The sequence below is a fragment of the Strigops habroptila genome, chromosome 5 (assembly GCF_004027225.2).
Source record: "Strigops habroptila isolate Jane chromosome 5, bStrHab1.2.pri, whole genome shotgun sequence".
Classification (NCBI taxonomy): Eukaryota; Metazoa; Chordata; class Aves; order Psittaciformes; family Psittacidae; genus Strigops; species Strigops habroptila.
The window spans coordinates 55,616,458-55,738,353 of NC_044281.2; the positions used below are offsets into that span (position 1 = coordinate 55,616,458).

Below are 121,896 nucleotides of genomic sequence, written 5' to 3' on the forward strand. Positions count from 1 at the left end.
AGCTGCGCCATGCCTCAGGTCACTTTGAATAAGGCTACCCCAAAGAGGGAATGTGGTTTCAAGACAAAATGCAAAACTGAGGAACTCAGATATCCTTATCCTTCTTCACCAAGGTAAGCCTGACATCCAGAACATGATACTCTGCCTCCAGCACAGTGTCTGGGCTGCTCAAGACACGCTCGACATCCCCTCCACTTAAAGATTATTCAATATCAAATGTTTGCCAGTGTTTTGAACAGCTAAACAATGAATTTTCCCACTGCCTCTCCTGCTAATGACGAGTGAAAAAAGAATCCCCTAGGGAATTTCCCTTCATCTGCTCACGAGTGCCACTTCGCTAGTCACATTTATCTGACAAATCTTACAGATGGCTTGGCACGAGCTTGCAACAAGCACACCATCTTTGGAGCTGGGATTGGCCACACGAGCCACGCGACACTTTCTGTGGCAAATTGGGCAAGCCTGCAGCAGAGCCCCATACCCACAGTAGCAACCGGAGAAGCACCCTTAACAAATTTACAACTTCATCCAGTGCTGTTTCAGCAGAAGACACCAATGAAGGTGATGGCATTTCCGACACTACAGCCACTCCACGAGGAACAGTCTCTTGGCACAAAAGTTTTGCTCTGACCCAGATGGAAAGATATCCTGGAAAATGACTCCCATTGAGTCATTTTCCTGCTGTTATTGTGCTGAATGTGTTTCTGTTAAAGATGAATTTTCCCCATTAAAATCATGGGGAAGAGAATATAAAGACTCATCTGCAGACCACATTTTCAGAGGGGTTTTTGTTTGTTTTCCAACATTGTCTGTGAAATTTTGGTTGAGTCTTTCGAGCTCTTTCCAGATGTGTACTTTCCTCATGCTACGTACCCAACTGAAATTCCAGTTTGAAAGCTGTTTGACTCAGGCAAATGAATAGCAGGATTTTAAAACAGAAACAAATAGTAAAAACTAGGGCTTTGTACAATCCCATAGGTACTATAGATGGGACTGTCCAAACACAGACCCTCCTAATCCACCAAGAAGATGTTCTTAAGACCTGTTCAGAGTCAGACTTAAACCCATAAAACACAGGAAATTCAGAGATAAGCCTGCATATCTGGACTGACATTCTGTCCTCAATTCACCTTACTGAGTAAATGTTAATGAATGCATTTGTTTATTCCATACAGTTCTATGCAGGGAATATCTACAATCTGATATTATGGGAGGACATGATTTTTTTTTCTCCTGTACGTCTGTGTGTAGGAGTTGCTCAATATAATTTATTCTTTTTCACAATAAGACTTTACAGCTCCTTGATCCTTTTAGAGCTATGCAGGGTCTGTATGTAAAGCTTCGGAGAGAAGACCTCAAAGAAAAATCAGTTATTACAGGAAATGTGGCTGATTTTCAGTACTCCACAGTCTACTTTCCATTCATACTAAGCTGGTATTCCAGCACAAAACATCATCCATTCACAGAGGATCTGAACCCAGACCTTCACAGGCAACTTGAGACCAAGTTCGCCAGTCAAGACCAGAGGAGAATTGAAGCACACAACAGCATTGCTTTGGACCAACAACCTGCGTAGCAGAGTTACCACATTGAGTAAAAGCAGAACGGCCATACCAGTCCATCTAGCCCAGAATCAAGCCTCCTGTAGCAGTCAGGCAGCCAGAAAACAGTAGAAACAGGGCTACCACCTAGTCTGTTTCACTCACATTTCTACTAGCCTCCAGCTATTTTTAGATCTAGGTCTTTCCTAAGCCAGATGTGGTTTCTAGCTACTTAGTAATTCTCTGTGCATTTCTTTACACAAACTTGTCCAGTCATCCTTTGAACCCTAACAAGCTTTTAGCCTCCACAGCCACCTTTTGCAGCGAATTCCTTGCATCCACTACCAGTTGCATGGAGAACATACATTTCCTTTTGTTTGCTTTGGGCCCGGCTTCTTCTAGTTTATTTAATGACCTTAATTGATGTACTGCCACAGAACAAACAATCCCTGCTCACCTTCTGACTGCTGCTTCGCAGAATTCACTCCTACCCCACCACCATTGCCTCTTCTTTAGGCTGAGGAGTTTCAGTATAATCAATTGTTCCTCACATGGAAGCCATTCAGCTCTCAGCATTTTAATCTTTCTATTAAAGTATTCCAGGTTCTGCTATGTTCAAGATGAGCAGTCCATAACTACTTGTGCTATTCAAGGTAGTGGCAAATACAGTTGATGTACAAACCATCTCTTCTGTTTCTTTCTGAGCTCCCAGTACAATTCTTTCACTTGACTCTCAGGAAACACTTTCCCATGTTAGAGGAGTACAAAGTAGTTAAAAGGTTTGTCCTTAGTTTTACAGGTAACCTGCAAAGTGGCAGAGAAGTAGAACAAAATCTCCAGGGCCCATTCTGACACAGGGGAGTCCAGAAAAATTTCCAATGTTGAGCCTTAGCCCTGGTGACTTGGGCAAATTCCCGTTTGGACAAAATACACTTTAAAATTTTAAAGTTATATGAAGCAGTCTTAAATTCAATTATAAAATTATGCCCAGAGAATGAATGAGAAAGAATGGGGCTATTCTTTCACTCCATCAGTGATAGATATCATTACACATACATAATTCAGGTCCTGCTACATCCAGGAAAATATGTCTGAGCTTCCAGGTGTGCTCAGAGCAACACAAATCCCAGAGTCCTGACACTCCCAATCCAGGAACTACAACTGTGAAATCAGCTTCCAGAAAAAATATTAAACAAAACCCATGGCCACAACCATCTTTACTCAGCTAAAGAGCATTGTACATCTTTGCTACCATCAGCTGCTCTTCTCTCTCTGTCCCCAAAATGCACAGTACAAATGAGTTTAGGCTGAGCAAATATTTCTGCAGCATGAGAAGGCAGATGTGGCAGATAACCCCCTAAGTCTGCTAAAGGTTTTGCTATTGCCAACTGATTTGATGTAAAAGATATGCAGATACTACTGTGATGGGCAGCCCTGCAAGCCCATAGGATAGATAAAACTTCCATTTATGGCAAAATTAATCCCAGTAAAAAAAATGGCACTATTCCATTGAAATCAATAAGGTTGCACCTGTGAATGCCAGCTGTGAATTGAGTCCATGGTTCTCAAATGATGTAAAGTGCTTCAGGAGGAAAGATGCTATATTTAGGTGCCATATTATTGCTATGTAGACATTTTCATAACCCCTAATTATGGGGCTTTTTTTGCAAGCTCTGTAGTATTAACTGGATTGGATAAATATATAATTAGAGAGTGTTTCAACATGCACACTCTTGATGCTAGAAGCTTTATCAGCTCTTTCTTTTCTTCATGATCTGTTTTGCTTTGCTTTTAAAGCTGTTTCTATCAATTATGGCAAGATTTACTCAGAGCCCCAATAAAAGGTTACTGTAGACATCCCAGCAGAATAGAAGAGAGCTACATTTATGTTCCAGAACTCTTCTGTTTTCAGGAAAGACAGCTCTAGAGCTCTAGGGTGGCATTGTATAACAACATTGACAGAAGCTAAACTGATCAGACATGGGAGAAAGAAAAAAAAAAAAATGAGGGAAAAAAAAAAAAAGAGCTGGACACACACAACAACAATGAAGATTTTTTTTCAGATGTTCCCTGACCCCAAACTGTTTATAGGCTAAGTGTTTCTACTCCAATATCTTTGACAGATCTGCTGTCCAAATAGTCACTGGATCCTGCTCCTCTCTTCTGCCAGTGGACAGAAAGGAAGACCTAAGGAGGTTCTTCATTTTCTGAATGATACCAGGAATGCACAAATGATTTCAAAGATCTCTAGATAGGAGGTAAATACATCCCTGCCTAAAAAAACAATCACCCTAACAAATTACTAAATTGCTTGACACAAGAAAGGCAAGTTACATTTTTTTTTCTCAGTATCCTGCCTTGTCAAATTGAAAGATACCATTAACATTTCAATCCACCCAGTAGTCCTAGAGGAGTGGAGGGGGGAGAGGGGAATTAAAAAAAAAAAAAAAAAAAAATCTAAAACACAACACCAGCATTTTCCCTTCTAGGTGTTGATAAAGCCTGTATTACCTTTTATTGCCAACCAAGAAAAAAAAAAAGCTTTAAACAAATAACACTTGTTCTCACTTTTCTGATCAGGCATGGCCAATAAATTGTCAGGTTCTTTCAACCGTGTTTATGAACCTTTTCCCCTTGCGCCAGCTTACATCCAGTGAGAATTTGAAAAGCTAAATTAAAAGTATAAACACTTCAAAACAGAAGTTAAGAATAGAAAGAATTAAGGACATTGCTAGAGTGACACGATATGGATGCTGTATTATTAAACAAACGGCTCACAATGGTATTATGACATGAGTCATAATTCCTGATGCCATGAACATATTGCAGAAAAGAACAATAGCTGCTATCACCAGCTCTGGAGATACACAGAGTACAATACCGGGAGCTGAATGCTGATTGATCTAAAGCAAGGGTTTTGTCTGCAAGCCAACAGGGCAAATTCACACCTGGTGCAAACGGGTGCAACAATGGAAGCTTGTGGAGTTGCAGCATCTTCAGCTAGGCTCTGATACTGCACCAAAAGTACTATGGGCTTTGCTCTGTGCAGTCTTGTAGACCGCTTATGACTGTAATTGACTGGGAAATTCCAATTTGGTAGGATTTTGAATCTACTTTGCACAAGTGTGAGTAACTGAATCCAGCCCTATGTTAACACGAACAGATTTTTAAGTCCAGCAAGTCACAGAGCATCTCTGAATTGTTTTAATGTTCAACATCATGGCAAAAAAGCCTGACAGAGACAGAGCACTGGTGGCTATCAGCAGATGGACTGAGTTGCCATTCCTTTTGTTGTTATATCTAGTAACTTTGGACCGCAACTGGTGATGCTGAAGAAAATTACTGTAAGAGCTGGCATATTCACAGGCTTGACAGACAAAGCATGGAATCACATCCTGGGGTGCACTTACAGCATGTGCTTCCCATAATTGAAAATCTATTTGTGGCACACAGAGTAGGAAAAGCTTTCATTTGGGGTAAAACTTAAACATAGCTTTACTTTCCCTGCTTGATGCAGTAACCCAGTTCAAGGCAGTATGGTCTGGAAGCAACGTGCTCCAAGATTCACACATTGACAATCATCATGGGGCAGGAGGGTAAGAACAAAATAAGGGAACCCACCCATAAAATGAAATACAGGGCTTGATTCATTGTCACGCACTGTTAACATAGTGATTTGACCACTGTGGTGTGCAGCTAATATAAAGAGAGACAGCTTAAATCCTAAGTTTCTGTACCTATCACCTAGCTAATAAGAAACACTCAGCACAGAGGCTTAGGCAGGCTCCACTCTGCCCAAGTGCTGCCCAGCAGCTCCCAGTATAGGAAGCGTGGCTCAATGCAAAATGTGTGACCAGGGTGCTATGGTGTTCTGGCTTTCTCAGCTTTTACAGAGACACTGGGGACCCCTGGCAGCTATCCTAAAGGCAGCCTCAAGGTTGCTCCAAACTGTGCAAAAGACCAAACAGGCTCCTGAACAATTCCAAAACAGAGGTTAAGCAAAAGTGGCTTGCTGCACTCTCTTGGATGTGGAGCTGGCTGGAACAGGGCCACATCTGAGAACAGGCTGCCTTCTCTTCAGCCATCACAAGAGCATCTACATAGCACATACTTAATGCGAGACAACGTACTTAAGATGAGGTACCCCAAAGCCAAGAAAGCTACTCAAAGCAGTGGGTAGCTACACTGGATTACCTCCAATCTATCATCAGGATCCCCAAAATACATTTTACTACAGAGGCATTAACAAGGCAAAGTTGATTTGCTTAGAGAAAGCCTTGTGTTTCTTGTCTGTATGTTTACACATAAAATGCGTGCTCACCCATGCAAACATGCCACCCTGATCAAGCCAAACATACACAATGCATATAAGACATAAATAGTTATGAGTCACTGATAATCACCTCGTAAATTACATAGTCTTACAAAGTATCACTGCTAAAGATAATTCATACAATTGGATACAAAATACACATATACGACTCTTATTAAGACAGATAAGAGTTGTTTGTTTCCTTTCACAAGAGCCCAAGGCCTTAATTTACAAGGTCCTGAGTTACTTTTTTAAGCTTGGAATCACACAGCTGTAGGTCAGTTTCAAAACCTGATCCAAAAACAAACCATGAGTGCAAACCTGATCACAGTGAACATAGTGAACAGAAGATGGGACAAGGGGGTCTAAAAATCCAAGACCCCAGTCTTCTCCAGCTCACAGGAGCCAGCTCTGGTAGCATTTATAACCCTTTTCCCTCAAATGGATGTTGCTTCAGCATCCACCCCTCCTACCTCACTCCTGCTGCGCTGACCAGGACCAGCTCCCACTCACCCAGGCGAGGAGCTAAGCTACAGCCCCAGTAAAGCACAGCCACTACAGCTCTTCCACAGCTTGTGACAAACTCTTCTGCGGGAGCGGGCACAAGATACTCCATCCAATAAAGCAAACAGGGACAAGATCAGCCCTGCAGCCTCCGCTTGGGCAAAACCTAAATGCCACTTTGGTACCACTTGACTGACACAGCCCAAACATGGCGTGTTTGTTTTGCTGACACATAGGTTTAAGTTTGCTCCCAGCCACATCTTCTTTCCCCTTGGATACAATAGCCATCATCATAACACTTATTATAACATATTGCAGCAATAACGTGCAATTATCCTCAAAAACAAAGCAAAAGCTCAAGATAAAAATAGGAGGCACTGAGCACACTTACCAGCTGGAGGAAAGCAGTGAAGCAGTACTAGCTGCAGCCTACTACAGCACAACCATTTTAGGGCTGCAGCTGCCTCTCCCAAGCCTGATTTGAAAGGCCAGTCTGCAGGAGGACATGCTAAGAGATGAACCCCCTCCAAAAGCAAGTCCAAAATGAGAAGGAACAGGCAGCAGCAGGGCTCAGCAGAGTGCTCATTAGGTAGAGATGTGCCTCACCTGGGGTCTGTGTGCTTTGCAGCTGGATTCAATGATTGCATTTGGGCCAGGCAAGATCTTGAATTGCTTCACCACCTGGGAGGGCTGATCCTTTCACTAGGGGAGATCTGCCAGGTGGCTAGCAAACACAGCTCTCATCCTAGGTCTTCCTTGATGGTGATGTCTGACCTATGGAAATCAATACACCTCTCAGGTTTTCTTCTTGCCCTTTTTTCTGTTTTGCTGGGTATGCTTACTTTGCCTGAAACAGACTCAGCTGACCCTTCTGTTTCCAAGCTTTCACAAAAACGTACCCTGAAAGCAGGTTATAAAAAAGGAAAAAAACAGTTTCAAGAACCAAAAAGAGAAAACCTATGAATTTAATAAAAGTATTTGCTTAAAATTCTCAGCAGCAGACCACAAAGATGGTAAACCTGATCAAGTGTAAGGAAACTGTATGCATATCTCACATCTCTGATGGCTTCAGAGATCTTTCATGTGTATAAAACTTGACATCTCTGCTTTGTACAAGGAAGTCTGTTTAGAGCTGCACACATTCAAGGAGGGCCTCTGTTGAATAGAATTGGCCAAATCAGATTAAAAACCCAGTATCTATGATGAAGGCTGCAAGCTGCCTGCTCAGAGAGCTTCTACTGATGTGAACCAGAAGTTCCTTGCATGTGGTCAGGCCCTAAATTTGATACTGGAATTTAAAAACAAATTAAGATTCCCATGTAATATTGACTTCTTTTTTTTTTTCCCAGGGTAAAAGATTTTACAGCATGGAATGCTATATGCAGTGGTTACATGAGTCCAAGTAATTGTACCAATTATATAATTTGATATAATTGCACTAATTACATAAACACATAATAATGAAATATAAGTTATTCCAAGAGCTAAACTGGAAGAACATTAAAGAACCTAAATCTGCTCCCACTTATTCTGGTACAAATCAGAAACAATTCCCCTGAAATCAATGAAGGTACCCAAATAAAATTGGCCCCTCACATTACAAGCAGTCAGGTAAATCCAGCTTTTGGTTCAAGGGTACTGACTGTGCAAGCAAATGAAAGCTACTGGGGTATGTTGTACTAATTCCTGGCCAAATTCCAGTACGTGCAGGGAGATTCTTCATGTGTTCATGACCAGGTTTGGTGTCTTCTCCTTTTTTTCTGATCTGTCATGCAGCATCTGTGGGTTCTGCAGAATATTTTAGCTGCTGATTCCAAAGCAGGCAGAAAAACAAAAAAATGTTTTAGAAATACTGAGATTGAGCTGGGCCCAATCAGGATTTCAAGAAAAACAGATTCAGGTGTGTCTGGTGCTAGCCTGAATTACACCTGCAGGCTTTAGGGGAGCTACTGCAGACTGACACCAGTATTAACAGAAACAGACTTTCTTCCTAGACAAAAATTTATACCTCTGATCCATTTTGCAAAATGTTTTTCAGCCCTTCACAGTAGAAACCATGCCAAACAAAAATTATTCTTAAGAAGGATTCATTCAGTGAGGGATTTCCCTCTTCTCCCATGGCAGGGGGAGTGCAACAATTAATTTCAGCTGATGACCTCATCTCTCTCAAGTAACAAAGCAAAGAAGGTGAGAGCTGGCAATTTTAGAGCAGGTGTCTATTATGTGTGGAAATACATGATGTATGCAGAGTTAATCCACCAAGTGCTCTGTTGCACCACATCATGACAGTCACCCCGTACACACCATCCTCATTAATGCCAGTGGGAAGTCCAGGCACCAGGACCGGGGTTTTGCCTGCCTTAGAATATTTTAAAGGACTAATATTTTCCAGCTGCAGAGGTTGATTCTGCTGCATGATAGAAGACACTGATTTAGCATTTACAGGACCCAATTCAAAGCCTATCAGAGACTATAGAGACACTTAGTTACCTCAGGGAGGGTATGGACCAGACCAAGCTGGTTTTTTAGGTACAGCACATAACCTGGCATAAAGCAATGAAACTGGATGCTCAGTTTTATAAGGATGGGAGTGACAGATGGGAAAATAAACCCCAACATTTTCAAAAAGCAGCCTTTAATCTTGGGCATCTTGCATTTTGCCTGATTTCAAAAATGCAGGAGGTGGAAGCTGCAGAAAGTGGAATTCCTGCAGCTCCCTGCAAAAAGCTGGCAAGAGCAGTAGCCTTGCCACATCTCTGAAAAATCAAGCCCAACTGTTTCAGATTGGTCCCACAAAATTAAAGACCTTTTAAATTTTATTTTATTTGAGCCTTAGAAATCTGTGTGACAGGTTGCTGTCGGCACCAGGACTCAGGAATTCCTCACTGTCTGCAGCACGCCCAGAGCAGTGAGCGACTCCACACTGCAGAAAACTCAAAGCATGTTCTGTTACAATCGATTTCCAAAGGCTGTTTCACACAAAATAAAAGGACTCAGGAACCTGAACTATGATCCAGCTCTTCCCACTCCCGGATGATGCCCCTCACACTATCCTGATTCATGCTCTTCTTTGTGTTTCTGTTTCTGTCCCGTGAATATCAGGGCTGTAGCTGCAAATGAGGGAGCAGGGAAGGCAGAGGAAGAAAGCTCTGAAAGCTTTTTACCAAGAAAAGGGATGTTCTTTGCTGGCCTCTGTGAAAGAGTTCAGAATCCTGGGCTTGCTTGTGGGTTTGCAGTGGGATGCAGAGCACAGCCCATTCCTGCCCCTCATTTCTGGCCAAGCCAAACTCATAGCATCCTGGCTGCCAGTAGCTCCCTGCTCACCAGGACTGCAGGTCCAAATCCCATGCCGAGACACTCTGCTCTCCTCCTGGGAGAGCACAGGAGTCCCAGTGTCCACTGCAGGGCTTGGCTTCAACCCCAGAAACCAAATACTCTCAATTAAGAATGAAACCTAACCAGACCCAGCCTCCAGGGCCTTGCATTTCAATGGGAAAGATTTCTTAATATATCCCATTTTTAAAAGTGCAGCCCAGTGTTATTCATAATGACGGTGTCATATTAGAGCAAATGTGCCTTCAGACTGAAGGGACATCTATTTGCCACTGATTTCAAGGGGAATTGAACTTATCAGTAGCACAGTAGAACAAAGGGATAAGGCTGCTAAGAGATGGAGCAGGAACAGCGAGCAGTGGCTTTGACAACAAATGTGCAGTTCAAGGTGGTGAGAAAACTATGAAATATTCAAAAAATTTGGTCTGGGGACAAAGTTCTGCACAGCAGGTTGTTGACACAGCCACAGCAAATTGCTCCTACAGGTCTCCTGAAACAAAGTCATTTAACCGCAGTGTCTGGCTTTGGGGAGGGGTGGGCAGAGCTACGCTTGAATGTGAATTGTAACTAGAACCCATCATTAGCTGCATGAACTTGCTTCTTCAACACTTTCCATGTCTCAGGGTCAGACCTAACATTTGCTAAGTCAACAGAGGTCCTTCTGTCAGCTTCAGCTGGCATTTGCTCAGGTCTCCAGGAGGAAGAATTTATCTGCGAAGATCAATGAAATCAATATCTGGATATATGCACAGCTGCCGAGAATTTCTGTGAGTATTTTGGGGTTTGTTAGTAATCTCTTGTTACTAAAGGGGATGTATTTTACTCAAAGAAAACCCCTCCTCAGTGCCAGCTAATTAAAAAAAAATAAAAAAAGTTCATCAAACACTATTGACCTCTTTTTCCTGGAAGTGCTTTCCACGTTATTTTTTTACCTCTTGTAACTAGTGAGGGAGTGACCTAGACAAGAAGTTACATTCTTACACAGCAGGTGAACCAGGAACTTGCTGTAAATGACCTGCAGGTATGCGGAACAGCGCCGTTCCTTCGCCCAGACACACTGCACTGATGCAGATAGAAAGAAGCAGATGCTTACATGTATAGACAGCAATAAAAGTGGAGTGTAACATTTTTAGGAGCACAGCTGAGCTCTCAGACAAGGCTTTCTGCAATGACTAATACAACTACAGTCTAATGCGACAGTTCAGTGTCTGCAGCCGCATGCAGTCCTGAAAGTAAGCAAGTTTCTCCAGATGTTACACACTGAAAAGGGGGGGGGGGAAGCACATCCAGTTTTCAATCTTTTTTATTTATTTAAACTGTACACAAATGTAAAATACTTCAACAGCAAATCTAAGTGAAAATTGTTTGGTTTAAATTATTATGGAACAGAACCTAAAAGGAACTTTATTAAATAAACATAAAAATTGGATTTAAAGGATGCACATATTGTAATGTATTCTACAATAGTCATTTTGTTTTTCACTCTACATTCCATGTGCGTATGGTATAGAAAAGACACTGAATAGAACAAACAGAATCCATTTTGTACCCTGAAACAATTGGTAGGCCTCGTGAGAGATTGCTCAGTATGACTACATGATATATGATGGCTTTGCCATCTCATAAAAATTATAACTAATATGTTGGCCTCTTTGGTTCCAAAATTTATGTATAATACATTTAACTGTATTCATTTTTTGCTGCTATAAAAATAACATTTTTTTCAAATGGCAGTTTTTTGACTAATCATGCAACTAAATCAGTGCAAACATTAAAAGCAATCATTCGCTTTAAAAAAGAAGCAAAAGATTTAATTTCAAGTATAAAAAAATATAAAAAAGTCATATCATAAGTCCAGTTTTGTCTAGTATGGGTCAACACTTTAAATTGCATAGCTCATGCGGCACCTGTTTACCTAGATAGTGAGCAAAGATAAGTGCACTATCAAGTACCACTTTTCAAGGCATTGAAATTTGCAAGTGCTATTATACGTGCATTCAAGCAGTTTGCAAGTGCTATGCTGTATCATTATTTTCTGATCTTTATGGCCATCCTCGACACCTCCTGGTAAGGAAATTGAAAGCACTCTCCTCTCTCCTCCTTTCCAAGACTTGTTAAAATGTTCCTTGCCTGTTACTATACGCACTGCATTTTTCAGAACGTCTCCACTCTGTTACTGTCACTCCTCTTTAGGGTTCATTGGTTTAGCCGCGGTGGCGGTTGCTTGTTTGCTCACCCCCCACATGACATGTCCTTGCCAAGTCCCCCATTGAAGAACACAGATTGCAACTTTGACTTTTCGTTCTTCGAACAGTGAGAGATGTCAATGGTCAATACAGTCCAGATACGGTATCCGATCTCCTTTTCCAAGACACGGCGGGTGTAGCCATCCACGGGTTGCTGGTGGGCAGTTAAAGCATCGGATCACACCAGCCCAGCTTGTGACTACGCAAGGGTCAGATGTTAGAAATACAGCAGTTGCTTATGCATCTGTCCCCTTTTCTCTCTCTGTCTCTCTGATGGTACCACACAATTCCTTACTGGAAGTGCTGTAGCAAGATGCGGGTATCTGTGATGTTTACATTTAGGTATATTTAAATTAAGACGAAGTGATCACCTCCCAAGGCAGGTGTCCTGCAGCTTCCCATTAGACCTCAGAGGTGATGGTCGACTTTTTTTTATTTTTCTCAATTTTCTAAGTTTGGTCATTTCGACACCTGCAAGAATATGTCATGTTCTCGCAGTCTGTGCTTTTGCCTGAGCAAAGGGAGCTCATTGCGGTCTAGCTTCACTGGCAGGCGGGGAAACAGCTGCTCAGCCGTTCACTCGTACTGGCAGGCATTTAGGTCCGTCGTCACTGGTCACTGACTTTCTGTGCTCATGTCCCTTTTCCGAGCTGCCTTGTGTGTGTGTGTGTGTGCGTGTGTTTGTGTGTGTGCGTATGAGCGCGTGTTTGTGTGCGTGCCCATGTTTTGTGTGTGTGTGTCTTTAAGATATTTCATAGCATTAACTTATAAGTGGTAGAATATATAAGTGTCCAAGATCCACAAACTGCCACTGTCCTGACACCAAAGTGAAATGATTTTTTTTTTCTTTTTTTTTTTTTTGTCAAACTTTTCCACAGTGACTTTCCAACACTGATGCCTGGATACACAGTGAAACTTCCTCCAACACCATCTTGTACGGGAATGTTTCTTTCTCTCTCTCGCCCTCTCTCTCTCCCCCCCCAAAAACACACCTTAAATCAAGCACAACCACATTCTTCCACAATCATATTGGGAACGTCCCTTTTCACAATGTTGTATTCATCATCAAAGTACAGCATTGACATTGTGCTAAGTTTGGTTGGAATGCAACAGGAGTTCACGGTGCCCGGGTTCAGCCCCCGCATTCGGTACTGATTCACAACGGCGGTGTGAAAGGAGGAAGCCGACCCCGGGACGCCGGCCAAGTAGGCCGGGCAGCTCCCCTCACAGTAATTCCCATAGTAACCTGATGGTGCTATGATCCAGTCATTCCACCCAATGAGTCTAAAGTCAATGTAAAACTGTTGCCTGCAACATAGATTGGTCCTGCCATCGCACTCCAGGCCTCTTTTCCGGATCCTGTGTTTGTTATCGGCGAGGCGGGCTTGCACCACTAAAAAAGGCCGGTGGGATTCCTCCCCGGGGTCCACATAAATTGGCAGCACTGAATACTCTTCACAGCCCTCACATTGAACATCCAAGTTCAGTCTCCTTTCTCCTCTCTCAAACAGAGCCTGGATCGCCTCTGTCATGGGAAAAGTGTGCCAACCACTTCTTTTGAGATCAACTTTCTTTTCAACCACATTCCACTTGTTGCTAGTGTCCGGGTCTTGGAAATAGACTTTGACTCTTACTTTTCGCCTGCTGCCTTTCTCTAAGACATATGGAAGCAGCTTCAAGTAAAGCCACAGGCTGGCTTGAACGACAAACAAGTTCTGGTTCCCTTCATTCGAGATGAAGAAATAGAGGCGGACTCTAGATGAAGCCAGATCGTCTGCAAGATAAGGAGAGATCAGCAAGATTAAGTCAAAAAGGAAACATTAGCTTGTGTGCCATTCTGGATTTGGGAACAACACTAGAGCGCAGCAGATCGAGGGACCAGCAGCAACGGGCTGTGTCGGCCAGAAGGCACGCACTGAATCAGATATTCCCAATTTGCAATGAAAATGAATTAAAAGGGGGACTTCCCACAGCAACGCTCAGCATCGGGCTTTAGTCGGATGTGTCAGATCCACAGACACCAGTGAGAGCTCTCCAGAATATGGGGGTTTTTCCAGCCAGCCAGCTTTCAAGACACTACAGCAGCACCTTGAAAAGACGGACACTAGGACTCTGCTATCTCGTCGGTTTAAGAACAGTTTTGACTTTCAGCTACCTGCCAGTTCTCCCAGGGAGAGCCCTTTCAATAACCACTGACACGCCAATGCCAAACCGGGGATTTTGTTTCAATTTTCACATATTCTCATGGAGGTTTAACAGCGAGGATTCAGGAGACGGAGGGAAAATATTTCAGTAACATGCCTGCTTGTCCAACAGATCAAGCTAACCCCCACTCAGCCTGGTAGAATATCTGCTATTATTAATCATTTCGATCTCTGTCTTTCCCCCCCCGAAATGATAAACTCCCATACAAGGCAAGGCAATGAAGCGGCTGCTCTTGCTGTAACGCCGTCACTGCCTGTTCTCAATACGCTTTTCAGTAACGCCAGAATTAAAGGAGCGAAATTGTCACGGAAAACCAAATGTCACCAAATGTCTGACATAACCCCTTATTTGTAAACAGAAGAGCCTGCTGCCTGAAGTGTTTCAGAAATACCAGTGGCCCTCCTGCAATTTTGTACTATAAGTCCTAACTAAATTTGGCGTAGGTGATAAATGTGCAAGCTGGCCTTTATGGCGGAGACTGTAATTGTGGTCCTGGAATCAAAGCCTCCCAATCATTATTTAAAATTATTGCTGGAAAGGCATTTTCTCATCTGTCTGTATCTGTTTCGCTTCTTTCTGTATGGAGACAAATGTAGATTTTTCTTCCCTTTCTTTTCCTAAGAATCTTTATTATTTTTGTCAATCTCTGAATGGGATTTTTTCCGGAGTCGGTGTCTTCATTTGTTATCCTAGACGTCTTTCAAATGTGCCTCCAGGGCCCATTCATAATACCTTGTAATATTTCAGTGACAAAAAATTTTCACTGTGTTTGTCTACATTTTACACAAAGTCGATTTTGGAAGTGTTACAGAAGCCAGCGATTGATTGAATACCAAATGGAAGTACAAGCCCGCCCCAGATCTCCCAACAACAGCCTATTAAAAAATAATAAACCCCAAAATGTACGCTGAGAAAGCCTTCCACATGTTAGTAAATACACAACTTCTTTATAAACTGTGGTGACAGCAACAGAAAAAGAACAGTACAGCATTGCTGCACTGATCCACATCATTTGTGTTGTGTGAGATTATGTGTACCCATAAATTTTGTATGTGAATATAACAAGCACATGTATAATGCAACAGATCCCATAGATACTGTAAATGTATATGCCTTTGGTAAGTGGGAGGGTAGATAAAGAAGATGAGTGGGCAGTATACAGGATAGAGATTTATTTTGTGGACAAATGATATAGAGATGCCACAGGAAGATAGACAGAGAGAGAAATGAACTGAGCGATAGAGTGATGAAGGAGAAGAGAGATGGGCAGATAGACAGGAGAGAGCTAATTTGCAGAGTGATGTTGTTAGAGCCAGATGTGCAAAGTTCACAGGCACAGCGGTTGCCTGGATAAACTGCTGGAAAGCTGTGCTGGAGGGATTCAGTAACACATAACTGCAATGGCTGGACAGGAATGAGATGGCTGGTACTGTGGAGATGGATGGCACAGTTAGTAAACAGACTGACGGACAGAGAGGGGACACACTTGGTAGGAGGCTGCAGGCAGTGGACAAACAGACAAGGCCAACACTACATATGAAAGCTAAATACATGGGAAACAAATGGAAAGGGAGAACGGGCGAATACAAGCCTGAACAGACAAATGTGCAGGGCAGACAGTTGAGGCAAAGGATGCAAGAGATGGAGTGGGACAGGCGGAGGAGGGACAGTGGGACGCACAGGGATGGTGGCAAGCCACGGTGCAGCTAGAAGGACCGGAGGGAAGCCGGGGGCACAGAGGGATTGCAACGAGTTGCAAAGGCATGAAGGGATGCAGCAAGGGGAGTTGCAAGGCGCAACCCGGGGAGAATCCCGGGCACCGAGGCGCAGGCAGGGAGGGCAAGAAGGCGCGGGCACGGCCAGGGCGAGATGTGCGGGGCAGACGGGTGAGCGGACGAGGCGAAGGGCATGCGAGAGAGCCCGGCAGCCAGGTGCCTGCAGCAGGCAGGAGGGCAGGCAGGGCGCAAGGAGGGCAGGCAGCGCGCAAGGGGGCCAGGCAGCGGGGCCAGGCAAGGGCGGTCAGGGGCGCTGCGAGGAGTCAGGCGGGGGGACAGGGAAGGCGTGCATGAGGCCAGGCTAGCCGAGCGGGAGGACTGACAGGGGTCGAGAGGGGGACCGACAGGGGCGAGGCAAGCGGGGCGGGGGGCCGGGGCCGGTCGGGCAGGACAGGGGAGGGCGGGCGGCGGGGTCGCGGGGCCGGGCGGCGCCCACCTGTCTCGGCGAAGCTGATGATCTCGGAGACGGGGTCGTGGGCCGGGGGCCCGGCGCTCGCCTGTCCGTCCAGGCTGGGGATCTCCACGCGGCCGTCCTCCCGCACCTTGCCGGCGTGCAGCTTGCGCAGCGCCGTGACCATGGCCGCCTTGGGCACGGCGTGCGTGATGTTGGGCCGGTCCCGCATCTGCAGCCGGCTCAGGATGTGCCTCTTCACTGCCTCCAGGAAATCCCCGTCCACCTTGCCCGGCTCCTCGGGCCGCCGGAAGCCGCAGGAGGTGCATGTGTCCTGCGGGGAGCCGCCGGCGGGGGCCGGCGGGGTCGGGGTGGCCGCGGCGCCCAGCAGGAGCAGCCCGCAGGCCAGCAGCGCGGCCAGCACCCCCCGGCGAGCCGCCCCGTCCATGGCGGAGGAGCGGGGGGCCGAGCTGGGGGCCGCCCCGAAGCGCCGCAGGGAGCCCGTCTGCAGGCAGCGCCGCTCCGTGCGCTCCGCGGCGCGGAGGGGGCGGTGGCAGCCAAGCTGGGGGGCCGCAACCGCTCCGAGCAGGGGGGGAGCCGCGTCGGAGGGAGGGGGCGCCCGGGGAAGCGGCGTGTGCCGCCGGGGAGGCGGAGGGGGAGGCTGCACCAGCAGGCACCGAGGGCGAAGTTGAGGGGAGGGGAGGGTGTGCAGCGGGCTCGGCGTGCACGGAGAGCCCGGCTCCACGGGGGAGGGGGACGGCAGCAGGTGAGGGGGTGGCTGCGGAACCCGGGGAGGAGGGAGGGGGAGCGGGCAGCGAGCCGGAGGTGCGAGGGGAGCCGGGGAGCAGGGTTGGGAAGGCGGCGCCGCGCTGCCCCGGTGCCCCGAGCCGCTTCAGAGGGGCATCCCCGGGCGCAGCCGCTCCTGGTCCATCGCTCGCTTCGGCAGGTCCGGGCGGGCCGCGGAGAGGAGCTCTTTAGTCCAGCGTCATTGAGGGGGGTCAGGGAGATAAACGAAGCAGATTTATATACAATCCAATTTATAGCCTGGAAGGAGGGGGGTGGGGGGGGAGAGAAATGCCACTTGTACCCCCCCGCCCACTCCGCCCCCGCAAGACAACAATCCACAGGCCGTGGGTGCCGGTCTCTGGGCAGGTCGGCTTCGCGCCGCCCGGCTGTCCCCGTTCAGCGCCCGCGGCGTCTCATCGTGCCATCGAAGCTGACCCGGAGCATGGCTGGGGAGGGGGCCGGGGCGGCGGGGAGGGGGGACGCGGCCGGCAGCTCCACGGTTGCGAGTCTTCTCCCCCTACCACCCCGCTTATTATCAGCGAGATGCTTTTATTTTCAAGGCAGCGCGGAGGGTCCGGAGTCCGGCGAGGATGCTGCGCGGCTCCCGGCGCGGGCAGGGCACGGCGCACGCTGCGCGGCCGCGGAGCGGGGAGTCGGCTCGATCCCGGCGATCCCAGGAGGAGAAGCTGCACGGATCCACTCGGTCAGACCACCGCTCTCTCTTCAGCTCGCTCTCTCGCTCTCTCTTTTTAAACAATATCTCCCTTGTTGGTGGTTTGGGTTTTATTATTATTATTGTTATTATTATTTTAAGTGTGATTTTTGTTGTTGTTGTTGCTGCTGCTGCTGCTCCAGTTAATCTGTCTCCCTCTCTCTCTCTCCGCGTCTTTTTGATCTTTGGCTCGCCTTGTGCTGGCTTGAACGCAGTGTTTTGTTTTGTTTGTTTGGCTTTTTTTGTTTTGGTTTGTTTTGGTTTTTTTTTAACGCGTCTGATGTTCTCTCTCGGATCCGCAGTGGAAGGTCTCAGGGAAGCGGCTCGCTCCTCGCTTATCTTCCTCTGATCTCCTCCTGCTAATTTTCCCCCCCTGCAAAATCACGACATTGTGGCACTTTCTACTGAAACTTTTATACAGGAGTTAAAACCACGTGGGAACTCCAACCTATAACAGAGACGCCATGGGTTCCTCACTATTTAGGAGATTAAGTTAAGTCTTTTGCCCCCTGGGCTATTACAGTAACTTCCTGATGTGGAAATATTAACTATGCTGTTTCTTTAACTCCCCCCGTCCCCGTCCCCTCCCTCCCGGTTCCTGCAAACACACCCACCGCACACCGACCTGCGTCCCTGTCCCGTCCCCCGGCAGGACGGAAGGACAGACGGATCCCGAGCGTCAGCAGCGCAGGCCCCCCCGCCCCGGCCGGGAGATGGATTCCGCCCCCCCCCCCCGGTGTTCCTTGCCTTTTAAACACTTGAAAGAAGAAATCATTAGAAAGTTTACCGTCGGGTTAGCTTTGCGACGGGGCGGGTTTTTGTTTGTTTGTTTGAATGGGCCGGGTAATCGGGGCGGGTGCCGGGGACTGTGTGTGTTCTCCGCGGGGCAGGAGGGACGCGGGCGCGGAGGCGGGGGGGGGGGGGGGGGGGAGGGGGACGGGGCGGTGGCCGGAGGGGCCGGGATGGGAGATAACGGGAACGCCGCTCTCCTGCTGCCGTGGCTGAGAGCCGGCGGGAGTGCCGGCCCTGCCCTTGCCGTGGGAACGTTTTTTCCTCCGCTTCTGTGCGGGGCAGCCCCGGGCTTTACGTGGGTCACCTAGCCGGGGGTGGGGGGGAGGCACGGCACACGGTGATTCCTCCCCCCCAACCCCCTCGCAGGGGTCAGGAGAAGTTCCCACCCGGCTTTCCCAAACAGCCGAGCCCTGGGGCGAGCGGCAGGGGGAGGATGGGGTGGGAGGGCACCGCCGCGCCGCCTTGGCCGCGGCACCGGGGCGTTAAAGCGAGCCACCGGAGCTGCGCCCCCCGCTCTGCGCTGCTGCGCGGCACGCCGTTCAGGCACACACCATCCCACAGCCATCCCCCGGGGCCGGGCACCCGCGGTGGGCAGCGGCAGCGTCCCCGCTCCACTGCGCGCTGCCCCAGCCCCGGGGGCCGCCCCACGCGCACTCCATGCCTGGCGGCCGCTGCGCGTTGCCCCGCGGCCCTGCGCGCCGCCGCCGCGGGGAAGCCTGGGCAGAGGGCGCCCCCTCTGGGCCGCGCCGGGAAGCGGCGGCGGGGCCGGGCGGGGTCACCGGAGAAGCGGGGCAAAGCGGCAGCCGCTGGAGCCCCGAGCTGAGTTAACAGGCGGGGGCCGCGCTCGGGCGCACGGAGGAGCCCGGAGGTTGCTGCCGGCCGGGACGAAGAGTCTGGTCCCGCAGAGGCCTGGGCTGGGCCGGGCGCGGGAGGTGCCAGCTGCAGCCCCTGCTCTGACCTGGGCAAAGGAGCACCTTGGGCTGAGCCTCTTCCGGCCAGGAGCGGGCCCGGGCCACGGGGCCACCGTCTGCTCTGACTGCGTTTTCTGTTTTCATTTATTTCTTTTTCTTTTTTTTAAGCAAAAATATAACTTCAAGAATGAAAGCAAATCTCGACACCTTCACCTTTTTCATTGAGCCAAACATTGGTTTTCAAGGGGCAGATGCAGGACACACAAATTCCAAGCGTGACAGCAAAGAAGCCTCTTCTGCTCATTTCAGTTTTTAGAAGAAGAATAAAACTTCTCCCATATCCCGGGACTGCACACACGTGAGCTCTGTTAGTTGTCACTAATACAAGCAATGCGAGAGCCTAAAGAGGGTCAACTGGAAGATCAGCTTGTTACTGTGGTTTAAGAATGGAAGGGACAAATGCTATTCTCATCATAAATATTTCCTTTCTTGTTCTGTGCTGCGAAAGGAAAGACAGTGCTGTGCTTCAAAATACATTGCGATCCCAATCTGACTGTTCATGTTGGGTTTAATATAAACACAGTCTAATTGCATATACAGCATTGTAAAGCAAATCCTCAGTATCACTAGAGCTACCCTGATGGGAGATCCAAATTAGATACAGTATTTCCTCCCTCCCAGTAACAGGTTTTGAATGGAAAGCTTGGAATGTAAAAAAAGAAATAATGCTAAAAATCCAATCACTCTTGACATCCTGTGAGCTAATAAGAGCACGTGAATGAAACGAGCTTAGTACTTCACAGTAATTAATTTGACAGCAAAGAGCTAACAAGAAAACAACAGGCAGAGCAGTGATGACTAGTTCATAGAGGTCACTGTCAAACAAGAAATAGGTGCAAACAGTCCCTCTTCCTTTGAAAACAACTATTTCACTGCCCCAGTGAGAATGAAATGCCAAAGAGGAAAAATGTCTTCAGTGGGGATAACAAATCTGAGAAGGTACTTCCAGTCATAAAACAAGGTGGAGGTTTTCTTTTTCACATACAGTGATTTCTAATCATCCCCGTTACTCACTGCAGTGGCATATTTTTGCTTCCTCCCCCCCGCCTCTATTTTTTTGGTTAGCCAAAGCCATTTTGCATATTCAAATATTGGGAAGACTTATCTTCTCTAGCAATTACTAACAAACTAATATACTAATAATCTATTGTTATTTAAAGCGTGTCCAACACAGCATTCTGGAGGCAGCTCTCACACAATGGACTTTCTCTGGCTTCCTTCTAGAGAAGAACTTAATCAAACCTTAGATGTTTTCAGGCAGAAGGGCCTACAGGGAGAGCGAGCAGGGTTAACAGAAAGAAATGTTCCATTTGATTTCTAATCTTGCTCAGGGAGCACGGCCTATTGATTGAGCCATAAAGCTCTGTTAATTTTAAGACAGCCTCTGCTTTCAGTGCTTTCCCTTGGGCATAAACTTGTTGCTTACACATAGCGGCTGAACTCCCAGGGAAAGGGTAGCTTCACGCTCCCCCCACGCCACTCTCCTCCCCTCCCCTCCTCCCCTCTATTCTATTTGTTCTGAGCTCATCTGCGTGAGGATACATTTTCACACACACCTTCTCAAACCGGCTGCTATTCATCTGATTCAGGGTCATGCTTTTCCATACATTAAATGCAGGGGAAAACTGGGAAAGGAAGTGGCTGGGATTTGTGCTTAATGGGCAAGCACAGGGTTAGCCAGGGAGCCCTGCTGTGAGAATGTAAGGTGTCAGAGGGTATTTTCTGTAGACACATCAAGTCTCATAACTGGAATCTGATGCTTATTAAAGCTACTAGTATAATGAAATCAGTATAAACTGATGCCCCTTGCCAATGTAAATCAGCGTGTTTCCAAGGCACCACACTGCTACAACTCTTCCTCTACAACCCAGATATTTGCTTGTGCACGTTTTTCTCAGGGGGCGGCAGATGCAGAAGTCATGCGCTTGGAGAGGCCAGTCAGTGCGGCTCTGCACCTTCCTGCACTGGTGGGAAGCTCTAGAAACTGCGCACATCCACCGCACAAGGTAGCTCCCTCGCTGCCCTGTGTTTCTGTGATGCCCTCCGGGGAACACAAACAATTTACACCAGCAAAGGATCTAGCCCCCTCACGTATTGCTAAAGCACCTTTTATGCTCTTAAACCATTAATAATATCCATTAGGTAACCTTACTAATCCCTTTGAGGAAGGATTTTCTTTACTGTACTGATGGCTGAACTGAATAAAGCTTCGTATATAAGAGGTCTGGTTTGCACTAGAAATGCTTCTCCTTCAATAAGCAGCAAATACAAGTTTTACTAGCACAAGCATCTTTTTTTCTGCAACCATTTCCTAAACAAAATAGGTTGTACTGACAAAAGCACTTTTTTTTTGCTCGTATAGCTGCATATATATGGGGGATTTTTGCACGTAGTGAAATGCAATCTGTTTTAAATGGCACTTCAGAGGAGCATTGCTATCCCACAGAAGTTTCAAGGCTAGACCTTGAAGTATATACTCCTGCCTTGTGTCTGAAAGAGCTTTTTACAAGGTGGCCATTGTCATCTTGCTGGAAATACAGAGAAACTGAGACGCATGGTTACAGGGGCAGGCTGGGAGCAATGTGCTCTATCTGGAATTTGTATTCATGCCATTCTTTTGCTTCAGATGAAATTATGTATCCATAATCAGGCTGATTCCTCACTAAGCACAATTAGTTTTTAAACAACTGCAGCAAAACCAGTGGATATTTCAGAAGCACTATAATTCTGTAGAAAGGAAAGTCCTATTGAAAATCAAGTAGGTAAATGCCGTTCTGAATGACCTGGACATTTTCTGAACTGGCAAAGGTAGACCTAACTCATGAAAAAAAAAAAAATACTTAAAAGTTAGTCTTGCTCCTTTGCTCCAGTCTGTGCTGCTTTAACTGAAAACCATCCCTTCATGGAGAATGTCTCTCTCTAAGAAAAGGGGTCCTACACTGAAGACCGCTTGGAAGAAGGAGGTATAGCAGGCAGAAACAAAGGACCTGACCGAACTGGGAACTCTTCATCTAAAGCAGGTACAACAAGAATCTGGAATATGAGTCACTGAGAAATAAATCAGAGCCCTCAACAGGTTTTGGAGAGCACCTACTGAATGCCAGCTCTGAGCACAAGTGTCAGGCAGGATGGGAACATGGGGAGGCAGCAGTAGAGGGTTACAGGGTTACAGGGGTATACCCACAGCCTCAGCCCCCCACTCCCACTGCACCTGCTTTAATGTGGCTGTAGTCCCTCTTCCTTCAGCTCAGCTACCTTGTGGTGCCTCACAGGCAACATGTTGGCAGATCAGTCCTCTTCAACGACCCCTTCACACTCTAAGAATGTTTGCATCCAAGCTCCCAGGTTCACTGTGGAGAATGAAGTGCAGGTGGATCTGGTGTGCCGTGAAGGATGCAGTCAGGTACCTCTCCTCAGGCAGGTCTCCACACAAAGCAGCATGTCCTTTGGCAAAATGGACCAAGTTCAAGGATCTGCTTTGACTTTCAAAGTAGAGGGACTGAACATCATTGATACAGGTAGATACCCCGCGTGATATTCAAAAGCTGTCTGCTGCTTGTTGACGACTCAGAAGTGCTCTTGTTTTCCTCCTACAGTCTGTCCTCTGCAGTCCAAAGCTGTAGCCTTATAACTAGGCAGTGACTTCCTCTGAAGTTGCTTGTATTGACCTAAATAGGTTGGGGCGGGTGAGGACACACAGACAACATGAAAAAGGTGTGCTGGTTGCCCAACAAAGAAGTGTCTGCTTTGTGGTGAGCACTTTTAATATATAAGCACTTTTAACATACTGTTAAAGAACATGATTTTCATGTTTGCTGAAGTTCACAGCAAAAGTCTTGCAAAGTAGAAAAGTGAGGAAAAATAAAATCTGCATTTAAGTGGTAAACAAAACAGCTAAAATTTGACTTATCATAATTTGGATGCTACTTACTGAGTCAATGCATTTAGAAGTCAGCTGGTGCATTTCTTCTACACATCCAGCTGTGACTGACACATCTAATAGATCAGGAAAACGAACAATAGGATGTCACAATGTCAAAATCAGCTGTCCTGAGAATATAATTGATTATCAGGGAGTGGTGACAAGATGGAGAGATTTCCCTTCAATTTTAAATGGAGCTTAGAAGCAAAAAATGGCTAGTACCTTCACAGTGTCCCAGGAGAAATGGGGTACAGAAGTTCAAGTCATCTCATAATGGACGATCAGTAGCACTTGACAACTACCTGAACATAACCTACCTTCTCTTTTGGAAGTGTCTTTTGGAAGTGTGGAACAGGCTGCGGCCAGACCTGCGCTTAGGCCTGAATTTCTCCCTCTTTACCCCATTTTCACTAGCTGTAAGTTGAGGATGACACTGTTCAACAACGCTGTAAGTTGCTTTTAATTGAAATGCAGAAAAGCAGCATACAGGCATTCATCCTCTTCATGCAGCTTGACACCAACAGCATGGTCTTGGTGCTGTATGTCAAAAGTAATTTTCAATGTATTCATACTTAAATTTTGCAGGGTTGGGATTTTTTTCCCCCCATGAGTCCTTTGTCATATCAAACCAAAACTGTGGTGCAGTTTGGCTGTTAGCACAAGAACATCCGGGTGGGTTTTTAGAAATGGTTGTGATATGGTTGACTGATTCATTCACAGCTATGGCCAGGAGAAAGGGGCTCCTCTAACAGCACCAAAGTCACCCGGTTCAAGCAAGGAGGATCTTCCACTGAGGCAGAGCAGTAGCACTGTCACAGTTAGTAGAGCTCTATCAATTTACGCCAGCTGAGAGTTGGCCTACATGATTTACAGTCATTTGCCCAGTGCTATATAGCCATTCCAGGCCTCTAGTAAGTATATTCAGGCTGTCTGACTCTCCACATTTGCTATATTCACATTAGCTACAAGCAAGGTCTTTTACTACCACCTGTCAGTGATATTCCAGTACTCCTAAATCACACAAGAAGGTTATCAACAAAAATTTCTTTCTGCCCTGCTCAGTATTTATCATCTCTAGGTCAGCACTGCCTGTCCCCTCATGAAGGAATATCTTGAATGTGCTGTAGGATTAAAATATAACGGATTGCAAATACTATACTTGGTGCTTGGTTAGACTTGGGTGCTAACATCTGCCATTTCTTCTAAAACACCTGAAAAGGCATTTACACTGTGACAGCTCAGGCTGTCCCCATGACCGAGATGTTCCCTCAAGGGGGTTTCAGTATCGTGGGAGCTTTTCACTCCCCAGGTTCAAGCAGGTCTTCTTGTTCTGTCATATTCCTGCCATGATCTCCGCAGAAGTGGGGCAGCTTATTAACAAAAAACAACCCTAAAGTTTCTCCACAGACCTTTGCCATTTCTGAGTAATAGCATTGCCCCCCAACATTTGTTGCTGTGGTTTAGATCCTTACCAAAAGCATTATTAAGAATAAATTACAGTATGTGGAAATATTACTGTGAAATGCACCAGTGCTATTATACAAGGATAAAAACCCAAACCACTGCTCTGGAGACAGCAAGAGCAGGAGCACATGGATCATATTAAACAGACTTTGGGTCTACCAAACCTGCACGGGTACTGAAGTGTTAGGATGGTGCCAAGCTACAACAGGAAAATGCATTGTTCTAGGCTTAAAAGATGAGAGAGAGAGGGCCTAGGGGATACGAATGCATGAAAAAGAAAAGAATGAACCTTTTTTTTCTTTTTTTGGCTACTCCAGGTGGGGTTTTCCTCTGTTTAAATGCTGAAGGACAGAAAGATTTTAAATTAAAATCTTAATAAATACAGCCCTGAGGCTAGTAACATTATTACATACAAGATGATTACAGCAACTAAGCCACAAAAGAAATATATATATTTATTTATTTGAAGTATAATAAGCCTCAGTATTTAGTCAGAAGAAGGCTAGGCAGCTAACTGACTTCCAAACTAGTGAATTTTCCATTCCTCTCTGCTGAAAGGATAAACACAGCACGTAGTTTGCAGGGCTGGGTTTCATTTCTGTACAAGATAGCATTATTACTGCTTATACTTTATACATATATGTATGAAATTTATAATTGCTCAGATCATGTGCATGATGGTTGGCAGGAAAGAACCCCAAGTTTGCAATATACGATAGGAGATATGGATAGTTAGTGATCTTCATTGTGAAAGAGCAATCTAAGAATCCCAGCTTGATTGACTAAGGCATGTTCTCCTTGAGACATTTGCCTTTTTCAGTTGATCCTAGTCTCAACACGAGGTACTGCACTTCACTTGTGCAGAGTTGTTTTTTTAATTATGGGTACACTTTAATGAAGGATACAGGAAAATGAAGGGATACAAAGAAAAGGATACAAGCTGATAAAGATGATTAAATCATAGAGCGACTGCAGAGTGGGTCATGAAGTGTTATAATCCCCAACTCCCCTCTGCTTTCTGCCTCAAAGTGTTAATGCATCACACTTTAGTACAGTGACACTTTCAGCCCTAGGTGGAAATTCACACATGATGAAGAGGTGGAGGAGGATTTCCAGATGGTCAGACCTCAGGGAGTGCGAAAAGGTGGGGGGAGGAAGGGAAAAACTGCTGAAGGGAATCGGACTTTGGTCACATCAGTAATTTCCAGCTGAAAATGGAATATTAAAAAAACCCAACAAAAACCACAACAAACAATCACCAATGATCCCATACAAGAGCCAGGTGCATTCAGGTTTGGACATTATGTGCGATAAATCCTCACCAATGCTGATTGTGAAAGATCCCTTGGAAATATTGGTTTATTTGCGTGCAACAGTGAAAGGTGTGAGCTTCATTTCCTTGGCCAAACTTCAGTGTGGGTACTAAAGCACCCCAACACAGAACCCATTAGTTGTTTTATTCTCCTCAGCTCCTCTTTACTAAAGGTTATTGTAAAGCAGTACTTGCTCTGAATCGCACACAAGTTTTCCGTTCAGCAGAGGCTGCATTTGGCTGCTGCACATCCTTCAGGACCCTCATCTGCAGGGCCACCTCTACAAGAGCAGTGAAGGGCACAGAGACAATGCAAGGTTTGCAGCCAGTTGGTCCCATCATACCTCAAAACAGGCCCCACTTTCCCTTTAGGGGAGCATAAGACAGCAGCTGCTATCACACAGCTGGACTTCTCCAAGAAGACCTCATTTACTGTAGCCTTTTTGGGGGAAGGGGAAGGTAGTCATAGTCCAGAGTTCAAGGGGCCTGGTCCTTCTGGGTGAGAGGTGCTAGGGCTGTATAAAGAATTAGCAATATATGGTACTTTGTATAGCCACAGCTCTTCCAGATGTCAGGGTTAGGGGAAATCTAAAATAATCATTTGTTTAGGCATCACAGTACCCCTATAAGGGGAGGGGAGGGGAAAAGATAGTCTCCGAATCATGACATAAAAAAAGCCAAGCATTAGGAATGATGGCTCATACTGCATTTCTAAGGGATCTTGCTTCATTTTCTTAGGTGTTCCTTGGATTAGAGCATGTTCCCTACCACAAAATGGAGGCTAGAGATGCCAATGGTGAGCAGTCACAATGGAAAGAATATTTTGTTTAATATCACCAGTATGATTGCATGCTATTTACCTGTATTCCCTGGATGGCAACAAAGTAAATTGACCACAGCATGATGAACTACCTGGACAAATATCATGAGAAACAAGGCTGTCACACACAGTTTCCACTTTGGGGAAATGTTTGTTTTATGTCCACTCCCTGTCACTCCCAGTACAACCCATATTGTGCATGCAGGTCAGGAAAAAGCTCAAGGAGACAGAAGACACTGCTTTGCCTGATTCAACTTCTGCTAGTTCAACTTCAAATTTGTAAAATCTGTGGTTCCAACTGATGCCGAATTCCTCCTCCCATATAACTTTACATGTTAAAATCACTTACGTCACAGCAAAATGCAAGGAAACATTTGGCATCTGATGCAGCAGTGGCTTCAGCAATGGTATATTCAAGACACTCAGGTGCCTGTCACTGGCTCTAGTGGCAAGCCAAAAGCCTCTGAACCTTGTAAATCCTGCAGCATCTATCTTGGACTTTAGTCACTTATGATGACTAGATGAACATCTCTGACTTTCTTCCCCAAGGACTCAGTGCAGCAGGTGTTTTCAGTCTGCCCACCTTCCAGATCAGGTGTCCAAAGATGCAGCGATAAATACAAGTTTTTTCTTCCCTTATTCTAAAAGAGCTCAAGGTGGGTGGAGAGGATGGGCGTAGGCTATTTTTATTCATACCTTAATTTAGTCAGTAGTCCAATGGTTCATGAAAAGAAGAGCTAGGCTCAATCTGCTTCCTGGCCTAAAAGGAGTCCAGGGAGCATCAGAGGCAGTTTAGGTCTTCTCAGGAAGAGCAGGCTATGGGGTGGACAGAAGCACTCTCTAAGCCTCCAGTTAAGATAGCACATAACCAAAGGGAACACAAGCCCACAGCTTTCTAAGTAGACAGTTCAGAGAGTCACAAGGCCAGGCCTCCCTGCTTCCCACCTTGCTAGCTAAAATATCTGGAACTACCCAATTCACATGGTACCAGCTTTAAGAGGACAGAGGCAGTCCCCTCCCTGGCACAGAGCATACCCTGGCAAATGCACTCTGCTGGGAGAGGAGATATACACATTCCCTGGGGCAGAAGGGAATTGAGCCATGTGAAATTCCCCATGTTCGGCACTAGCCTTTTGAGCACTGAGCATAGTGTATACAAAACACTGCCGCGCTGCCAACCACCCTGCCTTTCCCTTGCAGGAATGGACCCACGCTCTGTTCCTGGAAGAAAGCCGAGAGAGGGCCTAAATTGTGAAGCCTGAGGTATCCTCAGCCCCCAGGCAAGGTAGATTTAAGAGGCTGTGTTCCCCATTGGTTGCTTAGGCAGTGAAGCAGCCTCTTGGATTTTGGTCTCTGCCATGTTGAGGTAGTGCACAGTGCAGGAAGCTTCACCATGAAAGGCAAATATCTGGAGTTTGTGGTGGTTGCCAAGAACAGGCATTGCAACACTCCACAGTGATGCCCAAAACTTTTTGTAAATCTGCTTTCCCCAAACTGAAACATTGCTGCTGTTGCTATGCTAGCAGTTCACAAAGCAATAGCAGATGGAGCTCCCCCAAGAGTCCAAACTACTGTGATAAATGCTGTACAGATCTGGATCTGACCAAAGAGTGGGGATTACAGGAGAGAAGAGAGATCATGGTTTAAAGTAGCCAAGTGACTCTTCCCCCTCTCTAAATGAGAAAGCACAAACTTGCAGGATTGAGGCATTAGCAAGATTTGTCTTGCTGTAACTTATCTTATGTCTAGGAAACAGGGCTGAATTTGTTTAACAGTAGCTGTTAACAATAAAAGAATACAGGTGTAAGTAAAGGTAGGTTTAGGCAAGGCAAACACATGATTCTGTATGTATTAAGACATGAAAGTAAGATGATGATTGATAGCAGTCAATGGAGATGGTTCTTACAGCAGAAGTGGAAGAGCTAAATGAATAGAAAAAGGATAGAAGGAGAGTACTTGCCTGTAACATGGCTGCTGCTGTGAACTATTACAGGCATGCAACAAGGAAGGAGTAAACAGGTCCCCATTGTCATGGCTGGGATGTTTTGTTATTTAGCAGAGACCACCTGGTACGCAGCACAGAAGATTTCATCTCACTATGGACTTCTAGGCTTTAGAAGTTGTATTCTAGTTTTGGGCTTCCGACACAAAAATACATGTAAAAGGCCTTCCTAGCAGGAAGTGCTTAGCACCTGTAACGGGGAAGCTGAAATTAACAATCTTGCTAAAATACCTTTCCTACTTTCACCCCTTGAGTTAGCTCCCAAAAAAAGACGAACTGCAAAGGAGCCTGTGACGACTGAAAGGAAGAATCTGCTGACAGCAGAGGGAAGCAGGGGCTGTTCCATGCATGTGTCACTTGCTGCAGCCTGTCTGGGGTGATGGTGGTGTCAGCAGGAAAGGGTTACCAGGAGAGGTGGAGCTGCTTGGAAACAGGCCTGGATGCTGCAGAGCTTTTCACCTTTCACTTCCCTAGCTATGAGCCCATTCCAATTTCTACGTTCAGGATAGGTCTTCATCAACTTGTTTAACTCAAAGTCCTGTTTTGATTTTGCCTTTTTTTTTTTTTTTAATCTTTAAGGAAGGAAGAGAACACAAAGCGAAGAATGCATCCCTTTGTAGTAGATTCACGTTTCAAATACTCCAAACTTATTTAATACCTTGGACTTTACTAGATTTTTGCCTCATGGGGAAGACTGTTCCCCTGGAACCTACATCCCCCTTTCTTTCCAAAAAAAGACGACCAAAAGATAAGTTTTAACTTGGTGTTGATGCAATATTCACCCCACCCAGAACCAACTTTGAAAGCTCATGTAAAAAACATGAAGAGTAATTTTTACTTAGCTCTTGTTATGAACAATTCAGAGATAAGAAACAAGGCAAGACATGTCTCAGCTGCAAGTGTGAACATGATCTCAACACTGCAACATTTTCCTTGCCTGGCTAGAGATGGGCTGGCAGCATGAGGTATATGAAGGTAGGTTACAGGTGACAAGAATGTTAAAAGCCTATTATTAAACTAGGTGTAAGCAGTCTTGAAACTTCATTAGTAACAGGGAATTCAGCCCTGGACATTGCACCTGCTTGATTATTCATGAGAAATTAACATTAAACAAATGCTGTAAACTTGAAACTAAATTGGAGAGGATTCAGATGCAGCTCTTCCTGCCCTCTGACTGGGCAGCGGGTGGAAAGCAGTCTGTATCATGGACAAACTCCACACGCTTTCCTCTTTCAGGAGAGAAGCAACATCTTCATCAGAAGTTTTCACCAGGTACAGAGGACAGGTCATTTGCTGTCCCGCAACTATAGAAGAGGCACGAACTGCAGAACTGCAGTGTGTTAAAGGTGCGTTTGAGCACTGACCTATTTTTGTTCATCTGCCATGGGAGAGACATGTGGAAACATTGTGGTTTGATGGATTTGATTAAAAATATGCTAATGAATAAAGAAAATTAAGTGCATCCCTTGGGCTCCTGGCAAGCTGCCAAGACAGTCACTGGGACCACCAACAGGGGGTCCTTATGCTTCAGCTTTCGCAATCCTTTGGATTCCTACTGTGGAGGATGGTGACCCAGTGGAAGTCGGGCTTAAAGTTGAGTGTTTTACATGTCCTGTCTCTGCTCCTCTCCAAATGCCACAATATTTTAACATTTATGCCCCAGGTGCTGGAATCAGCAAGCATAAGAACATCTTGGTTTTCATAGAAAAAATACTTCTACCATCATTGTCGAAGAAAGCAAGCTTGCAAACATGAAGCAAGTGTACTCAAAAGGCTTGGAAACAAAAAGACTGTGAAAGAGAACTCCAAGTTCATTTTCTAAAGCATCTCATTATTTCTAAACCAAATGTACTTTTGGAGGCCTGACTTATGGTTTTCAAGCTCCTGAGGCAAAGCTGCAAATGTGGCCCTTATTCCCACGCGGGAGAAGCTCTGCTCGCCCTCCTCCCTCCGTACTGTTTAGGGAGGGGAAGGGGGAAAGAAGAAAAAAAAAAAACCACCGGCAAATCAAAATAACTCAAACAGGCACAGTGTTATCCTCTGCTCCACAACTGTTTGCTGCACTACCATCATTCCTCAAATGGATTTACTCAAGGTACCACATAAAAAAAGCTCTAACCTGGCTGCAGGAATGGTTGAATTACATACTCTACTTCTGTTCCTCAGGTAGGAAAGTTTTCGTTAGCAAAGTCTGAAGTTTCCAGCTTTCCTAGTGCTCATAAATCCTATTGTGGGAACTTGTTCTTTCCATAGTCTGAATCACTTTGTTGTCCTGTGGTCACTAGAGCTAGAACAGGGCAGCTGACTATAGTTGGGAACACAAGTGCCTGTCATTCAGTGGCACTGCTCAGTACCTAATTGGAGTACAGTCACCAGGATTGAAAGGAAAGAAGGGCTCATGTTTAGTTAAGCTGTCTGAACTCAAGCAGAACTAGGATTATATGAAACCGTAGGGGTAAAGATGAACATCAAGGACAAAGAGCTAAACAGGCCTGTAAGAAGATGAAAACAGAGATCCCAGAAAGAGATTCTTCTACATCTATGACCAGGGCACTATTATAGCTGTATTTAAAACCAAACATCTAATTCACCCTGCAAGCACCCTAGTAGGTTTTTGTTTTCATAGCTCCACCTTCCAAGCGGGAAACAAAGTTTTAACTTCTGAATCTGCCATTCTGGGCAAGGATACTTTGGTCAGGGAGGTCTGTGTCTGACCAGGACCACCTCATTCAGGTTCTCATCAGCCCTTATAAAAATTGAGAGGCAGCCAGCCAGCCTGCCGCTCCTAAAAGTTGATCTTGGGCAACGTTGCCATGATGGTTTTCATTTAGAAGCAAGAAAATTTGGCTACTTTTTTAGATAACTACCCCTTCGCCCAGTCCACAGTTGTTTTCCTTGTTTACACATACAAAAGTGTAACACCATCATTTTGTGGTGAGGGTAATCATGTTCCAGAGCACTCTTACAGACCACAGGTTGAGAAACACTCATCCAAGCTGCAAGTTCAGTTTGTTGTATGTTTTCCTTTTAAAACAAAAACAGAGCACTATTAAACAGTAGGGAGTAACTTTACTTGTCTCTCAATGCTACATGTATGTACAAGTTTGTCTTTTAATTCTGATATTTGGCCTATGAAACCAACATGCATAAAGCCTTCAATACCCTGAACTCTAGACTTTAAAAACAAACTCTATAAACTCTGATTATATCAAAAACATGGTTCTGCCCCAAAGCCAAATAAAGCTTACTGAAGGGAACTTGCTGTAAACTCTGGAGATTAATCAACTTTATCAGGAAGACAAGTAGAGCGTATGGTCCCAGTCTCACCTCAGCATTTTACCTCTAACCCCCTTTGGAGTTATAAGGCTTAGGGGGCTATTTGCTGATACTTCCATAGTAGATGCTATTCCCACAACAGACACCAAGTAGTTCGGGGGAAGGAGAGACTGAGGGGCTGGGGGTAGGGGGGGTGTGTGTGTGGAATTAAATAGGATATTCTACATCCCCCTCCACTTAAGACTTTCTATTTCAAAGAAAACACAACATCTTTAGTCACCCTTAGAAACAAAATGTTTTGTTAAGTACTGCACAGTCCCATGGAACAATGGGTATTCTTTCTGGCATTCAAATCCGTGCTCAGTGAGCAGAACAAACTTAAACTTGCAATGCAAACTGGTTTAATGCCATAGAAATTGTAAAGCCACCATCCTCATGAGGAATTGCGTGTTCTGCAGCACACTGGAATGTTAAGGCAAGAATTAACATTAGCATGTGCAAGCAAAAGGAAATTTTTCATTTAGAACAAGGTCTCCTACTGCATGAGAGAATCATACGGCAGAGCAACGAGAACAGAAGAATGTAGTTAGAGTGGATTTCTACGTGTAATTCAGGTAGCAGGTTAATAGCAGCTACTCGTGTGCTCGTCTGAGCATGCTGAACAGCCCCTCTCCATGGTAGAGTTTCTAACTCTTAAAGCCACAAGATGGAGCCAATAGTTCTCAGGAAGAAGTGCCTGTACTATCCCAGGAATTCTCAGAGCATTTAGCACACAGAACCACACCAGTTAAGTGTTCTGGTTGAGGCAGAACACAGGCAAGCACGAAGGCAGAAGCCAAGCTGTATGTGTGCAATCATTCTCCAGTCCCATCCTGCTACAACTTAAGGAAGGCCTGTTCCTCACCAGCATCCACAGAGTATCTGAAGAAAAATGTGCCATTCTGGGCTTCAGGCACAGCTATGGCACACAGCTGGGCTCAAAACCCTCTCCTGCCTCCTGCACAACACTTTTCATGCTACCTTTTCTCTGCTGCAAATATTAAGAAAAATTACTTCACTGGAAATGAGTGCCACAGTGGTTTACATACCTATGTGAAACACCCGGCAAACATCACATAAACGAGATTATGTAAATTGCTGTAATCCTTGCCCAGAACTCATCAGCTAGGGGATGTTCTACTTCCAACTTGTACACGAGTAACAGCAGAAATTACACCTGAAATTTACTGACAGCCCCATTTCTATACAACTCTAACTTAAGTGGCATAACGGTGCATTGAATCTGTTCTGAACCATCCTGCCTCAGAGGCATCTCAGCTTCCCTTCTGCAGTTTGGTCATCACAAACCAACAGAGAATGGAACCTGGCATGCTCAGAAGATTAAGAATCAATATTTCCACACACTTGCTTATTCTGTTATTTGAGCCATAAGACTAAAGAGGAAAGCAACTTTGTCATTTACACAGTTGATACAAGCTGTCTGATCCGATTAGGTTGTGGAAAAAGAACTAGGAATGAATCAAACTACTGTACCAGTTTGGTCCCAAAACATATGCAGACTATTTCCGGAAAATAGATGATGAGGTCCTCAGTCACCTCCTCCTCCCCTCCTTTCCACAGCCTGTAATATAACTGTTACAGATTCAATACAAAGGTTAGTTCCAGACACTTAAAAATCAGCAGTTGCCTGGTTCAAGAATCTGGGGACTAGACATGGTTTTAGAACGCTGTAAAAATCAGTAACAAACAAATACTGTGTTTTTCTTTTTATTACCAATAGTAATACAAATCAGTTGTATTAGCATGATAATGAAAGGTGACCAGTTTTAGACATTAAAAATGTTTGTGCAAGTTAGAGACAAAGCTCTGAAGAAAACAAAAATTTACATAGTATAGCACACATAGTTCAGAGGCAGTTTTATTAAATCTTGCAATCACAATCCTTTACACTAAACCTCTTTCTTGGTGTTATCTCTTAACACCTTCCCCTCCCAAGAGGAACACCTGCCATTCCCATGAAGTGTGGAAATTATGGTGAAAATCATAGCTTTTTTGTTCCTCTTCCCTCCTTCTCCCAACTATAAAGTCAACAGGAGGTGAACATTGCAACATATGCTTATAGCAATTAAAGAAAGCTTCTGTCTACATGAACTCTGAGTTGAATTGATAAACAGTATCCTCTTTTTGAGAAAGAATTGATAAACCTGTCAGCCCCAAGTACTGAGTTAATGCTTTGAAAGCTTTAAAAAAAAAAAAAAAAAAAAAAAAAAAAAAAAGAGATCTTGGTGAGCATTTAGTTAGATGCATTTCTTCCTACATTCCAGATTGCAGCTTTGTGCCTTAGACTTAAGGTAATCTTAAGCATTTTGTTAGCCAAATAGAATTCAACTGGAACTTCAGATTGTTGTCAACATTTTACTGAAATTTAATGCCCAGTAAATGTATGCATTCCTTTCTCTTCATCAAGCCAAATGTTTGCCTAGTAATTGCAGTAAAGGCATATTAGTCTGTATAGAACACATATGGCACAAGTCACTGAAGATGTGCTCATCCCACATCTGTACTCTGATCTGGAGAGATGCTCCTCCAAAAAGAGAAGGGAGTCAAGTCTGCCTTTGCACTCCTGGACTTTAACCTGCTTTTTTCATATCCTTACCCCCCATTATAATGGGTCTCACAGATTTGCTCAAACCAGAAGGAAGACTGGGGTACTTGAACATTCACACCTAAGCCACATATGGAAGATTGCATGTAGCAGTAAACAGCTCCCTGACATTATGTTAAACCATTACACAAGAATAATATTTGAATGCTTAAGTGCAAGTGCATAGTCAAGTCTTACATGACCTCCAGCTTCAAATATCCAGTTACTTCCCTACAGCCACACTTCAGAAAGATTTAAGACCACGTTACACTGAATAAGAGAAGTCTTGGTTTTTAATTACCTAACATGCAAAGGCTGCTAGGATATATCAGCCGCAATACAGCCATCAGTTATTTCAGCTACACAGCATGGCTAGCAGGCAGCCACAAACGCCCTCCTTACCGAAGTTCTGTGTTTGGTGTACCTGATGCGCAAGTTCTTATTTAGATTAGAAGCCAAAGCTCCATTTACTCTGCTCATAGGAAGCCCTTAAGTCCAAAGGAAGCATTTCTTTGTACCATCTTTTACTCACTCTAGACAACCCACCTGATGTTGATGTCCACTGATGTCCAATGAAGCAGACCTGGAAGTCATTCTAGGACCCTCCAATCATATTGCCCCTATTTAGAAGGATATGCTTAGGCACTTCCATAATATGAGGCAGAGGCAACAGGATTTCAGTCCAGGGGAGTAGTTTTATTGTCTTCCTGGTACAAATCAGAATGCTTGTTGCCACTGTTATGAAGCAGCCAAGATAGCTGCCTTGTTTATCATGTTTTCAGCTGTAACTGGGAAGTTAAACTGCAGTAGATCACAAGTACAGAAGAGGAATACTGAAGAGCTGCTGTATTTAGTCTCCAGGCTTAGTCTTTCTGGAAAAGGTGATAAGCACAGAACACTGAAGAGATGCAGTATCAACCAATGAAGCAGCAAGCACCTTTTTCCAAGTCCACCTCAGTGGTGGAGTTTTATCAGTTGGAAAAAAAATAACCCAAGTGAGAAGAGCACATGGACTATAAGAGACCAATGGGAGACTATTCTCTGAGTAGAAATTAATCTGCCCTATCAAATACTGTCAGGTACCTTAAGACTAAAGAGATCGAAGATCAAGGCATGCAAGTCTCTTGAGCCAATGCAGCTGTGCTGCTCATTTGCTGAGTTCATTATTCATATAGCAAGGAAAGTTTAGTTCTGTTAGACACATTTTACAATCCGCCTCAGAGGGGCTTGACCTAGATAAGCTTGTCATGCGAATTCAACTGTTGTTTATCCTTTAGGTTAATTAAGGACTTAACCTTTAGGTCTCAACTAAAACCAAACCTAAGTGATTTGACTTCCTCCAGGAGACATTAATTTGCTGTATGCACAATATACACTCAATTTTCTTTAGCCATGGAAGCTCAAGAGGAAACTTTGTTAGAAGTGTTACAGCTTCAAGTGCCCCATTAGGTGCTTAGGCTTTAGACGTAGGTGATAGAGCTCAAGTGACAAGTTCTACCAGCAGGCTCCCAGTCTCTACTTCAAAATTGTATCGTCAAGTTGGCTTTGTAATACCAATTAATTACACTGTTCAAAGAGAAGTATTTCCAGAATTGGTTACCCTTTCTTTCTGCCCATACAAGATAGCATTAACAAAGAAGGAATCTAACTTGACAAAAGTGAAGATTACAGCACCTTTTATTTAGTACAGTTTCCCCGATTCAATGAGTTGCCTGACAAGTTGAACTAGTTATGGAAGACAATGAGTTTGCAGTAAGTCCCTGCGAAACCTCAAGCCAACAGAGGTTCTGATATCTAATACATTTCTTTTTTCAAAGTTCAGAGGTGGAATGCACAAGAGCAATCTAGTACATGTTAAAAAATGTTTTCCAATCTCAAATTGCAATATTAAGTACTGAACAGTATTCACTACTCATTCACCTCAAGAAGAAACTATTTGTTAATTTAGTGCTGCAGTGTACTTCACTGAACCACCACATAGCATACTTCTTTCACCAAGTAACTGTTTCAAGCATCCAGTTAAGCAAAATTCACTCTACTCCTTCAAAACAGAAGATAAACTATAATTCATTGATATACTCCATAAGAGACAGTTACTTTCCACAGTGACAGAAGTCGGTTTTTTTGGCAACTGTACTTAAGCTGGATCAGAAAGCTCAGTTCAGTCAGCTGACAGGAGGACCTACGTACTGACGTTTCCACTTCTAGGCTGGGTTTTGTTGATCAATGAGATGACCAGCAAAACTCAACATGCATCCCCATGTGCTAGGTTGCTGTGCATCAGAAACAGTACATATAAAATTAACAGTGATAACAGATGTGGCAACTGCTTAACTTCATTTGCTTTTTGACACCATATATCTCACAAGTCAGCTAATCATTGAGAGGTAGCATGTATGCCTCACCTATTCCAAGTCATGATTGTGTGATGTGACCCATTCTTACTCAATGTTTTTGTCTTCAGCGAGACAGGAAACAGATGCAGATGTTCCCACTTTTCAACATTATCACAAGTATTCCATATAAACAAAAATGACGAAATCAACACTTTGCTTTTCACTATTCCAGTACTAGGGAGGGGAGGATGATAGATGTAGCATGAGTGTAACTGAGTTTAGCCACAATATATGGGAGAAACCCAGGACAGCATTTGAAGGAGATGGTGACAGTATTATTCCTTTTGTAGAAAGGCTTATAGTAATTTTCTCACCCCATACCATTAATTTAAGGATGAGAAGACAGACCAACAGGGAATGCATCTAGCCAGTATTTAAATATCAATTTTTGCATTGCCTAAATAAGTCTGAATTGAGTTCGTAGGCTTGATTCATGAACACTGTATTGACTAAATAGAACACGGAAGAAAGTTTGTTTTGAGTTGACTCTCAAGAGACAGTTGCTATTTCTCACATGGAGTGTAGAGAAGAAGCCAGCAGATTTCAGTGTAAAAAAATATCAGTAACAACTAACAGAAGATGGAGACTCAAACCCTTTATCAGATGTCATCTAGCTTTTCTGCAGTTTGCAACATCAAGGAGGGCAGCAACAGGGCAAAGACGTGTTTGAACCTGAACAGCTGTGCTTGTTAAGGCTAGTAGAGGTTCAAGAGAAACATATTCAGAGAAACATTAGCATAAACTAGGAAGAAATACAAAAGTACTTTGTATAACCAAGCAGAAGGACTGAAGGTCTGAAATTGTTTCTAGTTTTGAAAGACATTGGGAAGACAAAGCCTGTTCAGTTTCAGTAGGCATAAGTTTTGTTGGATAGCAGAAATGGTTTCAAAGTTCTGTTTTCACATTTTGAAGGTGTGATATGCAAAGCAAAAGATAAAGGAGTCAATACAGACTTCCTTTCATGAATCCAGCCCTATATCCTTAGTGGTATCTTATCCATGACACCTGTAGATAGACATTTACAGTTCCCAAGCATCACAGTAAGCAACATCTTTCTTTAAAGCTTTTCTTGTTCTTGCCACTTTTCTTGCCATTCTTGTCTTTGTTTTCTGACATTTTCTTTGCTCTGATTTCTCTCATTAAATCAAAGAATACCTAGGAGGGAAAAAATAAAGAAAGATTAAAACAAGATCTGCCACCAGAAAACAGATGAAAACCACTGTATTCAGCATCAAATACAGATGTAGTACCACATTGTACCTGATACAGCAGAAGTGAGTCCAGGCATAGATCCCAGTGACAAACGCAACATCAGAATTATGCAGCATGCCAAATAGTGGCAAGTAGCACAATCTTACCTGGCTCTCAAGTCATTCAACAGCCCTGTTTTAACAGCTTTTTATTGATTATCAATCTTGCAGAAAAGTAGCATTCCAAGTTCATGAGATTATTTTTCTGTGTATAGCAAACACTTCCAGGTAAATCACTCTTGTAAACTATGCAAAGCATTTAGTCCAGTCCTTTTCATGCAGTTACAAACACATTCTTCTCAGCAGTATTCTGCCTGGTTTATAATAAAAAACTGCAGCATTCAAGTGACAGTGTGAGGCACACACACACAAAAATAATCTCAAACTATGTTATAAGAAAGATCCAGCAAAAGTCATTACTCTGGTGTTTACTATAAAGTTTTAGCTGATTTCACCCCTGTGCACCTGATGTCTAGGTACATACCACCTCAGGTGCAACAGCTGTTTTACTGTAGAGAGGTATTGGGAAAAAATGATTTTTAGAATTCCAGAACAAGAGCTTAGTGTAAACTATGCAGTTAGGCTTTTCTTGTTTTAATGAGGAACTACACAAGTCATATACTCAGACCAGGCTACTAATCAGAAATAGACTAGTTTATCATTCAAAACCCTCTTAATTTTTTAATTGTTACAGTGTCAATGCACAATCCTCACAATGGCCAATAACTTGTTTTAACATATACAAGACAGTGCTTATGTAGAGGATAACCAGTATGTCACATGAGCTAGTTACATAAAACCTATGAGAGCAAGCCTAGAGCACCACACTAGTATACTCTAGACACACAGCTACATTGCTATTAAGTCCAACTGATCAGAAAGCTAGTCAAAGTATAAAGCAGGCTAGGCAGTCGCTAGTCACGAGACAGCTCACAGGCAAAAGCAAGTCTAGGTGTTCGTGTTTTACTACACCACCCAGTTTATGCATCTGACAGTGACTTACAAGTCAGAATGGTTCTTTATTAAGTTGAAATTGCACCATGTCCTTTATATGCAAAAGATCTCGATTCAAGAGTCTCATACTCTGTTTTAACCAACAAAAGGAATAACTAACGTGCATCAACAGCATTTCCATTAGTAAACCAATATAGACTAAAAGAACAGAAAACTGTCTAGAGGAACTTGAGTACAGCTCAGTGTGTATGTTCTTTGTCAAAGAGAAAACTGCTCAGTTTTCAATCTTTAAACAAATGCAGGTTACCAAGCCACACCTTTGGAGTCTTTAGGGGGCCCAGAAGTAATTTCAGATCTTCAGTGGATTGGTGAAATACAAAGGCACCCTCTAAAAAAAAAAAAAAAAAAAAAAAAAATCCCCACTACACACAGAATGAAGGGGAGGCTTGAAACTGGTTTTTCCCCTACTACTGGGCAAACACTCCATAGTCATAATTCATCTCTTTCAGAATAACCCACCACAACTGTTTATGCAAGAAACCAGCAGCAGAAACATGACTGTCCTAAACCAGCATGGGCAAGTCAAAACATAGCAGGGACACAGCAAAAAGTTCTTCCCACAATTCAAAATAGTCTTAGCAGGAAGCAAGAATGAAATCTTTAACACTAGCCACACTACACATAGTTTTTAGGGAAGGGGGAACAATTTATAAGTGTCTATAGCTTGCCATTTATTGCTATTGTAATAATTGGACACAGCCTATACACAAAGTATATTTCAGGGAATCCTTAAAATAAACGGAAAGCTATTGGTTCAGGTACAAGCAGTTGAAAACAAGACACCAGCATTAACTTGCAACATGTCTCTGGTTCCTCTAAGCTAGGTATTTGCTTAAGCGTACACATTCCAGTAAGTTCATTCGTTTTTTTTAATAATCTAGGCTTTCAGAAGCCCAACTGTGGATTTGCTTTTATCCCAGAAAGAGTCAAGAATTAGTCACTCAGCTACTAAACAATAGTAACAATCTGAGCAGATGTTGTCTTACCTTATCTACATTCGCTCTAGTTTTGGCAGAGGTTTCTACGTACTGCACACCCCACTCTTCTGCCTTACTTCTAGCCTCTTCTACAGGTACTTGCCTGCGCTCTTCCAAGTCAGATTTGTTTCCTACTACCAGTAAAGGGATTTTATCCTCTTCAGCCTTCACACGCAGGATCTGTTCCCTAATGCATCAAGTATTCAAAATAAAAATATCTGTGTCAGTAGTAGCAACAAACCCCACCCTTATCAGGAGTGGATCAAGTGGTCTGCACATTACTAGTGTTTACAACAGTAATTTAACAGTACGTTTCCCAACAGTTGAACACACTTTAAAATTATTCCAAGTTTAACACACTAATGCTATGGGCTTTATGCTAATAAAAGCCTCACACTTCCAGGAAAGCAGCTGTACCATTTCTAATAAGATTAGCATGGCAGAAAAGCAACTCACAATAGGAGTTCACATCTGAAGGAGAAGAATACAAGTTCCACATTTGCCAAGTTTCACCTTGTCATTCAGTCGCCATCTTCAATTTCCAGTCTACATCCCACCTCAATATAGGTCTGGGCAACATCAAGAATTTGCCAAGGCAGTAGACTGGGAACAGCATAAGTAGCTAGCAGCGATCATTCTTAATGGCTACCTAAACTTTACACAAAAGGAGTTACTAACTAGTGCTGAACTAAAATGCTAGCAACTTTCCTCCTTCAAAGACTCCAAGAAAATATTTGAACCATCAGCAGTAACCTACCTATCCTTTGTCATTCTAAGAGGACCTATAAGCATCCAGGAAAGGAACATGTCAGTCTCCAAGTCTGTGCTATTACTGCAGTGAAACAGGCTGAAACTAGACTGACACATGCTGCTGTCCATCTAGGATACTAGAATAACTGTACCAGTCTAGTTATTTTTAGATTGCTTCATTTTGTTATGAGCAATAGCCAAACTAGGCATGAGCATGGTGCTACACCCCCTCATCCCAGAGTTACCACACTACTTCAGACGCCTGCACTTTCCATCCACGAAGTAACTGAATGTATATAGAGTACATGAGAATCTAAAATAGTGTTAACACTGAAGCAGACAATCTGCTGTTGCATTCAACTGTACCTTCACACATTTTCAGATTAGAGGCACCAAAAGCACACACTGAATGCATAGCATGAGAGCTAGGGATTAAAGACAAGCCCATAGTTCATTCAGTATTCAACTTCTTCTAGTTTCAGAATTCTAGAAGTTAGAGAATCAATAATGCCAATAACCCATGATGCTAATGACTCATACTACCCATTCCCCCCACCTTCCTGGGGAAGTGTTTTCCAAGGAGCTTTCAGGTCCTTCTTGCTCATCTTCAGGGCTAGCATTGCTTTTTTCACTGTTTTGTTGTGCGGGAATCTTAAACCAACACACAGTTAACCTAGTTACAGAAGTCTGACAAAAAACACAAACTGCCAAGATAAACACTCCTACTCCTTTTCATCCAAAGCCTTAAGTCTTGGGTTTAACCTTCTATTTCACTTAAGCACACAAGCCAAAACCAAGGCTGGCTACTTCCAAGTGTCTCATTTTCTTTGTTTTGGGGTTTTTCTGGGGGGGTGAAGAGGGGGGTTTGTTTTTTTTTGGTTTTTTTTTTTTTTTTTAAAGTTGTATCTGACTTTTTTTCTCTATCTTATGCTAGGAACAGTCCAAATACTCAGTTTTGCAGCCCCACAACAGTTCAACTGTTTAACTCTTTTCAGTGCTCCAGTTAGAGCAAACTAAGCAGAACAGCTCTGCAACATCAGGCAGACTGATACAGAGCTTTTTTCTGGCAAACATAGGGAACTCCTAACACTTTCCTATTTTTTGGCAAGCTTTACCTCAAGTTTACAGCTGTTTTAGGGAATCTCTGGATTACCTTCTACAGTGAGGCAACAGCTATTATCAAAAAAAGAGTTAGAACACTTGCCCTGAAGAACCTGGCTACATGAGTTCTGAGACCAGAACAATGGTTTAAACCTCTTGTTTCTCTTTTATGCTATGCAAGCAGTTTCTGTGCTCAATCTGGTGATTTTCATGTTAGACTTACTAATCCCAAGAACAAAAATGGAAGCATTTATTACTACTGTGTGTCTTTCTAGGAATGCATCTGCCTACAATAGTACCACTTGGCTGCCAACCCTTGTTTGGCACCAATCCATACCTGAGAGTGCAGGCTAATCCTTCCTTTCCTTAGAGCACCTGCTTCTAGCAGTAAGCAATACAGTGTCTGAAACCTGGCCAAAAGGCAGACTTAATTCCAGAAGCACTGCTTTAAGATAATTAAATTTCACATCCATGAAGACTGAAAATTGGCTTGAACACATATGTTTTAGGAGTCCAAGAATCTGTTGCTTGCCTGAAGTTGCTGCTGGTGTAATGTACTCATAAGTTGCAGGCATGAAGACAACTAAAGCCAGAGGCTGGATACCAGAATTTACATTACCAGTTACTGAGAACAACACAGTTGGGCTGCCACTTGTCTGACCAAATGGTAACAGACAAAAGGATGAAGAGTTGTAGCTTTTAAAGAGTTGTCAGAGCAATATAGGAACCAGATAATCCCCATTGTCTGGGATAGAAACTACTTACCGAAACTCTGCTGTTGCTGTGAAAGACTCATGCTCTGTTATTGAGAAGACTAGAAGAAACCCTTCCCCACTGCGGAAATAGTTGTCTCTGATAGCAGCATAATCCTCCTGTCCTGCTGTGTCCAGAATGTCTATCTGAACTTCTTCACCGTCAAGAACTACTTTCTTTCTGTAGCTGTCAGCCTTGGTAGGTTCATAGTCTTCTACAAACTGAATATGATAAGGGATTAGTGTTTAGAATTACTGTCAAATGGTCTCAGTATTTGTTCATATCTATTCTCTTTCACTTCAGTGTCATTTAAATTCCCCAAAACCTTCTCATAATTCAGTCAGCTACTAAGTTCCACCACTTTAAGATTTACTGTAAAAAGCAAATTATTTAAGGACTTAATACATCAAAAAGCTAGTCTGCCTAGTCAAGATAAACTGACTTGCTACATGAAACACTGCTCAGCAATTTCAGCACAATTTAAGGGACAAAGACACAGTATAAGCTACCAGCAATCTGGCAGCATTATCTAGATCTTCTACTTCAAAAAAAGACATTTGAGTGTACTTCAGGTACGGGTATCTGTACAATGTCCAACACAGCACGAGCAATCCAGGAGGTTTTTCGATTGCATGGAAGGCACTTCCTCTTGCAAGTGAGAGAGAAGCCAACAAGGAGAGGTGTCATGCTTAACCTCATGCTCACCAACAGGGAGGGGTGGTATCAAGGATAACAGAAAGGGCTTCTATAGGTACATCACCAACAAAAGACAGACTGGGGATAATGCTGTCTCTCTCCAGAAGCTACTGGGAGGGCTGGCTACCCTGGATTTGGAGAATGCCGAGGTTCTCAATGACTTCTTTGCTTCAGTCTTCACTGGTAAACGCTCTAACTACACTACCCAAGTCTTGGAAGGCTGATGCAGGGACTGTGACAATGAAGACCTTAGGCCCACCATAGGAGAGGATCAGGCTTGAGATCTCAGGAACCTGAATGTGTACAAGTCCATGGGACCTGATGAAATCCATCCGCGGGTCCTAAGGGACCTGACAAATGAAGCTGCTAAGGCACTGTCCACCATATTTGAAAAATCATGGCAGTCAGGTGAAATTCCCAAAAACTGGGAAAAGGGTAATATAACCCTCATTTTTAAGAAGGGGAAAATGGAAAACCCAGTGAACTACAGGCCAGTCAATCTCACCTCTGTGCCTGGCAAAATCTTGGAGCAGATTCTCCTCGAAAGCATACTAATGCACATGAAAAACAATGAGGTGGTTGGTGACAACCAACATGGCTTCACTAAGGGCATATCATGCCTGACCAATTTGGCGGCCATCTACGATGGGGCTACAGAACTGATGGATAGGGGCAAAGCAGTTGACATCATCTACCTGGACTTGTGCAAAGCATTCGACACTGTCCCACACGACATCCTTATCTCTAAATTGGAGAGACATCAATTTGATGGATGGAGCACTCAGTGGATAAAGAACTGGCTCGATGGCCGCATGCAAAGAGTTGTGGTCAACAGCTCAATGTCCAATTGGAGACCAGTAACGAGTGGCGTCCCTTGGGCTGGTGTTGGGACCGATCTTGTTCAACATCTTTGTCAGAGACATGGACAGGGGGATTGAGCGCACCCTCAGCAAGTTTGCCAACAACACCAAGCTGTGTGGTTCAGTTGATACGCTGGAGGGAAGGGATGCCATCCAGAGGGACCTTGACACGCTTGTGAGGTGGGCCGATGCCAACCTCATTAAGTTCAGCCAAGCCAAGTGCATGGTCCTACCCAGATCAGGGCAATCCCAGGCACACCTACAGGTTGGGCAGAGAAGAGATTCAGAGCAGCCCTGTGGAGAAGGACTTGGGGGTGTTGGTTGATGAGAAATCAAACATGAGCCGGCTTCAGCGTGCACTTGCAGTCCAGAAAGCCAACTGTATCCCGGGCTGAATCAAAAGCAACATGACCAGCAGGTCGAAGGAGGTGATCCTGCCCCTCTACTCTGCTCTTGTGAGACCCCATTTGGAGTTCTGTGTGAAGTTCTGGTGTCCTCAACATAAGGACATGGAGCTGTTGGAGCAAGTCCAGAGGAGGGACACGAGGATAATAAGGGTGCTGGAGCACCTCCCGTACAAAGACAGGCTAAGAAAGTTGGGGTTGTTCAGCCTGGGGAAGAGAAGCTGTGTGAAGACCTCATAGCAGCCTTCCAGTATCTGAAGGGGGCCTACTAGGATGCTGCAGAGGAACTCTTCATCAGGGACTGTAGCAACAGGACAAAGGGTAATGGGTGTAAACTTAAACAGGGGAAGTTCGGGTTAGATATAAGAAGTTCTTTACTGTGAGGGTGGTGAGGCACTGGAAGAGGTTGCCCAAAGAAGTGGTAAATGCTCCATCCCTGGAAGCGTTCTGTTGGACAGAGCCTTGGGCAACATGGCCTAGTATGAGGTGTCTTTGCCCGTGGCAAAGGGGTTGAAACTAGACGATTTTAAGGTCCTTTCCAACCCAAGCCATTCTATGATTCTGTGATCTGAAGCTTCAACAGATCTAGATGACAGCATCCAGCTGCTGAACATGAAAATCTGCTCCATAATTAGACAGGCATGTACTTCAGTCCATTTAGTATTGATCGGACCCACAAAGCCACTGCCAGTTTCACTGTCACTTCTGTTCTGACAGCACATGTCCAACATAGGCTCCTTCCCCTTCTATCTCCTTTCTCTCAGCCTCAAAGTACAACAAAAGGCTGAGGCATGAGCCCAATTAAGCTGGCCTTCACTAATGACTATGTCACCTGTTCAGATACTCACATTATTACAGTGTGCGTGGACATCTTATAGATAAATACCAACTTTTGAATTACAGGATCTGGACAACACTAGTTTGTATTATCTGATCTAGCTTCCTGTGTAGCAGTAGGGAAGCATTCATGTACCATCTTAAGAACCTGAACGTGCACAAGTCCATGGGACCTGATGAAATCCATCCACGGGTCCTGAAGGAGCTGGCGAATGAAGTTGCTAAGCCACTGTCCATCATATTCGAAAAATCCTGGCAGTCAGGTGAAGTTCCCGATGACTGGAAGAAGGGTAATATAACCCCCATTTTCAAGAAGGGGAAGGTGGAAGACCCGGGGAACTACAGACCAGTCAGTCTCACCTCTGTGCCTGGCAAAATCTTGGAACAGTTTCTCCTGGAAAACATGCTAAGGCACATGAAAAACAACGAGGTGGTTGGTGACAGCCAACATGGCTTCACTAAGGGGAAATCCTGCCTGACCAATTTGGTGGCCTTCTATGATGGAGCCACGGAACTGATGGACAGCGGCAGAGCAGTTGATGTCATCTACCTAGACTTGTGCAAAGCATTCGACACTGTCCCACACGACATCCTTGTCTCTAAATTGGAGAGACATCAATTTGATAGATGGACCACTCGGTGGATAAAAAACTGGCTCGATGGCCGCACGCAAAGAGTTGTGGTAAATGGCTCGATGTCCAGTTGGAAACCTGTAACGAGTGGTGTCCCTCAGGGATCGGTGTTGGGACCGGTCCTGTTCAACATCTTTGTCGGTGACATGGACAGTGGGATTGAGTGCGCCCTCAGCAAGTTTGCCAATGACACCAAGCTGTGTGGTTCAGTTCATACGCTGGAGGGAAGGGATGCCATCCAGAGGGACCTTGACACGCTTGTGAGGTGGGCCGATGCCAACCTTATGAAGTTTAACCAAGCCAAGTGCAAGGTCCTACACCTGGGTCGGGGCAACCCCAGGCACTGCTACAGGCTGGGCAGAGAAGAGATTCAGAGCAGCCCTGCAGAAAAGGACTTGGGGGTGTTGGTTGACGAGAAGCTTAACATGAGCCGGCAGTGTGCGCTCGCAGCCCAGAAAGCCAACCATATCCTGGGCTGCATCAAAAGAAGCGTGACCAGCAGGTCGAAGGAGGTGATCCTGCCCGTCTACTCTGCTCTTGTGAGACCCCACTTGGAGTACTGCATAGAGTTCTGGTGTCCTCAACATAAAAAGGACATGGAGCTGTTGGAGCGAGTCCAGAGGAGGGCCACGAGGATGACAAGAGGGCTGGAGCACCTCCCATATGAAGACAGGCTGAGAGAGTTGGGGCTGTTCAGACTGGAGAAGAGAAGGCTGCGTGGTGACCTCATAGCAGCCTTCCAGTATCTGAAGGGGGTCTACAAGGATGCTGGGGAGGGACTCTTCCTTAGGGACTGTAGTGGTAGGACAAGGGGTAATGGGTTCAAACTTAAACAGGGGAAGTTTAGACTACATATAAGGAAGAAGTTCTTTACAGTGAGGGTGGTGAAGCACTGGAATGGGTTGCCCAGGGAGGTTGTGGATGCTCCATCCCTGGCGGTGTTCAAGGCCAGGTTGGACAGAGCCTTGAGCCACGTGGTTTAGGGCAAGGTGTCCCTGCCCATGGCAGGGGGGTTGGAACTAGATGATCTTAAGGTCCTTTCCAACCCTTACGATTCTATGATTCTATGATTCTATGAATATGCCTACATCATCTGGCTCTGAATGAGCTAGAATGGTTACTTCTGACTTTGCCCTTAGCTGGCCAAAAAAAAAAAAAAAAAAAAAAAAATAAAAAACACCACCAAAAAAAAAAACCCTGCAACAAAAGTAGAGTTCAATGCCAAGTGCTAACAGCCTCCATACACTCAAACAAGAACATGCACATTATGCATGTGTTTTGAAGACTGTTCTTTCACTAAGAAGAATCAATTTTGCCACCCTTAGTCAAACATGTTCCCAGAAGACACCCTTCCCAGATTCCTACATCCTTCTCCTATCAGGCAGGTCATCAGGACTTTTGCTTTTTACATTTAGTTTCCCTGTCCCACTAAAAAGTTTATTAAGTTGTACCCATTAGTGCTTTAGAGAAGCTGAACTCAAAGCTACTTACCTCATCATACATAAACTGAAGAGTGAGTGCAGATTTGCCCACGCCTCCACTGCCAACCATAATTACTTTATGGAGGGCCAAGGAACTCTGGTTCTTGCTCTTGCTGGCAGCCATTGTCCTGCTTGCCACAGATGAAGTGCCAGGCAACCAATTAGATCTGCAGACAGAAGAAACAAAGTCACCATCCATGACATTGGTGACATCATGGCAGCATGAAGGTAAAGCATCTTACTAGTGCTGAAAGATCAGGTTAAAATTCTGCCCAGCAAGTCTGAAGAATGGGTCATTTCAATGCACTGGCAAGCAAACCATGTCACTGATGTCTGAAGTATCAGTAGGACAAGGTATTAAAACAAATACCTTCTATTTATGACAACAGTACCATTAACAGAAGTGCCAAAAGTTTCTCAAAGCAGCCACCAGCTGAACAAGCTGTTCTTATTTGTAAACCCATGCTACATGACTGCTATCTAGAGTAGTTTACAAAGGGGAAAGAAGGAAAAAAAAAAAAAACCCAAACAAAAAACCAAAACACACTCTCAAACATGAAATCAAGTGGTTCTTATTGTTCTTGTTATAAAGCTTTACACATCTCTAAAATATTTCTTTAATGTTGATGCAGCTTAGTTTCAACCTGGAAACAGAGCTATACCTTAGATCTGCTTATAGGTAGAAAAATTACTTTTGATATCCTCTCTACACAGGCTAAGAAAAAAGCAGAGATAGACAGTAAATTCTGGCAGGAACAAGTTGCAAAAGCTTGCAGCAGAGAGTCTTATGACATGGCAGTAGCACTTATTTTACACTCTTTCTGCCTTCTGATGTTGCAAATCTACTTTGCTTTGGGGTTTAAAAACAAAAAAGAAAAAAAAAAACCACCACCAAAAAACCCACCAAAAAAACCCCCCAAAAAACCCCACACCCCACCAAAAAAACCCACAAAACAACCCTCCTTTACTGAAGAAATTCTCAGTTCCTATTCTCCTGGTGTTGCAAAGCTGTGAAAGAGTAAGCTTCAATAAACAAGTACTAGCTAACAAGCTTTTGTTTGTGTGTCATGCCAACAGAGTAATGAAGTGCTGGAGATATCTTAAAAATAATACACTGGGTACAAAAACAGAAGAAGTGACCAATACAAAGAGATGTGTCACTTGTCAGGATTCCCACATACAGAAGACCCCTAGAGATGGGTATTCCCATACCATCATGGGTATTCCAGAGACATGATGGCTTTAAGGGAGATGCTAGGGCTTTAAGGGAGATGCTAGAATAGCAACACTTTCATCCTCACAGCAGGACAACTAAGGGCCCCCCAGCTGCTTGTATCCTGGTGGAGTGTTGCAAGAAGAACAGCAGACCATTCATGAAACATTACCATCAGAATACTATCAGAAGCAGCTGTACCAGCCTTGATTTATAGCAGCACCCATTATTCCAGAAGCACAGAAATAACAGGCCTACCAGGAGTCTCAAATTTCCCAGGACATGATTACTCCAGAATGACAGTAGAATTGCCATACCACACCATCAAGTTCTACCAGATAGAAATACAAGACCTACAGTATAAGTTACAGTAGTATACTGGAAAAAACTTCAGGATAACTGTCTACCCTAAATAAAATTAACTAGGGATTAAAGAATTTGCAACTTACAAACACACCATACTTAGCCCGAGAAGGACCTTTGGATGCTGTCCAGTCCGAATGTCTCCCTTAAAGCGGTTTTCTCCAAGCAATCCCGTTCATGTGCCCTGTGTTTTGAAGTTGACAATTCCATGACCAATCTAGGCAACCTGCCCTGAGGTACACTGATGGCAAAGATCTTTCCCTCTTGTCATGACTTGATGCTCTCAAAAGCAACAAATCAAAAACTAAGTTCTCATTGACTACTGCATACAAGAACAAACATGTCAACAATCAAGAAGTGCCCTCAGGACAGCATTTTCAAACATCTAAGAAGTAGTACTTTTCCATGCAGACGTTTTTTCACTCACACCTGTTTGCTACACACATTTAATACAGTACTGCAAATTAATCCTCTTTAAGTGTTCATTCTGGAATAAACACTGGTAAGTGAAGACAGATATTTTCCTCCGGTAATCTTCCATATTATGCTATACATCAGCTCCCTCATCCAGGACACTCCTTTGTGCAAAAATTGGATATGACAACTCCTACTTCTCAAGGATTCTCCCTGCACAAACACATTTGTGTTGGGGACAGTGAACTCCACTATTACCCAAGGGATTCCTAACCAGAAGAGGACTGCAAGCTTGATTTTTAGTTCTTAGCCACCAGGGAGGCAGGGGACAAGGGGAGACTACAAAGTTCCCTGCCAGGAGAGTGTGGAACAACTGGAAGAAAACACAACAGGTAGCATCTGAACTCTAGAAGTTGTTGCTGGAAGGCTTTCTTTGCTTATGGTTCATGTGCTCAGATGTACACATGTCCACATGTACAGATGATAAACTAGAACTCAGCTTGCTTGGACACAGACATCTAAAGAATAAGAGCTACAGATTGACTGAACAATGTGATTATTTATTTTTAGTTTTAGGACTTTATATGGTCCAGTAATAACACTGCTTATTCTTAATGATTTGTAGAGAATTTTATTTTGTCCTTGTTCAAGAGTAGTCTGGCTTTGACAGTAGTAGATAAGCTGCTTTCTGGAGAGGCCAAGTGACCTTTAGAAACTCTTCAATGTAATTGTGACTGGCTTTAATCTTTTGAGTATTCCTTTAACAAGCATCCTAAGGTTGGTGGAACTGCTGTTACCCAACACAAAGCTTTCAAGTTAAACATTTTTCTGGCAACACAAGCTTAGTGCTACTGCCTATTAAGTTGCCCTAAGTACACTATGCCATGCAACTGTATGTAATAAGATTGTTTACTAATAACCAAGAGAAGACAGTGACTTTTTCCCATCTTGTCAATACAGGTAACACATCTTTACCTCATCATATTAAAGGATTAGCTACCTTTTAGGCAAAATACAGACCAATGGCATTCAGAACAAGCTCATCAGAGGTGTGTGGAAAGAATACCTAAATCCTTCTTTCTCTATCCCACCTCAACACTGGCCAGTAAAAACTATAAGGTCAGCCTTACAGTATTACCTGACTTGTAACAAAGCATAATATTAAGCAAAACCCATCCAATAGCATACAGATTTACAGCTTGATTGCATCTAAAGCTAGCCCAAGGTACTGACCTTCCATGTAGAGCTGTTACAAATGCCACTTGAATCTTTTGGAGTATTAACACTACATGAACCCTCTGAATGCAGGAACCTGCTTACAATACGGCCCTTACCTAGTATACCTTTATTAAAATCCTAGAAGCTTCACACAAGGCATCTCTTCTTTGGTGGCAATAGAAAGAGCATGGCCCCCTCCAGCCTCAGAATAGCCAGGCAGCAGAGAACAAGACAAGGCTGAAGCAGTGTGGCACAGGTAGTATCAGTGCAGAAGTACTAGTGTTTATAAAACAGGTTAACCACTGTTTCAGAAAAGCGCATGGTGAGATTTTAATAGGAATGCTCTAATAAAAATAACAAGAGGAGTCATTGGAGCCAACTCTGTTTACTTGTATTCCCCCTTCTGCAGCTCAAGAAACAGTATACACACCATGGTTTAAAGCTCACATCTAAGAGTTCCCTGAGGTTAAAAAAACCAAAAAAATCCACCAAAAAACAAAAAAACCCCAAACCAAACCAAACAAAAAAAAAAAAAAAAAAAAACCAACAAACCCAAGAAAACCAAAAAACCAATCAAATCAATTAACACAAGCTCTCTGCTCAGTCATCTCTGGGTAGGCAAGGATGAATTTCATCCCATTTTGTAGATTAAGCACCCTTGAGGCAGTCAAGACAGACATTAACTCACCTGTTCCTTATAGAAAAGAAAGTCTTGAGAAATCCAACCACCTCTCAAAACAGTAGCAGTGTCTAGAAGAACTGGTGATGACTGCAGTTGCTTTTAAAACATTATTCAATTTCCTTCAGTTTAAGAGAATGCAAATTTAAGGCCAAGAGTCTGAATACCTCTGCTGAAGAGCCCACCCTGAATAAGTGTCCAGACAAATCACCTAATTCTGTGGTAAGTACTCCCTCCCTCTACCACATTGCTATTTACTTGCTGGAAAGTAAACTGTGCCCAAACAACATGATTTAACCTCCTCCAACAGAAAAGAAGCAATCCAGTCAGTCTGTGTAATTTTAATCTGTCATTTTACCCTCAAACTGAATGACACCATGTTGAACTTGGTGTGGCAAGTGTCAAACTGCAAAAAAACAAAAAACAAGAAAAGCCACACAAAACAAAACTCCTAGAAGATTTTTTCAGTGATTTCTTCTGGTTACAGGTCATCCTGCTTTGAGAAAAAAAAAAACAAAAAACCACACCCCACACCCAAAAAAAAAAAAAAAAAAAAAACCACCAAAAAACCACACCACAAAAAAACACCCAACAAAAAAAAAACCAAACAAAAGACACACACACACAAAAAAACCCTCACGAAAACAAAACACCAAAAAACAACTCAGGTGCTAGACAGAGCCCAGGTCAGAGCATCAACTTCTTCAGGCAGTCTTTCATCTTTAAGAAGGTAGAAGCAATTACCTGCTTCATCTGCTTTAAAAGATAAAGCCATTGACTTAACCCTGCATTTGTTTTAGAATAGGTTAAACAAAGCCATATGCACAATAGGAGCTTTGTGGTGCTAGTGAAAGATACTCTTCAGACCACAGAAGTTACACCAGCAGACAGGCTGGCCACATGAAGCACAGCAAGATTTACAAATCAAACCACAGTAGTTACTAAAAAAAAACCTGTTTTGATTTAGACTTCTGAAGATCTGTACTTGGCCAGAGGACTACTCAAACCATGCCACCCTCAATATCATAAGTCTAACCCTACACTTACCAACTATTTCAGCGTTCTCTTCTCTTACCTGTTTAGATTATAACTTCTCCAGGTTAACTAAGGCCTCCTGCTGTAGCGAAACCTGCACAGTGTTGTGTCATTCTTGGCTGGTCCCTTGAAACTGAGCACTTCAAGGTAGTTTACAAATAGCTTCATAAACACCAAACTTTAGTATCAGTTCACTATTTTCCACCCACTCCTCAGCCTAAACAGTTAAACTGTTCAGAACAGTTAACAAAGAGGATTGGTTTACCTAATGCCAAGATTCAGAGCCTATTACTGAATAACTAATGTATTTCAAACCAGACTGCACTTTTACATCCCTTTTTACTTCACACGCATTATGACTCCACAGTTGTACAGTCACTTAAAGGAAAAAGTACCTGTCACTTCACAAGAAAGGAACTCATTTTGCTACAGACCATGCAAATACATCGAAGAAAAAAAGAGAAAAAAAAAAAAAAACAAAACACAAACCACACAACCCAAAATATTAGAGACCTCACTAGGTCTACCTGTTTTCCAGTAACTAGTGTTACTATAATAAAAAAGTACTTTAATTGGAGCTTTAATTGGAATTGCTTCTAGTTCTTCCAATTTAGTTGGAGATTTAAAACTGAAATAAAGCTCTAAGCTCAAAATTACCAAGATCAGCCCTTGTTCTCTTGCTGTGCAGCTGATATCTTTGGACATTTCTTTTCATTGCTATCCTGCCACTGAAAGCAGCCATTCTTTGGATTTTTAAACAGGATTCTAGAAACCCTTCGCCCAATAGCTTGACAGAGGAGCTTTGTTAAACCCTTCAGATACCTACTTTTAAGGGAAAATCTGGGTATTCAACCTATTAAAGACTTAAATATGATGTCATCAAAAGCAAGCACAGAAAGGACAAGGTTTTGCAACAGTATTTTAGTGACCCTCATTCATCAGAATATGAATTAGAGGCTTTGAGGTGTTTGGTTGTGATATGCCCACAAGAATGCAGTCACAGAAATTCCCTGGATCACAAAACTAATTAACAATCTCACTGAGCTATGAACTGTAAGAGCTCCTCAGCTGTTCTGAGGTTATCCAGAAAATATTTAAGTACTGAAATTCCATTAGCTTTCAATGGAGTGTAAATGCTCCAACTGGTAATTCAACTACTTAAAAAGTTCATTTGAGATTAAGTAGCATATTTAACACTACCAAAAATTTTAGGATATGCAGGCTAGAAATAAAAATGCTACTTTATCTTCTTTTGCTGTGCTAATATCTTACCTCTTGGCATATCTCCAGTTCTTTGTTTTCAAGCTAAAACGAGATTATGTGTTTGGCAGAAATTCCTGCTTGGGATATCCTTGTATCCTTCCCCATGTACTGCTGAGTGTTTCTACCTTCTCAGTTGTGGTTATAGATTTTTCTGGGCCATGCTTAATCAGATCAAGGAATTCATTCAGCTCAAGATGTCTTGTGGAACAAGTTGGAGCAGCAGTTTCACAGCCCCATTTGTATTACCAAATATATCTATACACTATCACCATCCTCTCTCCCTCAGTTCCCTCTTCCTTGCCCCTGGCTGTTCAATCCCATGTCCTCCTGCAGGTGAGCCACTCAGTGTGGGTGACTGGCTCTGCCAGTCCTATCAGCAAGTCCAGATGCCTCAGTGCCAGCACCGATGCAAGGGAAGGAAAACAGTTTGTACAACTGAGGCCAAAGAAGGTAGAATTGTAGCAGCCAAAAGGGTACTTATATTACTGCAGAAATGAGGAAGTTCCCTTATCCTGTTCATACTATACTCCTTAGACCAGTGTGGTGGTACAGCTGACACCTTGCTGCAGTGTCCAGGCTGAGCACTGGAATGAAACCCAAGCCCGAGATTTGCTTTTGATAATCCACCATTTTCTCTCTCCACAAAATATCTATTGCAGACTTACAGTTGGCAAAGATAAGGGCACTGGACAGGAAGCTAGAAATGGGTTTGGAAAACTTAATACTTTTTAACATCAGGAGGAAAAGAAAGAATTTAGGTCAAGGAACTACTTCACTCTGTACACATGAAGGGTATACTCTTTATAAACTCGATCCCACCCAAAAAACAGAATTGTATGTACATTCAAACACATCGGCTGTCACAGCTGCTCTCTAGCAGCAACTATACATACACTGCTACTTTACAGACACAAGAAGCAAGCCCAAGACAAATTCATGATGTTGCAGTGATTTAAGGTTAAACCAGAACCTAAAGCTAGATCATGATTGTTCCCCAGCTCCCACAAGGCTGGGGAAAGGATACGCACAGCTTGAAGAACAGTTTTAATTCAGGAATAGTATTTCATCAAATCTGATTAGAGTGTTAGCTTTCAGAAGAAAGCCTGTATGATGAACTTGAACTGCATGAGAGTCCCTAAGATTTGCTTATCTGGGGCATACCATATGCAGTATAAAAGCAGCATTTTTAACTTTCTTGTGATCAGGAATCCTCCCTGCATGCCTTCCTCACTGGGACCCAGAGATCACACTAAATATTTTACACTATCAATGGCACCAGACATCTGGCCACTGGATGCTAGCCAGTTAAGAATCCCTACTAGTGATCCTAAGCCTTCATACTATATCTGACTTTCCAGTACTCTACACATTTACATGCAAAGTCATCTTCAGCTCTCCACTTAAGAATTGTTTGATCAGATCAAGTGATCTTCAGAAGAGTGGACTTGCCACACCAGACTTCCAGTCTTTTTCTGGCACATGCAGTTCTGTAGAATAAGATCATGAAGAATGGGAGACTCCCAGATGTATTGCTACTTTAAGCAAACATTAGCACAGCAACCTACAGAGTCCAGCACACTGTTCTTTGCAACAGATTCCAGCTAGACTTGGACAACCCCATCTTTTAAGGCTATCTTCAGATCTAGGTCACCAGAATAGTGATCTATTTTAACAATGAAATACTTGTATATACTCAGCACATTCCTCCCCACCATCCTTGCCAAGCACAGCCCAACTTTGCTCATGAATTTTCAGAGAGATGCATCATTATAGCCTAGAAAGCAAATCTAAGAGCAGCAGGTATTTACTTACTAGATAAAATTTTTAAATATATGTACTCTCACATCATTCAGTAGGGGACCATTTTAGACTATTCATTACAAATAGATAGACAATATCTTACATGTCAGCAGTAATTTCAAGGTAATAACCTTGCTTAGAATAATCTTGACATCCAAGGAAAACTGGAACTAAATCCTATTCAAGTCTGTTGCAAGGTTGCATATTTTAATGCTACCATCAAAGGTTTAGTCACAGGAAGGACTCAGTTGGGTCAATCTGAGCATCAGAAGAGTAGCAGTTTAAAGCAACCCTTTAAACTAAACTCAGATCTTACACTTAACTGAAATACAGTTAAATGTATATATATATATATATATATATATCACTGTTCCTAAGGGACATAAACAGCTGGGGGTTTTGAGAAATCCCTTAGAATGGAAGAATAGCTGAGTAATTATTTCTTATCAGTGACTGAGTGAAGAAAAAGGTCTGCGCTTAAATCGTACTCTTAAGGCACTTCAACACCTAAAAAGAAAATCACTCATATCTATGTTTGACTAAAGGTTGCAAAGGTCACCATACAAAGTTAATACTCTTAACAGTCAGGTAACAACTGTATCAAGAGATTTATAATTGCATGTAGGCATCCCAACACAGTACTGTTTTACAATACTACAGTCACATGCAATCCATAAAGCCTTGCGAGTCATCTTAATTGGAGCTTGAATACAGACAGTAGAATGCACGCCTTATTTCTGCAGCTTCATTTTGGTCTTGGGGCATCATCACACAGACCTGTATAAAATGTGCATTACAATTATTCTATTTTTGTCACAGCCAGAGTGTTTAGGTAGGCATCTCCATTTCCTAGCCCAATAAAGCAGGGCCTGTTTTTCCCCTTAGTCTTTAGAAATACAAAGACCATTCAACCAACAAAAGGAAGAATTATGGAAGGCAGCATTAAAGAGACTATTAACATAAGAGGACAGAGTTACATAAAAGCCTTCCCAATTTACTACCAAGCTAAGACACCAAGATGATTCCTGCTTAAAGAAACCACATAGCTTATCTCAAAATTGAACTCAGTAAGAAGAAATGCAGCTGTCTGTGCAGTAATGCATTTATACTACTGCAATGTGCTAGTCACCCACGTGAGTGGTTCTAAGTGGACAGATGACACTAATCCACGTATGTTTGTAGGAAATTTGCGTATACTGAATGCATACAAAACATTGGAAATACCTGCAAGAACAGCAGCTAGTGGTTGTCTCCACTGCTGTTCCACTTTATCTGCTGAACCATAAAATTCACAAGGTCATCTCCTCTACGATATTATGCATGAAGATAGCCTACAGAGTGCTGCACCCCTACAGTCATTAGGTGAGTCATCTCTACCCAGACTTCCTCATAGAGAAAGGATGTAAACTGGCAGTTTCCCCAACAGGATTCCTTATAGATCCTAATGGGGATCATAAAAAAAAACCCAGAGACAATGTAATGGTGGGAAGACTGCCAATACTACAGCATGCATCAACTTTCTAGGGAGAGTAACATAAAAATCTGTGTTTACAAGACAACTGTTACATTACTTAGTTTGTATTCATGCTGCTACAATGTCAGAAAACGCAACTCATTACCACAGTACAGAGAGACCTAACATGACACTGCACCTCTGTGCCTTCAGATCATCACCATTTGGAAGCTTGAATTTCTGTCCTGGATGCAGGATCAGCTCCAGTGACACTGACAAACACATGAGTCAGAGACAACAGCAAACAAGGCAGAGAGATCTAGAATTACCCCTCCTGATAAGCACTCTAGCAGTTTGGTCCCCACAACATCGCCAATGAGAATAGTCATTCTTTTAGACAGTAAGGAACTTGCACAACAGCATCTTTGAGGATTAAGAGGCTACCACACCTGAGAACCTCTGTAAAACAACTTAAAGCATTGTTTATAGAACACTCCGCCTTTTGGAGCTAGAGTTTTCCAACACTTGTGGACTCCGAACTAATCAAAGCATCCTTTTAAATCCAGAGAAGCTGTGCAGCCAGTGGGACCACCTTTAGTAGGTTTCTTACCTGTTCTGGTCCTTAAAGGCTTTTGAAATTGTTTTCTACAGATGGTGTGCAACTTTAATAGCATGGTAGAATTGCTGTTTTAATGTTATACCTGTCCTTTTAGATTCCAGTAGCATTCTGCTTGCTTCATTGGGAGCAACCCGCTAGCTCTGCCACACTACTGTAGCACCCTGTCACACAGGTATCTGTCCCATGCTAACAGTGAATTAGATAAGCACAAAAAATGCTGCTTCCCTTCCTTAACTAGTAACATCACTTCACCAGAAGAGACAGCAGGTGCATCAGGCTCACAAGCATTACATCCTCCCCCTGCAATGGGGACATGAAGCACCACCCTCCAGTGAAGTTTCTCCTGAGAACTGAGGTACCTTTGAGTAAGTCCCAGTCCACCACCATTTGTGCTAAATTCTAGCACAAAAGGGTCTCCATTTAAGAAAAGGTAGTTACAGGTGAATGCAATACAGTTATTAGAATTGCCTCACTGTTTCACAGATAGCACACAGAAGCATCACTTATATAGATTTTTATGGGAAGATAAAAAACCACCATCCCATTTTCCATATTACTCAATGCAGAGCAACTAGCAGATTGTATATAGCACCAAACAGAATATACTCTTTATTCCAACTAGATAGTGTTACTTGAAGTGGAATTCATAAGATTCTAATACCATTACAACTAAAACCATTTCTGTAGGGAGATAGCTAGCCAGACCTCTCAAAGTACTTTCAGAAAGCCTCTAGGTCTAGTATAAGTGCCTAAAAACACATCGCAGAGATTATGTGAGAGAAGGATCTACTGCATTGCTCTTATTCTAGCTTGCTAGGAAACCTGATAGAAATCTTCTACAAGCACAAAGACTCTGTTAATAGTAATAATCAGTGTTACTACGCTAAGAGTTTGTCACTGTGGTGGTAACTGCATAGTTGCTTAACTACGTCAGGTACATTATGATGCCATTTCTCACATTAGTCAATTAGGCTCATACATGAAAAATAACACCCAGGCAACAGTTGCACTACAGTCTCACTCCCATTGACTTGCGAAGCATATTTCAAACCATGCTTTCTTTGAAAGCTCATCCATGCAGAACCATCATCATCTTCAATGCACAGCATACACCAAGTCCACCAAACCACTGCTGAGAGACAACAACATGCTTCAGACAGTTAACAGTTATTATAACAGTTTTTAATCAGGTCTTTGGGAGCACAAAACACAACAGACAAGTCAAATCTCAGCTTACGCAATGTCCTAAGTGGCACATTAAGTTCAAAATAACTTAAGATTCCGATCCTACATCAGTACAGGGTTACAACACTGTTTCAGTTGATAACCTGCAGCTATATAATCCACAAGGAAGTTACCGCTAACACTGACCTAGTAAATTCCAGCAAACACTAATTCAGCCATAAGCATGTTACAGAGTTGCAGGATTTAATTATTTAATTCTTCAGCTCTCATTAAATGTTACCCAGCCAAGTTTCCTCCCTTCTCCCCCCAATCCTTGAGCTATCAGAGCTAGCCCATCAGTCTTGCAAATATGGCACCAGGCATTGCAGACAGACAGGCCATGAGCTGCTGCCACTACTCCCGTAGAAGATGGATCTCACTAGATCATGCCATCTTCAGTTTCCTCAGTGAACTGGATGCCTTGGATAAATTAGAATTCCAAACACTATTTAGTTTGGCGTAGGTAGAACCAGCAGAAACAACTGTTTCTGCCCATACAACTACATTCTTTGCTCGAAACTGAGGTTAGTGCCTTATGTTTACATCTCCGTCTGAGGAAGTGTAAGCCACTGTTGTGCTCGCATTTGATGAGGGAAACAAGTAATAAGCCCCTATACTAAATTTACTCTTAACCATGGAGTCCCACCTCCCCAGGAACACTAGGGAATTGTCTTCCTGTAGGGTCTGAAAGCACTTCTATTATTTCAAGCATTCGACTGAAGGGTTCACAGATGTATACCATGAGTCACAAAGCTCCCTCAATCAGGCACACCAAACAAGTGCCAAGCACTGAACCTTTCCCCATCTTTCAATCAATCCATTTGCATCACACAAAGCAACAATAGTGACATTTAGTACTTCAGATAATTACTAATTATCTAGAATTCAGCTGCTCCCTTAAGTTGCCTTTAAACAGATCTCTTCAGTTTCCCCAGTCAGGAAGAGGGAATACCATACCAAGGTATTCCACACATACAAGCAGCTACCTTTCTACTGGATTAAGAACAGATGTTTTCCATAACAGAAAGGCATGTAGTTTTCCAGTCTACTGTATTCACATACTTTACATCAAAGCCAAAAGAAGTATTTCTATCTTTAAATGGAAACTGCATTATTACACCAGTACAGAGGTCCCATGCAATTTCAGTATCCCTGCTCTAAGTGTAAAGTTAGTAAAACTAAAAAGCTGTGGAGAGTTTCCTTCTTGGAGAAGTGTTATCCCTGATCTCCTCCATGAAGAATGCTCTGCTTACCACTATAAAAGCATTCACAGCGAAGCATGTGCTCTCTAACAACAAAGCCTCTGGAGTGCTGCACAGGGAAGAGTAGGACAATACATCATGTTTGTTAACTCTGGGTTTGGGTGGCAGACTTTACTCAGAATCACTTGACTTAACACAAAGAAATTAGGACACGTTTAGCCCACGACACTTCCCTTTGTGACCTAACAAGTGACAGGTCGCATGAAAATACAGACCTAATGCAGAATCTAAACTAAACATTTATCCTTGTGTGCTCCGAGACATTTCCTCTCTCCACAGAGCACATTACGAGAATAAAAAACTACTATTCTGATAAACAGGCAGCTCGTCTCAGCTCTTATGCCTTCCCTGGTATACCAGTGCAACAGGGTGCTTCTGCAGACTAATGCATGCGGCACAGAGAAAAAATGGGAGATGCTGGGGGTCTGTGTGTAGCTGCGAAGTCCATCACCTCACTGCGATAGCTCTCATTGTCCTAAAGAGCTTGTAGCCATCTACAGTAGCACACAATGAGACAGACAGTCCAGGAAGGCAAGGCATGAGAGTTGCCCTTACCATGAGAAGGGCAGGAACGTACAGAGCTCTACCTAGGGATGGGTGGCGAGCCAGTTTATGGGTCAAGATTATCACAGTGAGCACGAGGGCTGGACTACACAGTTCCAGAAGTGTCTTCCAGCCTCAGCAACTTTATGATTCAAGTCTGTGCCCTAGCAACACAGTTGCTACAAATCTTATTTACGGGGAGTCTTTGGAAGTGGAAGGCCTATTTGACAACTTGGACAAGTAGTACTGCAGAGCTAGAAAACTTACAGCAAGTTCTTAATGACTAACACTTCATTAGAAACCTTAACTTATATTTACAAGAGCATAATAGGAGGCACACTCATCAGATGAGAGCTACTAATAGGTGACAGTTGTGAATACTTAAGAAAAGGAGTTGGACAAGGTCATTGCCTGATTCCCTGGTTTACAAACTAAATGAAGATAAAGATATACGGTATCACCAGACTAATGTCTAATATTTTTAACTGGTTTCCTTCCATTATAGCTTCAGAACAGTTTCAACACAAAGTCTATTTTGATTTTAGTTTGCCTTACAAGACAAACTGAAAAGTAAATTCTCAAAGAGCTTGAAGAATTGTTTAAAAATTAAATTGCTTCCTAAAATGTGTTTTGAAAATGATAAAGTAGAATGAGAAATAGCACCAGTTTCAAGCACACATTCCTATATTTTGAAAGATCATTTCCTTAAATGGCTTGGCTAGTCTATTTTATGATATGGTAGATAAAAGCAGAAGGTTGCATAGAAGTCAGTCAGCGAGACTTCTTGGTTACTACACTAATGAGAATTCCTTACCTACCAAAAATGGGATCTCAGTAAGCCAAGAACACTAAATAGCAGAAGAGTATCATCATGGTGAGGAGTTTCTTACTGCAGCAGTGGTTAGTGGAAAGGCTGTACCAGAGATCACTACATACTTTAGAATTAGTTCATTCTAACCAGGAAGCAGCTTCCCCAATTAGCAAAACCACCTCTTTTCTGGGAAACTGAGGCAACTGGCATGCAGCTTGATCTAAATACACTTTACTTGTTAAATGTCTGCTCTAGAGTAGCACCCAACACAGTGCCCTGCTGAGCAGGGTAGCACTAATCTTACAAACCAACTCCTTTCAAAAAAAAGCAACTTTAGTTAGTGTTCTGAAACATGGAGTCCAAAGTTCTGGTAGCTCCTACATTTAAACTGTTAAAGTACTTTGTCATGTTTTGAGAATAATCCTGAAATGCAGTACTCTATTCCAGTCATATCTGTAAGGTGGGCTTTCCTCCCCTCCCCAAGCCTGTAATTTAAACTGCTGGCTTGCAAACAACCTGCCATCAATATTAAATAGAAATCATAAATATTCTTTAACATGTCCATCTACATGGACAAAACCACTTCCAAAGCTGGGGCTAAGTTCAGGTCTCTGGTACTCTTCTGAAGAATGATCTTTTCATTACAGGTAAAGATACATACAGCAAGAGGTAGAAACCAGAGAAATCACAGTACCTGCATGACTTGGGACGTTCTCAGCTTCCTAGTTCTACAACTTCAGATTAGTTCTGCCACATTCCAAATCTAAGAAGAGCATATTAAAAATTCTAGTTTCATTGCACTTTTAGTGACCCAAAATATTTCATACTAATCACATCAACTGACAGCAACACTAATTCAAAGTCACAGTTGACAGGATTAAAGCTTTAACAAATACTTATAATCTTAGGACAGATTTTTCAGTCTTTGACTCATGATTCTGCAAAGATTTCTAGTCAGGACTGCACTTCCATAAAGTCTCACTCTTGTAATTAACCATTATTTGTTCCTTTCTCAACTGCCTTAGCAAGTGTTAATACAGCTATGGGCACAGGGTTCCTTTTAAAACAGTTGAAAGTGACTGTTCTAGACAAGCACTTTCTAACTATAATGATTCAAGTAGATACTTAACAGCCCAAATAACATTCTCACATTACATGACTTCATGACTCTCATTTTGACAGGTCCTGAAAAACCTATTTGCACATCTCAAGCACAAGAGACAAAACAGATCCTCTAATATTACTATGAAAGCAGTATTTGGAAGAACATGAAGAGACACAGCACAAGTTATATAGACTTATCCTGCTTAAATGACAAGACAACTTGATATTTCTAGAGCAGGCATGGATGACAGTTGCTTAGTCCTGTTTAATGGGCTAAAAGGAGCTATGGACAAAATGATTGCTCATTGACAGCTATTAGCAAACACTTTTTAAATATCTGCTCCATAGCCTCTTATCAGGAGGCAGATATCAATTGTACCATAGAACAAAAGCCACAAAATCGATTATTGCCACTAGGAGAGTGAAGCAGTCATGACTGTTTGCTGACCCTGCTGCTTCATGCAACAGCAGGAAACAAGCAATGGAACCTTATCAAACACTGCTTGATGGTAGTGCAGAATAGTTAGCAGAGACATGGGGGTGGAAGGTAGAGAGAAAACCTAAATAACTGAAGGTTTTTATCAACAGGATAGTACTCCTGAGTCAAGACAAAGAGTTTGAGAATATAGCTGCTATCTAACCTGGCTGATAATCAGGATCAGCACTTTTCAGAAGTTAATCATGCAAAAGTTACTTGAAGTCAGGCACACATGGTGTAAAAAGCAGCAAAAATCCCATCTATGTTCATCTGCTTCTGCAGCCTCTCCATCCACTGCCTTTCACTCAAACTCCCAGAGACCATTACTCCCATACCGAGTTGTTTGCTCCAGGCACAAGAAAACTACTGACCTTTAGGCATTGTTTGTTTGTCTCGATACCACTATGCACTTGTACTCCCACAAGTGCTTACTGCCTGCACAGCTGTCAGGAGAAAGAGGCCCCTTCACTACCTCTGCTAAAAGAGGCCATTAATTCAGATTAATTCATTGTGTAATAGAAAGCAATTCACGTAGTCACATGGAGTTTGAATCTAGTTAATATGAAATTATCAAGTTAAACTTAAAATACAAGTATCCACTGCATGGAAAGTAAACAGAGTTTACAAGAACAACAGGACAAGAACAAACCACAAACCAGATTCCCAGAACATGACATTAGGGCTTGTTCTTCTATATCACTTGTCCACTTCTGCTCTATTAACAGGACAGTTCTGTAGCTTGTGAAGCCTGGACCCCAACACTTCCCAGAGAAGCAAGCCATTTTATCCAGCATTCAGTCAAATAACAGTTAGTGCTTAATCAGTTAAGTTGCAGCTGAAAAACTTAAAGCCTGGAAGAGGCATCAGATCACAATCTATGTATCACCCAGGATTTCAGTGTACATATCCACACTGTCCCATCATTACTGCTTTGACTTGATCAAAATGTCTCAACTGCTCTTCTACCCAGATATCCAGTACCACTGCACTGACAATTAGAGACAAGTTTTAGACTTCTAAAGGGTGACCAAGAAAGGGCATTGTCTGGTCAAACTAAGCTTTCAGTTCAGAGTTTTTGTAAAGCATTCCAACTAAATCTTTAATCTAGACATTCCTCCACAGCATATACATAACACCAGCAAAAATAGGTCAGCTTCACTCTTCTCCAGGCACGCAAAACAATCAAGTTGGCCTACTCCAAAAGAGGTGTTCAAACAACTTACTACTAAAAATCTAATATAGCAAACTTATTCACAGTAGTAGTCTGAAAGCTTTTCTGTTCCTTAAAATATTTAATACAGGAAGTAAATGCAAAAACTTTTACCATGGTAAGTTGATATCACCTGATCATAAGCAAAAAAAAAAAAAAAAAAAAAAAAAAAAATCTATGTTCAGTGTACAGGGCCATAAGTCCATAAGTGATTAAAGCAGTAGATAAAACTATTTAACAAGTCTGCTATAAGTGAATAAGTGTAAAGATGGTATTGCCAAGTAAGATTGAGCTGTTGCTACTAAATTCTCTGCAATGAAGTTATTTTTAGCAAGCAAATCACTTGCAAGAACCACAAATCTGGTTCCCAGTCATGTTAGTTCCTTCTCTCAGCTTTGATAACTTCACTTGGGGGGGAGAGGGGAAAAGGAGAGACAAGGGGCCCTTAAGACATCTGTAAAAAAAGACAACTTTTCCTGAAAAATCATTGTTCTGAGGATGCTTTTGAACAGGAAGGCACTTCCCTGCACCTCACAAGAGAGACAAGGATCTCAGAACTACAGTAACATTTGGACAGTTTAACAAACAAAAAGCTATCCCAGGGTGCAGACTTAAGCTTTGAAAAAGGCAAGGCTGGTCCTAGTGCAGGTACAGACTCCCTGCTCCCTTTTTCCCCATGAAAATACCCAGGGGTAGTCAAGACTAAGACTCCTCTTTCATGATCAGAATTGATTCAACAGGACTCCAGCAGAAACACTGAGTTAGGCCTCTGCCGGCTCTTCAGGAAACACTGTCAGGGCTGCTTCACCTCACCACCTCTCTCCTGCCCTTCTCCAGGTAAGGTCACACTCAGGCACCACCCTTCTTCTCCTACAAGATCCACACCGGTAAGGCTGCAGGGAGAATAAAGAGCAACAGAGAGAGAACCTGGCCAGATAAAACAAGATCTCTCAGAAACTTCTGGTTCAGCTGGGACCAACAGTACCTTATCCTTCAGAGATGAAACATTATCACTTATCCCAGGGCAGCCAGGGGAAGGCAGAGAAGCCTGCACAGAAGAAATTCGCCACAGCAACTAACTCTCAAGGCCAGCTTCTCTTCGCCCTGTCCCTCCCCCGAGTTCCACTTGTAGGTACAAGTCACAGCAGCCACCCAGCTCCGCTGACTCCACCTCAGTCCCACCGGGACGCAGAGGAAGCGGCCAAACCCAGGAGAGGGGCTACAGCCTCACCCCACCCCGGCGCAGGCCCCAGGGACACCAGCTACGCGCGAGGCACCGCTTACCGACCTCCCTTCTCACCCACAGCGAGTCCCGACGGCCGAGGAACCGCGTCCTGAGGTAGGGGAAGCCGCCGGGCTCTCCTCGCTTCACACCCCCAGGAGGAAGGGGGCTGTCCCGCACACCGGGGGGATATCTCCCTCTCCAGTGAGGGGGGGTGGGTGGAGCGGGAGCGACTCGGCCGCATCCCGGGCCCGCTCAGGCCGCGGTCAGGACCTGACGGCTCTCACCACCCCTCACCGAGAGAGCAAGGCCAGGACAGCCAAGCTCCCCACAGCCCCGGGAAGGGTGAGGGCTGGCGGGGTCGCTCGGAAGCGCGCGCGCGCGCGCACACCCACACCCACACCCACACCCCCCCCTCCTACCTGGGGGCTAAGACCCGGCTCCGCGCTGCGGCTCCAGCCCGGTGCCCGGCCCCGCTTTAACCGCCGCCGCCGCCGCCGCCCCCCGCGCTCTCATTGGGGTGCCGCCGCCCGCGCGCCCCCGCTGCTCACTTCCGCCCTCGTCGGCGCCGCTCCCGCCGGGCTCGGCTCCCTGCGCGCGCGCCCGCGCGGCGGTCACGTGGCGCTCCCGGGCCAACCGGCTTGGGATGCGCGGCGAGGGGGCGGTGGTTGGTACTGAGGCGGGGGGGAGGCGGTGCTGGCGGTGGGTGGGGTGTCCGGGGTGCTGGGGCGGGGCCGGCACTGCCGAGGCGGCCGCCAAGCTGCAGCAGGAAGGGGCTGCTTTCCTCGCTGGTGGTGCTGCTGCTGTCTGTGAGGGGAAAGGGGCCTGTGGGGAGCTGCTCAACAGCGGGTCCCACAGAGAGCCCCGCCAGGAGGCTGAGCCCATAAACCCTACAGGCTCTGTTTTGATCCATAAGTTAGGAAGAGCTCTGTCTTGATCCAGAACATAGGAAGGGTTCTGTCTTCAATACGTCGCATGTTTTAGTGCAAATTCTACTGATGGATGCATAAATTAGTAATTCTGAGATCAGAAGTCAAAGAAAGAAACGGGAAGTTTAGGTTAGATATAAGGAAGACGTTCTTTAGTGTGAGGGTGGTGAGGCACTGGAATGGGTTGCCCAAGGAAGTGGTAAACACGCTATCTGTGGCAGTGTTGAAGGCCAGGTTGGACAGAGCCTTGGCCGACATGATCTAGGGTGAGGTGTCCCTGCCCATGGCAGGGGGGTTGGAACTAGATGATCTTAAGGTCTTTTCCAACCCAAACGATCCTATGATTCTATGAAATGGAAATGTCCCTGCTTCTAATAGGATTTTGAGTGTTTTATTATTGTACTGCAGTATTGCTGTGTGTGTACGGACCAGTTCCAGCTGCTCAGGAAAAAAAAATAATGGCTATTGCTATATTTGCTGCATGTTTTTCTTCAATCAGTCTGCAAATCCAAATTCTCTCTGGCCAATTGAAATGTTACTAATCACAGTCAGAAATAGCCATCATGTCAGTTATGAAGGAAGACATATCTTCTCTTGCTGCTTTAATTTGGTTATTTTTTTCTAGATTTAAATGTTGACCTATTTAAATTCCACACACCGAAGTTAGAGTGAATATATCAGGTAAAATCCTTCTAGAAAAACAGCACTTTGCATGACAACACCCACTCTGGGAAACAATGGAAGTCATTATTACCACTGATCTCTGAGGGTTCAGATCCTCTGGGACAGAAGTAATAGGTTAAGTAGTTGTGTTAACTCTGGCTTTCACACTGTGCCTCTTTGTAGCCTCCTACAGAAGAGAAAGGGAAAGGATTAATTACCTTCTACCTCTATCCATTGAAGGCTGGGTGAAATTGTATGTTGAAGTTGGAGAGAATAAAAAAGGCCTGTCACTTAAATGAAAATGAAAAAAAAAAGGAGGCAATCCAGCATTATAAAAGTGATAGGTGAAACAGTGGCTTATTGCCAAAACAAAATAAAATGGAGGAGGAAGAATTGGAAAGAGATTGACTATAATCTGTAATTTCAGGTTTGGCAAAAATGCCAGGAATTGGAAACAAGAAATTACAGAGAGAGAAAACAAGTAGGTCTGTGTGGCTCTGTGAAACAGCTGAGTACTGCAGGACTGCATAAAAAGGAAGTATCTCCTGATTTTTCCTGTCTTGAAGGAAACCAAGTTTTTTACATAGTTTGTAAGTAAACAGGATTTACATCATCTTTGCATCATCATCAGTTTCTCCTCCTAACAACTGCAAAACACCAGATTTTAGTTAACCCATTAAGCAGAAAAGTGACTTTTTCTTTTCGGGTTTGTTTATAAGAAGTCCTGATTGCAGTAATTCTTCCTCTCTGCATTACAGATTGTATCAGATTAAGTACCACATCAATATTCATCCTGCATTAGAAGCTGGCAGACTGAGAGCTATTTACTATTTGATGCCATCCATGCAGAGAAAGAATAAGCAGAGAAAGAAATATTGCCAAATGTGAAGGAATGTTGATTTATAGCTAACACTTAAATTACCCAAATCTTAGTATTTCTATGATTATGCCTGAATTGTTTTTTGAGATAGATTTTGTGCATTTGTACATAGTCAAAAAAAAAAAAAAGTAAAAACTAATTGGAACTGTTTATTCTGTAACTGTATGTCTCTGTGGCCACCTTTAATGTTGTGCGGGCAGTGTGGTGGGACTAGTTGTTCTGATGTGACTATTCATGGAAGAGAAATATTTTTTCAGCAAATCATATCTATGAGTTGAAAACTACCAGCAACCTGGGAAGCTGTGTGTTTTCAAAGCAAACACAATCCTAGTCTGCTGCCCATACCATAGTGCTGAGACTTCCTCTTCCTCCTCAACCAAAAAAGCAGGTTGAGAAATTAACCACATCTATCCTCCTCCTGCAAATTGTTTAGAGGAAACCTACTTCTTTATAGTAATCCAGTCATGACAAAGAACATTTGTCTGATGCCACGTTTTGAATTATTATGCATGTTGCCTGGTATAATCTCCATGGTTACAGATATATTTTTGCTTCAGTACTTTAGGGAAAAAAAAATCTATAGAACAATTTGGGCAAGAAAATCCCTTTTCATTGTCATTTATATTGCATTTCTTTTATTCCAGGTGGTTTGCAGACAATAAACATTCATTTTCTAAACAAATAAGATTTCAGTAGAGATAGAAGAATTTATCTCCAGCTGTTGCTTTATCATGCCATAAGTTTTAAACTTCACATTCTTAGAGACAGTATTTTTAATGCATATATTTAGTTACTAGCTCACGAAGAATGTAACAGCATTGTGTGTCACTGCCAGAGTTATGAACAACAGTAAGTGTGGGCTGGCTGAGCAGCAAATATATTTTCTTTGCGAGATAAGGACTCATACTCCCCTTCTGAACAGTTGTATTCTGTAGGTAGAAATGTATTCTAGAAAGATGGTTAGCTGAAACAAGAATTAGCTGAAATTAGTTCTAGAAACTAGGGATGGCAAAAAGTAAAACCCATAGCTCTATTTTTTTTATTTTTTTTTTAATTGTGGAAGTAATTGACAAAGAAAATCAAGGAAATGTATATAAGGAATTAAATGGAAAAGATGGTAGTAGACCCATTCCTAGTAAGACGGATAGCAGACCACCAAACCTAGTCTGAGTGCTGCAGGGAAGGGGGCAGCTATGTGAACTTTATGGAATGTAGTGATCCAATCCCTCAGATTACCGTATCCTCCACTGCTGAGGGGGAGAGAGGCTAGCATTGTTATCTCCCTCTTCTTTCTGATACATTCATGCTAGATGTGACTGGCAGTAGCCTTGGCCTCCGCATTTGTCATTTAAACCTGTACAGTGTTTGTGTAAAACCACCCAGTTCTCTTTTGACAGTGCTTTACAACATCTCTGGCCTACTTTTTTTACACAAGTGACTATGGGAGGAATAAAGTAAGGACCCAGTTCAGGAAAGATTTGTTTGAAGAACTATAATGCCTAGGAGGCTGCAAATGATGGACAGAAGGAATCCGCCTCCCCGTTCCTGCAGGGAGCATGTAGTAGTAGTCTCAGGGGTAAAAAGAAAGGCAGATAAACTGAGGAGGAACTTGAAGGGAGGATCTTGAATTGCAAGGGAATCAGCACTACCTGGAAGTCAGTCTTTGCAGATTTAGTGATGTCATTTGCAATTTCACAATAACAGAAATAAGAGGCAGATTATCTTCTTTACTGACATCTGAATGCAGACAAGGGACAGCTGAAGAATAGGTACCTGATTCACAACTCAGTTTACAAGAGACTGAGACAGGAACTGTTGCCACTAATAACCAGAAAGAAATCAGGGGTCAGTGGAGAACGAAGTGGTCCTGCCACATCTCCAGCTCTGAGGCTGAGCCAGGAACATGAGAACAGGTTAAAGCAGCAAGGAGGTTTTGTCCCTCTCTGAAGGAATTCTTCGTTACACACACGGCCAGTCCCCTGTAGCACCTGTGCTGCACAAAGCAATGGTTCAGTGAAGGTAACCAGACCCCTAAGTTTTTATTATTTTATTCAATCCAAAGCCACTGTATTTTTTTTGTCCTACTTTTTAAACCATTTTTTCAATCAACATGAATGCTAGCATAAAACTAGGGGATGGGGAAAGAAAGCTACCTGGGGAAAAAAATTAAAAAACCCACTCTATTGGATTATCTAGAATGCTGTGATGTCCTTTTTGTTCTGAAAATACAACATTTTTTGTATGTGCAGAGTTCAGATACCAGAGTTAATCTCAGCTCAGATAACTTGCCAGAAGAGGTACGTGTACGTAGTGTGCACGCAAACAGAGTTTGTGTTAAAATACAAATAATTTAGTCAAAGATGATTTTCTCTTTGGGGATGGATAGTGTAACAAGAACTATATTATACAGATCATTTGTATACTTAAGAGAATGAAGCTGACCTTGCCATGATTTATGAATTTCAGCATTCAAAAACCATAATGCAGTAAACTAAATATATCAGAAACAGAAAATAGTAAATATGACTGTGGTTTTGGCCTTATAGGAGTTTATGCCATTTTGACTATATCATGCACTTTTTTTTTTGTTACAGACAGCAGGAAGACACCACACTAAAATAAAAGTTCACTATCAAATAACCATTCCATTTTAGATACAGCTGGGATTTGTCAGAATCACAAGGTCATTTTTAAGGAGATTCTCACTGATATTTTGTGAGGTAAGGGATTTCACATTCCAGTTTTATAAGTGCTACACTTCTGATAATCATGATTATGAACAGCATGACACATTTAGGGCCTGATCTTGGAGCCTTTACAGAAGGAGCTAAATTTATTGCAAGGATCTTGATAGCCAAGAATCAAAAGGAAATAAAAAGTCTACAGAGAGTCATAAGAGGTCAGATAGTCTTATTCCGTGACCCAAAGGCAAGATATATAAATTCTGGCATGTAATTTTCTTAAGATTGCAGTATCATCATAGCAGTTTATTTAAAATATTAGATTACTCTATCATAAGAAAAAAATCCACATTTACCTTAAATGACACTTACTGCAGCTTAAGCATCTTAATTAGTTGCATACTGGACATAGCAATCAGGTTATTTTTTCCTTTTTGCATCAATCTGCTAAATATTTAAAAAAAATTAAAAAAAAAAAAATCACTCATCAGAATTCTTTTCTTCCTTCAAATAACACCTGTTTTTTTCAGTTGTTTTTTATAGGTCATGTTTCCTAATTGCCAATCACTCTCTCTTCTTTGGACCCACTCCAGCTGGCCCACGTTTCCTGAAGTGCGCTGCTGAAACAGATATATTAACTAAAGCTTTACCAGTTATATGCATGGTAGAAAGCATACTTTAGTGTCTTACAAATAAAGTTGAATGTGATCACATGTTATCACACCAAAGCTGGTTGTGTAAAACCTGGAATTATTCTGGAAATAGATAAGGCAGGGGATTTTTCCAGAATAATAAGGTAGCTAACATTATTGAGAATTTAGCTCAGAGTTGCATGGTGCTACCTTATGGAGTAGTTGCTGTTGGAGAGTGATTTGAGCATGCTTGAAAAGTGTTGATGATAACAGATCTTGTGTCACTTATTTTTTAATCAGATTTTCCAAATGGAATTATTGACAAATGTATTAAATTAGTAATGAAAATTACTGGCTTTAATAGCAACCAGCATTCCAGCAGGGTGGGAGCAACACTTCAGAAAGATTTGTCAATTAAAATTGTGAAATTTTTAAGTACCTACTTCTGTCTACAATCTCTAATTAAGTTATGTAACTTCGAATGAGGTTAAAATGTGCTTCTGCAAATTAAACAAGAGCATTTTTTATGCAAACATATTCTAACACCATAAAAGCCCTATGTATTTAGTCTGCTTTCTTTATTGTTGTCAATGCAGTTGCAGTTTTCTCTTTTCCATGTTTAATCACAACATTTATCGAAAACAATTGGGAGCTTTGATGCCCTTTTTCCATTTAAGTCAATAGACTTTTTTTTTTTCCTCAAGCACCTCAATTTATAAGAGGGCTCTTGGGACCTGAATTTTGTAATAAAGTTAGTTATTGTTATGACAGTATTTTACATGTTCATCAATGGCATACCTTCTAGAATAAACTCTGATATGACTCAGTAGCTAAAATATCAGACTTTTCTTGCATGTACAATGTAACTTTGCACTATCATGCTGGCAAATGTTAAATTAAAAAAGGTCTGAATGTGAATTTAAATGGAAAAATCTCTCATGGAAATCCAAGTTCTGTATGAAGTGGTTTGGATGGTGAAACAAATCGCTACAAATTTTATCTACCAAAATTCCTCTTCAGCTGCAATTTGCTACAGATTCTTTACTCCCTAAATTTACACAATATAATATTTCGTTGTTTATAAGTTGCTGTATTTCAGCCCAGAGGTCAAAGCCTTAAAAAAGTGGATAAAGTGGGTATTGCTTGAAACCTGTAGTAACTTGTTCCACCAGTGAAGTTTATTTCACTGCAAGGTTTGTGTGTCTATGCTAATATGCTAATGTAAGTATCGTATTGTTATGACTTTATTGTCAATTATAGAGCCTGTTAAGGACATAAGACAGTCATCTGATAAAACTGTTTATAATAATGATACTTACAATAATAAGTTGAAAATTTGAGAAAATTTTCACTGTTGAGCTGAATGTTCCTATGTTACTTCAAACAGCATTCTTTTCTAGAAAAGACATGTTACTTGTGGTCGATAACCTAATACGGTCTACAAACAGCCTCTCCTTTTTTTTTCCATGTTAAATTGGTAAGAGTACAATATAGAATCATATGTTTTACATTAGAGGATTAAGGAAAGTAATTTCAAAATAAGCATGCATTGTATCCCGTAACATTCTGGCAAATCTATTGTCTTTTATCTTTTCAGTGAACAGCAACGTATACTTAGGATCTGTTGAAGTAGTCAGAGATTAACTTTTTATAAAAGACTATTTGATAGAAGTTAATATGTCAGTAGTAACAATTTGCTGATCAACAGACTAATAGGTTAATTAATATTCAACCATTAACTCATTCATAAATAAACCGTAAATTTAAAAAAAATGTATTTTATCTTCTGATGTAATTTATATTAAACCTCCTATTCTTTTTTAAAAAGCTTGGGAGGAGCTGTACTGAATTGTGGGGTCCTCGATCTTGGCCAAATTATAAGTGTGAGACTCCATCAGACCCTGCAAGCCCACAGCTCAAGCATCTCTTCAATCCCCAAGTTTTGTTGTTTCATTAGAATTTATTTCTGGAAAACCATAAAAATAAAAAAGAAACACCATGGTAAAATAAAACCTGAAGTTATTGCCGAGAACCAGGAAGTTCTGAGTTGAGACTTCTGGCACAGTGGGTGTGAACAAGCAAGGGTGCAATATAAGGTGTAAAGAACCTTTGAGTAGATAGAAGGATATATGCGTATATATGTGTATACCTATACATTTTTAATTTACAAGTTGAATCCACTGTGATTAGACACAACTAAAATCATGTTTAAAGGTCAGAAATGCTGCTTTTTCCCAAATTTCCTTGGAGCTACACTGATTTACAGTGCAAGAGAACTGCACAATATACAAGCAAATCCACTCACCCCTCTACCTAGACTAATCTCAAAATAAATAATGTAAAAGAAATAGCCTAAAAGAAATCATTTGCTGGAAAGCAGTGGACTCTTCATCAGGGACTGTAGCAATAGGACAAGGGGTAGTGGGTTCAAACTTAAACAGGGGAAGTTCAGGTTAGATATTAGGAAGAAGTTCTTTACTGTGAGGGTGGTGAGGCACTGGAACAGGTTTCCCAGAAAAGTGGTAAATGCTCCATCCCTGGCAGTGTTGAAGGCCAGGTTGGACAGAGCCTTGGGTGACATGGTCTGGGGTGAGGCATCCCTGCCCATGGCAGGGGGTTAGAACTAGATAATCTTAAGCTCCTTTCCAACCCAAACCATTCTATGATTCTATGAACATTTGCTTTAATTTGGTCATTTTCCTTTCATTGCAAGGGCATGTTTTAAGACCTTACAGGCTGTGTTACAGATTTTCCACCCTTGAGCAGAATGGCCAAATAATGGGGGTTTGTTTGACATTTTTTGATCAACTACGGTTTATGGAACAGTGTTATATCTTGGCCTTCTCAAATCTTGTTTACTTTATTTGACATTATCATAGATGAGAGCAGAATCTGTGTATATCATATACTGCAAATCTGCACTTGTACTACTGCTGGATCATGTGTGTCTGTAATGCAAATATTGAAGAAATTAATTTAAGAAGTTACATCTATTCAGAATGAAAAATTAAAATTTACAGTAAATAAGAAACAAGCCCAAGCAGTGTCTATATCTTCTAAGAGTCCTTGAGAACTATGATTGCCCTTAAGCATGCAAACCACCTTTGTGTAACTCTGAGATCTTTAGTAAGAAACTTTATACAACCTTTCAGAGAACAATAAATCAAACTTTGACTTTTCAAAATTGCTTCTCTGCATTCAGGCATGAATTTCATCTTCAACCTGGGTTTCTTGAAGGGCAACACAGGGCTTTAGTTTCATTTTTTCTGATCAGACCTTCAGGAGCAGAACATGAATTGATCTGGCTCACATAACTATATATATTCCCCTTACAATCCTTGTCCTTTTGTAAGACTCTCCTTTTGTTATGTAATATTTCTCTAATATTTTAAATGGAATTACAACCAGGTCATAGGACATACAAGGCCTGCTTTCCCCCTACCTATTTTCTTTTATATCAATTCCTGTCTGTGGAAACATCTGCAAAATGTTACATGGCAATTGATACAGATTTAAATCCTTACAGAAATGGTCAGATAATGGAGAAGGTGGCCCATAATATTATCTTTTCCATTTTCCAGAAGCAGTGCACAATGCATCAAACTTAATGTGGAACCTTTCAAAACAGAAAACGTAGAATTAGCCCAGAAACTAGTGGTCTGATTATAAGCAGAACCATTTGCTCTTAGCTTTGGACAGTGACAGTTATTAGAATTAGAAAAAGGATGAAAACTGATTAGTTAGGGAGACTATTCTGAAAACTACTAGTGCCAGTTCAGAAATCTTGAGTTGCCACGAGTGAGGTGGTTAGTGGTGTGTGCCAAATGAATTGTTGGCCTCAGGACAGTTTGTATAGTGTAAAAATCAGCTTCATATTGAAGCATTGGGATCATCATTATTTCAGTTGAACAGAAGGAATTAAATTCTCTTCAAGACTTGGTTTCTGCAGATAACAACTGATCTCTGCATACACACAGTATAAGAGCAAAAAAATCACATTTTTCCCTTCTGCAGAACAATAGAACTGACTTCAGTCTGCAAACCTCAAGCTTAAACCCTTATGTGGGTCACTGTAAGTTAATTGATAAGGTTAGAAACTAGCAATGCTCATTTATGCTGTTCCATAAGCATGCCTTGTTCATGGAAACAGATGGACAATGCTAAGCAGGTAATGTAAGCCTGCCCATGGAAGCTAGAACTGTAAAGACACTAATGCCACCAGTGTAGCCAATATAAATTGTGACATCTTTATGAGAGCAGGGATTGTTCAGTGTGTGCTGTAACTGTTAGATAAGATAGCTCACTCTTGTACTGGCTCTGGTTTAAAGAATAGTATGTCGTGCTTCAACAGGCACTAAATACACCCCTTCCCTAGCGTAAGATAGTCTTTGGCTTGCTATTTGGGGAATTTTCCTACTAGATATGGGCTCAAATCACCTAAGAAGGGGAGGAAGCTGATGTCTGGTTTACTACATGAGGTAGATGCTCTGTCTCCTAAGACCTTGCGTACAAAGGATGAATCTTCTTCCTGTGATTTAAAAGAAAAGACTGCTACTCTCTCTTTCCTTTCCTCTTTCAATTTATGGAGAAGGGCAGGATTTACAAGCTACCCTCTTCCTAAGTCATTTCCTATCAGCTTCCCACTGAAGTAGTTGGCTTGCATAGATTCCATTCAGTGAATGGATCTGAGAGTGTTACTGAATCTTACATAACAGCTTAAAATGCTGCTTTCCCTGACGTCTGCCCAGTCCTTTTGCAAAGGTCTTAAGAGAGTGGTGGATGGTAATGTTTGCAATCTTAGCAGTTCCATTTAACAGTTAAAATTAATTTAGGATGCAAGACACCCAGGACAGCTAAGAGGCAGGGACATAGCTGGGAACAGGCAAAGTAAATGGAAGAAACAAAATGTTTAACTGTTTATCTTTTCTTGACAAATGTTTTAACCCAACAAGTTATTTCCTTCTAAATTTAGAAAATATCTATATGGAGCGAGCTTGCGATATTATTATAGTCTTGTGGCAGCTGCCACTTCTTTCCAAGAAAGGGCAGTCCTTCATGCTCTTTGGAAAGCAAAAATGCTGTGGATTTGGCTGTTGTGGCTGAAGATATCCATTATGTCAAATGCAAAATGCGATAGTCATGTCACGTCCATGCTAGATTCAGCCTGATGTAGTTCTTGCCTTTTCAGTTTCTTTCCACAGAGCCTAAGCGATGTGACCACCTGCTGAATCTCTCTTTTGATTAGCATGTAAAGAATCCTTTGTTTAGATCAGCTGGACTTCTATGACTTCTCAGCACTGAAAGCTGAGTAACAGTTTCCTTGTGGCTTTTCTTAAACCTCTCCAAGGGTTTTCTGGGGATAATTTGGGAAACTTTCAATTCAGGAAAAGATGGTAAAACTCAGTTCCTTTTCCACTTAGCTGATTCATATTTTCTTACTTTGTTGTATGATATTAACAGAGAGTGGTTTAAGCTGCCATTTCTAAATACAGTCTGAATCATGGCAGAGACAGTTGCAGTCTTTACCTGCTTCTACTTTTAATTGCATTGTTTGCATGACAAGAACCAAGAAACAAAACCTTAATGAAGATACATAGAACCTTAATGATAGAAAAGCTAGCTTTGGCTTAGTGTACTGAAATGTTTTGTAAGAACCACAGCTTTCTCTGGGCAAGGAATTCTAGAAGGAATTGTAAAGATGAGCTCATTTTTAGCCAATTATTAAAGATGAGCCTTGAAATTTGAAGAAATTTGAATTCTACAGGCAGAGTAGCGCTGCAACTCTCCCTGCCGTGATTCAGGCCGTATTTAGAAATGGCAGCTTGGACCTCTCTCTGTCTTGTAGTTCTTTTCTCTGTCTTTTGGCACAGCTGCTGCATGACACAGATGAACTACCTAACAATTATCACATCTTGCTTCTTATAAATAGGTATAAATCAAAGTAATCTTTCCTGTTAGTTCCCAAAAGCCACAAGTGTAAAAACAAGTAGGTGTGATTGCCATGCTTTGTCCTTGGTTGCTGCACCCACAGCATCCATTTCACTAGCAACTTTCATCTCCTCCCTTGTAAAAGCTTATAATAAAAGGGCTGCTCCCCTTAACACGTTAGTTGTAATAAATTTGCAGCTGTCATAAAGGAGGATACTGCATAATCTTACAGATCTCAAGGTCACAAATCAGCAATGAAAAAGGCTGTGGAATTTATTTCTCAAAAGAGAAGGTTTCCATATCCCTCAAGCTAAACATACGTTCCTTTTGGCTATGGAAGAAATAAGGGCTTTTTATGCTTTTCTGGCCAGCCACTGAGGACCATGATCACCTGTCCCAGGTAAAGACTTCATTCCATAGAAAGCCATAATTAACAAGAAGACCAGCCTGTAAAGCTGACCAATAAAATGAATGGCAGCTTTTTTCGACATACATTCCTACTTCATCTAGCAAATTTCAAACAACCAAGCTTGCTCTGTCACAGGTTTGGATCGTTGGGAGACTCTTGAGCTGCTGCTGGAAGCAGTCTGGAAACACGCTAGTCCAGTTTAGGAAGTGCTGACCAGCAGACAGAGCTATGATACATGAGACGGCAACACACTTGTGGCTGCTCCTGGTCTTATTTTAGATTCACACCACAGAGCTATTTCCTATTTGTATTTTGGTCTATGAGAAGCATACTCTATATTCCAGCATTAGAATTTGAGGATTTTTTTATTCTTATTAACCAGTATTAATTTTAGCTCCTTTTTTGTTAGATTCCAGATTTTTGACTATTCGTTAGTCAGTAGAACGTCAATGGCTTGTTGATCCAGGACGTAACTCATTTATACATTCAAATGAAAAAAGCCTTTTTCAGCATGCCAGAGACATAGCTCCAGACAGACAGCTAGAGCTTTCATTCACATCATTTTTTTTTGAGCTTAAGCGTTTTCTCTTAAGCTCCTGATGATTTCCAAATCTACCAAGCTACTTTGCTGGCAGCCTTATTATATGAAAAATGTTTTAGTTCCAGTTCTTCTTCTGTTCCATGTACAAACATTTCATTCTAATTCTGCCAAAACTTTACCACTCTCGTTCTTATTCCTGTTAATAAAATTCACGGTTTCCTCATCTGCATCCTGTTAGTGCTGACACAGGCTCCTAATATCCAGTATAGATTCATCCTCCCAAGGACAGGAAATGGTCTGCTTTGCTGAAATAATGCAGACTAAGAAACTTTAAGAGGGAAATGTTAGCTAAGAACATGACAGTTAAGGAGACAGTCAAGAATGTAACAGAGTTATAAACACAAAGGGGAGAAATATCAGAACTAGCTTGAAAGTCCTTGATAAATGGTAACAGTGATAGTAATGAAACATAGCCTGAGAATTTAGCCTAAGATCAGTGTTCTTCTTTGAATGTTTTTCTTTTCTAAGGTTTTTGTTGGTTTGTTGTTTGGGGTTTTTTAATGTATTCTGGTCTGTATGACTTGTTTTTACATTGGTTTGAGTGTATACCCATTTCAATTTACATTATTTAACAAAGGTTTTACAAGGGTTTTTGCGATTGAATTTTGCTGATTTTGTGTGGAGTCACCCCATGAGGATGACAGATTTAAATGTCACTTAAGCTGCCATTTGTGCCAATTTGTCTAAATGCTGTAAGACAATCAAATCCACTAGTAAAGAGGTAAAACAATGAACTATGTGGTTAACAGTGGTTAGTTCTTAAAAATATTAATATTACAAAAACTGCCTGTGGAACTGGCAACTTCTAGACAAGAAGAGAAGCACTAGTAGGGCACGAGAGACTGAATCCTCATGTCCCTTTCCAGGTCAGAGTCAAATTGCCTTGGCTTAGGGGATATGGCAGTTCTATGTGTAAAGACAGACCACTGTTTTTCAAACTCCGCCATTTAGTCACACTAAATATGTTTGAAATTCACAAATTCATGAATGGTATGCAGTAGTTGTGCCACTAAAGGATGAAAGCTCTCAGCTGAGGATTTTAATGGGACATGGTACAAATGTTTTAAATTGAGGCACAGCATAAAAAGGCGAAAACTGAGTAAGTATTATTGAATAAAGGGAGACAAAACAAAGGCAGGCAAGTCCTCGGGTTCTTAATTTTATGGCTCCCTTTCCTTGAGCAAATTAGGAAGTCATAGTATAGGAGAGTGAAGTTCAGTGGGTGCTTTGCACACCCATGTATTAAATCATGGCTTCTCTTTCCTGACCAAATCTGAATATCCTTCTGCTTAAACAAGGATGGGTAAGGGATTTGCTGTGTTAATAAGGAAATCTAGCTGATTTAGGATGACTAGGCAGGATGCTGTCCTTCCTCTGAGCTTGCTAATGAGTATCAGGAAGTATTGCCTTCCTTCCCGGCTCCCAGCTTGCTACCTCTACAACATTCCCTTCCTTTACTGGCAGGGCTTCCTTGACAGATGCCAGCACAGATGTGCACAGACTGCTAAAAATAATTGGGGTCCAGCCATTTCTGATGAATGTAATAATCTTATTTCTTTCTTCTCTGTTGTATATCATGCATAAATAACTGCCATGTTTTACATAGTGGTGAGTGTATTTTGGTTGTGAAGAACTGATCTATAATTAACTTTGTTGTGATAATTATTAAAGCAATATAGTATTTTGGACATACAGATTAATTACAATTTTGGAAAGCAATCGTGTTGACACCTTTGGATTTAAAATGTGCTGTATCAACAGATTTGAATATGTTCACAGTTGTAGGGGTTTTTTTCAATTCTAGCTGTCATGTTCACATGTTTCACCCCTGTAACAATGGACTTTTCCCACTGATGACTCAGAGGAAATAGTGTCTCCACCCAGTTTTTCACAGAGCAAAACACAGAAGTTCCCCAAATATCTAATGGCAAAAAATTGCTATTGTGGAGCAAGAATTTAAGACAACCCCAAATACTAGCATAGATATGTGATCAAGTTGAATTTCCTGTAGCTTGTGACCTTATTTGAAACTATTGTGACTTCAGTAGTGTAGTGCCTGGTTTGGGAACCACTGCTTTGCGCACTGTTAAGTAGATCTACATTTCAGAGTTCTCGTAGCAGCCTATAGCATGAGGCAGCATAGAGTCAGCATGTCATGAAGACAAGACTAGGGTTATTTAATGTTTGCATACTCTAAGATAATGGGAATCAGTCTATTAGATACAGCATTACTGGCCTCCTCTCCCCTTCAGTCTTCTTTGTATCAAGAGCTATGACCATATTCCATTCCAGTGACTTCAGCATCAAATCTGGATTTACACTGGGATCACAGAGTAGAATTTGACTGCTATTCAAGGCAAAGTTAATTTGTATTGTAAAATTACCTCTTGTTTCCTTCTCGATCTTCACTAATTTGCATAAAGTTACAGACATATATGTTGCCTTAAAGGTGCATTAAGACTAACACCCCTTCCCTGTAAAGATTACAATCAACAGTAAGAAATAAAAACACAATACAAAGAACTACTGCCAGGAGGCAATAGATTCTTCCCAAGGACTACGCTTTCCTATGGGACATGCATGCATTTAGTAACTCTTAATCTACAATCAGTCCAGGTTAAGTACTCAATTTCTTGTAAAGATGTAAATAGCAACGCCTAGTGGATTAGCATAGAAACACTTTATGGAAGAAATGCATTTTAGGAAGGATCTGAATGCAGATAGCATTGTGATTTCTTCCAGAAGACTTATCAGAAAAGAATTTACAGCAGAGAAGAATAGCTCCTGCCTTTTCATCACAATTACTTTCTGAAAAACAAGCACTGAAGAGAGATAAGGGAACTTTCTTGTAGATTATTTCTATTATCAAATAGCAACTTTACTCCACCCTTCCCTTGTATTTGGCTTCTTCCAGAGTGCCTGGAGCTGCTGTTTTGTTCCAAGACTACCCTCAGAAAAATCCCCTGCTGTTATCAGACATGCTAACAAAAGAAAGAAATGTATACTTCTTCCAAAGAGAAAAGATGTAATTAACTGCCATCTCTCAAAATCAGGAGAGGTACCCCTTTAGCTTGACTGAAAGTTAATGTAGCTTTCCCCTGTACTGTAACTGGCTGCATGTGCTGAAACCAAGCCATGGACACATCCAGTAGCACTTTTCCTCAAGCAGAAGTTTCAGGTGAGATTTACATCAATCTCAATTAGAGAGTCTCCCTGAAGATACAGAAATTGTTTCAACTTGTATTTAAGTAAGAGCTATCAGTTTTGATAATTCATACTTAGATTATGTTAAAATTAAGCTGATATTATAATTCTTTCCATTGGCTTTTAATCTTCGTGTTAGCTCAGAATGGTGCTTCTTCCCACTAGCAAATGAGCTTTGCTATCAACTACAGGGGCAGCAACTTCTTTTCAGCCCCCATCAGCACTATGATTCCTGTATTGAAGGAAGATAAGACCCAAAACCTGCTGAAAGTATTCACTTGAATAAAAAGCCTGCAAGATTAACCCATAGATCCTGTATCCTTGTACACTTACAGAATTCACACTTACTGAAGTTATTTCCATAATTACAAGAAATTCATAATTCCTACAGTTGTGCAGAGAAATTGAGTCATGCATCATATGCAGATGGCCAAAGAGAGACGCAAATACAATACAAAGAATACAAAGAAATGTATTGTGACTCATCAGTGAGTGATACCTACAGCAACATGAAGTGTATTAATAGGATAGTCAAGCCTCAGAGGCTGCATGAGTCAGATCCCAGGTTAAGGACAGGCCATTGAGATGACAATCAATAGCAGTTCAGGACTGTGATTTCATACCTCCTACCATTCACACATTCATTCTCGAACAGTGAAGCAGGCTTGAGGGGGAGGCTGCATGGAGCAATAGGATGCCAGGGAACACTACTGTCCCTTGCTCGCTACCATGTATCCCATATCCTATCCCTCTCCCTCATCCCCAACAAACAGCAAATGAGAGTGGCAGTTGTGGAGGAGTGCTGCTGGTCTTACCTGCCCGACAAGGAGATAAGGCAGCAGGCTGTGCGGGAGTGTTTTCTTTCACATGTCTAAGCACTTACAAACTCATTTAGACAGAAGCAAAACAATTTGTCTGTATCAGGCGCTGTTCTTGCCCACCTCCCAGAAGTGTGGGCAAGAATCATCCTCCCTCCTTTTCCTTCTCTTTGGGATTAGGCAGCAGCTTGCTCCTTGGAATTTCCGTAGAAAAGGTGGTTCAGGCCAGACAGAAGATCCTGCAGACCAGATCAGGCCAGTGGGCTGCATGTTGAACCATGCAGGTGAAGAATTTTCAAAAGTAATCTATGTCAGCCTGACTACATCCACTGACTGTGCTGTGAGTTTGGCCAATGCTAAGAGCTTTTCGAAGTCACCATGTATATCTGGACACAAAATCTCTTACTTTATCCTCAGTCTTTGTGCAAACCTTCTCTGTCCAATAGGATGCTCTCTGCTCATAGCAGGCCTACACAATCCTATTGCTATAATCTCAGGCACTGAGCAACATTATAAAGGAAATTGTCATCACCTAAAAACTTAACCAAAAGCTTGTGGCTTTTGGAGTCATCAGCCCTGATAAGAAAACAGAGACCAGTATGAACAAGCTGAAGTATTATAGTGAACTCATAATCCTGACAATTGTAGCCAATTTTATTTTCCCTTGGTTATCTCATTTGTTGTCACAACTCTCCATTCTGAAACAGAAACCCAGTGGGCAAAGCACGGGATTAGATACTTACTAATTTAACTGCAGTCTTAACACTAGTTCCTACATACTGTAGCAACATGGAAATGGTTTCACAGTATTATGAAGGGAAGACTCCTGTGTCACAGTGCTGAGGTGGGAAAAATACTGTTTATGATTCTGATTGATTGTTGCTACAGTGTAGTTTTAGTGAGAAAAATGCTGTAACCTAAATGTTTCTGTCAGTTGGGAATACACCTTGTTTATAAAACTACAAGAGTTGAAGTAATGTTCATCACTCAAGTTTAAAAGGTGCCTTTTGAATAAAAACAGGGTCTTGGCTGACTGAGACTGAGACAACCAGGACTGAAGGAGGCTGGCATTTTGAGCACAGTAGTAGCAAAACTAGATGGCAGAGCAAAGCTTTAGGAAGTCTCTCAGATGGAAAGCTTTGGGCAGGAAAGGAAGTGAGAAGAATGGAGGGTGCTGCTTACTAAGGGGAGGAGATAGAAAACAATGATGCTATTGTGGCAGCAGAGCTGATGAAGGTCGGATGAGAAGATAAGCTTTAATTTGCATGCTTTCAAAACACCCATGCAAAGTTGGTGATTTTTTACTGAAAGATTAGGGCCAAGGGACATTGTGGCCAGGGGGTTGCTGTATTTATATGAATTGTAATCTACAGTGCTTTAGTCTTTCAAGTGAAAAACAGTGCCTTCAGCAACTTTATGCAAAGGATATCTGCTTTACATTAGACTTGCTGTATTCTGAAGAGTTGGTTATAAACCTTAAGATCTGTGCTTTACAGGAAGCTCTGGGAAGGGTCTGTCCAAGCTATGGTATATCTGGAGAAGTCACTGCTGGACATGGAACAGGCAGCAAGGCTGTCAGGTCTAACTCTAGCCAAGAGATACTAAGCAGAATATTTCCGCCTTGAATACGTGCTTTTATGACTCCCAGTTGAAGAACTGTGCCCAGTCTTTAACCAGAGAGGAGAGACAAGAGTCCCAAGGGCATGGGACCATAGCTGGGTCTTGTGAAATTAATGGGGGAGAGCTCTACAGGTGGAACCATGTTAAAATTCTTTTACAGAAGTTTCTTATACAAACCTATCTCCTAGGAAACAGTATTTGCCTACATTAACATTCTTTACCTAGTACTAGATATATAGAATGTGCCTAGGTTCACTGCTGTTGAGATTTCCTTCCTTTAGCATTCCTACAGCTTGCCAGCATGTCTGCTTCAGCAGAAACAAAGGTTAATTAAACACATCCGCCCATTAGAGCAAGGAGCGAACATTACAATCTGGCCCAGAGCTACCTTCTTCAGCTGTCAGCACTGAAAGATGCTTGGAACCACAAATTAGTCCTCAAGCAAAACTAATTTCATCAGAAACTGCTTGTTTTATTGAACAGAGAAGTCCTTCCCCATATTTACAGTTTCAGCTTGTACTTGCCTTGCTGTACATAGTTCGAGCAAGAAACACTGTAGTGGTATTTTGCAAGTTGCACAATCCAAGATTCTTGGATCTTTACAGTGCCACAATTAACACATAATAAGGAATGCTGGAAAAAAATGTGCCATGCCTCCATTGCTGACTCCACCTTTTATAATTTATATAATTTAAGGTAACTGATACTGGATTTTTTTGTACTTGTGGCATTCCTTAGCTTTGTACCTTTCACTGTGCTTGCACAATGGAACTAAACTGGCCAACTCCCTCATTACACATTTCTTTTCACTTTCTTTTCCATTTCATTTCCTGGCTCTAATGTATAAGCACCATATTACCACAAATGCTTTCTCAATTCTGTGAAACAAATCTACATAATAATACATTCATTATATTAATTCTTCACATTATATTCACTCTAGCACTATGTCTGTACCTCCGTTTCCCTCTCACTGTCACATGGGGAATGAAGGCAGACAGCATATACCCTTCACAAACATGTACTGTTACTATGCCTATAATCCCCACTGCTTGAAGAACTGACATTCCTAAAATGTTTTCTTTCTGTGCTGAATCAAGAGAACAAAGCTGCAATAGACCTGTTACAGAGCAGTGACTAGTAATGTGATTACTAAGGTAGCCAGGACACATTGAGGTTTTCACTGGAAATAGAATCTTAAATGAAGTAATTATGTAAAATAGCATGATGTCTACTTAATCAAAAAGGCTGACTTGTTTTCTGTTCTTTTCAGTAATAGATGAAAAAAGTATAACTCTACATCCAAATTTCAAGGCCCATATTATATCAGAGCTCTTCGCAGATGCAATACTGTTATGCATTCTCCATTCTCATTTAGATTATCCACAAGCAATTTCTGATTTTCTCAAGATGACTCATTCTTCATACCTATTAGCTGAATTGCTGCTGAAAACGATTCTCTGCCCATGAACTGTATGGGCATGTATTTCATTTCTATTCTTTTGGTTAGTTTTGATTAGACACACAGACCACAGAGTCTTCTTTCTATTCCCAATCTGGAATATTTGGCACATAGGTACATTCTAATTTCAAAACCTGTTTTGCACAAATAATAGTTAATGTTTGATTAAAATTTTCGGTCTCTCAAACATTATTACAATTACATTTGATGGATTAATAATAGGAACTATGGCTAAAAAGATACTTGAGTGAAGAGCCACAAAAATATTTTCACTTACTTGCATTGCTTTCCTGGGCTTCATTTCAAAGTCAAAGAAAGTCACAGAAGTGTCTTCTTTGTCCACTTTGCACTGGACAATCCCTGCCTGGTTTTTAAAGAACCCCTTTGAAAGGCAGCATCTCTAGCCGTGATAGATAGGCACAGACACATTGCTGTCTTGCAAACGGCTCATCATTTGGCATCAGGCCATTTTCTGAACTCTGTGAGAAAAACACCTTCATCTCCAAAATAAACTGAAAGCAGTGGAATTTTTAAGGTATTTACTTGTTAATAATAATAACTTGTTAAGTTGCAATGAAGTTGTGAGGGTGTTTGCACAGCAATGCCCTATTCATTATATATGGCAAAAGCCTTTACAAAAATCTTGGAGCTGACCACAGCCTTGTGCTGCTTGTCTCACACACATCAAAAATACTGTATGATACAAAGCATTGTATAAGGCTGTGCAACAGACAGCTGTGTCTATATCCAGGTTTAATAGGGAGCAAGCCATGGCAGTAGTATTTCTTCATTCCCTTTGCTGAGCCTCTTTCAGTCTTATGCCTGCATACATATTTTATAGGCCATTTATTCTTTCCTACACTGAAGAATGCTATTGAACAGGTAAGATAGTGAGTTCTGTAAAAATTTGTATTTTTATGTCCTATCAACATAAATATGTGGACTATACTCAGAAAAAGCTGCTGGAGCATACCATTAGCCTGAACACAGGTACAATTCATTTAAACACGTTTTCAAGTATCACACTTCTTTATGTACTGGTTTGTTCAGAGATGACACAGCATAGTTCAGAACTGCACTTCTAAGTAGATATTTCTTAAGACACAATTGCTCTTTTACGCTTCAGGCTACATTTTCTTAGTCATGACAGCGTAACCAGCAGTCTATCTTTCACTTTCTGTGGGGCAAGAACTTTACTATGCTCCATTAATTAAAGCTACGGGTATTATTAAGTAGAACAGCTGTTGAGATTATGAAAATATAGCATTACTACATTGACAGCAAAGAGATTGCTGTGAGTTTTAAGTGTGTTCCTTATTTTTTGTGGAGATCTGCTTGAGTGTAATTTTGAAGTTCAGGATTACTGTAAACAAAACATATTCAGCTGATACCTGAAGCAGTATCTGAACAATACTAAAAATACCTAAGCAGGGAAAACGTTTGCAAGTATTTCAGCTGCTTAGGTAATTAAAACAATACTCCAACATGAAATTGAGAACAATTACTTTAATCATTTAAGCAGTTCATTCAACTTTAGCATTGACTCTGGTTTCATGATTAAAATACAAGGCAGTGAAGCAGAAGACATAAACTATTTTCAGTGTTAGCACTGACTCACTGTGTGATATTAATCAAGTAACTTAATTTAACTGTCTCACTCTCTGTCTCACCTGTAAAATGAGGGAACCTACCTCACAAGTTCTTTGTGAGATTGATTAATTAAGCATTTGCTGCACACCTAACATTTCATGGATGTAAGGTGGTGGAAAATTTATTATTAACCACTTATATGAACAGGCTACAAGAGCAGAGTTGGGTGGTTTCTATAAAGGAAACTCACATCTCTTTCATCTTTGAATTTTTTAAGCATGACAACAAAATAATTAATTACAGGACCTGATGGTCTCCAGTGCAAGTGAGCTAATTGGTGATGTCAAGATTGGAGGCAGCCTGGGCTGCAGTGATCAGGCACTGGTGGAGTTCACAGTCTTGAGGGATATAGGTCAGGTAAAGAGTAAAGTCAGGACCCTAACTTTTAGGAAAGCTTTTTAAGGAGTTAGCCCTCAGAGACAAGGGAGCAGAACAGAGCTGTCAGATCTTTAAGGATGCTTTCCATAGAGCGCAAGAGCTCTCAATCCCCAGGTGTAAGAAGTTAGGAAAAGAGGGCAAGAGACCAGCATGGATGGGTCAAACTAAAGGGCAAGAAGGAAATGCACAGGCAGGTATCCTGGGAAGAGTATAGGCATGCTGCCCAGCTGTGTAGGGACAGGATCAGGAGCTGGACTTCAGGGTACTGGTGGATGAAAAGCTGAACATGACTTGGCAGTGTGCCCTTGCAGCCGAGAAAGCCAACTGTATCCTGGGCTGCATGAAAAGAAGTGTCACCAGCAGGTTAAGGGAGGTGATTCTCCCCCTCTACTCTGCTCTTGTGAGACCCCACCTGCAGTACTGCATCCAGCTCTGGAGCCTTCATCACAGCAAAGACAGACCTGTTGGAACAGGTCTAGAGGAAGACCACAAAAATGATCAGAGGGCTGGAACGCCTTTCCTGTGAAGACAGACTGAGAGAGTTGGGGTTATTCAGCCTGGAGAAGACTCCAGGGACAGCTTAGAGCAGCTTCCAGTACCTAAAGGGGGCTTATATGAAAGATGGAGACAAACTTTTTAGCAGGGCCTGTTGCAATAGGACAAGGGGTAATGACTTTAAACAGGAAGAGGGGAGATTCAGACAACATGTAAGGAAGAAATTTTTTACAACAAAGGTGGTGAAAGACTGGAACAGGTTTCCCATAGGAGTGGTAGATGAGCCATCCCTGGAAACATTCAAGGTCAGGTTGGATGGGGCTTTAAGCAACCTGATCTTGTTGAAGATGTCCCTGCTCATGGCAGGAGGGTTGAACTAGATGGCTTTTAAAGGTCCCTTCCAACCCAAGCTATTCTATGATTCTAAAACTGTGGCTGAAGCCCTTGAAATGAGTCTATAAATTGAAAAAAAGCATAGCCACAGCCTAGACAGACCAGACTATAACTAAGAATAAAAATACATTGCCATTCTTCAGAAAAGCAGTTTTTCTCTCCTATGATGTATAAGTAAATTTACATCTAATGAAAGTGAAAGGCAGCATATTTAAATCTGGAGAAAGGAAATAATGTTTCTTTAAAAACCTACAGTTTTTACTGAACTCATCGCCGCACGACATCATTGGAACTAAGAGCTCAGTGAATTCAAGAAACACACAGAAATGTGAATTATCCACTGTGATATTCTGTGAAATGAAAGAGTTAAAACCCCCTCATGTTGCGCAGTACAAGCCAACTAATAGCTGACAGGTACTTAAAGCATAATTGCCTGTGAAGCCCATTGGACAGCTGATACTTGCAACTGTATCAGAAGCACCTAGCACAGGCTGCTGTGAGATGCAGAACCCTGCAGTAGGTGGACTAAGGGTTGCCTCTAGTACAGCAGTCTCAATGCTACCGAGCCTAGACCAAGAAGCACACAAGCACATCTTTAGCATCCTTCTATTTTTATCATAACAATGTTGTAGAAAATGGCAGGTTTGTTCTGTCATAAAATTAACATCATCAGCTTTTAACTGAAGAGGAGTTTTTACCCCATGATGCAGTTTAGTAGATAACAAGAACCAATTATTTTTACTAACATTGTGCCGTGGCCCTATGAATGAGCCAATCAAAACCACAGCGAGCAAAGGAAAAATGGATAAATTAGTGTGATCAATGACATATTCAAAGGTTATGTGTTTCCTGTACAGCTGCTGGCCTCACCAAATACCATTTGGGGAAAGGACACAATTCATTTCTGAAGCCAGTTATTGTTATCTTAAACATTCAGAAAAATATCACTACTGCTTTCTGTTGGTTCCCTTCAAAACAGAGTTAAATTATAATAGAACTCTAAATGTATTATTGATATAGTTAACAAGTTTGTACTAAATTAGCATTGCAGACATATCTAGACAAAACCTTAGGCCCTCCACCAAGAACAGCAGAGCCTTTAGCTCTGCATTTCAGAGCTAAAGGCCAAGATGGAGAAGGGCAGAAGTAACCAAAACAACTTCATGGGTTATGTAGTTATACTAAAAAGAATCAGTGACTCACTGTTAATGTTTACTTGGCCTGTATGCGTTAGGGACGAATGGAGATTAGTGCAGAAAACCAGTACTTTTATTCTCCTTTTATTTTGCTTATTACTAGCTAGCACTACTGCATGCATTGTCAAGCAAGATTAAAAATAAACAAGAGGTGCTTCTCATCCAGCATTAATACAATGCCATATGCTCATGCACAGCCTCTTGTATATATTTTAGCAGCTGTTTTTTCCTGTCTGTCCACAGCAAAATGGTATGTTGCCTCCCACAGTACATGTACCTTGACCCTTTCCTACACCTGGCCCACACCTTTAATCCAGTCTCTGCACCCCAAAAGCCTCCCATGTTGCTGCTATCCCTTTTCTCACCCCAGCTGGGCCAGGAATCTCCTTTCTCTTCTCACTTCAGTGATGGATAATGACAGCGAGTTCTCCTTTCACTTGTATTTCTGTCCCTAACTGCACATACATGTAAATACATAGAGACGTGATCTTTCTCTGATTCAGCTTTACAAGTCAGATAGTTTGCTTTCTTAGCTGATACTCACTGTGCTTAAAGGATGGTTTGTCCTAGAGCAGCAATTTCTGAAGGCGTATGAATAAGGCAGGCAGGAGGATGATGGCAGAAGCAACTCCACTACAGTATTACAGACCAATTCACATGATGACTGTAGCTGGACTCCTCCTAGTGCCTCAGAAAGCTGCAAAAGGGAAGGGCTCAGGATATGATATCATGCACTCATTCTAAAAACAAGGAAACTGTTGTAGATTATTGAAAAAGTAACAGCTTAAACATTCCTGAATGGCCAATAACAGAAAACTACTTTTCTGTTTCACCTTCCCTACCTTCTCCAGTGAAAGTTTCAATAAATGCAAATGACATGCTTAGAAAATGATATTTAAATCATTACTAGGACTAGCCTAAGAGATGTATTAGAGCCAAGCCACCTCAGAGCATTGCTTAGTGTTGCCTGATGTTGTCTGTTGTCTGTGCTTATGCTAGATCTTAAGCTTTGAGCTGTTACCAGGTCTGTTCAGGCAAATATGCAAGTCCCCAGCATAGCTGACTCTGCAGCCACACCTGGGTTTGTGTAAGCAACAAGGATCCATGTGTATCCACCCCTTGGCAGTATCCTGACTTGTTTATTGCCTTTTTCAGGGAAAGTAAGATCTTCTAAAGCATCTAAGTGAGTTAGGAGCCCAATTAATGTTTCTAAAGCAATGTAAGCAAATAGGCTTGTAAATCTCATGGAAAGTTAATGTGATTTTGTGCAGATTTGCTGGGGTAAGTTTTACTCCTTAGATCCCTTTCTAATTGCAAGCCTGCTTTAGAAAAAATAATTCATCTACAGGGCTATACTATTATAAATTTATTTCCCAGGTCATTATTTACAGCCTTTAAAAAAAGAAACTAGTAAACATTTGAAGCAAAGCAGATGTCCTAACTCAGCACAATTGTTCTTAAGCTGGATTTACCTTTGAAGTTTGGTGTTTCTATTTCAGATCCAAAGAAGTACCTGCATGCCTGGAAGCTTGTCTGTTCTTTCCAGCTTTATCAATTGGTCTAATAAGTCACTCATTTTTCTTTCAAGTTGTCCAGGATATTTTTATTTCTGTTATAATCCCATAAAACACTCTCAGAGAAAAATTTAGCCCAGCCTTCAAGGATGCAACACTTTTATGGTGTGTTTGGAATTGTTAAATTCTCGTTATGGCAGCCATTGTGCTTGCCCTTCAGATTTCTTCTTTGTGTTAAAAATTTCCTGTGATTTTTTTTTTTTCATGTAATTCATCCCAGATTCAGCATTAAGGCCACCCATGACTGATATATGCTTACTGTAATTTTCAAGTTTCCGTATTAGCTTTTGGTTTAATGGCTTGGATTTTGGGGAACTTTATCATATTAAAGCAGTTTAGTGATTGGGCATTTTATGTTTCAGTATTTGTCAGTACCCTTCTACTGAGCTGTACAATAGGGTGTTGCTCTTGCAACTCTATTGTTTAAAAAGAAATACTTTGCTGCCAGATTTCTTATTTTGTTTGTGCCCTTTGTTACTGGACTTTCAATTTCAGGAACTTGTTCTATTTAAGAGGATAGTGGAAGAACAATACTGTATAATATAATATTTATGAAACAGATGCTGGCATTATCAATGCTTGTTTATCTAGCGGTGATGTGTCTCCCAAATAAACCAGCAGTAGTAGTAAAATAAACTGGAACACCATTTTCTTCATAAAGATTCTAGAGATTTTTTAACTATTTGTACTTCTGAATCAAGGTTCTTTAGTTGTTCTGTGTAGTAAAGAGTAGTGACATCTTAAATTGGGCAAACATAAATTGTGAGGTTGAGGAGCGTGAATTAAGATCACTAATACTTTCACTTTTGTAGAATTTGCGAAGTCCTCAAAAACTGGGATAGTTTACATTTACATTTCTGTTTGTCTGCTTTTGCCTTGATTTTTAGTAGTACTATAAAACATAGATAGGTGATCACCTGGATGTGAGATTTCCTGTAACAGCACAGACTTGTCACAGCTCCAGGTTTGATTTGAACATTTCATGTATCACACACTGGAACCAAACCATACTCTTAAATGTTCAGAGGGTGAGGGAGCTGGAACTGCTGCTTGCTATGAAGGGAGCAGAGGTACCTCTGGTCTGTTCCTGATCCTCTCCACTCCTCCGACAAGGTTACTCTACAGTACGCATCTGGCTGCAGCACCTGGGTCATTGCCCAGCCCAAGCTCTGAGGAGGCAGAATGCTGCCTGCTTCATGGTGCTAATCTGAATCTGCAGGAAATAAACCAGATGGTACCTTGGAATATTCTAACTGAGGATATCATGAAGACCACACACACATTACTAACCAGGCCTTGAGTCCAGGCACATGAAGCAAGCCTAGACTAACCACAGGCATGTTGGTGTTGATTCTCTTCTTGGTTCTTTAGTGATTTTAACATCCATCTGACTTCACACTGAATTTCTTCAGTGCAAGCAAGATGAAAAGCAACTAATTGTGCACAGCTCTGATTTGCTTTGTTGTATTCCTTTTTCTTCTTGCCAGAAAACCATCTTTCTCTTAGATTCTTATATTGTTTTCCTCTTCTCCTTTTCCTTCAAAATTTAGTTAGAATTATGGAATCATTAAATAATTTTTATTAGAAGGAATCACTGGAGATCATCTCATCTTTTACCCACTCAAAACAGGACTATCTTCAAAGTTAGGTCAGGTTGCTTAGCACCTTGGCTGGTCCAGGTGTGAATATCTCCAAGGGTGGACATTCCAGTCTCACTGGGCATCCTGTTTAAGGGTTTGACCACCCTCACTGTGAAGTACATATGAAGCGTAACTCATATTCCTCTGTGCCTACATAAGGCTGGGATGTTTCTCCACCTTAACCTGGTAGTAAACCTGGATACGGAAATAGTTTTGAGCTTGGGAAAGGTAGAAGGGAACTACAATATGGGGAAATGTGGAAAATCCAAGATTTTAGGTTCATAGAAGGCAGTAGGAGAGACAGCGGTAAACAGGAATAAAAGGGATCATAGGAGGGAGGGAGAAAAGAAATGGCTCTTTCACAGGTCAGGCAAGGTTGCATGTAGGAGCATAACTTGGATAATGAGAAGGCAGCAGGACCATAACTAAAACGGTCACCATCTCCAGATTTGGGTACCTCTTACAACTCTAAATAAATCTGCCACAGTGTGCCATAGCTAGAAGTATCCTGCCAGTTCTGGCATGAAATTGATTATAGGAGCTTGCAGATAGTTTTGCTTTCTTAGGTTCTCTGTACAATTTTAGTTGGATAACACACTTCACGTTTAAGACAGTGCAGGTATTTTGGTCTGCAACTGTTCTGTTCTAGAGAAAGTTGTTTTTCTGTAGAAAGAGGTACAAGTCCTGCCACATACAAACATAGACAACACATGATAATTATACTAGAGTTTGTTTAGAAATAACTCCAGTTTTGATTACAATAAATTTTCTCAGAGATCTCTGGACTAAAAGATGCTTTATAAATATATGCAAAGATTATTATACATGACGATACCAAGGAGATAGAGCAGTGATGAGAAATTTTAGTGGCGAGCACTACCTGAGGTATAAATACTTTTCCGACACTAATAAAAAGGAAAAAGAGAAATTGAAGAATTCTTTTCCTTTGCCAATTATTTAATTGCTCAGGAATATTCAGTGTGACTGTTAAAATTGCTCTCAGGTGTCCAAGAGCAACACTAGCAGCAATTGCATTTTGCAGTAGCAGAAAGCAGAGGAGTATGGATGTGTGAAAGGAGAGAAAAAATCTTTAATAAGTGTGAGGTGAGTTTGTGTTCCTAAGAATGAAAACCTAGGTGATTTATAATAGGGGATCGCATTTAGTGATGTAAACATGTTAACTGATGAGTCCTCACAATACCGTTGTGAAGTAGGGAAGGATTATGCCTTGTTTTGACAGATGGAGAAACAGGGACAGGAAAGGCTAAATTCTTACCAGGATCCTTGCCAGCTTCTTTCAAAGTAATTTCCAAGGAAGATCTTTCCCTGAAGAAAGCTTGAAGCTACAGACATCTCTCCAAGTTTCACTCTGTTACTATGGGAGAACAGAGATGGTCATACGTGTTGAAGCTACTGGTCTGGCCTTTTTTGGAGCTCTGACTGGATTATAATCTGAACAGAGAACAAGCAGAAACAACCTTTTCTATATGATGACTCACCTTGCCAGAGCAAGATTAGTCAATGGAAATTTGTGTCTGCCTGTAAATACATACCCATCCCTGCTTAAGGCCAGGGGCAAAGCACTAGGGCAGTGAGAGTGGAAGCCTGAGTTGAGTAGTCATAGCTTTTTGCTGTTGGCACTCCAACATCAACAGAAGTAAAAGCAGAGGAGTCCTAGGCTGATTTCTAGCATCGTAACAACCCTTACACTTGAAGGATGTCGGGTGCTGAGTCTCCACTCTTCCATTTATCCTCTCTGCTCACAATCCGTCCAAGGCATACTCCAACCTTTCCCAACACACGCTCTTTTCACCTGATCTTGGGTCGGTACGGGACTGCTAATTTTTCCTAGATCTTTTCCCGAGGGTAATTATTCAGTCTGAAGCTCATGTAACTTTAGATTCATTTTGTACTGCCCTATTAATCAGTAAAGCAGTCATATGGTAACCAGAACCTTGCAGTGGCAAAGGTAAATAAAGATTTAAGTCATGACCTTCTCATCAATAAATATTCATTAAAATGCTGCTTTTTTTTTTTTTTTTATTCTGGTAGTTGGCCACACTTGCATCAGGTCCTTCATACAGTCAGGTGTACTTTGGCTTTGCCATCCTTTCCCAGAAGTGTCTGAAATAAAGAAACTTGATTATTTGCCAGCTGAACTAAATTCAGTTAATTTTTCCCTAATACTGGTAAATGCAGTTTGAATGTTGTCAGCAATAGGATTTTGGTATATCTGTATTCACATCCTAAATATAGCCTTCACAAGAGGTCCAAATAGAAAAATCCTTCAGAAGCTCCCTTCATCGCAACTTCTTTCTAAAATGAGCTACTGTTGAAACAAATCTGGAGATAAATGGGACCTTAACAATATAACTTTGTGCCTGCTAGTGCACTTAAAACTTCAGGAGTTTAAAACCTGCAAACTGTATCACATAAAGGCTGTCAATACCACTTTCTAAAGAAATGCTTTCATTAATCTTAATGATTCAGGATCTATCATATACTCAGTGTGTTCACTACTCATTAATTGTAGGATGTTAATAAAGTTCTTGCTTTCAGCGTACCTTGATGAAACAATAAACTCTGTAAATTCAATCCCCCACAACATCAGCCTGAACCACTGGACCCAATCTCTGTGTCCCAAGCTCCTAATGCAATCTGAGCAGTGTTTAAAAAACTGATTCTGTATCATTTTAATGGCACATACATAGGCTGAGAAACCCTCTCTGAACCCTAGCATAGGATATGGAGCTGGAACTTCATTTCAGAATGGGAAAACCCTTTGCTTGCTTATTCCTTTTATTAGTTTCACCAAGGCCTACAAGCTTCTAGTTTAGCTTGTTCAGAGGGGGAAAAGAAAACAAAATCCATTTGTTTAGCAAAGCGTTTTCTCTATCATCTCTAATTACCCTTAAAAAAATCTCCCAAGTTACACATCTTCGCAAAATAGCAAGTGATTTGTCTTTTCTCAGTCTGATCTCACTCTTGTGGCTTCCAGGTTTTATCAGCATCTCAGGTGAGACAGAATGCCTCCTGTTGCTCTCTCCAGATTGTCTTAGTATTTGGCAATGATTTGCTCTCATTTGCGAAGAAGCCTACCTCTTTATATGTAGGCTGCCTCTTTTACTCATATGCTCCAGCCAAAATACTCTGTCTGCGTAAGTTGAATTAGTTGGTTTGTGGGGTTAGGATAGGAATGAGAGACAATCAGAGATGACAGCTCTGGACTGACTGATATTAGTCTCTCAGTTTTAGTTATTCCAGGAGAGGTCAACCATTGTCCCTGGTCCGAGCAGCATAACAGACTAACATAGTCCATCTGGACTTTCTGTAGGGACTAGAATGGCAAACCTAATACAGACACAGGTTCACAACACAAAAACACCTTATAATTTGATGCAGACAGTTTTTTGTTCTCCTGTGTGCATCTCATCTTTTGTAATAAAAGCTATTGGGATGCCATGTAGTTATTGGCTAGGATAAGAACAAAGGAAGGAGAGAAAAACATGACTCAGAGTGGGTTACTTGTTAAAGAAACTAATTATTTAAGTATTAAAAGAGGAAACACATTTCAGAGAAAGCAAAGTTCTCCTGCTCTTCGCAGTTATTTCTAGTCATTGTGAGTTATCAGGTATCACCTAGTCTAATTAATCACACCCTGAATTACCATACATAAAATAAATGTGTTCATTTGCAGTAAGAAAAAAAGTATAGGGCTGCATTGTGTGATTTGTTCCTGTTTCTTACCTATCTATCCTGTACCCCAGCTTCTTCTAATGAAAGAGGATGTTATGTCCCCCTGAAAATAGCTAGGAAATACAATTTAACCTGTGCAAGTTTCAAAGTCAGGTCACCTTTTCACAAGAAGATAGAAACACAAAAATAAAATTCATGACAGATTACTCGACTCTTAGCTAAAGTAATTTCATGTATCAAACTGCATTTCAACCATTGACAAAGTCTTTAATTTATTCTGATTTTCACTGAATTGTCTACATTGCACAATAACGTACCTTATTGAGAACATCTTCATTTGCCATATTCTACTGAGCCACTAGATGTCTCTCGCTCCTACATAAAGCTCCAGGTGTGAGAAAATCTGACTAACCAGAAGGACTAAATTGGAACACAAGCACACAGGGGCTTTCTGTAATAAATGCTGGTCCTTAGAATCACACCACTGAGTGTGATTCTGTAAATCATGGCAATTGCAAACACTGATGTGCCAAACACACAACAAATGTAACTGTGTTTGGACAAAGTGTATGTATGGCAATACAAAAATCAGGTGAGGCTGAAGAGAGCAGATGAAGACAGCATTGAGCAAAACAGTTTACAAACCCACGTATCACAAACTGGATCATTTCATTCCCAGCTATTCATTGACAACAGCATTTTCCATATACATATGTTATTGCTGACTTTTTTTGCTATTCATGAAGTAAAATGGCACAGTTTTTCTTGGCAGTCAGACTAGATCTTATTTATTTGAAGCATACAGTTGACTGTAGTCTAGTTGGGGTATGGGTGGACCATACCACTACATGGATTTAGATAATTACAGACTATCTGGGGAATGGTCACTTCAGTATCAGACTGTGAATGTTGGGCAATGTAAACCAGACACAATACCAGTAAAGATATTTGACTTACACTGGCAATAGTGAAAGCAAAGTCAAACACTGTTCTAAAGGAAACAAAATGTTTCACCAAATAAATAGTGTCAGGAAGCTGCTTGCAACTGCCTATGAGCTATACAACTCCCTTTTCCTTTCCTGTGCCCTATCTGCCTTTAGCAAGTTTCCTCTATGCACACAGAACTGACCCCCATTAGTTAATTCATACCATCAGCACTTTACAAGACCCTGCCACAGAAACTGCTGCATCTCTAATTCTGTTTTGGAAATTCTTCCTCAGATTAGGATTCACTTCCTCAGTATGTTACATTCATGGACTGGAAAGGGTAAGGTCACTTGTAAGGGAAAAAATAGAGAAACCCTTCCTCCAGATTAGCTTTGTTTTTTAAGTCACGTGAGTGGTGGCAATTTACATCTGTACAAGAAATAGGAATCGAATGGCTTTTTGTGTTACCAAAATATTCATGGCAGAAGATCACAGCATTTCTTTTCCCAGTTGATTTGAGATTGGTTCTGAAAAACAAGGGTGCTACCGTTTTTCCTTAAGGATACATATAAAGTGTTCTGCCACCTCAGTGTTTCTAGTCTCCTAATTTTAATGCCACTGACCGAGTGATAGATTTTCATTGCTAATTAAATATGAGATCATGGTCCATGCTTTCCATGTTATTTATGCTTTAAATGCCTGATGATTTCCAGGGGAGCACAAGCATTTAAATGCCTTCATGAGTCTTGGTCCTGTTCTTAAAAGATGAAGGGAAAAAATTCATGCAGTTCTCTAGAATGTGTTTGTTTGTCCAAGGCATTGTCAAAGCACAGAGAGCTGGGAATGCAAGAACTAAAACCTACACAACATGCTTATGGCCTTCCCTACTTGAGGCCTTTGAACTCTTCTTCTGGTTCTGCCTCCCAGCTGTCCTCAGCTTGACTCCAGTGGAGGGAGCGATTGTTGAAGAGACAGTGTGTAAAATGCATCAACCATTTCTGGCCCTTCAATTACTGCGTTGTCTAGAGCTGCTCGGATGACAGTTAATGACAATCTCGCAATTAATACACTGTGAACTGGTGACCAGCTTCCACAAGGCCATCTACCGGTGATACCAGAGAGGGTCAAATCCAGAGCCCAGAGACCATCAATGCGAGATTTTCATTGTTTTCAGTGGGATTTCTGTCAGCTTGTTATTTCCACTGATGAAAGATAAACCATTTGGGGGCTAATAAACCTTACAGTTCCATATAATCCCTGGTGTTCTTTCTAATGCTTATTAGCTCTGCTCTCACTAGTTATCTAACTTAGTCTGAAACTAAATGAGTTTTTTTCACAAGCTAATATGTACATTACACAGAATTTCCTTTCCCTTCTGCTTACTCTCGTTGTTGGCCATCTTTTTAATGGGAAACTGAGAACTAAGAAATGGAGAGAACAGAATGACCTATTGAACCAATTTCACTCCACGGCATAGCTGACAGGAAAACGGCTGCCTCAGCTCAGGGTTCCAGGAACAGAAAAGCAGATGTTTCTTGGCTACATTTAACAGATGTTATTCAAGTTTGAAACAACATTTTAAAATACAGATCTCAAGAGTTTATGTATTTCCAAAGTATTCAAAAAATGGGAAAGTAGAAATTTCTTGCGAGTCTTCAAGTAGTGCCAAGCATGCCTTTTTTTCTTTCTCTCGCCCTCTACCCTCCTTCCCCCCCCCCCTTCATTTTTCCATAAACTTCTCTGGTTTAGCATTCCTGTGGCTGATACATACACCAGAACATGCACTGGTGCCTACATGCCTCAGATAATCAGATCGGGTAGATTAACACTGCCACAAACTTAGCATGTGAGCTTGGGCAAATCATTCAATTTCCCAGGATCTCAGTTCTTCACTTGTGCTACCTAGAGCTTGTAAGCTTTCCACAACAGCGTCTCTCTCAACTACCAGTATCTACAATAGCTAGTGCAAAGAAACCATAAGTAAGAACATAGCCCTGGGGTATTACCATAAAATAGATTTTAATAATTAAGATAACTACCAGCTCTTCAGTAAATGTTGACACTACATAAAACAAAGTGGGGGGAGACACAGATTCTTATAGGGTAATTACAGACTATCCTGTCAACTGTGGATGCTCTAAGTCCGAGCATAAAGTGGGAGGATGGAAAGGCAGAAGTGTAAGACAACAGTTTCCATCCTATTCTCTGAATAGATTCAGGTTGCCTGTGTTATTCAGTCATAACAGCCAATTCTTTATTTAGAGCATCTTCCCAGAGTGACCAAATTATGCTCAGAATAAGACAAAACCAAGGAGAGCAGGAAAGGTGTGCTGAAACATTCTTACTCTGAGCCCGCCAGGTTTACCTCTGAATACATTTAACATATGTACAGGAGCTCTTCTGTCAAGCATCAAAGAATTAGTGTGATATTATTCTCCTGCTACAAATAGAGAACTGAACTGACAGCATACAAGTGATGACCAAAAATACACATTAAAGATCCCAAGCCTAAGGAACTGTGCATTTCCCAAGAATAAGTTTTAGCCCATATTTACACAATTTCCTTCTTCCAGTTATGCCAAGTAAATCACAAGAACTGGCTGTGATAAAACACTCTAAGCACTTCCTTCCCTGGCTGAAACCAGAGATATGCTACCAGCCTCAAAATAGAAAATGCCTCGTCTTAAATTGATTACTAGCTCTCTTGTTGGTTTAGGTGGAACTGAAGGTGAAGGAGATGACTTTGCTGAAAGAGTTCTTGAACTTGTCAGACATTCCCAATATTCTGTAGACATCTGGGGTTTGGGGAACTGAAGCTTTTTACAGGGGAGAGGTGTCACCACCTATACCAACAGAAAAGGAGCAAAAGCACAAATTTAATGAAGATATTTCCGTGATGTTCAAATGTATTTGCAGAAATTTCGTGGTATCCTCCCCTACACTGCATTGATACATAACACATGTACAGTATACATTAAGCCAAATGTGTTAGGTTTAGTAAAGAGTTACTGTAGATATGATTCTATTCCACTAGAGAGCTGAGATAATCACCACTTTTTAAAATGCAGATTTAGTCCAAAATTGATTTCTTCTCAGAAAACTAAATACTTTCTGAAGAAAAAAAAAATGTTGACTTTTGCAGAATGATTATTCTATGTGAAAATAATTGAGCCTTTTATCAAATACTTCAAAATAAAAACATCATATTTGGGACTAGAAATGATTGAAACGTTTGCCAAACATTTTAAATACATAGACCTGAAACTTTAAAACAAAGACTTCAAATGTTGATAGCTTTTTATTTTCTTTACAGCCAAACATAGAAGTATTTTCCTGTATCTTTATAGAATAATGTGTATAATACAGCCGCCTTAAGGGTAAAAATGCTGGCATGTAAAAAAAGCATTAAGTTCAATTATTAGAATTTAGTGTAGCCTGTAACAACACAGAAGAACTGAAGCTGGGTGCACTTGGGCTTTCGTGGCCACAGCCTGCCCCACTCCTTGTATTTAAGTTCCATAAATTGTTCAAAACATTATCAATAGAATTAATAGCCAAAATATTGCATCTCAACATCTGGTTCATATTCTTCTCCCAGTTATGCTCTGCAACTCTAAATTAAACTGAATACCTTACATGAAGCCGCTCCAAATTTATGACGATATAAGGAAGAAGTGAACTTGGTCCTTTGTCTTTAAAAGATGTCTGTATTTGCAGCCAAGTAAAACCCCATGCAGTTACGTACTCTGTGGCACAAGAGTGCCATCCAGCGGTAATTCCTAAACCTGTATTCGCCGAAGATACTCCCGGAGAGGTGACTAGTAGCCGGTACTGGTTATATCTACGAACCTGACAGCTGCAAACCTAAACTCCTGAGTAGCTATAGCTAGGCTGAGAGGAACACTTCTCTCAAAGATTAATAACTTCTCTTTTCTTTTTCTTTTTTTTTTTTAATCAGTTTCTCATACTGATGTAGTTTACACAACAAATATAGATTATTGTTTGCTTAAGCATAGGAACATCTTGAAGTGGGAGGCTCCTGAGCTAGCTAGACTTAGAACCAGTATGCACCACCATCATAATATACACTGCATCTCAGCTAACAAACTGTGCCAGTTTTCAGCCCCCTTTGATGGCAAGGCATTACTCAGTTCTGATTAGAACATGCCAATGCTGATTTAAGCATCCTTGCACAGAGCTTCACCACCTGCTCTAGATGTGTCCTGTGTAGGGGACAGAGTTGAGAGTGCAAGTCATCAAGCTTTGAGGCTGGTTTCAGGTGAATATTTGTGCACCCAGACATCAATCTGACTACTGGTATCTCTGATCTGCAAAGAACGAGCCCTGAATTCAGGAAGGTCTGAATTCAGACCTTCCACTTCCTGGATAAATACTTTATCTGCTCTAGTATATTATAAAAATGTCTTTTTCGAGGAAACAGGTGCAGTTGCAAAGACTCACTCACTGGCATCCATTAGAAGGGTTTGAAGATTACCTCTTAAACACTGGAGGCTTGAATGGAGTAACACATAGTTTTTAGTTCCCGATTGAGGAGTTGAGAGACAAATGAGTGCCCAGTTGCTTAGCCGTGTTGAACTGGTGCAGATATGAGCACTTACAGAGAGGCTCTATGTGGCAGAGTAGCTTATGTAAAAAACCACATAAGGTGGCTTAGGAATTTAGGCATGATGCAAGGTCAGACACAACTCACTGGGATTTTTCACTATCTCTCTTTTAGATTTAGGAGCTCAAATTCTGCCCTAAATCCTTAGGTTTTGGATTTGGTCTGTAGTCAATAAAATAAATTCTGGCTAAAACCCCATGTATTAATTGCAGGTTTTACTGATCTACCTTATTCTCTGTCTCACCCTCTCCCCCATCTGTAATGTTTTCCTTTGTAATTAACAGTATCTCTTGCAATGCAGATGCATATGAATGATCATGACTGATTCACCTATTTATTTGGCCTGATTGCCCACAGATTAAATCATTTTGTACAATGCTCCTGTTAGTGTTCTACATTCATCTTACTTCTAAATAGCAATTAAATTATCTGGGGTTATGGGGCCACAATTGCAGATAATACTTGCAAGGCAGAGAGCTCATCCTAACGAGCAGCAATTTCTGCAATGGTCTCTTCAGGAGATGCAGAAACAGGAGAAAGAATATTTTTATTTCTAGGTAAAATTCCATTTTGATGCATCTCTTGCACTAACACGTGAGGTGGGATGAGATACTGAAGATTCAACTTGGTCCTGTGAACAATACAACAACAGAGTTTCTCCCTCTTAACCTCTGTAACACACCGGTGGGCTGCATACAAAGAAACTGATAATTTTGCATTATTTCTATGATCATCTACTTCTGCTTCAAATTTCATTCTGTTCAAGAGTGAACAGGTTTGCACTACAATGGTACAAAAAAATTATTTTACCTAGAATTGGCCTAGCCTAAGTAGTCAAATTCAAAACTATCTGAAATACTAAGGAGTGTGGAAAAGAAATGGAAAACATTTTCCACCAAAGAAGAAATACTTGAATGCTGAAAATGACACTCATTCTTCAGGACTAAAATTAATATGACTTGACCTATTAATTTAGTGCGGACAATTACTTTGAGTTTATGAAAATAAGAGACCAGTAAATCAGCTACTTGTATGCTTTGTAGCAATCCTTGTACTATAGATATGCAGTAAAATGAAACAAAGGGTCATTTACATTTTTTAGTTTCATAGCAAGTAAGCAAAAAAAAAAAAAAAGTGTCCTCAGATATTTTCAAAGGAATTGGATTCCCCATAAAATGGGACAAATCTTTTGCCAGTCTCTTCTTGGATGAGCCTCCTTCTCCTATGCATGATTTTATTGCTGGCTTCTGTGCATAGGTAGAGTAACCTTATCTTATTGGAATGTGAGTGCTCTGCCATTGCAAAAGGCTGCAGTGGACAGTTGCAGTGACAGGATTAACACTGACTTGTTGTCCAAGCGAAGCTTTGGAGCAAGGGTGGAATACAAAGAAAATAATAATTTACATTTTCTGAAACCTTTTTTGTGGCTCGCTATTTAAGAAATAAAAAACATTGATGGGGGGTGTCTAAATTTAGTGAAACCTTGATAGTTTTCGTATTTGATCAGACTAGAAATGAAAGGACAACTGGCGATAATCACATCTATCCAGGGTGCAGACCTCAAAGGGTGAGCCATACCAAAGTGCTCCCTGCAGATACATAAGGAGCTGCCACCTCCTGTTTCTGGTGTGGACAATATAATATAATGTGGACGGAAATAATTAGTTAATCTTTTGTTTAAATAAAGCATTTGGAGAAAAAGCTAAAAATAAACACTGATTCATTCCTTGTCAGGGAAGTTTCTCCTGTCAATTATCACATTGTTACTGCTGTTTTTAATCTAGTCAGATGGTGAGATTGGCAATCCCTTCTGCAGGGGCTTCTGGGTGTTATTTTGTAGAGAATCTTGCTTGAAGGACTGATTTCTGCTTTTATGGGAGCCAGTGGGAGTTTGGCCACAGTCCTTCACGCATGTTAATTTGAGGGACTTCCAAATGTTAGCTAATGATCTCAGAGTTCTTTTTATGAAAAATGTGTGGGTTTGTTTTGGGGTTTGGGTTTGTTGGGTTTTTGTTGCCTTATTTTTTTTTTTCCTTTTTTTTTTTTTCTTTTTAATTCCTAGCAGGAGGCAATTAAGAGGGTCTGTGGAAAGTTCTGCACTGTAGGTCTGGACTGGCCAGTAACATCTAAAATCCTAGCATGAAAAAATCAACAGCATATATTGCTACCATACTCAGATATATTATACATCATATAATATTATTGAAGGTTATTCTTTATATTATTCATATAGTCCAGGCCACATGCTTTGCATTGCTATGGACTGGGTGTATCTATTGGCCTCCACTTATGCCAACTTGAAAAAGCAATTACGCTCTTTCTTTTTTAGGAGCAATACTAAGGAAAAAGCATAGCCTCCACCCCAAAGCAGGAAAACACGTCAACATGGAAAATAGAGGCACGTGTGGGTGGGGGAGTTTCATTCCCGAGTGTTTAATAAAGCCTTATGTAGCTGTAAAGGAGAAGCAGAGAGAAAATAAAAGCAAACCCCGTGAAAGCTGAAGCAGACAAGCAGAAAGCCAAGGACGCAAGTCTAAGCAAGCACTGGGGCTGTGGCTCAGAGAAAGCATACAGAGAGAGATCTTTGGGCTAAATGCTGACTTAAAAGAGCTTGGAACTGAGTGCAGAAACAAACAACTGCTCTCCGTGCAAAGAAAAGTTCGTTTCTGGCTGCGTTCAGGCCAGAAACAAGATTTTATACATTCCTCATGAGTAACAGGGCTATGCCACGGCAGTACGGGACTCCGGCGCGCTGCTCCCGGCAGCGCACACAGCCCGCAGGACCCGCGCAGCCTCCCCGCCAGCACCACCCGCTGCCCCCCAGGGGGACCCCGCCGGCGGGCGGACCCGCTCCCGCGATCTGCCCCCGGCACCCACCGGCTCCTCCCGGAGCCCGTCCCCACGCCGGGGACGAGCAGCACCGGCGCGGTCAGACGGCAGCGCACCGACCGCTCATCTGCGCGCCTCCGCCGCGCAGGCTCGGGCAGGGGCCGCGCCTCTCGCCCGCCCGGGGCTCGCCGCTGGCCTTGGGAGGTGAGGGGGAGCAGGGGATGAGGGGGAAGGAGACTGCTGCCCCGGCGAGGCGGGCGGGTGGGTCGCCGGAGCCGCTGGGGAAGCGGGACAGGCCTTCCGCCCCCACGGCCCGCCCGCGGCAGCGCCCCGCGCTTCACGCCGTGCCCGGCGGCCTGAGGGGCCCCGCTCGCGGCCGAGGGCTGGCGGCCTTCGCTCCGCCGCGGTGCGGGCCGCCTGGGCGCGGGTCGCGGGAGGGGATCTCGCACTCCTCCTCCGAGGCTGGCAGCGTGTGTGCCCGTTTCATGCCGGGGGTCGGGTTGCGCAGAGACCTGTGAGGGCAAAGCTGAGGGGAGGCAGTGGGCGCAGCCAGGTGGGTTTTACTCCTGGTCAAGTGCCGGCTCACGAGACCATTAATTTTCCTCTTTTGTTTTTCTTTCCTTTTTTTACCTCCATATGCTGCCAGGACCAAGCCCCGGCTGAGGCGGTGATCAGCAGCCCACCGAAGGGAGATGGAGGTGCAGAGGTGAGGCCTGCCCGGAGCACAGGGGCACCTGCTATCAACACAGCCACCAGCCAGAGCCCGCCCAGGAGAAGCCAGAGCCTGGGGGCCTGTACTGCCACCCGGAGAAGGGGAGCAGAGGGACAGTGGTGAGGACACTGACCAGCTCTAATGAACACACAGCATCACAGGGAGCACTTAGACAACCTTGGCACACACGGTTGTACTGTTGTACAACACTGCTGTTGTACAGCTGCGTGCAGTTGTACACTAAGTTACTTTTGTCCAAAAGTACGAAAGGAAACGAAGCATGTGAAAGGAAGGAAGCAGCGTCAGCGCTGTGCAGCCAGGAGACTGCTGGGGAAAGGGGACCTGCGACTTCCGTGGTGCTGCACAGGAGGTCTGCGGTAGGGCCAGCCAGAGCTCTTTTATCCCTGCTTCCAATTTAGGAGGTTCACCACCCTCTTTTTTCTCATTCCCTTTTCCACAATCAAAGAGCATAAAGCACCAAAATGCCTTCTACCGAGCAAAAGACAAAGAAATGCAACCATCCAAAACCCAAGCCAGAGTGCATCTGGCTTGGGATGAATACTGGACCACGTTAGCTGGGAGTGAGGACTTTTCAGAAAGCCAGGCTCCAGTCAGAAATACACCCTGTCATTCGGAGTCTGAATATGAAAACAGCTTGCAAAACATTTTTTCAGGCTTGTAACAAAAGAGTTGGTCCTTCTTTTGCTCTGGTATCTAGGCTACATTGTGCAGGCTCATGCATATCACTGGTTTTATTCACATGAGTAATTCCATTTGAATTTGGAGCGACAACTTGTATGTGTAAAGTTACTCATATGCTTTCTGTCTCCTTTATATATTGAAATTATGTGGGTTTTGTTGGGTTTAGGGGTTGGTTTTTTTCCATTTGCTGGTGCGGTCTAGTAACTGTTGGCATCAAGGTTATTGTGAACCATCACGGTTATTATTACTGTTTGTCGGCTTGACACCTTTGTTTTCCTTGCCAGACTAAAAGCCTTTCTATGCAATCTATTCCAGCTACACAATTGTATCATCTGTTTTTATGCAACCATCTTTCACCTGACAGTGTAAATTCATCTTCCCTATAAAAGATCCTTTTTGTACTCAGTTTTTCCTCCAGTCATTACTGACAGTCTTTCCAGTTGTGCCATCTGATTCTTTCTCACGCAAGTGTCTCATGACTTCTCCCATACTGTGTAATCTAAATTCATACCAATTCTAACATAATATCTGGATGTTTTAATATTTGCCAGCATTTGGAACATTTTATTATTCTCATTGCCATATGCTCTCTCTTTCCTCCCTCATATTTCTTCAAGCTACAGCTTCTGCTGTTCTCATAACCTTGTATGTCTTCTCTATTCCATTGCTCCATGTTCGCTTAAAGGCAAAATGTCTCGGGGACAAGAAAAACACATTGTCTATCTCCCATGAAATGTGGCATTAAGTTGTAAGTGTGGCTTAGTGTTTTATTAGATGTTCCTTTTCCTCAGTCAGGGAATATAAAGAACAAACATGTAAAATTCAATGCATACTTTTCTTTTTTTTTTTTTAATGGAAGATAGTAGCTTTTCACTGATATACTCTCAGCTGTCAAGTATGTACTATAGTACTCTTAATTTGTGCCTGAAGAGAGTAGGCAGACTGGGCAGCCACTGACTGCTTTGTCAACCGGAGTCTTTCTTCCTAACCTAGAAAATTTTATGAATTAGCACAAGTAGTGTCCATTAGGAAATAAAGTATTTTGAAGTTGCTTCAGCAGCAGGTCACAAGATGTCAGGAAGATGCATTCAGTTACACCTCAGTACAGATTTATTACACTGAATCTCCAGGGCATCTACCTACTGTATCTTAAAAAAATCCAACAAGTAAGTTTTTGTGAAATTGCCAAATGGTGCCTTCCAGGCACATTGAATGCTGCTATTTCTTGGGGAAGGGGTGATGACCCATGTATTGAAATTACCTGTTTCCAGTTGTGACAGTACAGATTACTTACAGGGAAAGGGTAAAAAGCCAAATACATCTTAGACTGCTCCGTGAACGTGGTGGGAGCTTCTAATTTCTTTTACCTTAAAGTGAGAGGATCAGGAACTGTATTTCCTGATAGCTTTGCCATATCTAGAACATGAAAAATTACCTGTTTGTCTCAGCTAACATCCAAAGAGCCATCTTGCTGCAGTGACACTTCTCAGTCAGGGCATCTATCCCAGTTATATGGTAAGACCACAACAGTCTGAGCTCTTGACATGTCTATGGATGGAGTTGCCAGCAAGACCCTAAATAAGATTTGAAAAGCGTATTAGTTTTCTGGAGTAAATATTCTATTAAGAACCAAAAATAAATAAAACACACACATTGATTATCATCATAAACTTTTGATCAGGCATGGCTGGTGCACTGGATTTATATGTCCATAATATGCTGGACTTGTGCCACCTACAGATGTGCATTTCTGGAAGCTCTTTCTTCAAAATTCATTCAAAATACTTTGCAGCCAAATGATTAATTGCAGTGCTGGAAATCATAATTAAGATTATGTGGGGACATCTACTACTCAAAAATAATATATAGTCTCTTCTATTTATAAAAAGCCCCGTTCTTAAAAAAAGAAAACCAGCCCCCCCCCCAAAAAAAACCAAGCAAAACCCCCAAACAAAACCCAACAACTGAATTTATTAAGGAAAATAAGGCATGAAAGTAATGTAGTATAGATATGTTTATTTTTTGTTTGTACCATAAAACTTATTTCAGTACAGTGGCAAAGGTAATTTCCTGATTGATATACCAGAGGTGTATATAAAGGTCTAACAATCCCAGAAATATTTTAAGTACTGAATTTCTTTTTTCCAGATACCACCCCCTTCACCATGTTTGGAAAATAAAATATTTATTGTATTACTCCAAACCAAGTTGTATTTGTTTCCTTTAAAATGAAAAATATACTTAGCACACAGAAAATACAACTGAATATATTTATACTTCTTTATTTAATAAACTCTTATATTTATTACTTCTTCAGAAGTCACTTTGTAATAGAGATGAAGTAGTGCTACACAGTAATGAACATAATGGATTTATTTTCTGGGTTAAAGCTTCTAAAAATAAAACCAAAAGAGAATATATTAATAATGTCAATTTGTAAAATTAAAATCTGGAATTATATGCAAACATATAAATTTATTCTGAAATTTTGAAACTAGAGCTTTAATACTAATGTGGTCTGAATTAGAAGAACGCAGTACTTTACCTGCAGAGCTCAGAAGCAGGCAGAACACTCAGCAGTGTTCACAGGAGAAATTTGTGATGCTGTCATGTGTTTTGCTGTAAAGATGCCAACGCCCTCAGTGGTCTAGGACTGCACACTCCAGAAGTAGTAGTTATATATGTAGGTTTACAGCATATAGAAACTAATTACGCATGACTGTTCTAGAAGAGTTACCTCCTTTGAAATACCTGTTCACAACATTCTGAAAAAGCATTCTGAAGCACTGAAATATAACAGTGATAATGTTTAAGAATCCTACCCTAAACTTGTTAAAATTCAAATAAGGTTTATTCAACATTAAAGTCTTTTGTATTTTCTGTAAATTTTCAGTGTGTTCACTCTAGGCTTTCTAAAGCCAATGGGAGCGTTTATTATTTCACTTGAAAGTACCTGTAATTTTTCTGAACCCTGAAATCAGGATGGAGCTGTGGCCCTGTTTGGATTTGTCATTTTACAAATCCTCTTTCTGTCCTTCAACTTCCCCATATAAGAAGAAATAACCATTTTCCATCTCCTTCCTTTTGTCTTGACTACTTCAGTTGTAAGCTCAGTCATGTCGTACCTGCATGTTTTACAACACGTAGCAAAGCAGGGCCCCTACTTCAATTCAGAATTCTAATAATACAGAAATATTACAGATACCCTATATTCCTAGAGCTATTCTGGATTTTGAAGTTAAAACTCTGAAGCTGAGCATCTCTGAAAATTAGTTCTTGTATTTTAAAAACAAAAACACAAAGAAAAAAAAAACCTAAAAAAACCCACCCCAGAAACAGTTCATAACAACTTGATTTTAGGAAATTATATAATAGGAAACTTGAGGATACTAAAGTTTATCACACATAGCAAAGCCTTGCAAGTAGATGTGGTATACTGAAGAAAAGCCTTGCCCTCTAAACTGTTCTAAACTAAGTGGGTTTTTTTTAAAAACTTTGTAACTACTTCTCAAGTGTTCAGTCAATTTCCTCCTTATTCATGCAGGCAGTCCCATTGGAACAAGCATTACAATAAAACTACCGCTAGAGGAAAGGTTTCTAAGAGAAGTAGAACTGGGAAGATTTGTTAATATTTTTGAAGAGCAATAAAACCTCAAGTTGCCTAATAAGAAAATAGTGTTCTGCATGGGAAGGTTCAAGGGTTGAGTTCAGAAAACTGGGTAATTAACAAGAAAATAAACATACCCACACTGCCCCCCCCCCCCCAAAAAAAAATTTCCTACTTTCTTCCCCCAATTTGAGTGGTTTCATATCTCATTATATTTCAAAAGGCCGGATCCTTTTAAATCTGAAACTTTGTTCTGAGTATATTGAAAACAGATGGAAATGAATCAGGGGCCTGAGGTAGAAAAAAGCTGTAATGACTATCATATTTAAGTAATACTTTAAATAAATAAATCATTTGTCTGTGAAACCACATCTAATAAAAATATAAATAATTATATAATGAACATATAAACTACATTTCCTGAAGTAATTCCTGTCTTTCTACATTTCCTGAATTATTTGTATTGTGAAACAGTAGTGTGGTGCCATTAATTGATAAGCATTCTGTACTATAGTTACCACGCTAATTGCAGCTTTTAGGTCCTTGTCTTGCAGCTCCTCCAGCCGTTCAACAATTGAGATTGATTGCACAGGAGCTATTTTTAGAATGAAATGGCAGAAGAGTTTGGAGAGCAGCAGCCATTTTTTGTGTGTGTGCTACATCTGTTTTGGAGGAAAAAAAAGAAAAAAAATTGGATAAAAATGCTCTGAGTTGTCTTTTCGGGTATTTTTGTGGAAATTCTGCTGAAGTTGGAGCTTCCTATTGGATAATTGATCTTGCTTGTACCAAGTTGAAGCTGAGGTCAGGGTTGCATGACACAGAGGATACTGCTCAGTGACATTGTTCTCAGGAGAGCAGCAGTTTTTTCTTTGGGAACAGGACTGTTAAGGTGAACAGTAGATGAACTTTGATGAGGCTGGTTCTGTAGAAAGGCAATGCAGGAGTCAAGTTTGTAATTTAAAATAACAGCAATGAAAGGCAAGATTCAAGATTAACTTTGAATGTGGTTTTTCCCCAACTCTGAAATAAAGCAGTTTGTGAACTGTTCTGTTAAAGTGATTGTAGGTCTGCTTCCAAGAATGCTTTATGCTGAAAGAGTACATGGCCATGTTTCACAGGGGTCAGTTGATGCTCAGAAGGTGTGACTGGGAGGAGACACCCATTCAGTTAATCCCAGATTGGCCTTTTGTTATCCCACCCTACTCGGCTGCCTTACACAAAGTTCACTTAGGGTAGATAAACAAGTGGACAGGATTTTGTGGCTGATCTACTGTTCGAAATCAGGGCTATCATCTTCTCTGAATGTTTGTATAATAGAAGGCAAGGTTTGCAGGAAGAATAACAAACTTGCATATGTAGGAAGAGGAATAACCAGTTCTATAGCTGAGGAAAATAAAAAACAATACTCAAGGGGACAAGCCTAAGGTATTAATAGCAAAGACCTACCACATTTTGCACATTATATTATATCAATAGTAGTAATACCTTGGCACTCTCACACAGCACTGTATCAGCAAATTTGAAGTGTTTTACTAAGGAGGTGTCTTTGTCCCCATTTAGCTGTGGAAGTAAATAAATTAATTGGCTATGGTTACACAGGAGCTTGGCAGAGTTAGGGGGAGAATCTGGTGGCTTTTCCCTTTCTAGTGGCATGCTGTAAAGTATTACGGATACCTATAGCACGTCACTACTCCATAGCTGCCAATTCCCTTGGAAAAGAGAAACGCACACCTTTGTAAATGCTGCCAATCTTGTGTTCTTTCAGAGACAACATACAAAGAATATACTTCGGGTTTCTACAATAATAGCTTATAATACTGGTTTGCATAAAAAAGCTTTGAATGTGAATAGCTAGTCATGCCAGAATATGCTGCAAGAGATTCTCTAGCATGTTTTTGTCACTGGATATATTCCAGTCTTGCAAATGATAAATTTTAGACATAAATTGGACGATAAATTAGATACATGCATTTCATATTAGTATGAAAGAAAATATATATGAAATATGATTGTATCTTCTGTAGTTTTTTTACTGTAATCTTTGCTTGTCATCAAATTATGTGCAACTTCCCCTGCAACTTCTCTATAAGTACCTGAAGAGAGAAATGCCGTGAGGATTCATCTTGTAAATATTTCCTTTGTGTATAAGTAGTGAGAAGTACAAATTTCAGATATAGTCAAAATACAGACTTACACTTTTTCCAAATAGAATATTAAATATCTGAAGCATTTCACTGTAACATGTTGTCCCGTTGTGTCTATTTTGATTTCAGGAATCAAGGTAACAGTTAAGTTGTTCATATTTGATAAAGGCTTTCTATGTTTTTAACAGTGAGAGAGGTCAGTAGTATTGGGAAGATACAGGGCTACAATTCACTTGGGTATTTGTAGGGCAGCAGCAGTGGCGAAACCCCAGAAAATGCAAGGACCTGGGATAATACACATGCTACAGAAAGCACTTCATACCATTCATGGTACTGTCCCGAGGTCAGCTAAGCTTTCTTTCACCAGCTCAGCACAAGCTTGATGGAGGCAGTTTGGTTTTATGGAAGGAGTAGGTACCAGTCTTCATGTTCTAGAATTATAGGAGGCTACTGCTGTTCTGGCCTTGAGCTAGCTTTTGAAGCAGCACACAGTGAGTGCTTGAAGACATCTACATCCAAGCTGGCTTTGCAGGCTCAGCTCAGACTGTCAACATCTTCAGATAGTCTACCTGCTTAAATGGTAATTTAAGGTGTAAAGGGCTTCTTTCTTCCCAGATTTTACATTGGCACTTTGCTGACAGGCACTTCTTGCAGCAGGGACTGTGTGGGGATGGCCACTATATGCAGTGCAGCAGGCTGTGAACTGGAATGACTGAGTTTTGAATACACACCTTGCCTCTACACCCAGTGCAGCAGCAAACCGGAGCAGTCATGTTGGGGCTTATCTGCCAGGGCAAATCTGCTAGAGCCTTGAGGAAGGAGGTGGCATGAAAGGGCAATGAGGACCAACATGAGCTGAGAGTTACCGGACTTTATCCACTGGGATCTATACACATGCACACTCAAACTAGACAAATCAGTCATGGAAAACACTGTAACTATTGAAGAACAGACATTACTTTGCAGTATTTAAGAGTTAACAGTGTGTCCGTACTGACAGATTGTTACCTACCAAGTTCCATCCTAGGTCCTCAATAGGGCTGGAATCTGGCTTTCACTGAAACAGTCTTGGAGCTGGGAGACTTTGTCACCTCATTTGGTGACATGTATCACCTCAGATACGTTATCAACACAAATCCCAGTATTTAGCCTAATGCCGAAATTATTTTTGTGCGTGTGTGCTTCATAAAATAATCTACTTCAAAACAGTGGTCATGATATATTTTAAAGAGGATTAATAGAGGAATTTGTCACTGTGTTCTTTACAGAACACACAGTGTTCACAGAACACAGTGACATCTTGTGGCAAATGAGGGGATAGTGTTATTTTTTTCCAGATGCATCCTAATTTCAGCTGGTTTACAGATGAATCTCTAAATAAATCCTGGACAAGTGCAAATTATTTCCTTCGTCTGTAATATTCACTCTTTCCGAATTTTGTTTTAAGTACAGGTTTGTTTTAAGTTCTTTTTAGCAGTGAAAAAAGAGCGAGCCTTGGTTCCAGCATATTGCAAATGTAGGGTTATCGGAGTTTAGCACTTAAGCTCATTGACATTCTTTGGAAAACTTTAAACTCCAGGAATGTTCCTGTCCCAGTCTTGCTGATATAAGACTCTGCGAGTCAGCATTTCAAATGCTTTTCTTAAGTTACCCTATTATTACAGATTGCCAAAACTGTCAGGTTGCTTTTGATGGGAATGAAAAGAAAACACAGTAACTTTATATCACAAGGCAGATGATAATCTTCTTTCTTTCTTTCTTTTTTTTTCTATCTTCTTTCTTCTTAAATTTTTTTTAACCTAAAACTATTTTGTTTTTTCCTTTTTGTCTTTTTACAGACCAAGCAGGGCTCAAGTCCTGTCCCTGATGGTTTGGGATCCTCCCCTGACATGGCTGTCCTTTGCAAGTTGATACTTGGATAAGATTCTAGTTGTCAGCATGAAAGGGAAAACTGCACAGTGTGATTGGAAATCTGTACCCCGAAAGAAGCCCTCTCCCTGCGACCGATATAAACACGCTTGCAGTGTTTGTAGAGGATTTGTTTATCTCTATGGAGGGCGGAACACCGCCAGTCTTAGGGATTTTTGGCGATACAACATAGGTAAGTTTTCTCCTTCACTTGTATGTCAGGATTAAAGAGATTCGACATCCAGTCATCATGAAATTTGGGACACTGTAGTTAAGAGATGAACCCTTCATCCCCATTTAAAGTCTCTCAATCAAAATGATAGATAAACTGCATTTTGTTCATTGGGCAAATGGTACATGTTTGTCACTGTTGTAGGTATCTCAGAAAGTTCATTGCCTTTTTTTTCCCTTGACCAGAAATACTGGGTCATTTAAAATATCCCAGTTCTAGCAAGGGATATCTTGACTCTTTAGCATGGGAATAGTTTATGCTTGTGTTAATAATGCACTATCAGATATGACCCTTTGTATTTTTCGACTCAATGTATGGTGTTCCCTGTTCAATTGTTGCTGCTAGAAAAAAACCAGAATTGTGCTGGGGTTCATGCTCATGTAATAGTTGAGTTTTGGTGCAGGTAACAGTACAGGGTTAAAATAAAAGCAGTAACAAGGTCAATTTCTATTACATTTTAAGTTTGCTAAATAGAAGGGGAAGTCTCTCAGTGTTCTGAACTAACAGAGAGGAAAGATGACAAAATGCTTCATTTTTCCCCATTGATTGATAGTGCAGACAGATTCAAAGCTGATCTTTTCACTTTTTCCCTAATGTTTATGCACCGCTGTCTTTACTTCAACTTTGGTTTACAGTGAAAAATGAATGGGAAATGCTGGATTGCTCAAGAGATGGTCCAGAAGAACTGGACGACCATTCAATGGTGGCTTATAAGGTAGTAGACCAAGATTTATATTGTTCATATCCCCATATTTTATTTCCTATTATGCAATTAAATAAGATTATTATATACAGAATATAGATTATTATCGACAGAAAATACTTTTATGTCAGTGCAATTCTGGATTCTGCAATTCTGTATCAGTGTTTTGAAATCTTTCTGAATAAAGTGACAGTAGTTTAGCTTTGCAGCAGTGCGATTTCCTCAGTCACTGCTCAGTACATAATTGTAATACAAAATAAAGACCTTGGCAGCACATTCTTTGACTTAGTTGTATAGTTGTAACAGTTGCTCTGAATTCATTTGCATGATAAGCTACAGCATAAAAGCATTCACTTAAGAACTTGCATAGAAGAGGGACAAGGGAGTGAAGGCATATAACAATTATAGCTTTGCCTATGAAGGGAAAAAAGGATTTAGGATATCAGGAGCTGCAATGCAATGAAATATTTCTATAAACATGCAGAATATAATATTACCTGAGCAATGTCTCTGAGACCTCCAGATCCACATCCCTCAAGCTGTCCCAGATTGAAGAGGGAATGAGTGGTTCTGGAATGCTGTTCCCATTAAAATAGCAGAATGTTCACCGGGGTTTCCTTCTGGGAGAGGATAAAGACAGGATTAAAAGTTAGTGGCATTTTGTGATGGCCTCCTGAATTGTTAGTACATCATCGTATGCATTATTGTTAATTATGTTTTGGTGATAGCAGCCTTTTCATTTAAGAGTTGTTTTAAAAATTGCTTTTATGCTATACATGTATCTGCGAGTGAGAAATATTTTTGCATTTTGCAGGGCAACCTGTATATTTTTGGTGGGATGGTGGATTCTGCTTTCACACAAGCAAAAACTCCTCTCTGGATATATGACATTGGTATGATACACAATAGCCAGTTTTTTCCATGGGACATTCCAAGTCCATAGGTACTAATAAATAGTAAGAACCAAACTGTTTTCTGCTGCTTGTAACATAGTCTTCCCTAGGCTTTACAAGAAGTAATGTCTGTAAAACTGTGTGCAAATTTTCCCCCTAAAATTAGGCTGTTAAGCTATCAAAGACTCAGCTCTTACTTTAATTAGAAAGTACTTTATGGGAAAATTTTATGTATTTCAAGCTCTCAGAATTTCCATTCCTTCTTCCCTCCCTCTGAAGTTTACTATTTGATCATAAACCCCAATAATTATTACGTATAATATTTAAAGTTTTTTTCCATATGTTACATACATTTTAAAACCCAAGCTCTTTGTTTTATTATAGAAAAAAGTAAATCAGTGAAGTATATATCTCATTTTGTGTTTTTACTGAAAAAAAACCAACTCATAAACTGGCAACAGAAATGATGGAACAGGAAAAAACAAGTATAATTAAATAAGAAGGTGGGAAATTAACATCAGCATTTCTTAACACAGGGCTTTTTTTGGGTTTATTTCCTTGAGAAAAAACATTTGGTATCTCTTAAGTGTGTATTTTAATAAAAGCAGTGCAACATTTGAATTTAATAGCAATGTCATACACTATATATTCTCCCTTTGGAAATACTGTGTATAGTAATAGCTGCTTATTTTAATGTCAGAGGGAGGAAAGAGAGAGAAAGATTGAGTTCTTTTTGAGCTAGTAAATCTTGTGGCAAGACCAAGATTTAAGTTTCCTGGCTTCTTTTGCTACTTCACTAGGTAACCTTAAGTCAATAGGGTTTTTTTTTTTAAATCCTTTATGTGCCAGCATTTGTCTGAAAAACCTGCTGAAAGAACAGAGAACCTAAGATACAATATATTTAATAGGAAAAGTATCTTATTACTCATAGTACTTTCCAGTGAAAATTGGGAATGAGTTATTCAAAATTTGTTGTGTGTTTAGTTTTTTCATGGTCATTACTTAAAATCTTTCCTGGCAAGTATAGCTTTTAGCACTGTAAGCTTGCATTGCTTTGTCATTCTACCTCTGGTGCTGGGTACCTCGTATTTCCTCTACTTTATGGTAATCATAGATCAGAGATTTCTGAATGTTACTTGAGGACTACTTTTAAGGAATCTGTGAAAAGGAACAAGAACAACAAGGCTGTTGTCATAAGGTTTACATAATAAGTAGGAGTCATACATCCATCAGTAAATCTGGGGATTCTGCAAGTTCAGAAAATGCTGAAAATCACAGATTATTTCTGCACTGTGAAATTTAGCCTGAGGAAACAGCAGGTACAGTATGGTATCTCCATGATTCAGTATCAGATAAGGATACAGAAAAAATACTTAAACTATGTCTCCTGTAAGTCTTTCCGTACTGCTGTCTTAGTGGAAAACTAATGCTTGTCAGTGGAAAACGCCAGGATGAGACTTACTTGAAAATGAGATCTGTAATTTGAAAAATTAATGTTGGAGGAGTGTCCTCTTGTGGTCTGGGATATAAACTGCGCTTTATTAAAACAATCCCCTAGATTCTGCAAGATGGACAGAGTGCTGTAACGTACCAGCAGAGACTGAGGTAAGGAGCCAGGAAGTGGTGAATGTGTGAATCAAATGCCTGTTGCTTTGTTGATTAAACAGATTGCTTTGAAATATGTTCCCCCAAACAGTTCCAATCTCATCTCTTCAGAGACATGTGGCTATACTTTATTTCTTTGCACTTTGAATAATGAAGGTTTTTTCCTTCTTTAAAACAGTATTTAAGAATATGGCTCTTAAATTTTAAGTCCTATATAGGAAGGTAAGTCATCTCCTCTACTACTGTTTCTGTTTTTCTGATATCCTTATCAAGGAAACTGATTTTAAGTGGAATATTGCAACCATACATGAAGTCTGTGCTTTTAGAAGTAGGGCTGTGAAAACAGATTGGCAGTCACACTAATAAATTTTAAAATGTGAACAAAAGAACAAACCAAACACTTGCCTTATATTTCATTTTGGCTTTAGCTGGGCCTCCCCAGATTTGGGTCCATGAGTCTCAGCAGCGCCAAAAGCTGCTGTAGGCACAGTGGGAACCACCTGGTTTCCTTCTCAGAGTCTGGACAGAGTCTGGGACTTGTGGTGGGCAAATCCACACCAAGCAATGTGAGGGAGTTCCTCTTGGGACTAAAGGTTCCTCAGTGTGGAGAGGTTCAGGGTGGTAGAAAGGGCTACATCCCCCATTATATTCCCAAGAGTTGCCGAATGTATTTACAACATGCCCTGAAACTATGCCTACCAGTAGTTGTGAAAGCAGTACTATTGATGGGAGTGCAGAGAGGGGAGGCTGTAGGTATGTGATATTGTGGTGGATTTAAAAAGGGAGGGTTGCTCAGATTTGAGAATGGCTTGTGTTTGCATCCATACAAGTCGTCCGTGGTGGATTTAGTCTGTATTTTCAAAGAACTTTAACAAAATCCAAAGCCATGGTTTTCATTACTTGGGAATATTCCCAAGACAGACATTGCTACTGATACGATTTGATCTGTTAACAGCGTTTTGTTGAACTGTTTTAGAGCTCGACACCAACTAACAGAAAAGGTCACAGTGCGGTAGTGTACCACTCCAGCATGTACATCTATGGAGGGTACTTCGGCATCAGAGGCATTTCACAGGAGTTTTGGACTTTCCATTTTGGTAAGTTAAAAAGCATAAGGTTTTGTGCCAGTGTACGATCAAAACGATGACTGCTGCAGGAAAGCATGCCTTGCTCTGTTGAAAAGAAATCTGATCAGTAGAAATGTTCAGTTAGTTTTGGCTTCTCTTTGACAGCATTTAATTATGAAGTCTGTCAATTAAATTAATAGCCAGATGAAATGAATTCTACTGGAAGAGTTTTTGCAGTGTTTGCCAGTTTTAGAGCTGAAAATCAGGGAGAATGTTTTGTTCACTACTTGCTAAAGTCTTCAAGGATTATCAAAAACTGTCAGATGCAGCAGAGACCCTGACTTCAGCCTATTAATGCCATCTTTTGAATCTCAAATCTAGAACTGACCGTGGGGAACCAAACCTGACAGGAGATGGTTTCATTAACATATTCATCACTAATCTGGTGGTTGCAAACCAGATGATTCCCAGAGACTTCCTAAATGGATAACTGTTGTTATCTGGTGGCCATTCAGTCACTATTTTGAAATGAATGATGGGTTTATCTCATCCCTCATTCCCTCACAGGGAGAATAAGCACAGACATTGATGAAGGAATGTTTTTGTTGACTGATTTTTCCCTTCTTACAGCCAGGAAATTATCTTTCTGTCTCAGAGTTAGTGAATTAACAAAGTTGTAGGAAAAACTGCTCTGTAGATAAAATTTCCACAACATCTGTCATACAGCAGCTGACATTTTCATTAAAAGTTTATTTCAAAACTGATTTTTTAAATGCACTTTTCAGTGTCAGAATTTAAGCTGTTAACTTACAGTAAGCTTAGAGCAGAAACCCTTATTCTCCAACAGCATGGTTACTTTCTTCTTGAAATAAATCCCTTGTGAAATACGAGGGTAAATCTGGTACATCTGTAAATGAGTATTTTGCTTTCAGATACAAGAAAATGGTTGTGTGTTTCCACCCCATCTCACAGTACTGGCCCAGGACCTCGGCATGGCCATTCAGCAGTGGTTTATCATACAGGCATGTACCTCTTCGGAGGACTGATGGGGCTGAGTGAACAGAAAGACTTATGGAAGTGGGACTTTGTAAGCAGCAGCTGGTCCAACATCAGAACAAGGTAAACTATACTATTTGTTACACTAAATTAACACAGAAAGAGGGAATTAATCTTACCATTTGATACTGTGTGCAGGCAGAGAGGGTGATGTTGCCCTTTCGGTGACTGTTGGAATTTCTCAGATCAACACGTAGTACTGCTGCCATCCCTGGGGCTCCCGTTGGCTTTGCCTGGAAGAGCTGTTGGCAACATGTTGATGTAGCTGTCAGCAGTGCAATTTTGATGTCCCAGTGCAGCTGTTTAGTAGTCATTCCTCTGAGTCAAAAGAAAAACAGAGGCTAAAATCAGTGTCACTTTCTTGCTGGTCGCCCCTTAACTGCTGGTTTCTCTTACATTTAGCCAAGGACCTCCTCCAGTGGTAGGTCATGCTTCAATAGTCTTCAAAGACTCCATGCTGATTTTTGGTGGAGGGATTTCAAATTCCAGTCCTAACGATGACCTCTGGAAGTATCATTTCCATACACAGACATGGAAGAAGCTTAGTATTATTACCAAGGCAAACTTCTCTCCTAAAATATATCACTGCATCTTAGGAATTGGTGTGGGTTTCCAAACTGCTTCAGATTTCACTAATACGTTCCCCAGCCATTGGAAGAGTAAGGAGAAGGACCATCACCAGCTGGTGACCATCCCAAAGCACACTCGCCTTTGCAGCTACTTCCGTCAGCAGCCCGCGTACCAAGTGTTTGGCAATGAGGAAAGTGATGCAATTGAAATGAAAACCTTTAGCTTGCCTCTGGGGCTGGGGGGCTTTTGTGCATTGCAAACCACTTCGGAGGCAGAATTAGACCCTAACAGAGCAACGAGCATTTTATCAAAGGATGGGTCTCTGCGTCTGCTTGTCTCTTCAGAAAAAGAGACTTTTGCTGCTGCTCAGATGGTTGGAGAAGAGGAGGGAGCCGGCTGTCAGCCAGTGCCTGCAGTGGATACCAATGTGCTGCTGCTCGTTGGGGGTAAACCTTTGTCCAGCTTATCTGAGATCTCAGTCAGGCAAATGGAGTTTGACAGCTTGTGATCTCTTCGATTGCAACCACCACCACCGTGCCAGTAGGTGGCAAACCAACTGCTTGCAACTGTCTTCAGTTTCCTATTGGCACACTGGGGAAAAAGTAATAAAACCTTCTCGTACCCGCTCTAAACAGATTTTTACAATGTGAACAAACCCTAACACATATTTAAGTCAGTACTTGCATATAAGTTGCAATTTCTGAGAGGAGAATTTTGGAATGCTGCTTTTTTTGTTACTTTTCTTCTTGTCAGTTAATATCCTTTCAAATTGTAGTGGCTGATGATGCCTTGAAAATTGGAACAAATAACCCCTACAGTTCCATAACTGCTATTTCAGGCCCAAAGCTTGCTCATTTTGCACTGGCATAAGAAATAAATATGCACTTTCAAACCTGCATTTGAATAAAGTTTGTGCATGTTTTGGTCACATTGGAGGGATCTGATGAATCTTAACAGCAACATGACATGGCCTAGACAAATTAGCAAGTGAAACCTAGAAGATACTCAAGGATTGCATTTAACCCTGAGGAAGTGAAACCACGTGTTCCCCCTCAACATCAGTTGCAGCGTTAGAGCAGAGGAAGCGCATTATGCCTGGAAGAACAAAACATTTGTCAAATGAATGGTAGGTTTAATGCCTGAGCACAGGATCAAAAGGGGGAAAAAAATGAAAAGAGGAAGGCTTGACAGGAGTGGCACAAAACATAAGCTGTTCTGACTGGTTACTCAAATCTTAGCCACAAAGAGATTTCTGCTTTTCCCACTCCTCTCTCTGTTTTGTCAACATATGTAGTATTTGTTACACTTTCCCCTTTACAGTAACAAATCCTGAGTTCATGTGTGGCTTGTTTTAATTTTCTGAAAGGAAAATGTGCTCTTTTTTTTTTTTTTTTGGAA

The 121,896-nt window shown here is 41.6% G+C and overlaps 3 protein-coding genes and 1 long non-coding RNA gene across 10 annotated transcripts; 2 read left to right on the forward strand and 2 right to left on the reverse strand.

Moving 5' to 3' along the window:
* Nucleotides 1-10,977: 10,977 nt before the first annotated feature.
* Nucleotides 10,978-17,334, reverse strand: INHBB (inhibin subunit beta B). Its single transcript, XM_030487441.1, has 2 exons — nt 16,353-17,334; nt 10,978-13,710 (listed from the first exon to the last, which is right to left on the reverse strand). The coding sequence occupies exons 1-2, from the start codon at nt 16,753-16,755 to the stop codon at nt 12,935-12,937; spliced, it is 1,179 nt and encodes a 392-aa protein (XP_030343301.1). The 5' UTR covers nt 16,756-17,334; the 3' UTR covers nt 10,978-12,934.
* LOC115608525 lies at nt 17,005-18,347 on the forward strand. Of its 2 annotated transcripts, none has more exons than XR_003991576.1 (3): nt 17,005-17,073; nt 17,654-17,796; nt 18,108-18,347. It is a non-coding gene; the product is annotated as an uncharacterized LOC115608525 (long non-coding RNA). The 2 variants fall into 2 exon arrangements; XR_003991577.1 differs by lacking the exon at nt 17,005-17,073 and adding an exon at nt 17,111-17,253.
* Nucleotides 18,348-36,653: 18,306 nt separating this feature from the next.
* Nucleotides 36,654-66,710, reverse strand: RALB (RAS like proto-oncogene B). Of its 3 annotated transcripts, XM_030487444.1 has the most exons (6): nt 66,493-66,662; nt 62,751-62,819; nt 48,170-48,326; nt 43,262-43,470; nt 40,655-40,832; nt 36,654-38,559 (listed from the first exon to the last, which is right to left on the reverse strand). In XM_030487444.1, the coding sequence occupies exons 3-6, from the start codon at nt 48,281-48,283 to the stop codon at nt 38,440-38,442; spliced, it is 621 nt and encodes a 206-aa protein (XP_030343304.1). In that variant the 5' UTR covers nt 48,284-48,326; nt 62,751-62,819; nt 66,493-66,662; the 3' UTR covers nt 36,654-38,439. The 3 variants fall into 3 exon arrangements, with proteins under 3 accessions (XP_030343304.1, XP_030343303.1, XP_030343305.1); XM_030487443.1 differs by lacking the exon at nt 62,751-62,819 and having other exon boundaries at nt 66,493-66,710; XM_030487445.1 differs by lacking the exons at nt 62,751-62,819; nt 66,493-66,662 and adding an exon at nt 66,137-66,428.
* On the forward strand, nt 65,995-121,655 carry LOC115608521 (leucine-zipper-like transcriptional regulator 1). Of its 4 annotated transcripts, none has more exons than XM_030487437.1 (9): nt 65,995-66,187; nt 105,946-106,130; nt 114,303-114,565; nt 115,240-115,319; nt 116,122-116,200; nt 117,759-117,805; nt 118,782-118,902; nt 119,805-119,991; nt 120,331-121,655. In XM_030487437.1, exons 3-9 carry the CDS (start codon nt 114,403-114,405, stop codon nt 121,004-121,006), a joined length of 1,353 nt encoding a protein of 450 aa, XP_030343297.1. In that variant the 5' UTR covers nt 65,995-66,187; nt 105,946-106,130; nt 114,303-114,402; the 3' UTR covers nt 121,007-121,655. The 4 variants fall into 4 exon arrangements, with proteins under 4 accessions (XP_030343297.1, XP_030343298.1, XP_030343299.1 ...); XM_030487438.1 differs by lacking the exon at nt 65,995-66,187 and adding an exon at nt 68,086-68,252; XM_030487439.1 differs by lacking the exon at nt 65,995-66,187 and adding an exon at nt 105,359-105,503 and having other exon boundaries at nt 120,577-121,655.
* The last annotated feature ends 241 nt before the right edge of the window (nt 121,656-121,896 follow it).

Bases quoted from the DNA above. Each gene is read 5' to 3' on its own strand.
- LOC115608521 (XM_030487437.1), top strand. From the start codon at position 114,403: ATGAAAGGGAAAACTGCACAGTGTGATTGGAAATCTGTACCCCGAAAG. The intron at 114,566-115,239 runs GTAAGTTTTCTC...TTTGGTTTACAG, and splicing joins TTTTTGGCGATACAACATAG to TGAAAAATGAATGGGAAATG. The intron at 119,992-120,330 runs GTAAACTATACT...TCTTACATTTAG, and splicing joins TGGTCCAACATCAGAACAAG to CCAAGGACCTCCTCCAGTGG.
- INHBB (XM_030487441.1), bottom strand. From the start codon at position 16,755: ATGGACGGGGCGGCTCGCCGGGGGGTGCTGGCCGCGCTGCTGGCCTGC. The intron at 13,711-16,352 runs GTGGGCGCCGCC...CTTATCTTGCAG, and splicing joins CATCAGCTTCGCCGAGACAG to ACGATCTGGCTTCATCTAGA.
- RALB (XM_030487443.1), bottom strand. From the start codon at position 48,283: ATGGCTGCCAGCAAGAGCAAGAACCAGAGTTCCTTGGCCCTCCATAAA. The intron at 43,471-48,169 runs GTAAGTAGCTTT...TATCATATTCAG, and splicing joins TTCAGTTTATGTATGATGAG to TTTGTAGAAGACTATGAACC. The intron at 38,560-40,654 runs GTAAGACAACAT...TTTCCCTCCTAG, and splicing joins CTAGAGCGAATGTAGATAAG to GTATTCTTTGATTTAATGAG.